The following is a 133,390-nucleotide window of genomic DNA, read 5'->3' on the forward strand; positions in this document are numbered from 1 at the left end:
GACGCCTGCTAAGAACATGTCCGCTTCGACAAGCCTGCCTGGATGCTTAGAAAGCTGAGACTAGTCACTGCCTCTCAGCCTATTTTATCCCACAGGGTTTTTGTGCGGATTAAATAGGGTGGAAGAGAACCATTTGCACCACCCTGAGCTTCGTGGAGAAAAAGGTGGGATAGACATGCAATGCAAGGAAAAGAAATAAGCAACACCCAAGGGGATATCCTGGTTTTATCTTCTCGTAAACTGTTTGGATTTTTTTTTTTTAAAAAAAAGCACTGTATATATTTTATGAAATAAGTTTTTGCAAGAGCAGCACATCAGAGCCGGGAAGGGAAAGCTACGCTGATTTTCCTAGGGAGAAACTGCTGTACTTGGGACTTGCAGAATAAATCTGTGTCCAGGCTTCACTATGCAATTTGTTCTCTATGAGGATGCAGCTGTGGGTTTTGTTAATCAAACAGCTAAACAGAGCAAAGGCCGCCAACACTACGTTTCAGGCCTTTTTGCAAGCAATATCCTAAGCGTCGCTTTGCATTTTGTGGATCCAGACTGCAGCTGGAGCAAACCACATCCACCTCCCTGCAGAAGAATGATAATCATAAAGGGACAAAAAGAGAGAGTCACGGAACGCCAATTTCCCAAGGAAATAAGAAGAGGCAGAGAGGGAGAGGGAAGGCGATATAAATCCGTTAACGGTTATGCAATAAAGTAATTAATTCTCCACGGGCGTAGTCACATGCCATTCCTCTGGCTTTAGATTTAATTAAGCAAAAGGGCTGATTAGGACTGAGAGGGAGAAGGCAGAGAAATTTAGAACACTTGCAACGAACATTCCCTTCTGCTTATATATCTCAGTTTGTCCAAGCCAGTATAGCGGTGAATGAAAGCCAAGCTACAGGGAACGACTGGGTGTGTTTTGTGCTGAAGTGCCTGTGTTTCCATAGGATTCTGGAGTTGGAACATAAGGGACCTCCAAGGGTCATCTAGTCCAACCCCCTGCAATGTGGGAATCACAGCCAAGAATCCCTGGCACACAGCTTTAAAACTTCCAAGGATGGAGAGTCCACCACCTTCAAAGGTTATCTTAACACTCAGAAAGTTCTTCCTAATCTCATTCGTTTGTTTGTTTTGCATTTTATTTATAAATTTCAAAAGTTTGCAGGTTTAATACATCTTCATAGTTTTCAATTAACACGTGACTTCCCCTCCACCCCTCCCTGGTTTTCCCATAATTTCTAATACTGCTCCATATTATACCATGTCTGCTCCACATTAATCCCCAATGCTCATTTTACTGCCGCTCATTATTCAAATCCTACTTGGGTTTTAACGTATTTACGATAACTCTTTATATATTCTGCAAAAATAAAATAAAAATCTGATCCTCCTTAAACCAGAAAACAAGCTTGCTCCATCTTCCATGTGACAGCTCTTCAGATACAGGAAGACAGCTCTCAGCCTTCTCTTCTCCAACTCCTTTCACTATTTCACTTTAGTTTCTTTCTTTGCAGCTGCGGGGGGGGGGGCAGATATGGATCAGGACCCTGGCATGTGGGTCAGGGCTGTGGGACGATCTCTTTCCTCCATGCTGTGGTCACAATGGAACTGCCACCACAGCTGCAATTTTCCCCAAGGGCAAAAATGCTGAAATTGGCCTTTTGAACCAAGTCCCAAATGCCTTGGCTGGCTCTCGGTGCATCTGCTTGGCTTTGCTTATCAAGATGATGCTCTTACGGTCCCTTACTGTTTATCTTGATTTACGAAGGCCGGATTGCAGCAATGAAAGGTGCAGCTGCCCTGGGCATCGTCAGCTGCTTGCTTCACCAAGGCCAGTGGTGTCTGCTCCAGCTGGTGAAAGCTCTCCAAAGCCTCAGGCTGAGGAGGAGGTCAATTTCCTCTCCCTGAGATCCAAGATGCTTGTAACTGGAGAATGAATGCAGGGCCAGCATTCAGAACACAGCGAGATGCACACAGCTTCCAGTGTGCAACGTGGAGGCAGTCTTGTTTGGCGCTGTCACGGTCCGGTCTACGGGCGATCGAAGTCCCGGCTGAGGATGTTGGGACCGGGGGCAAGATGGCGGGGTGGGAGCAGGAATGAGAGTCCAGAAGCCAGGGGTCCGAGGGTCATGAAGCAAGGAGTCAAGAAGCCAAAGTCCGAGGATCAGGAAGCAAGAAGCCAAACAGAGCAAGGAGGAAACGACTTGCTGTGGAAAAGAGCTGAAGGGAAATGCTGACCTTATATCCCTTCCCGGCTTTTGCCACCAGGTGCTGTGAGTTACTTAGGAAGGCCCCAGTCCTGTGAAGCCCTACTGGTCACAGGGCCTGGCTCCTGCACACACTCCTGAAAGGCGCTCCCGCTGAAACCCCAATGGTATGTGCAGTTCACAGGTGTGGCACCCTGGAATCATAGAATTGTAAAGATAGAAGGGACCCCAAGAGTCATCTAGACCAACCCCTTCCGATGGAGGACACTCAGCTAAAGCATCCGTGACAGAGGGCCAGCCAACCTCTGCTTAAAAACCTCCAAGGAAAGAGAGTTCACAACCTCTCAAGGAAGTCTGTTCCACCACCAAGCAGCTCTCACAGTCAGGAAGTTCTTTGTCATGTTTAGTCAGAATTCACCTTCTTGTTGTTTTAATCCATTGGTTCAGATCCTACCCTCTGGAGCTGCAGAAAACAAGCTTGCTCCATCTTCCATGGCTCAGCCCTTCGGATATTTGAAGATGGCTCTCATGTCCCCTGTTCAAAAGCACTCCACTGCAAGTAGATAAATAGGTACCACTCCTGCGGGAAGGTAAACGGTGTTTCCGTGCGCTCTGTTTTCCGTCATGGTGTTCCGTTGCGCCAGAAGCTGCTTAGTCATGCTGGCCACATGACCCGGAAAAACTGTCTGCAGACAAACACCAGCTCCCTTGGCCTTTAAAGCGAGATGAGCACCGCAAACCCAGAGTTGTTTGCGACTGGACTTAATTGTCAGGGGTACCTTTACCTTTACCTTTTACTCATGCCCCCTCTCAGTCCCCTCTTTCCCAGGCTAAACATACCCAGCTCCTTCTAGCATTCCTCATCAGGCTTGGTTTCCAGACCCTGGATCATCTTGGTTGCCCTCCTCTGCCCAACTTCCAGCTTGTCAAGATCCTTCCTAAATGGAGCTCAGAACTGGATGGAGTCTCCAGGTGTGTTCTGAGCAAGGTCTCGCCAGATGTTTCTGTGAGTCTGAGGATGTTCATAGAATTATTGAATAGCGGAATCGTAGAGTTGGAAGGAACACCCAGGGTCATCTAGACCAACCCCCTGCAATGCAGGAATCTCAGCTAAAGCATCCATGACAGATGGCCATCCAACCTCTGCTTAAAGGAGAATCCAAAACCTCTCAAGGGAGCTTGTTCCACTGTCAAACAGCTCTCATTGTCAGAAGGTTCTTCCTTATTTTTAGCTGGAATATCTTGAAATGATGATGATGATGATAACAACAACAACAACAACAACAACAACAATAACAACAACAATAATAATTTATTTATACCCCACCCATCTGGCTGGGTTTCCCCAGCCACTCTGGGTGGCTTCCAACAGAATATTAAAATACAATAATCTATTAAACATTAAAAGCTTCCCTAAACAGGGCTGCCTTCAGATGCCTTCTAAAAGTCTTGGAGTTGTTTTTCTCTTTGACATCTGGTGGGAGGATGTTCCACAGGGCGGACGCCACCACCGAGAAGGCCTTCTGCCTGGTTCCCTGTAACTTCACTTCTCACAGGGAGGGAGCCGCCAGAAGGCCCTCGGAGCTGGACCTCGGTGTCCTGGCTGAACAATGGGGGTGGAGATGCTCCTTCAGGTCTACTGGACTGAGGCTGTTTAGGGCTTTAAAGGTCAGTACCAATACTTTGAATTGTGCTCGGAAACGTACTGGGAGCCAATGTAGGTCTTTCAGGACCAGTATTATCTGGTCTTGGCAGCCGCTCCCAGTTCTCAGTCTGGCTGTCGCATTCTGGATTACTTGCGGTTTCTGGTTCACTTTCAAAGGTAGCCCCACGTAGAGCGCATTGCAGTAGTCCAAGCGGAAGATAACTAGAGCATGTGCCACTCGGGCGAGACAGTGCGGGCAGGGAGGGTCTCAGCCTGCGTACCAGGTGGAGCTGGTAGACAGCTGCCTTCATTATACACCTTTAGGCGCCAGGCGAAAATGTTCCTTTTTAACCAGGCCTTTGGTTGGCCTGATGGACATCCTATGCCCTTTTAAAATGTGGCTCTTTTCGGGGGGGGGTGTTACTGGGTTATTGTTTTTATTTTGATTTTATGTATTGTGATATTTTCTGTGAACCGCCCTGAGATCTCTGGGTGTAGGGCAATATATAAATTCAATCATCATCATCATCATCATCATCATTCTCCTCCAACCCAGGAATATGCAGCTATCCCAGTCAGGAATCCAACCTGCAACCTTGGCATTCTCAGCACCACATGCTAATCAACTGAGCTGTGTTCACAAGGGATGGGGTGGGTATTTCATAGTCAGGGTGAGATGCTGGGGGACAAATAAACCTCTTTCTCTCAACCTTTGCAACCATTGGAACGCCTGTCTCTCCCTGAAGCCAAAATCCAGCACTAGAGTCCTTCCTTCCCGACCGAAGGAGCCTAGAAGGGAGGCCAAGGCGTTGACGCACCTTGTGTTGAGTAACAGATCATTACGTTTCCAGAGGCTGGCAAATCCCTTTCCATTGTTTGTTTCCTCAGAACTCATCTACGTCTTGGAGGGTGAGTCACGGGATGCAAATGCTGAAGGATGTGGTAAGAAGGAGATGATGGGGGAGGGGCGTGGAAATTGAAGTGGGGGGGGGGAAACTGGGGTAAAGTTCACTTTGGTGCATCTCCTGGAGCCAAATAAGCAAAGGGAAAGTTGTGAAACCAATGGAGATGTGATAGCAGAACATTCCGGAAGGGCCTGTTTAACTAACTCTACTGGGTGGCTTGGTCTGAGAGACAACATGGGAACCACAGTAACTTTGATTACGATACGATACGATAATCTTTATTGTTATTGTCCCATACAGAACAACAAAATTGAAAAAAATCTACATAAGACATTTAAAAACCAACAAGACATTTAAAAACCAACAGCTATCCCAGCCTGGTTAGCCCCCTAAAAACTCTGATCCTCCATTTTTAAATACAATATACTCCCACAGAGACTCCTTATACTGCATATAAAACCAAAATCGCATTTGGATAGAAACTGTTTCTCAGGCAGCTTGTCCTAGTCTTTATAACCCTGGCAGAAGCTGAAAGAGATCATTTGCGGGGTGCACACTATCCTGCGCTATCTCTGCAGCTTTCCTATGGCACCTGGAAGCATAGATTTGATCCAAGGTGGGAAGAGGGCATATTGGAGCATATTTGGTGGGTTCATGAACAGAACATAAGAGGAAGCTGCTGGATCAGACCAAAGGCCCATCTAGTCCGGCATTCTGTTCTCACAGTGGACAACCAGATGCCCCACTGGTGAACCCTCAAGTGGTATTGGAGGACAAGAGCAGCTCTTTCCTCTGGTGGCTTCCATGAATTCAAAAGTGCTGCTGCCTCTGGCAATAGAGGCTAGTAGCCATTGGTCATCCTCTTCTCTGTGAACTTGTCTGCTCCTCTTCCAAAGACATCCAAGTTGTTGGCCATCGCTGCCTCCTGCGGAAAGGAGTTCCACAGTTTAGCTCTGTGCTGCGTGAAGGACTCTCTGTTCCTGTGATGGATCTCGACAACAGAAGCTCCTCCCTAAGGACACATCCTTAACAGGCAGCTGTCCAACCTTATCTGCAGCAGAGATTCCACAACCTCTCTCTCCCCATCTCATGCGAGGCACAAGGATATATTATGAGTCATTGATCCTGAAGAAGTGTCATTGCCCTGGAAGCGCGGAGAGGTGCTTCAAGAAACACACACATCTCTTTCAAATAGTTCCGTGGCACTTTTACGAGACTCGCCAACTCATTAGCTGCTTCCGAGCGAGAAATCCCATTATTTAATTACTCTAGCCTTCGTCAACCCAGACGTAATCCCAGCAGAAATGGAGTCTAAAATATATGGGGGGCACCCGGTTGGTGAAGGCTGAATTGCACTTTCATGACCCAAAGAGAAGTAGGATGAAATTTCAGTTTCTCTGTCCACTGTTCCCCAGGATTTATTTTCAGAATGCATGGTATAGGACAGGGAGGTAAAGTGGTTTAGACCACAGGGACGTGGATGGCGCTGTGGTCTAAACCACTGAGCCCCTTGGGCTTGCCGATCCAAGGTCTGAGGTTCGAATCCCTGCGACAGGGTGAGCTCTTGTTGCTCTGTCCCAGCTCCTGCCAACCTAGCAGTTTGAAAGCACACCAGTGCAAGTAGATAAATAGGCATCACTGCAGCAGGAAGGTAAATGGTGTTTCCATGCTCTCTGGTTTCCGTCACGGTCTTCCATTGCGCCAGAAGCAGTTTAGTCCTGCTGGCCACATGACCCAGAAAGCTGTCTGTGGACAAACGCCGGCTCCCTCGGCCTGAAAGCGAGACGAGCGCCACAACCCCAGAGTCGCCTTTGACTGGACTTAACAGTCCAGGGGTCCTTTACTCTCTTTTTACCACAGGACAGGGAGTGATCATCTGCCCATATCCGATTCTGTGATTTGCATCAAGCTTGCACAGTTGGTGGTGGGGATGGTGGATGGGGAATAGGAACACATCTGTTTGTCCATCCCTGTCACCAGCCCAAGCCTTCACCCATTCAAAGGGGAACCAGCAGAGCTTTCGTATGTTTTTTTGGATCCTGTGCTCTGTCTCCTTCTCCACTGCCTGGTCTCCTTGTTCTAACAGACCTTTTCAGGTACCACCCCAGCGTTATTGTCTACATCACCCCCACCCTGGGTGACTCAGAGCCAGAGGCACGCTGAAGGCAGAGCTTATTTTAGGTCTGCATTACACAGGAATCTTTAAAAAGATGGTGTCCTTATGCTTTGGGAGCTGGCTCAGCAACATGCTTTGTAGGGGACGGCACCTTCCTCGTTTGGTCACTTACTTCTGAAATACACCGATGACCTAAACTCCTCCACGTCTCATATTTGAGCGTGGAGATATTGCTTACTGCAGACTTCCCCCACCCACCCCAGTGGCCCGCTCACCGATTGGGCCTTGAGGAGGTCCCTGTGGCCAATCGAGACTCAAGTACCGAGCAGAGATGCTTGGAGACTGCATCTCGGAGCCCCATCCTGCCTCCAGTAACCCTAGGAAGGGTGACCCTATCGCTTTGGTCACTGGATACTTTTACAAAAATATCCCCTATAGTAAACACAGAGTTATGATCCCAGCGACACGAGGAATGTAACTGTAGTGGCTTCTGCTCTCCTCATATGGCACCAGCTCCAAAGCGGAGGTGGCTCTGACCTCTGCAGCTAACTGGACCCATTTTGTGCTGGCTGATTTCAATGTGGACCAAAAAGGGGCCTCCATCAACACAACATGCCTCAGCCCCCCCCCCAGAAGCCTCTTGTCCCCTTCAGATGCATCAAAGGGTCTTAGAGATACCAGTAAGGATTTCTGTTTGAAGGACTGTCCGTTCATCAAAACATAGAACTGTAAGGGACACCCGAGGGTCATCTAGTTCAGCTTCCTGCAATGCAGGAATCACAGCTAGAGAATCGCTGGCAGGTGGCCCTCCAACCTCTGCTTAAAAACCTCCAATGAGGGAGAGTCCACTACCCTCCAAGAGAGTCTGTTCCACTGATTGCCTTAGTCAGAATCTCCTATTTTGTAACCTGAAGCAATGAGTTCAAGTCCTACCCTCCAGAACAGGAGAAAACAAGCTTGCTCTCTCTTCCAAGTGACAGCCCTTGAGATCTTTGAAGATGGCTCTTCTATCTCAGTCTCCTCTTTTCTAGGCTAAACATCTCCAGCTTCCTCAACTGCTGCTCACAAACCTTGGTTGATCATCTTGGTTACCCAGAACTGGACAAATGACTCCATTGCCTCCCAACCTCTGCTTGTTGTTGTTGTTTAGTCGTTCAGTCATGTCCAACTCTTCGTGATCCCCTGGACCAGAACATGCCAGGCACTCCTGTCTTCCACTGCCTCGAGAACACTGTCCCACCATCTCGTCCTCTGTCGTCCCCTTCTCCTTGTGCCCTCCATCTTTCCCAGCATCAGGGTCTTTTCCAGGGAGTCTTCTCTTCTCATGAGGTGGCCAAAGTATTGGAGCCTCAGCTTCAGGATCTGTCCTTCCAGTGAGCACTCAGAGCTGACCTCTGCTTAAAAGCCTCCAATGAAAAGCTTCATTTTGCTGCGGCCCCTTTAGTGTATTTGTTGTCATTGTTACACACCTCCACAATCTCTGAGCGGTGAGAGACTCCAGGAGTCCCAGGCACTTGCCCAGGACTTCGTTTCATTGCAATTAAGGTCAACAGAGACCGTGGTGTCTTTAATATATATGCGGTTTTATTTACATGTACATCCAACCTGAGTACAAGGGGGTGGCGCCTCACAGCATTGACACTCAGCAGATCTTGCTTCTCCAGCAAGCTTTGGATCCAGCCCAGAGCAAGCCGGTCTCTGCACCTCCTGCTTCCAGCTTACCTCCAACTCAGCTCCCACACAACTCTGGCTATTGTCCTCCTAGCTAGCAGCTGGGGTGATGGAGGAGGAAAGGCTCATCCATTAGTCCAGAGGGTCCCATCCCTTAGTTGTTTCTCTTGCAACTGAACTCATTTTTCGGGTGGGGGATCATAGATCATTGAATTGTAGAGTGGGAAAGGACCCCAAAGATCTAGTCCAGCCCCCTGCAATGCAGGAATCTCAGCTGAAGCATTCATGACAGATGGCCATCCAACCTCTGCTTGAAAATCTCCAGGGAAAGAGAGTCCACCACCATCTGAGATGGTCCATTGTACCGTTCAACAACTATTACCCTATTCTTAATGTTTAGTCAGATTATTCTTTCTTGTAACTTGAATCCGTTGATTTGGGTCCAGCCCTCTGGAGTTGCAGAAAACAAGCTGACTCCATCTTCTAAGTGGCAGTCAATATTATCCCATCAAAGTTCTCTTCTCTCAACTTCTTCTTCTTCTTCTTCTTCTTCTTCTTCTTCTTCTTCTTCTTCTTCTTCTTCTTCTTCTCCTCCTCCTCCTCCTCCTCCTCCTCCTCCTCCTCCTCCTCCTCCTCCTTCTTCTCCCCTTGATGGCTTCCCCGCCTTTCATCGCATTGCTCCAACCCTTCCCTTACCAACCATTCCTCCAGTGTAGGGATGAAAAAGAAATTTCATTCAGTTTTCATACCCAGTTCACACTTTCGTAAAATAACAGCCAGCCATCTTCCAAGTTCGCTCTCCTCTGAATTTTGCAATGCAATTCTCCAGCCGATCAAAGTGTACAAATATGCATATTCTAGGGTAGAATTGCACATATTAAAGGTATAAATGCACATATTAATGCAAAAATGTTTTCTATTATGGGAAATTGTTGTGGGAAAATGTGTGCGTTCAGGGGGGGGGAATGCTTACAAGCATAGGAGAAATCCTCACTAAATGAACTTTCAGAATCATTTTTAAAAATCTGTGAAATGATGTGGAGATTATGATGGGGGACACCTGGCTTAAACATGTGAAAAAGATCTAGGGGTCTGTGGACCACAACCTTAACATGAGTCAATGGTGTGATTCAGCAGCAAAAAAGCTAACGCTATTCTAGGCTGAATCAACAGAAGTTGAGTGTCCAGATCATGGAAAGTCATATTACAGCTCTATTCTGCCTCGGTCAGACCACATTTGGGGTCCTGTGTCCAGTTCTGGGCACCACAATTTAAGAAGGATATTGACAAGCTGGAAGGTGGGCAGACGAGGGCGACCAAGATGATGGAGGGTCTGGAAACTAAGCCTGATGAGGAACGGTTGAAGGAGCTGGGCATGTTTTTTTTGTGTGGAGTGTGAATTCTATACTTGACCTCCTTTGCAATGTTTTATTTTGAAATCTTTGGGATAATATTTTAGTTTTTTAATTATTTTAGTTAATTATGTTGCTTTGACTGTATATATATTTGACTTTCTTCAGAATGTTTCATTGAAGTTTTAATGTGCTGTAAACTGCTTTGAGATTTATCTTTAAAATATAAAGCAGTATAGAAATGAAATAATAATAATAATAATAATAATAATAATAATAATAATAATAATAATAATACAGCCTGGTAAAGAGGAGACTGAAAGGTGAGATGGGCTGTCTATACTACTGGACATCTACCGGCAGTTTCAGCAGTCAGATAGATTGGCCAGTGGTCCAACTACTGCAGACTAAGGTAGTCTCATATGCTCAAAGATAGTTGGGAATATCTCCTTGTTTAATATTGTGAAGGGCTGAGATGTCTCTCCAGCAACAGACAGACAAACCAAGGGCAACATCAGGAAGTTTGCATAAGTTTCTTATGTGGATTTCTTCTAGATCTCTGTACTTTTAAAGATATATTTTACTTGCATAATTTATACCCCACCCTTCCTCGAAAAGGACCACAGAGCAGCAAAATGCATTCTATTCGAATACTCTTAATTTTAAAAATTACCATTGATTTCCCCCTATCTTTTTCTTCAAAAGTTAAGTGTATTAATCAACTGGTCATTTTGAACCACTTTTACCCCATTTTTCCTCAAAAAGGGTGTCCAAGGCAGCATACACTTAATAAAAGCAGGAAAAAAACGATGCCAAAATAGATAAGGAGGAAGAACTAGATGACAAAGCTAAGAACCTCAGGATACAATCCTCTGATTGGCTTCAGCTAGAGAGAAATGGCTCATTGAGGAAGGTTATAGGCTTGAAATATCTTCAAATTTAAAAGATCAGCACTATCTTAACACACCTGGCTTATTCTAATGCTTTTTATTTGTCAGAAGCTGTAGGTTATCATTAAAAGTATTAGCAGGATTGCAAAAAGCATAGATCAATTCCTGTTAAAGCCATGGTTTTCCCAGTAGTGATGTATGGAAGTGGAGGCGGACCATAAAGAAGGCTGATCGCTGAAGAATTGATGTTTTTGAATTCTGGTGCTGGAGGAGACTCTTGAGAGTCCCATGGACTGCAAGAAGATCCAACCTCTCCATTCTGAAGGAAATCAGCCCTGAGGGCTCACTGGAAGGACAGATCCTGAAGCTGAGACTCCAAGACTTTGGTCACCTCATGAGAAGAGAAAACTCCCTGGAAAAGACCCTGATGTTGGGAAAGATGGAGGACACAAGGAGAAGGGGATGACAGAGGACGAGATGGTGGGACAGTGTTCTCGAAGCTACCAGCATGAGTTTGACCAAACTGCGGGAGGCAGTGGAAGACAGGAGTGCCTGGCGTGCTCTGGTCCAGGGGGTCACAAAGAGTCGGACACGACTAAACAATAACAACAATTCCTGTGCACCTGAGAGGAATCCACTGGACTGTTATGATTGTGATTATGAGGAATATTAACCAAGCCATGTTCAAGGTGTTACTATTAGTCTTCTTCTTCTTCTTTGGTGATCCCTCATTGCCGAGTAAGATTGTCTTCCATCAGCACAGTCTTAACAATGAGTCCATAAGTGACTGTGGAGACCAATTCTGGATCCACACGTCCTTCCACAGTGGGGACATTGGTTTCTGGGTGGGAGTTAATCATGGTGAGGGTTTGCCAAGGGGCCTTCCTCTTAGCACGTTTCTCCCTTGCGTCCTGAGTTCGAGTGTCTTCAAAGCCCATGACACCTTTGGGAAAGACTGTTCTCCAACTGGAGTGCTCGCAGGCCAGTGTTTCCCAATTGTTGGTGTTTATACTACATTTTTAAAGATTTGCCTTGAGAGAGTCTTTAAACCTCTTTTGTTGACCACCAGCATTACGCTTTCCATTTTTAAGTTTGTAATGGAGTGGTTGTTTTGGAAGATGATCATCAGGCATCCGCACAACATGACCAGGGAGACAAAGTTGATATTGAAGAATCATTGCTTCCACACGGGTGATCTTTGCTTCTTCCAGTACATGGTATTAGTTCGTCTGTCTTCCCAAGTGATGTGTAAAATTTTTCGGAGACACCGTTGATGGAATCTTTTGAGGAGTTTGAGATGGTCCATGTTTCACAAGCATACACCTACAGGGGCCATATAAGACCTGGTCAGCATCTGTAAGAACTCGATCTTTTCGTGTGGCAGAACTTACACTCTGGAACTCCCTGCCTATTGATGCCAGCCAGCCAGGCCCCTTCACTGTTCTCTGCTAAAACGTTTTGTTTTGTTTTGTTTTCAGATCCTTAGAAAGTGGATGTGAGTTTTGTGATCTTAAACTCTGGCATGTTTTAAAGAGCTGTTTTTACCAACATTATTACCATTTTATTCTCTTTGTAAACAGCCTTGAGGTTCTTTTTTAATTCTGTCTTACAGCCAAGCAGTGTATAAATTCTGTGAAATAAATATGAAGCAAATAAATCGATGCCGTCTGGTGTGATTTTATTCCCTGTGCTTCGGAACTTGATGCTCAATATTCACCGTCCACATCTGCCCAGGAAATAGGAGTGCCTTGATTTATACATTGAGAAGGTTGTCAATAAAACTTAGAATAAATAAATACTGTATTTTTTTGCTCTATAAGTCTCACTTTTTCCCTCCTAAAAAGTAAGGGGAAATGTGTGTGCGTCTTATGGAGCGAATGCAGGCTGCGCAGCTATCCCAGAAGCCAGAACAGCAAGAGGGATTGCTGCTTTCACTGCGCAGCGATCCCTCTTGCTGTTCTGGCTTCTGAGATTCAGAATATTTCTTTTTCTTGTTTTCCTCCTCCAAAAACTAGGTGCGTCTTGTGGTCTGGTGCGTCTTATAGAGCGAAAAATACGGTAAGTAATCTTTATTGTTATTCCATAAATTGATCCATTATGGTTCCCTAGCTGTTGGAACTTGTCTGGGACCAGTTGCAGTGTGTCCCTGCCTCTCTGGAGCGGCAGGATCTTGTGCTGTAATGAGATCTCTTGCTTCAAAAAACCCCCAAGTCCGTCCTCTGGGTAATTCTACCACGCTTGTCTTGGAGCCCTGGAATGCAGTCTCTCTTAGAGGGGGCTGCGCATCATGTGTCCTTATGCGTGCCTAGAGGCCACGGAGGCTGCAGAGAGGCAACAGGAACACTCCTGCTCTCTGGGAGACTGCAGCTAGCAAAGGAGAGAGATCGTTTGCATATGCTAATCTGCATTAATCACGCATTAACGCTCGCTTGCAGGCTGAACGAGAAGGTAAATCAGCCAGCTGTCTGAGAAGCAGGGGGAAGATGACACCATTTGCCAAATCATTGGAGGAGGACTGTAGCTCAGTGGTTAGAGAATCTGCCTGGTCCCAGGTTTGATTCCCCCTCTGGCATCTCCAAGCAGGACTGGGAAAGAAGGCTCCCTGCCTGAACCCCTGCAAATCCACTGCTGCCCGCCAGTGCAGACAACACAGAACTAGCTGGACCAGTGTTCTGAATTGGTACAAAGCAGCTTGGGCTCCATGATCACTGCAGATGGTGACAGCAGCCACGAAATTAAAAGACGGCTGCTTCTTGGGAGAAACGCAATGACAAACCTAGACAGCATCTTAAAAAGCAGAGACATCACCTTGCCGACAAAGGTCCGTATAGTTCAAGCTATGGTTTTCCCAGTAGGGATGTATGGAAGTGAGAGCTGGACCATCGAGAAGGCCGATCACAGAAGAATTGATGCTCAAGAGTCTCCTCCAGCACCAGAATTCAAAAGCATCACTTCTTCGGCGATCAGCCTTCTTGATGGTCCGGCTCTCACTTCCATACATCGCTACTGGGAAAACCATAGCTTGAACTATACAGACCTTTGTCGGCAAGGTGATGTCTCTGCTTTTTAAGATGCTGCATAGTACAGTAGAGATGGAAATAACCCCAAGGGCCATCTAGTCCACCCCCAACAATGCTGGGATGATGTTCTTGAAGTGTCAACCAGACAGGGAGCACTGCAGGCGGAAGAGCATAGCCTGCCTTTGCCAGGCGGATGGGTGCCAATCGCAACCGTTCTTCGCTGCCGCAACAGACTCCTGGGCACTTTAATGAGCTTGTAAAGAAAAGGGCAGAGCCATTAAAAATGGATTCTGAGGGCAGCCGGACCCTCCTAAATGGCCATATAATTGCTCCATTAGCGCCCGTGCCAAGAAGGCCTCTCTTTCCCTCCCCACCCGCAGTAAGGGTCATTTGGGGAAGACACAGTGAAAGATGAGGAGAAAGGGGGTGGCTTTGCGGAGGCGCCAGCTGTCAGTCAAGGGCAGCAGCTGCCGGGCTCGGCAAGTGGCAAGAGAAAGGCGGGAGGGGTCATAAATAATCCCGTTTGTTGTGATCGCGTCACATTCCCTGGGCTGTCCGTCATGAGCCCGTATTGTGAGCATCTCTCATCCCCAGCCGTGTCCATCCGCTCTCCAGAAAGTGCTGAGCTGAGACGCAGGCAGGCCCTTACGTCTCGCTTGCAGGAATTTTGCATGGCGTGTCCAATAGAGGAGCCGTAGCTTTGCATGCAGTAAAAGAATCGGAATTTGGTTTAAAAGCCTGCTGGAATAAAAAAAAAACAGCCTTTGGTGTAAGCGCCAGAGGTTGAATGGGGAAGGGGCCTGTGTGGCCTCAACTGGAAGGGAATTCCTTTTTTTAAAAAAAATATATTTTTTATTGATTTTAACATATAAATTATAAATTGTACCACAAGACTTATCACTTATACAATCTTTTTAGACTTCCATCAGCACCTCTGATGATCCACCGTTTTAACCGCTTCTTACGCATTTCTTAACTTTTTATTGCCTTTACATCTCTTAACAAATCATTCTTTCTCTTCTCCGTTTTTGCAATACTTCCAAAAATACTCCTCACAAAACTTCTTGCAAACCTACAAACGTCGTCTAATCTTCACAAATATTTTTCAAATAGTCTGTAAATTTACTCCAGTCTTCCATGAATTTTTGGTCTCGTTGGTTTCGAATCCTTCCTGTTAGTTTATCTAGTTCTGCATAGTCCATTAACTTCATTCTCCATTCTTCAATCATCTGTAATTCTTCTTGCTTCCATTTTTGGGCCAGTAATATTCTTGCTGCTGTTATTACATATAAAAAGAGCTTACATTCCTTTCTATATATATCACTCCCAACAATGCCAGTAAAAATGCTTCTGGTTTCTTTATGAATGTATATTTCAACATTTTTTTCATCTCGTTATATATCATCTCCCAGAAGCATTTCACCTTTTTACATTCCCACCTCATGTGATAAAATGTTCCCTCTTTGTCTTTACATTTCCAACATTTATTGCTGACTTTATACATTTTTGCTAACTTGACAGGTGTAATATACCATCTATACATCATTTTCATCACATTTTCTTTTAGGGCATTGCATGCAGTAAATTTTAAACTGGAAGGGAATTCCATGAAGCTGGGCCAACAATACTGAATGCATCAGTCTTCCTCTTCTTCCTCTTCTTCTTCTTCTTCTTCTTCTTCTTCTTCTTCTTCTTCTTCTTCTTCTTCTTAATTTTTAATTTTATTTGCTCAACACATAACAACAACAACAACAAAAAGACATATTACACCATAATAAGAATATCATCGGTCACGCACTTCATAAAGAATTAATATAAATTCCATAATCCATAAACAGTAATGGTCTCTTCCTTTTAAATCCGACTTCCTAACTATTCCATAAATCTAATTACCATTCTTTGCTGCCTATACATGTTATTGCTAACATCTCAAATCAGTTCAAAATGCATTATATCATATACCTAATGAACGATATTGCTGGTATTATTCAAATGCTGCAATGGATTTTAAGTCAGTATTATTAATTTTCAAATCTATTTTAAATGCTTCCCATTTTGAAATAAATTCTTTCCTTGGTTTGCTCTTTAATTTTTCAGATAGGCTGTCTAATTCAGCATAGTCAATCATTTTTTGGACCCACTCTTGTCTTGAGGGAGTTTTTCACTTTTCTACGTTGTGGCTATAAGAATTCTGCTGCCTCCGTTGCATAGAGAAAAATATCCTTAAATTTATTAGGAAAGTCCGTATCAATAATACCCAATAAGTATGCCTCTGGTTTGAAATTAAAGGAGACTCTTAACATCTTTTCGAGTTCTAAATGGATATCCTCACAGAACATTCTTCTTCTTCTTCTTCTTCTTCTTCTTCTTCTTCTTCTTCTTCTTCTTCTTCTTCTTCTTGTCAAGCTGTGCATCTGAGCCATTGGGGACCACCAACAGCAACTCCCCAGGAGACCTCAGTAATCAGGAAGGGATAAAAGGATTCAGTCCCTGAGGTTATCCTGGAGCCAAGTTGTTAAGGGCTGTGTAAACTAATGCACAATTTTGGCCTGGCAGCATACAGGAAGACCATGCAAGCTTCTGAGCACCTGTATTCTGTGTGGACTGTTGTGACAAAAGTTAGGTGCCACCCCCATTCTCTGCCGAGCAGTAGTGAGATTCTAAGGGGTCAAAAAAGAGGACTTTACTTCCTCTATCCTGAATCATCCAACACTCAGCTTCATAGGTTATCCACGAGTTCTCATATTAGGAGAGAGAGAGAAAAAAACACCTTTTCCCTACCTTCTATCTACAGGCCATGCATCATTTTATAAATTTCTATCATATTGCACCTTTTCTCTAAGCTAAGAAGACCCAAGTGCTGCAATCTTTCTTTACAGGGGAGTGTCTCCACCTGCCCCCTTAATCATTTTGGCTGCCCTTTTCCGACTCTACAATATCCATTTGGAGGTGAGACAGCTAGGGTGGGGCTGCTACACAAAGTCCAAACTTCACCAGAAGTGCTCTGACTGTGAAAATGGGGCTAAGACCAGCCCACCTAAATCCAGACCTCTCTTCTCTCTCCACTGATTTAGCAAGAACTGAATCAAGTGATTGAAGGGACGCGGGTGGTGCTGTGGGTTAAACCACAGAGCCTAGGACTTGCCGATCAGAAGGTTGGCAGTTCGAATCCCTGTGACGGGGTGAGCTCCTGTTGCTCGGTCCCTGCTCCTGCCCACCTAGCAGTTCGAAAGCACATCAAAGTGCAAGTAGATAAATAGGTACTGCTCCAGCAGGAAGGTAAGCGGCATTTCCGTGTGCTGCTCTGGTTTTGCCAGAAGCAGCTTAGTCCTGCTGGCCACATGACCTGGAAGTTGTACGCCGGCTCCCTCAGCCAGTAAAGAGAGATGAGTGTCGCAACCCCAGAGTCGGCCACGACTGGACCTAATGGTCAGGGGGCCCTTTACCTTTACCTTTAAATCAAGTGATCAACAACTACAGAAAATGGAATTCTTCCTATTTCTGTGGTGAATCTGCTGGGCCCCTCAGCAGTGGTGCCTGGGCTGCCAAACTCTTTCCCCACAGAAGTTCGTCTGTATCTTTCTTATTCTGACAAATGAATAAGACGATTCTTCACTGCTGAAATTTTGGCAGTGCTTAGGGACTTCTCTCTCATTTTGTCATACCATATTTGCTCTTTTTGGTCTTTGCTTAATGCAGTGATGGCCAAACCTGGCCCTCCAGCTGTTTTGGGACTACAATTCCCATCATCCCTGACCACTGGTCCTGTTAGGTTTGGCCATCACTGGACCACATACCATTCCTGATTTTGGGTGCTGATGCTATTGCCATCTATGGATATGCTTCTTTTGTGCACTTATTATATTGCTTAACTATCTATCTATAATTTTAACCCTGGTGTGTGCTGCTTTCACGGCTTCTGGCCCAAATATATCTTACATGTGAATAACAATGTATGGTAAGAAGACATGCCAAAGAAATTTTGTGAAAGAGAGAGGAAGGAAGGAAGGAAGGAAGGAAGGAAGGAAGGAAGGAAGGAAGGAAGGAAGGAAGGTTTTAGATATATTTTTTAAAGAAAGTGGGAGAGAGAACTGGCTCAAGACTTTGGGTCAAAACATTCTGGACTTCCTCCAAGCTCCCCAGGTGTTCTGCCTGAGGAGATTTGCTCTGAACATCAACATCTCTCTTTGTTGCAAACTTGCCACCCTTTTCCCTCCAACCACCGCTTGTCCATCTGTGAGGGAAGCACGTTGCCCGCAGGCCGTCTGGTAACCATGGCACAGCACACTTTGTTTCCGAAACATGGGCCAAAGGATGGAAAGGGAGTGCATGGAACTCACCGGCAGAGACAGGGCCCTGCTCACTTCTCTATGAATCGCCGCTTGGTGAGATGTTGTGACGACCGTCTCAGAGGTGACGGCACCATCCCCAAAGAGATTGACTCACACGGAGAAGGAGAAGGATGCTGGGGATTCAAAAAACCACGAGGCAGGCAAGGCTGCGAGAAGCTTGTCCCAGCTGCATACCCACTTGTTCAGGGGAAGTGTAACCCTATCGAGACAAGCTTCAAGAGCAGCTTATGCCAGAGTAGCAGCTGAAGAATTATGTTATGCAAAAAGAAAAGAAAAATCTGAAAGAATCTGCAGCTGTAGAAGGTAAATACAGAAAGGAGCCAAAACAAAAAAAAAAAATCCTTCCAGTAGCACCTTAAAGACCAACTAAGTTAGTTCTTGGTATGAGCTTTCGTGTGCATGCACACTTCTTCAGATACACACAAAGGAGATACACAGATACACACTTCTTCAGATACACAGAAGGGAGCCAGGTTGCAAGAGCTGAGGCAAGCAGGGAAAGGTGGCTGTGCAGAAAGCTATCATGACAACGTCATAGTCGTAGTTTCTGCTTTGAATGAATGCTCCACAAATTGTCCGGGAATTCCCCCTGTAGAGAGGGCAGGAAGTATCCAGCTCTTCTGCAGAGAAACAGTTGGCATCCCACAAGGAGAGGCAGGGCTGGTACAATCCTGCATTTCCTCTGTAAAACTAATGCAGGGAGATTTGTGCACAGGGATGAGACGTGTGACCCATTTTGCTTCCGCGCATTCCCCCCTGCAAATAGGCAGGCATAGGGCTGGCATACGTCTGGACATTTTCCAGACATTACCAGGATTTCAAAGGCGGAATTCATCCTCAATCTTAAGCAACCGAAAAATCACTTTGGGGGTGTAAATTCCCCGTTCTCATATTGGAAGAATGAACACAGGCCCAAGCTTTCTCTGTGCATGTGCAAGTGTTTGCATGGAAACTGGTACACTTGCAGAGCCACCACTATTTAGCCCTGTTTAGGGAAGTTTTTAATGTTTAATGCTGTATTGTCGTAGCTGCCAGGAGTGGCTAGGGAAACCCAGCCAGATGAGCAGGGTATAAATAATACATTACTATTATTATTATTATTATTATTATTATTATTATTATTATTATTACACATGCAGTTATGGAGAACATACAGCCTTTGAACATGACATGTGAATAACTGCATGTTTCAACTGTTAATGTACACGGATCCAACAACTGTACACTTGTTGAATAGAACATGTGAACCGGGATTCCTGCATTGCAGAGGGTTGGACTAGATGACCCCTGGACCCATTCCAGCTCTAAAATTCTATGATTCTAATGCTCCTTATATGAGATAATGAAGAAAGGTAGTTTTTGTGGGGGGAGGGGGTCTGATCTTTTACGAAGCTGGAAATAAGCTTTTGCCCATGTTAGTTCATCGCAGCGTCTGACCACCTGCCCACCGCAATCCGAACTGTTTCCTCTGGGCATGCAGATAATTGTGTCCCTTCAGCCGTAAAGTATGCATTCCCTTTTTGGGGATGTTTCCACCTCATCCAGGTGGAAAGTCCCCTCCGGACAGTCCCCCTGAAGTCACTTCAAAATGCTCCCGTGCAGGCGTGAGGGAGTATAAATACAAGAACAGCCTTCCTCCCATCCATCTGGCCTTATTTGTCCTCGTCCCCTTGCACAGCCGCCTTCCCAGGATGATGCCGTCACCAGTTGGTGCTCCTGACAGATGGATGGAGAGCCTCGAGATGTGAGACCTGCGCGAGAGGAAGCTGAGGGACAGGCAGAAAGGGTCTTGGCAGAAGCGATTCAAGTGCTGTGGAATTAAAGCTCTCTGCCATCCGGGCGCAGGAAATCCACTTTTAAGAAAGCAGCCGGCTTTTTGCAGTATGGAAAGTAATAGGGAAACACACCAGGAAAATGTGGGACAGACTAATGGTTGATGAGAAGCAGAGCTGGCCCAAGGCGTTTGGCTGCTTGAAGCAAACCAGAAAATGGCACAAATGCTTCTGGGAATTGTAGTTTGTTAAGGGTGCTGGGTTCAAGCATGGATAGGGGCTCAAGAGAGCCTTTGCAGTCCTCCGGGCTTCTCTGTTAGGGATCAGGCTTTCTTTGTTGTGACTCCTCCTCAAGAGGACCGGAGGGTGGCAACACGAGAACGGGGCCTTCTCTGCAGTGGCTCCCCGTCTGTGAAATGCTCTCCCCAGGGAAGTTCGCCCGGTGCCTTCATTACACACCTTTAGGCACCAGGCAAAAACGTTCCTTTTTGACCAGGCCTTGGGTTGATTTGATTGATATCCTATGCCCTTTTAAAATGTGGGGGAGGAAAGACTATTGGGTTGTTGCTATTATTTTGATTATGCATCTTGGGGTTTTATATTCTGATTTTAATCTCTGCCCTGAGACCTGCATTTATAGGGCAGTTTGAAAGCACACCAGTGCAAGTAGATAAATAGGTATCGCTGCCGCGGGAAGGTAAACGGCCTTTCCGTGTGCTCTGGCTCTTGTCACGGTGTTCCTTTGTGCCAGAAGCAGTTTGGTCATGCTGGTCACATGACTCAGGAATGGGAGGGCATTGCACAGTGCAGGCGCCACTACCGAGAAGGTCCTTTTACACTACACTTTTCTGTAAATGGAATGCCATTTTCAAAAGCTGTTCAAACGAAACATTGCTTTCACACTTTTTGTTTCTCTCCATTGCAATTTTGCCTAAAAGATGTGTTTTTGCACATATGCTATCTTTGCAGATCTACCCGCTGCTATGCACACCTTGCCCTGGTATATGTAATGGTACCCATGTGACTCGAATGAAGAAATGCATTGCAAAATTTGGAGAAGGGGGAGTTTCAAAGGACGGCTGTCTTTCAGGAAGTGCAAACCCAGTGGGTTCGCCTTTCTGTGTGAACAGAACAGAAATTCATCCCTATCCTTACCAAAGACTAACAGAGAGCTTTTCCACTCTACTAAGTGACGTCAAACTGCATCTGGGACTTTTTAGTTTAGAAATACATGTTTTATTTCATGTGCCCATAAAAAGATCCACTTTTCAGATCACAGGATTTTATTACATACAGAAATTGTGCACTAGTCTAATGTAGCAGCTTTTGCAGATTTTACTAGAAGATCAAGATCCTGGCTGCGTTAGCCCTAGAAAAGGTTTCCCACCAACTAAATCCTTACATTTGTCAATAACACCAAAGAAATCCCTTAAAATAATGCGAACAAAATTCTTCCTATCATGTTCTTTGCCATTCTAATCCAGTCTTTTGGGACTCACACTCCTTCGAGGGCTTCCTGATGGTGAACGACTTCTCTTTAAAGATGGGGGTCTTGTTTTGGAATGGCTGGAGCTGGATCTTGACCATGACCGAGACTTTGATCTTTTTAAAGAACCTGAATGGGATCTGCTTGGCGAAACAGATCTGGATCTCTGGGGGGGGGGGAGAGTGATCTGCTTCTCCGGCCATGACTTCGACTCGAGAAAAGTAGTGTAAAAGGCAACACAATAGAAGTTTATAAAATTATGCCTGGCATGGAAGAAGTGCATAGAGGGAAGCTTTTATCTCTCTCTCATAATGCTGGAACCAGGCAGAGCTTTTTTTCCAGCCAGAACTTGTCAGAACTCAATTCTGCCAACTCTCAAGTGGGCGCCATTGCCATTCTAAGAGAACAGGGAAGGTGTTTGTGGTGAGTTACGGCACCTCCTTTTCTCGAAAAATAGTACTGGAACTAGCCGATATTCAGTCAGTGCAGCTGAATTTGGGTAGATTTAGGACAGATAGGATGCAGGTGGCACTGTGGGTTAAACCACAGATCCTAGGACTTGCCGATCAGAAGGTCAGCGGTTCGAATCCCTGTGACAGGGTGAGCTCCCATTGCTCGGTCCCTGCTCCTGCCAAACTAGCAGTTCGAAAGCACGAAGTGCAAGTAGATAAATAGGTACCACTCCGGCGGGAAGGTAAACAGCATTTGCATGCGCTGCTCTGGTTCGCCAGAAGTGGCTTAGTCCTGCTGGCCACATGACCCAGAAGCTGTACGCCGGCTCCCTCAGCCAGTAAAGTGAAATGAGCGCCGCAACCCCAGAGGTGGTCACAACTGGACCTAACGGTCAGGGGTCCCTTTACCTTTACCTTAGGACAGATAAAAAGCGGAGATATCACCTTGCCAATATCACCTTTACCTTTACCTTAGGACAGATAAAAAGCGGAGATATCACCTTGTCTGTATAGTTAAGCTATGGTTTCCCCAGTATACTTCCCCAGTATGGAAGTGAGAGCTGGACCATCAAGAAGGCTGATCGCCGAAGAATTGATGCTTTTGAATTCTGGTGCTGGAGGAGACTCTTGAGAGTCCCATGGACTGCAAGAAGATCAAACCTCTCCATTCTGAAGGAAATCAGCCCTGAGTGCTCACTGGAAGGACAGATCCTGAAGCTGAGGCTCCAAGACTTTGTCCACCTCATGAGAAGAGAAGACTCCCTGGAAAAGACCCTGATGTTGGGAAAGATGGAGGGCACAAGGAGAAGGGGACGACGGAGGATGAGATGGTGGGACAGTGTTCTCGATGAGAACACTGATGCCTCATGATTCCTCATGATGCCTTATGAGGAACGGTTAAGGGAGCTGGGCATGTTTAGCCTGGAGAAGAGGAGGTTAAGGGGTGATATGATAGCCATGTTCAAATATATAAAAGGATGTCACATAGAGGAGGGAGAAAGGTTGTTTTCTGCTGCTCCAGAGAAGCGGACACGGAGCAATGGATCCAAACTACAAGAAAGAAGATTCCACCTAAACATTAGGAAGAACTTCCTGACAGTAAGAGCTGTTTGACAGTGGAATTTGCTGCCCAGGAGTGTGGTGGAGTCTCCTTCTTTGGAGGTCTTTAAGCAGAGGCTTGACAACCATATGTCAGGAGTGCTCTGATGGTGTTTCCTGCTTGGCAGGGGGTTGGACTCGATGGCCCTTGTGGTCTCTTCCAACTCTATGATTCTATGAGACCAGCAAGAGTTTGACCAAACTGCAGGAGGCAGTGGAAGACAAGAGTGCCTGGCGTGCTCTGGTCCAGGGGGTCCCAAAGAGGCGGACATGACTAAACAACAACAACAGGACAGATAAAAGCAATTATTTAAAGAATGGAACACGCTCCCATGGGAGGCAGGAATACCCACCAACCAAGATGGCCTAAAAAATGATTAGACTAATTTGTGGAGGAGAGAGCTATTGCTGGCTACTGGTCAAGGTGGCTTTGGTTGATTATTTATTTATTTATTTTTTAATTTATGCAGCACTTACGATATGAAAAAAAAATTCTGTATACTAGGGACATAGCAGAAAAAATGGAGTGGTCAAGCTTGGGGAACAGATTCGGTTGTTTCCCAGGAAGGGATGGGAAGATGACCGGGCCAGTTCATGTGCTAATTTGCTAATGTATTAATTTACACTTCCTGAAACAATGTGCAAATTGTAACACAGCTGTCATTTGAAATTTGCACTTCTCTGAATTTCACGGTGAATTCTCTAACCAAATAATGTGTACAAAAATGCACATATCGGGGGGGGAGTGTACATAAAATGAGTATATTTAAATATGAAAATACATCAAATGAGGGGAAATTACTGGCAAAAATGCGTTCATTGCATGTTTTAGTTCCCACTTCTCCCAATATACACGTTTTCGCAAGTGATTTTCGCAAGCGATTTTCGCTCATTTCAAATTTTCACTAATATTTTTGTAATTGTAGCAACTTTTCCAAATCCTCAAACTGATTCAAAGCTTATCAAACCGATTGGAAAACGTGGAGAAAGGAAGACATTTTATTTTTTTACTCATTTCGCAAAATTAAAAAACCACTTGACTGTAAAAAAAAAACCTCAGAGCAGTTTACAGGAGACGAAAGTGAGAAGATTATCAATGGAACCAATCGAAAGATTAAAAAGAACAAGAGGGGGAAAACACAACAGCCTTACAGATACCTTGGGCAGGGTTGCTAAACAAAAATGTTTTAAGAGATGAAAAGAGCACAGTTAAGAAAAGACGCACGCCTGATTTCAAGAGGCAGGGAGTTCCATAGATGCTGCCACATAAAAAGATTGATTTCTTACAAGTCCTGCATGTGTAAAAGGGCTTGCTGCACCAGCTGAGGTGGTTGAGAGGGTGAATATGGGATTTAGGCCATCTTGCAGGTAGACTGTTCCCAAGTTATATGGGGCTTTGTGTACTAGAACTATACCAGTATCCTTGCCTTCCTTGGAGATTTTTAAACAGAGTTTGGATGGCCATCGGTCATGGATGCTTTAGCTGAGATTCCTGCATTGAAGGTCTGGATGACCCTTGGATCCTTTACAACTCAACAATCCTACAAACACTTTAAACCTATCCTATGTGGTGGACCTGTAAAAGGGTAATGGAGTACTGGGAAATAATTCATAATGAATTGGAAGAAATGTTTAAAAGTACTTTTCCAAAAAAAATCAGAGTCCTTTTTATTGGGGATAATTCAGATGGAAATCTGCAGGTGTCAAAAAAAGTTATTTATGTGTGCCACTACTGCAGCCTGTGTTTTGTTAGCCCCCAAATGGAAAACGAGCGAGGTCTCAACCAAAGAAGAATGGCAACTTAAGCTGATGGAATATGCTCAGCTTGAGGACCTAACAAATAGAATACGAGAACAAGAAGAACATAGGTTTAAAGAATATTGGAAAATGTTTACTGAATATATGGGGGTGGGGTTGTGTACGCTTGAAAACGTCAGCAGCATTAAGATAAATCCAACAGTGTAAATAAGTTTTGACGGATGTAATAATGGAATGCTGAATGGTTTAGTTTATGTAAAATATGCAGGGATTTATGTTATGCAAAGTGAAAAGCGAAGACTAAGGGAAGTCACTGATATTTCAAGGTTGTTTAAATGAATACTCTAAAATGTAAAACAGAAAATTTATTATTGAAGAAGAAGAAGAAGAAGAAGAAAGCACTTTGAACCTGGCCTGGCAGCAAATCGGCAATCATTTGCAGATCTCTGCTTTTCCCAACTTCAGCTCAGGAAAAAAATGATGAATTGAGAAGTATTCAACTGTACAGATCTTCCCAGCTCTCCTCCAGGGTGAGCATTTGGAGTCCCAGCCTGCAGCAGCGAAACGCCGAAGAGATCCACTGATCTTCCTCACTCACCTGGTTGCATTTGGAGCGCGTGGAGCAGATCCGGCAAGCGTCGAATCGACAGTGCCCATCTTCCGATGACGCTCTTGTAAATAAGAGGCCTTCAACTCTGCCAGGAATTCCAGACCCTGGAGCGCCCAGAGGTGGCGAACGGGTTAAGGCCAGGCCATCTGGAGAAACCGGAGACCTCAGCTGTTCTTCCATTGACATCTTCTTGGGTCAGATTCGTCTCCTGCACACCAAGAGACGACACTTGGGGGTCGGCCTTGCGGCCGAGGAGAGGGGAGGGCTCTCTGTTCTGCAGCGACAGGGACAATGGTCAGCCCACTTCGATGGCAAGCTTGCGGGTTTAGCATATAGAATAAGAGAACAAGAAGAACATATGTTTAAAGAAGATTGGAAAACCTTTATTGAATATATGGAGGGAAATTGTGCACACTTTGAAAACGTGGGCAGCATTAAGATAAATGCAACAGTGCAAACAAGTATTGATAGATGTACCAATGCCATAAGTTTGGTCAGAAGTCTATTTTATTTAAGTGTTTATTTAAGTATTAATTAGGAAGATTAAGTTTTTTAATGCATGTAAATCTGCTTTTTCTTCTTTCTTTTTTCTGTATTTTCTTCCTTTCTTTTTTCTTACTTTTTTTCTTTAATTTTCTTTTTGTAGTAGGAGATTGTAAATTCTTTGTAAATTCTTTGTATATGTGTGTAATTTAAATTAATAAAGATTATTTTTTAAAAATGTAATACCATGGTACTTAATTCGTTCTGGAGGTCTGTACTTAACCTGAAACTGTTCTTAACCTGAAGCACCACTTTAGCTAATGGGGCCTCCTGCTGCCGCTGCGCCGCTGGAGCACGATTTCTGTTCTCATCCTGAAGCAAAGTTCTTAACCCGAGGTAATATTTCTGGGTTGGCGGAGTCTGTAACCTGAAGCGTATGTAACCCGAGGTACCACAGTAATGCAAGCTTGTCCAACAGGCCGATTGTGGGATGTCCCTGGTCGATCCTGGTCGATCGCGGGATCCTGGCGCCCCCCCCCAAAAAAAGATCAACAACATCTTTGGCTCCCCCTCCCCCCCAAAAGCCGTCTCTTGGAAGTTGGACGTGCCTGTAATAATGGAATACTGAATGGTTTAGTTTATGTGAAATATGCAGGGTTTTATGACATGCAAAAAGAACCATGGAAACATGTTAAGATTGTTTAAATGAATATTCTAAATTGTAAAGCAGAAAAATAATAATAAAAATTACCATATTTTTTGCTGTATAAGACTCACTTTTTCCCTCCTAAAAAGTAAGGGGAAATGTGTGTGCGTCTTATGGAGCGAATGCAGGCTGCGCAGCTATCCCAGAAGCCAAAACAGCAAGAGGGATCGCTGCTTTCACTGCGCAGCGATCCCTCTTGCTCTTCTGGCTTCTGAGATTCGGAATATATTTTTTCTTGTTTTCCTCCTCCAAAAACTAGGTGTGTCTTGTGGTCTGGTGCGTCTTATAGAGCGAAAAATACGGTATATACGAAACAGCAACAACCAACCCCACCTTGATGGCAGAACAAAAAAAATTCCTTCCAGTAGCACCTTAAAGACCAACTAAGTCAGTTCTTGGTATGAGCTTTCGTGTGCATGCACACTTCTTCAGAATGCACACGAAAGCTCATACCAAGAACTGACTTAGTTGGTCTTTAAGGTGCTACTGGAAGGAATTTTTTTTGTTTTGACTATGGCAGACCAACACGGCTACCTATCAGTAACTTGATGGCAGAGGCAGAGAAAAGAGATAAACTATCCTGCCCGTTACTTTCCCTTCTTCCTACCCTTGAGATCTCCACATCCATCTCCACCTGCTGTGGGTCTTCTCAATACATTCTTGCACCAGGTTCCAATGCACATCCCATCGAAATGCCTCCGGAGGCCACCCGAGGGCCAGGTAGCAGGGACAATATATACAGTATATACAGTATAACACTGTATATACTGTCCTGTATACAAAGATCCCAGGGCAGTGTACAGCATTAAGAACATAATTTATGCAGCAAAATAATAAAAACATAATACGGAGCGTAATAGAGGACAGCTTAATAATAAAATAATTATACTAACAACCCCCCCATACACATTCCACAGAATTGTAGAATTGAAGGGACCACCTCCATTTAGTTCAACCACCTCCAATGCAAGAATCTTTTGCCCAATGTGGGAATCGAATCCACGACTGAGATCAAGAGTCTCAGGCTGTACAAACTGAGCTATCTCGAGCCCTAGATTATTTAAAGGCTGAAGACCTGGGTAAAGAGGAATGTTTCTGCCTGGTGCCTTGTTGTTGTTGTTTAGTCATTTAGTCGTGACCGGCTCTTCGTGATCCTCTGGACCAGAGCATGCCAGGCACTCCTGTCTTCCACTGCCTCCCGCAGTTTGGTCAAACTCATGCTGGTAGCTTCGAGAACACTGTCCCACCATCTCGTCCTCTGTCGTCCCCTTCTCCTTGTGCCCTCCATCTTTCCCAGCATCAGGGTCTTTTCCAGGGAGTCTTCTCTTCCCATGAGGTGGCCAAAGTCTTGGAGCCTCAGCTTCAGGATCTGTCCTTCCAGTGAGCACTCAGGGCTGATTTCCTTCAGAATGGATAGGTTTGATCTTCTTGCAGTCCATGGGACTCTCAAGAGTCTCCCCCAGCACCAGAATTCAAAAGCATCAATGCTTCGGCAATCATCCTTCTTGATGGACCAGCTCTCACTTCCATACATCACTACTGGGAAAACCAGAGCTTTAACTATACGGACCTTGGTTGGCAAGGTGATGTCTCTGCTTTTTAAGATGCTGTCTAGGTTTGTCATTGATTTTCTCCCAAGAAGCAGGCGTCTTTTAATTCCATGACTGCTGTCACCATCTGCAGTGATCATGGAGCCCAAGAAAGTAAAATCACCTGGTGCCTAAAGACATGTATTGATGGCGCCAAGTGAGTCTCTCTCTCAATTCCTTTATTAAATTAGGTTGACCGAACATTGCACATTTCTTGCAAAAGCACTAATAGTAGCACGAGCCTGTATAGAAATGCCTATTTCATTTCTTTATCACATTTAGATCCCATGTTTCCTCTGAGGAGCTCAAGGGGTGCACACAGTTCCCTGCCTCCCACCTTTCACAACAACCCTGTGAGGTAGGCAAGGTGACTGGCAGCCAAGGTCACCCAGTGAGTTTCGTGGCTGAGCAAGGATCTGAACCCTGGTCTCTCCCAGGCTTTTAGTCTAACCACTAGGCCACACTGGCTCTTGAAAGGGGAAAAAATCCCATTTCAAAAATGCAAAAATCCAGATAGGATTGCTCCTGCACAGAAGCAAATGTTTTGAGGTTTATTGATATAAAAACACAAAAATACATACCATAAACCCTTGACACACACACACAAAAGTACAACCCCCTTTTAGCGTAGGGTGAAGGGCACTGGGAATGCATTTATGGAACCGAGGTGGGGAGGTGGTCCAAATATCTGGATATCTGGCTATCATGGGTATCTGGGCACTCTACGGTTTGCAACGAGAGCTCTGAGCAGACTTCTGTTTTTTTTATAAAAAAAACTAATTTAATTGTTTATTTACTTCTGGCTCTGGAGATCTGCCCCCCAAGGAGATCTTTTGCTTCACAGCTGGCACAAAGCTTCCTTCTTCTTCTTGCCCTTCCATTCATAGACCGGGAGAAGAATGTGAGAGCACCTGCCGCAAGCTGGAGTTTGGCTCCCGGTGCCAAGAGAGATGGCAATGAACAGAAGTCGCCCGCTGCCAAGGGCGGAACAAAATGTACTCTGGTATTTTTAACCTGGGGTTTATTTATTTTTTGATGCCTGAGGATTCAGCCCACTGGGGAGGGCAGGGGGGGCTTGCAGGACCTTTCAGGGATTTGTGCATTTGTGCCTTGGTCCCAAAATGGGCATTTCAGCATCCTCGCTTCAGAGACCTCGTCTCCCGGTTGAGGGGGACGTACGAGTGGAGTGTACAGTGGAGACCCTTCCTTCGGGAAGAGCTGTAGACCGGGCACAGTTTGCACACTGAAGGACTCAGGTTTGATCCTGGCATCTGCAGGCAGGATTGGGGAAGGTCTCTTGCCTGAAGCCATAGGAGGCAGTGATGGTCATCAGCTTGGAAGGCTCTACCTTTCTTTCAAACCAATGAAGGCAGTGAAGGTCCTGTGTGAGTGCCTGGAGGTGGTTGTAGGTTGGAGGGTGGCTAATGGATTGAGGTTGAATCCTGACAAGACAAAAGTACTGTTTTGGGGGGACAGGGGGCAGGGAGGTGTGGAGGACTCCCTGGTCCTGAATGGGGTAACTGTGCCCCTGAAGGACCAGGTGCGCAGCCTGGGAGTCATTTTGGACTCACAGCTGTCCATGGAGGCACAGGTCTATTCTGTGTCCAGGGCGGCTATGTACCAGCTCCATCTGGTACACAGGATGAGACCCTCCCTGCCCGCAGACTGTCTCACCAGAGTGGTACAAGCTCTGGTTATCTCCCGTTTGGACTACTGCAATGCGCTCTATGTGGGGCTACCTTTGAAGGTGACCTGGAAACTGCAACTAATCCAGAATGCGGCAGCTAGACTGGTGACTGGGAGCAGCCGCCGAGACCACATAACACCGGTTCTGAAAGACCTACATTGGCTCCGAGTACGTTTCTGAGCACAATTCAAAGTGTTGGTGCTGACATTTAAAGCCCTAAACGGCATCAGCCCAGTATACCTGAAGGAGCATCTCCACCCCCATCGCTCAGCCCAGACACTGAGGTCCAGCGCCAAGGGCCTTCTGGCAGTTCCCTCACTGCGAGAGGCCAAGTTACAGGGAACCAGGCAGAGGGCCTTCTCGGTAGTGGCTCCTGCCCTGTGGAACGCCCTCCCAGCAGATGTCAAAGAGATAAACAACTACCTGACATTTAGAAGACATCTGAAGGCAGCCCTGTTCAGGGAAATTTTTAATGTGTGATATTTTAATGTATTTTTAATCTTTGTTGGAAGCCGCCCAGAGTGAATGAACAAAATGAACGAATTTCTCTATCCCACAAATAACCCAGAGATGCCTTTTAAATAAAAGGGCACATTCTATTCATGTAAAAACATGTTGATTCTCGGACCATCCGTGGGCCAGATTGAGAAAGTGATTGGGCCAGATCCGGCCCCCGGGCCTTAGTTTACCTACCCATGGACTAAAGGATTCCGCCCAATGCCTAAAACTGCCAAAGTTGTGACAATTGCTATGGGGAAGGCAAAACCTGCGGAGGAGGGGAAATTCCTCCCCGGCTCTGAGAAAACAGCAACCATCATGCGACCATAGCAATGCCAGAGAACTTAGAAAGGAGAATGGATGGGTTGTAAGAAAAAACAAGATTAGAGGATGGGCAGGGTGGGCGATGCTCTGGGGCTGACTGCGCTTCCGACGTCACCTCTGGCCGCTTTTTATGCTTCTGGAGTGAACCAGAGTGAATCCTGCTCCAACTCGGTTTGCTCCTATAGCCCCACACCCCAGGGCGCCGCAGATAGGCCAGAATTTTATATATATATATTTTTATTAAAGATTTTCTTGATTTACAGAAGTATGTGTCTCTCGTATTTTTTCCATGTAACATTTTTACAAATCAGTTTCATTTGTTGAGACATTAGAAAGAAAAGGGGTGGAGGGGTGGAAGATGGGTGGGGTTGGGTGGCGATGTTTCTATTTTGCTTAATATATGTGGGGTTTGGTGTCAGCATTGTTTGTGCAGGTTCTTTGTTGTTCACTTGTGTTCCTTTGGTGGTGAGAGAGGTTGGGGTTGGCCTAGGGTGTCGTTGTTCATTTGTGGTTGGCTGTGGTGGTCTTTGTTTTCGTGTGTGAGTGGGGTGGGTGGGTGTTTTTGGTCAGGTTAGCCATATTGATTTGTATGTTGTTTGTGGATTAGTGCATTGTCTTGTTGGGCTGTGTATGTGATAACGGAGAGCCATACCCAGGTGAAGTCATCTTCTTCTATTTTCCCTGTTGCAGTTTCAGTTTATTGGTTAATTTTTCTAGTAAGGCTGTTTCCCATACTATTTGGTACCATTGCTCCATGCTTACTCCTGACAGGTCTCTCCAGTGTCTGGTTATGGTGTTTCTGGCTGCTGAAAGTAGGTGGGTGATGAGTTCTTTGTGGTGTAAGTGGGCATTGTTGTCTTGGAAGAAGATAGGCCAGAATTTGAATCTGGGTTTGGCGGAAACCTGTCAGGCACCGTGGCGGCCAGGAAAGTGGAGCAACGGCTGGCGGAACAGCGTGGCTTCAGGAGGACGGGGAAACCACATGCCGAGCCACAAACCATTGTTTATTAAATTTGTATACCGCCATGCATTCAAAGATCACAACATGGAAAGAAAAAAACTAGAAAGCAAAATATATAACCCAAAAACCCCCAAAATAACCTTGCAATCTATTAAAGGGAAGATACAGCCCAACATTTGTACCTGGCTCAGACTCCAGCACATCGCAAGACATGCAATATTAACCCCGGCCGTGCCAGAAAACCAAAGAGGACCATGGTGAAAACTTATCCCCCTGCTCCCAGGATCAGAGGTTTGAATTCTGCCCCGTTCGGAGGGACTTTAGGACGACGGGCTGTGGGGAAATCGGGAGAGTGGCTGTCAGTCAAAACTGACCACATCGGCCCACGTAGACATGAGCTCAGGCAGATTCTTGTATGCTTAAATGTGGCTGCACTCAGCTCTCCCCCCGACCCTCTCTCTTTTAAATCAAACATTCTTCTCTGACTCTAATAGCAGGAGGGTTTAAGAAGGAATGAAAGGATAAATAAATAAAGCAAGAAAGGACCCTTCCTTTTTGCAGCAACAGGGTGTGTGTGCATATATATATATATATATATATATATATATATATATATATATGCAGGTTTTGGTGTCCTCGGGTGTCTTCCCGTGTAAAAGTTGGGGTGTCTATGCGACGTTTCGACGAGGTCTCACTCGTCATCTTCAGGCTGGTGCTTTCGGCTTCTTGTTACTGGAACAGAGCAGGATCTCAGTGTTTTAGTTCCTATAAATACTGTTGAGGGGGTGTGGTGTATGGCCTCCAATGTTCTGGGCAGAGAGGAAGTTCCCAGGCTAGTGTGCCTTTTCTTCTTTTGTTCCTTAATTACTTGAGGGATATCTTGAGTGATTTCTTGAGTGATATCCTGAGTACCACTTAGGTGGGTCATTAGGTGTGGATTAGTTGCTAAAGTCTTTGTGTCTTGACCTCTTGAACTTTGTGAAGAGTTTTTCTGAGAAGATGGCTGTACTGCACTTAGTTGTGCTCTGGCTTGGCTTCGTGTATAGGGGCGAGCTGTGGTTTTGTGGCCTGTGTCAGCCAGATCTGTGTAGGGATTGCAGGGGGGTGCAGCATCCGGAGGTGCCACCATGGTTTGGCTACTGGATGGTGTCTGTAATTTATCTGTGGAGAGGGTCTGGGTTTGGGTCTGGTGTGGTTGATTGGTGATGGCGTTCTGTGTGCCTCTGGATCTGGTGTCAGTTTTTGTGGGGAGGGCTAATTTCCAGATGTCTGGCAAGCGGGATGTGTCGTCACGTTTGTTCATGTTGTGAGGGTGTTTCTCTATCTCGATGGCTTCCATGATTATTCTCTTGTGGTGATGTTCCATGTTAAAGAGCAATTTGGAATCTGCAAAATTAATTTCGTGTCCTGTTTCTTTCATGTGTTGGAAAAGAGAGGAAGTTTTTTCTTCTTTTTTGACGGCATTCTTGTGTTCTGCGATACGTGCATTTATTCGTCTGTTTGTTTGTCCAATGTACGTGGCTGGGAAGAAAAAACTTCCTCTCTTTTCCAACACATGAAAGAAACAGGACACGAAATTAATTTTGCAGATTCCAAATTGCTCTTTAACATGGAACATCACCACAAGAGAATAATCATGGAAGCCATCGAGATAGAGAAACACCCTCACAACATGAACAAGCGTGACGACACATCCCGCTTGCCAGACATCTGGAAATTAGCCCTCCCCACAAAAACTGACACCAGATCCAGAGGCACACAGAACGCCATCACCAATCAACCACACCAGACCCAAACCCAGACCCTCTCCACAGATAAATTACAGACACCATCCAGTAGCCAAACCATGGTGGCACCTCCGGATGCTGCACCCCCCTGCAATCCCTACACAGATCTGGCTGACACAGGCCACAAAACCACAGCTCGCCCCTATACACGAAGCCAAGCCAGAGCACAACTAAGTGCAGTACAGCCATCTTCTCAGAAAAACTCTTCACAAAGTTCAAGAGGTCAAGACACAAAGACTTTAGCAACTAATCCACACCTAATGACCCACCTAAGTGGTACTCAGGATATCACTCAAGAAATCACTCAAGATATCCCTCAAGTAATTAAGGAACAAAAGAAGAAAAGGCACACTAGCCTGGGAACTTCCTCTCTGCCCAGAACATTGGAGGCCATACACCACACCCCCTCAACAGTATTTATAGGAACTAAAACACTGAGATCCTGCTCTGTTCCAGTAACAAGAAGCCGAAAGCACCAGCCTGAAGATGACGAGTGAGACCTCGTCGAAACGTCGCATAGACACCCCAACTTTTACACGGGAAGACACCCGAGGACACCAAAACCTGCATTCCTGTACCCGTGAAAATCTACGAAAGCATATATATATATATATATATATATATATATATATATATATACCTGGTTATGATAGGAAATGAAACACAGTTGCTGGTTTTAGTTATACTGCCCTCTAGTGCCCAACATTATAGGACAATTTGTCTTATGCACCAATTCAGTGATTCAACACTTTTGAAAATTGTTAAACAGATTTCAAGATCCTCCCTCGGTCCCCCCTCCCCAAACCCGAACATTTCTTAAATGCATTTCTAAATAGATGTTTTGGTTCAGATCAGCAGGGGTTTTTCTTTTCTTTTTAGAAGGCAGAAGACTGAAAAATAACGCACAAGAGCAAGCTAATGTATTACAAAGAATCAACTGCGGTCCCTTTCTTAAAAGGTGCTTTTGCTAAGGCTGGTAGGGGCTTCCAGCCAAACTAGAGGAATCTCTGTTTGGGGTGATCGTTAAGAGATGGTCAGGTTCTGCCGTGCCAGTTTCATCACTACTAAATGATGCATAAATAAGAGATTTGTGATAGAAAACCTTTCCTGAGAAGCACCAGAGGTTCCTAGATTGCTGGCACCACTTTTCCAATAAAACCTACTCTAAGAAAGGGGGCAGATTTTTAAAAGGCACAGGGAGGCTGTTATGTACTGAGTTGAACAGGATCCAAAATGCAGCAGTCTGATTGGTTCGCAGGAGCCATCCAATCCAGCTCCAGGTGGAAGTGAATCCACAACCTGATTGGCCTACAAGAGAATCTCGGAATTAACCAATCACGTGGGGCCCATTGTGTAAATAATGTATATAAAGCAGATATTGTGGGAGAATGCCACTACCGAGTTTCAGGAGGAGGTGGGGTTGCGGGCTCCCGATCCCGCCCACGCTTCCGCGGGGCTGGAGTCAGCCTCGCGGGATGATGTAGGGATTCCCCGGTATCCCCGCGCGCCAGCCAATCGGCTGGCGGCAGGGGCGTGCCTTCTACAGGCCATTTAGGTCAGGGCAGCCCTGGGCTCGCCCCTTTTCTCTGCAGCAGCCGACACGTTTTGGATCCTGCTCGCATCTCAGCGTTTTTTTTTTCGGATCCAACTCTTGGTGTTTGGCTGGTCGTTTCCTGCAAACCTTCCTTCGCGCAGTTACCTTGCGCAGCGGCTTGTCCGCTGGCGTCAGCTTGAGCCGCGACTTCCTTGCTTCCACTCAGCAGTTGATACATCCGTCTCTTCGGCGCTTCCGTCTTCTCGGCTACGGGAGCTCCCCATCGTTGCGACCTTGCGCGGCTGCCGGTCGAGCCGCGGATCTAGTGCTGCCTTTAACGCTGCCCTCTTGCTGCCCGTAGCGGCCCGACCATACAGCGGGCAGCTTCGCTCCAGAATCTCGCCGGTGGATCTTCGTTTAGCGAGCCGCTGCAGCGCTCGCTGGAGGTTTCTTCTTGGGATCGGGGTAACGCGGGCGGAGCGTGGGGGAGGAGTGGTGATTCTAGCGGCATTGGCGGTACGTTCTCCCGTCCGTTTTTCTTTCTCTTCTTCGCTTTTCTCTCGCCCCCGTGTGTCATTTCCCCCTTCCCTGTCTTCGCTTGGCCCCATCCGTCGTGTTATTAAGCACACGCGGTGCGCATTTCTTCTGGGATCATTGGCAGCTGTTGTAATCTTCACTCTTCATAGGGACATCCTCAGCGGCCTCTTGAGTTCCGGCGTCCCGGTTGCCCGGGCAACGACCCGGACGGCCGCCATTTTGAGAGGGCCACGTGGCCCTAGCGGCGGCCATTTTGAGCGTCCTTGGCGGTGGCCATTTTGTGTGTGGCAAGTGTTAGCTATCTGCCCGGCCGCCATTTTGAGTGTACCGCGTGGCCTAGCGGCGGCCATTTTGTGTGTGGCAAGTGTTGGTCAGCGGCCCAAAAGCTTCAGTATAACATTCGGCTTTTGATTATTTTGATTGTGGTATTCCTTTTTCTCCTATCGTACCCCCAAATTGGTTTGGCCTTCTGCTCCTTCAGCTGTTAATGGTTACAACCGCTTAACCCTTTATCCCATTGGTGGCGGCGTTAATTTAATCGCGGTGATTTGCTACCTGCATTTTCCTAGATACTTATCGGGGCCTTTGCTCCCTCGGTTAGAGCGTGGTGCTGATACTGCCAAGGTTCCAGGTCTGATACCCTTATGACTGCAATTTAAGAAATAGTCAGTAAAACAACAGGGGTTTGTTTATCGTGCTTTACCTTATTTTCTAGCTGTGGTATACGCTAATAAATAGACAAAATCAAGCGAAATAGCAATTGTCGGTTAGTTATATATAGAATTCGATAAACAAACAAATAAAAAATAAATAAATAAATAATAAATAAATAAATAGAGTTAATAGTACAAATTTAAACAAATAATTAAATATATAAAGAAAACCACATAAAAATAAATAAATAAATAAATAAATAATTGAAATAAATAAAATAAAATAAAACAAAATAAATTCGGGACTGAAGGGAACAAGTGGACTAGCTTAATAATATCAAATCTCGGGAGGTTGGGAGCCTTATTGGGCATATTACCCCTGAACATGGAAGCCAATGGCAATCCACTGGCTCCTCAACCTGGCAATGCCCTGATCCCAACGGGTCCTGGTAATCCCCAAGTGGTGGCTCAGCTTTTTGCTGCGCTTCAATCATTTTATACTCAGTGCAGGACACCCATTACCCCCTCCCCAAACATTGTCGAGGTACCACAGGACTTTATTCCTGACACCCCTCCTAGTCAGCAGGGCCAGGACGGTCCCTCCACCAGTGCAGCCTCTACGGCTCAGCAGGCCGCTAGTAGGCCCAGGACACGCTTACAAACAGCACGGGCCCAGAAACCTAACCCAGGCCCCGACAAGGGTAAAGCAGCGCCGCAAAAATCTAAGGCTAACACTCGCAGGGCCAAGGCAGCAGAAGCCTCCCAGGCCGTCCCGCGGCGCGAGGTAATTGATGTGCCTAGTGTTTTTCAGGACAATCCAGCGCGGCAGAGCTCTTCTGAGGGGTCAACATCGGATGAGGATTTGCCTCCTCAGCAGGTGGCCTCGGCAAGCAATGACTCAGCCCCGCGTGACGGCGGATCACGTAGCGGTAAAAGGAAGTCGAAGAAGAAGCATCGGTCCAAGAAGAGCAAGAAAAGGGACTCTTCCGATTCCGACGAGGAGACAGGTACGTCTTCTTCAGACGGGGACAGCGACGTTCCCATGGAAACGTATTGGGGGGAGGGCGAAGACACAGGGCTTCCCCTGTGGGTGCATGAAAGGAGGGCCAACTCTCACAGAAAGGCCTTTAATGGCACTCTCGAATGGAAAGACGGTGCTCTGGTCCAGGACGTTAAAGTCTCAACCAACTCCGCTACCGACTTCGTATTGGGGAATCACCTCTCCAAGAGAAAAAGGAATAAGATATTGAACGGAGAGTATGTTGATATGTTTTCCTTACTGCCCCCGGCTCAAACTAGGGGAAAAGGGGAGAAAAGAAGGTATAATGGTAAAAAGAGGTACAGGACACCTCGGGTTGAGCGAACTTTTGAGAACTGGCTTAACGGATATCAGGTTTTCATGGCAGTAGTGTCAGGTTGTTACCCTAAACGTGGCATGCACCTCGCCTCTTATCTGGCCCACGTTCGGAGGGCTCGGGAGTTGGCTGGGGACGACGCGGCCATGGCGTATGATGAGGAGTTCCGGAGGAATGCCTCGCTGCTGTCCTCGACGCGCTGGGACCAGAAGGACAACAACTGCTGGATGGAAACCGTGGGTCCTAACATTGAAAAGAAAACCCTCGACCCGTCCAAGTCTGGTAAGGTGGAGGCCCAGCGCCGTAGGCAGTGCTGGGACTTCAATAAGGGGACCTGTCAGCGTGCGTCGTGTAAGTACTTACATGAATGTGACAAGTGCTTGGGCAGCCATCCCGCCATCAACTGCTACAAGGGGAAGCAGCAGCCCTTTCGTGGAGGCAGGGGCCACTTTAACCGGGGTGGCCGGGGCGCGCAGGCTGGAACTTCGGGACCCCCCCAGGGAACAACCGGGTCTCGTTACTAATCCTTCCCTCGCTCTGGCGTACTCCCCGATTAAATTACAGCCCCTGAAAACACTGTTGAAGCTTTACCCAAATAGACAAGCTGCCCGCCTACTAGAGGAAGGGTTTTCCCTGGGATTTAGAATTCCAGTTGCCTTTACCCCCAACGCGTGTTGCCCCCCCAATCAGAAATCAGTTTTGGAAAGACCAGACATTGCCATCAAAAAGATCCAGAAGGAGGTCACCGCTGGGAGGGTGGCCGGCCCCTTCGCGGCACCCCCCATTGGTGATCTCCATATTTCCCCGCTTGGTATGGTACCAAAGAAGGCCCCGGGTGAATTCCGGTTGATTCATAATTTATCCTACCCTAAAGGAGCCTCAGTGAACGACGCTATTCCTCAGGAGATGTGCACGGTTAAGTATGCATCTTTCGATCAGGCGGTCAAGCTGGTAAGGAGATTTGGCAGGGGCGCCTTTATGGCGAAATGCGACATTGAGTCTGCGTTCCGCCTCCTACCGGTTCACCCAGACGACTATCGCTGGCTGGGTTTCAAGTTTCAGGGAGCTTACTTTATCGACAAAGCAATGCCCATGGGTTGTTCGATTGCCTGCGCAGCCTTTGAGACGTTCAGCACATTCCTGGAATGGGCTTTAAAATTTAGAACTGGCGCCGCGGGTGTGGGTCACTACCTCGATGATTTTATCCTGGTGGCGAGTAACGCTGGTGAGTGTAGGACCTTGCTCCGGGCGTTCGAGTCCCTGGCCAGCGAGCTGGGGGTACCTCTGGCGGGCGAGAAGACCGAGGGTCCGGTTACGACCATGACCTACCTGGGTATAGAACTCGACACTATCGCCCAAACGTCCCGCTTACCAGTCGACAAGTTAGTTGCCCTAAGAGAGCTCATTGGCCAAATGCTGCCTCTAAAAAAGGTCACTTTGAGGCAAATTCAATCCCTCCTGGGTCACCTCAATTTCGCCTGCCGCGTGGTTTCTCCTGGCCGTCCCTTTTGTGGCAGACTAGCAAAGCTATCCGCTGGTCTACGGTCCCCGCATCATAGGGTCCGCCTCCCTAAAACAGTAAAAGCGGACCTTCAAGTTTGGTTACAATTTTTGGATGGTTTTAATGGTGTATCACTGTGGCAGGATAGCCTGGCTTTACAGTCAGATTTCCAAGTACATTCGGACGCAGCCGGGTCCTTGGGTTTCGGCGTTTACTTCAGGGGTCAGTGGTGTGCTCAGCGTTGGCCCCCCTCCTGGCAAGGTAAACCTATACTTCGTGATTTGACTTTCTTGGAATTCTTCCCCATTGTAGTCGCTATCCACATATGGGAGGAGCATTTCAAGAACCATAGGGTATGTTTCTGGACAGACAACCAATCGGTAGTCTCGGTCTTGAATAGACAGTCAGCACATTCCCCGAGAGTAGGATCGCTTTTGCGTTACTTTGTCTTGTCGTGCCTGCGGTTGAACCTACACGCTTCTGCCAAATTCGTCCCTGGTATAGATAATAACATCGCGGATGCGCTATCTCGTTTCCAGATGGAGCGCTTTCGCTCATTGGCGCCGGATGCGCAGCAGCAGCCGCAACCGTTTCCGGAGCATCTCTGGAGTATTGGCAGCGAGAAGCAATAAAGGGAGTATTGTCTTCACTGGCTCCTTCTACCCTTAGGTCTTATAACAAGGCATGGCTAGATTTTACGTCTTTCCGCAGGAAGAAGGAGCGGTTCAAGCCGGGCAGGCCTCCATCCAAGTCTGAAGTCATTGAGTATATGGTTCACCTTCGCGATTTAGGCCGCGCGCCCAAAACCCTCAACATCCATTCGGCGGCGATATCCTTCTTTTCCAAATCCCTATTCTCCGTCGACCCCTGTGCTCATTTCGTGGTTAGGAAGATGCTGGAGGGCTGGCGCAGGTCCAGGCCGCAGGGTTGCGACACTAGAAGGCCCATAACACTTGACATACTCACCCAAATCCGTAGGAAGCTAAGGATCCTTTGTTGGTCGAGATATGAGGCCAGACTATTCTCTGCCGCATTCTCTTTTGCATTCTTTGGTGCCTTGCGCATAGGCGAGGTGGTCTGCGTTGACCACTCGGCCAACAGGGGACTATTGATGGAGGATGTAACGGTAACTAGCTCGCATGTTTTGCTAAAAATCCGTAGTTCTAAGACGGATCAGCTCGGTAGGGGAGCCTTCGTTCGTCTTCAGGCCACGCAGAGGGCTGGCCCCTGCCCTGTAAAAGACGCTAGGAGATATCTGTGCTTAAGATCGAAAGCGAATGGCCCCTTTTTCTTGCATGATGACGGATCCCCCCTTTCTAAACATCAATTCACTAGGGTCATGCGCAAGGCGATCGCGGCCATTGGTCTTCCGCAAGCGGATTATGCCGCGCATTCCTTCCGCATTGGGGCCGCCACCACCGCCGCTCATATGGGTTTACCGGCCGAAAGGATCATGGATCTGGGCCGTTGGAAGTCCAATGCGTTCAGGAGTTATATTCGAAAGCCCTTTTAACCTAACACCCCCCTCTTATCCCCTACCCATCACGTGTTTTCTCCTGACCCAGCTCTTTATCCTATCTTTCCAGGTGCAGTTTCGGTGCGTCTGTGGATTGTCGGCCACAGTATCGCGTATTGGGCGAAGCGGCGCTTAGAGCGCAGTGGGGCTGATGAACCCCGGCTACCTAACAATGTCAAGGTGTCTTGGATTACCAGGCGTGGTATGCGCTGGGAGGAGTTCTACCCAGCCCTAGCCAGAAGAATCTCTGATGAGGGTCCACCTGACGCCTTGGTCATACAACTGGGCGAGAATGATCTGGCCTATCGTAAAGGGGTGGACTTAATTTGGAATATTATCAATGACTTGGAGTCGTTAAGCGCATCCTACCCAAGCATTACAATAATATGGTCTTCTTTGCTGGAAAGGAGAATTTGGCGGGATGCGGAGAAACCCGCGGCGGTGGACAGGGCCAGGAGGATTGTGGAGCGTACGGTAGCCCGTAGGGTGATTGCTTTGGGCGGCCGGGTGATCAAGCACCCTGAAATTCAGTATAGCAATGACACGCTCTATCGCTGGGATGGCGTGCATCTATCCGATGCCGGCAATGACATCTGGTTGGCTGATATTTTCCAGGGAGTTAAGGATTGGTTACAGGTCTGAGGGTATTGGCGGCGAGCCCGCTTAACGCGGCTCGGGTGGCGGTAGGCATTGGCAGGGTTATTGTCATGTAAATGAGTTCGGGGGGGAGGAGCGCCATCACCTCCCCCAATGCATGGAGGGTAGTTCGTTAAAGGACTCCGAGGGGCGACGCCTCGTCCGAAACCTACGGAGGCTAGGGCCTAAAGCGCGCCCCCGAGCGGTAACCCCTCGGGGAGCGCCTAGGGATATGCATCTCGGGTGGCTCCCCCTGTTGGAGTTAACCCTTCCCGGTTAGAACCGGATAGTCGGATAGGGGCCAATGCCTAATGCCAATACCTCTCTTACCTGTAATCAATAAAGTTGTGGCCATTTACGCCCATTAACCTAAATACTTGTGTCCAGTGTCTTCTTTCTCCACCGTGGGGGGGAGGGATTAGCCACGCAATGCCACTACCGAGTTTCAGGAGGAGGTGGGGTTGCGGGCTCCCGATCCCGCCCACGCTTCCGCGGGGCTGGAGTCAGCCTCGCGGGATGATGTAGGGATTCCCCGGTATCCCCGCGCGCCAGCCAATCGGCTGGCGGCAGGGGCGTGCCTTCTACAGGCCATTTAGGTCAGGGCAGCCCTGGGCTCGCCCCTTTTCTCTGCAGCAGCCGACACGTTTTCCCTCCCACCCGCCCTTTAGGTTTGCCTGCGACATTGCTATGGGCTTCGGCTGGTCGCCTCACGGGGCCGGGTAGGAATTTTCCATTTTGGCTAATTGGCTGTTTATTGGAGCCATTTGGTTTTTCGCCTACCTCGTAGCAAATCGTCACAACTTCCTCGGTTTGGCGGTAGGCATTGGCAGGGTTATTGTCATGTAAATGAGTTCGGGGGGGAGGAGCGCCATCACCTCCCCCAATGCATGGAGGGTAGTTCGTTAAAGGACTCCGAGGGGCGACGCCTCGTCCGAAACCTACGGAGGCTAGGGCCTAAAGCGCGCCCCCGAGCGGTAACCCCTCGGGGAGCGCCTAGGGATATGCATCTCGGGTGGCTCCCCCTGTTGGAGTTAACCCTTCCCGGTTAGAACCGGATAGTCGGATAGGGGCCAATGCCTAATGCCAATACCTCTCTTACCTGTAATCAATAAAGTTGTGGCCATTTACGCCCATTAACCTAAATACTTGTGTCCAGTGTCTTCTTTCTCCACCGTGGGGGGGAGGGATTAGCCACGCAACTTCCATTCCTCCTCACCACTATGAGCTGAATAAAGAGCATGAAATCCACTCTCGACTCCGAGTATATTTCAGAGGCGATGCCTCTGCAGGTTGCTAAAACTGTAACCCGCCCCCCCCATCAAACCATCAAAAGTGCCCCAAGCGCCTTAAGAATTCCTTCAACCACTCGGTATTTTCATGCCCCCCATTGTGCCCTCCCCACACCCCCACAAACATGCAGAAAATGTTCTCGAAGGAATGTCCAGCAGGGCCCTCGTTCTTTCCCCCCGTTCTGTTTCTTCATATCTCCCTCTCAATATCTCTGCCTTGCATTCGACGCCTCCTGAATTCCTGCTGGAGGAAGAGAATTTCTAAAGTTAACCCCGGAAGGGAGAAGGGCTTGTGCGACTCAGGGACACGACACCTGCTTGGAATGAAGAAGGACCCAGGTGGGATTCCCAGTGATCTCCAGGTGGAACGAGGACAGTCTCTTCTCATGAAAGTTTCTGGCAGCCCAGGTCGATAGTACAGAGCTAGATGGAACAATTGATTATTAAGCTGATGCCTTTGCACATAAAACTACACTGAGGGTTTGTGTTTTATCAGTGGACCCAGGTACTCTGGTGTCTCAGAAGTAGAAAAATACAGGAAAAACATGAAGGAACTGAAGGCTGTGTGTGGAAGTGGATCACATGCAATGATATGTGCAGAAGCTGGAAATGAAGAAACTGGAGCAATGGGGAATCCCCATTTTGTTGACCCGCTAAGAACTAGGATGGACAGTGCTCTACAACCCAAGGGATGCTCTGCTCCAGGAGGGCATTCTGCAAATGTGGGGCCATGCCGGAAAAAGCCCTGTCTTCAAGCGAAACCCACCTGGCCTTCAGAAGCTGTGGGGCTTCTGAAGATGACTTTAGCAAACTGGCAATGCTCTTCGGCACAGCAATAAAAACACTTGCCAGTCAAGGTCTATCCAGGTAATTATACCCATAATTCTTACATTTTGGTACCAAGCAGTACTTAAAAGCGCCCAATTATCCCATGACAGAGGCTGCAGTGGAAGCAGCTAATTACTCTGCTAAAAACTTTCTTGTTTCCATCTTGTATCAACAAGAGAGAAGGACGTCTGCCTGGAAGCCCCACAGACCGTTCCAAAGATGCTCGGAGGGACGCAAGAGGCTTATCATCTAAACAGAGCTCAAAAAGCCATATTCTAAGCTTGTTTGGGGGATGCAATTATGGGATTTGGGGGAGGGGAGAGAGAGAGAGAGCTGGAAGGCTTGCAGTACAACTTTCATGTTTCCCCTGGGGCTAGCGGTGGGGAGGTTTTTGCCCATAGGAGCAACAATACGTGCATGAGTTTCCCACTTGCCTGCATGATATTTCGGGTTCAATCCCTGATATATCCAGTTGAAAGGATGAAGCAGTGGGTTTGGGGAAAAACTTCACATAGCAGAGGGAGGGCAGAAGAAATTCTATTTGGTTTGCATTCCATTGCAAACACACACACAAACAAACCAATTTTGTACTTCCTGAAACAATAGGCAAATCTAAGCGCAACTTTCCACTGAAATTCATACTGATCTGAATTTTGTGAAGCAGTTCTCCAATAAAAAAATGAGACTTTCAAGAGCATAAGGAGGCCAGTGGCCCATCTAGTCTCAATTTCTGAGACCTAAGTCTACCTGATAAGTCTGTTGTATGTATAAGATGAGATAATAGTTGCACATCAACCACGGAAAAGCGAAATACAGATTGCTCTCGGTGGCTCATGTCCTCTCCATCTAGAAGAAAACAAAACCTGCATTTATTTGTTTTATATTTGGTTTGGTGTTTCATTTCATAATTTGCAGTGCGCGCTGGAAATGGAACTGTGTGCAAAACTGCAAAACTATGCTGTTGGAAAATCTGCGCAGTGCTGAATCCTTGTTTGCCCTTTAAAATTCCTGAGTTTCAGGTCAGGATCTGAGAAGAACAAACTGGCCTCTTGGAAATATAGGTTCCAGTGAAAGGCTTTATTCATCTCTATATTTATCGCCTGTTCTGAATATTCCCAAGGCTACTCCAACATTCAATCATCTCTGAGAAGCATCCGCTCACATCTGCAAACATTGCATATTCCTGAAATGTGTGAATTATTGCAGTGCCTCAGTTTTGACATACATCATCGTCTTTGTCTAGTACAGGGGTGATAATGATGCTCTTATTGGCAATGGTGGCATCAGTCAATGGGAGTTTGTTACTTTATTTGCATTTACTGTACAGTCATACCTCATACCTCAGGTTAAATATGCTTCAGGATGAGCGTTTTCAGGTTACGCAGCGACCCGGAAGTGACAGAACACATTACTTCTGGGTTTCACCGCTCGTGCATGCGCAGACACTCAAAATGACATCACACGCATGTGCGGAAGCAGCAAAATGTGACCGGCGCACATGCAGAAGCGCAGTTGCATGTTACGTTCTACTCAGGATGCAAACAGGGCTCCTGAACGGATCCCGTTCGCATCCAGACATACCACTGTATAGTCCAGGGAGCCCTAGGTGGCATATGCAGACCTCCTTCCTCAATCTTATCCTCACAACAGCCCTGAAGGGTAGGCGAGGCTGACAGAGACAGCTTGCCCCAGGGCTGCCCAGCGAGTCTCATGGATGAATCATCTGGAGGGCTGCAAGTTCGACACCCCACCTGGAAAGCAATCCTGAAATCAAAATGGGAAACAGCAAATATAATCTACCTCCCAACAGAACCCAGATAACAACAACTGCTGCTGCTGCTGCTGACCTCACTGGTGCAGCTGGACTGATTAATTTGCATCAACCCGACGAGGAGTTTCCCCCAAAGCCACACTGACCACAAACAAGGCAGAAGTGACTAAAAACAGCCGCACTGCAACATATTCATTGCAAACAGTTTGAAGGTGGGGGAAACCCTTCAGTGAGATTGTTTTTCCAGCACCAGTGTCTGAGAAGCTGTCATTGTGGCATCCAAAAACAGTCTCCTCTGCAAACGGCAATTTTGCTGTTTCCTTCTTGGGAGGTTGGCACAGAATGCACAATTATTTGCCCAAACACTCAAGCTGCACTTATTAAATCTATATACAGACAGTGTGTTGCCCATTTCCTTACTGATTGCACCAGCCGGAGCTGAGCGTACCAGGGGTGTCTCTGATAAATGGAGCCAATTGTGCAGATCGACCTCTCTTAATGTACCTAGCTTAAAATACACTGACCTAAGAACGGCTTTGCTGGATCCAGCTGCCAGGGTCCACTGCCTAAGAGCATCCTGCTTTCAGCAATGGCCTGTCAGATACCTGCGGGATCTCGTAAGCAGAGTTTGAAAAAGGGCCACCTCATAGACTCATAGGTTGGTAGAGTGGGAGGGGACACCGGGGTCATCTAGACCAACCCCCTGCAATCCAGGAATCTCATCCAAAGCATCCCTGACAGATGGCCATCCAACCTCTGCTTTAAAACCTGAAAGAAAGGAGAGACCACCACTTTGCGAGGAAGTCTGTTCCACTGCTCAGCACCTCCCATGCCAGAATGTAAGACGAGGTTGCTGGATCAGGCCACTGGCCCAAACTAGACCAGCATCCTGTTCTCACAGTGGCCAACCAAATGCCTATGAGAAGCCCACAAGCAGGATCTGAGCACAGGAACCCTCTCTCCTCATGTGGTTTCCAGCAACTGAAGAAGAAGAAGAGGAGGAGGAGGAGGAGGAGGAGGAGGAGGAGGAGGAGGAGGAGGAGTTTGGATTTGATATCCCGTTTTATCACTACCCGAAGGAGTCTCAAAGCGGCTCACATTCTCCTTTCCCTTCCTCCCCCACAACCAACACTCTGTGAGGTGAGTGAGGCTGAGAGACTTCAGAGAAGTGTGACTGGCCCAAGGTCACCCAGCAGCTGCAGGTGGAGGAGCGGGGAAGCGAACCCAGTTCACCAGATTACGAGTCCATCGCTCTGAACCACTACACCAACTGAGATTCAGAAGCATTGCTGCCTCAACCACGGAGGCAGAACAGAGCCACCCTTTCTCAAGAGCCCTCTCCACTGTGAATTTGTCCAATCTTCTTTTAAAGCCATGCAGGTTGGTGCCCACCATGAACTTCTCCAGAAGGTGGTGGACTCTCCTTCCCTGGTGGTTTTTAAGCAGAGGTTGGATGGCCATCTGTCATGGATGCTTTGGCTGAGATTCCCGCATTTCAGGGGTTGGACTAGACGTCCTGTTGGGATGCCCCTAGCCCTTGCATACTTTAAAAAAGAATAAAAAGGTCAGTGTCAGTCTTGGGTGCAAGGGATGCTCAGGAAAGGTGTATTTGGTTGTACACTGCATGCAGGAGTTACCCAGATGAATTGCAGGTGTCAGAGATGGATATATGCAGCAGGATCACATCTTGATTTGCACGATTTAAACAATGCATGGTTGAAGACAGACTGTTGAAATTGCACAGGTGAAATTCAAGCAAAATGGAGAACTTAAAAAACCTTTGTGCAGGATCCTCTTGGCCAGAGGTCAGCAAACTTTTTAAGCGGGCGGCCGGTCCACTGTCCCTCAGACCTTGTGGGGGGGGTGGACTATATTTTGAAGGGGGGGAATGAACAAATTCCTATGCCCCACAAATAACCCAGATATGCATTTTAAATGAAAGCACACATTCTGCTCATGTAAAAACACCAGGCAGGTCCCACAAATAACCCAGAGATGCATTGTAAATAAAAGGACACATTCTGCTCATGTAAAAACATGCAGATTCCTGGACCATCTGCAGGCGGGATTTAGAAGGCGATTGGGCCAGAATCGGCCCCCGGGCCTTAGTTTGCCTACCCATGCTCTTGGCATTACCAGGTGGGGAGCTACAACGGTTGGATGTACGTGGATTTCATGTTTACGCAGAACCCTTGGAACCAAACCGCTGCATAAAATGCGACCATACTGCAAATATCTCCTGATCAAGGCCCTGCCCATGTGAGCCACTGCCCCTCAAAGTACCAGGGGAGCAGGTGGTTCAACCCTGAAGACTCAGCTCCGCAGATCTCTCTCCCCCCCCAACCCGCCCTGCACCCACGTTAATAATATCCACATACCCTGGACCTGAGCCTTGAGACCGAATCCAGGTTCCAGGGCCAAGCCTGGCTCAAATTAAGGATAAACTGTGAAAAATCCCAGGCGCCCCGATCACGCCAGGCACTTTAAAAATGGAAGAGATGGTTTGCATTCCTGAGACAGTGATGGAATCTTAATCTGCTCTGCTGTAACTGAAATAGTTTCAGCAGCTAGAGGAACGGGGTCACCAGGCCTGGAATGAAGGACCAAGGTGAACTAACAGCCTCTACGTTCTCAGAGTTGGAGAGGGGGGACTCTTTAAATCATGGCTGCCTTCTGACCAAGAGAGCTCCCAGCAGCCAACCACAACCTCCATCATAGTTTAAAGCGGGGGTCAGCAAACTTTTTCAGCAGGGGGCAGGTCCACCGTCTCTCAGACCTTGTGGGGGGCAGACTATATTTTGGGGGGGAAATATGAACGAATTCCTATGCCCCACAAATAACCCAGAGATGCATTTTAAATCAATGCAAACATTCGTCTCATGTAAAAATATCAGGCAGGCCCCACAAACAACCCAGAGATGCATTTTAAATAAAAGGACACATTCTACTCATGTAAAAACATGCTGACTCCCAGACCATCCATGGGCCGGATTGAGAAGGCGATTGGAACGCATCAGGCCCATAGGCCTTAGGTTGCCTACCCCTGGCTTATAGTAACAATAATAATAATTTATTATTTATACCCCACCCATTTGGCTGGGTTTCCCCAGCCATTTTGGGTGGCTTCCAACAGAATATTAAAATACAATAGTCTGTTAAACGTTAAAAGCTTCCCTAAACAGGGCTGCCTTCAGATGTCTTCTAAAAGTCTGGTAGTTGTTTTTCTCTTTGACATCTGGTGGGAGGGTGTTCCACAGGGCAGGTGCCACCACTGAGAAGGCCCTCTGCCTGGTTCCTGGTAACCTGGCTTCTCACAGTGAGGGAACCACCAGTAGACCCTCGGAGCTGGACCTCAGTGTCCGGGATGAACAATGGGGGTGGAGACGCTCCTTCAGGTCTACTGGGCCTTTAGGCTGTTTAGGGCTTTCAAGGTCAGCACCAACCCTTTGAATTGTGCTCGGAAACATACTGTTCCAAGCACAGGCTCTTCTTCGTGGCTTATATGTATGTTGTATTAGGGGAAGGGTAGTACTTCTGGTGAGGGACAGGTTGTGCTCCTTCTGGGGTAGCTGGTCCACTTTTGGTCCCCATCCTGCACTCAGCTCTCACCTGTGGCTCCTATAAACTGTCAGCTGGTGGCCACAGCATGGGAAATGACTGGATGGATAAACCCAGAGGCGTCTTGCCCATAGAAGCAAATGGTGCAAGGTGCCAGGGCACCATGTTCTGGAGGGCACCAGGGAAGAGGCGGAGGCTGGGCACAGCGCCTCCCGGCATCAACTCGCCAACCTCGCCCGCCTCACTGAAGCAGCGCCGCACCCGGAGCCTCCGCCTCTTTCCTGCCTGAGGAGCTGCCCTCCAGCCGCTGCCCGCTTCCTCCACTCCTCCAGCCCCACAAAGCTGCCAGCAGTGCCGTAAAAAGGTCAACAACTCTGGGAAATGGGGGGGTGGGGCGCCAGAGGGATCTTTGCACCATGGGGCCAGATATAGTTAAGACGGCCCTGGCTAAACCAGGTGAGAATAGCCAATGGGTCTCTAACTTTTGGTGAGTTAGGGACTTCTCCTGCATGTGAAGTCAGGCTCTGGCAGATGGCGCGGACAAGATCAATCATGGGTACAATGGTCAAGAAGGCACATACTTTAGAGGGAAGTGAGGGGCAGGTGGGACTTGTCAACCTGGGAAGATAGCCTATCTAGAAGATGAAAACTCTGCTTCTGTATCTCCACTGCCTTGTGGGACATCTTCAGGAGAAGAAAAGGCAAAGGTGTAAAGCATATGCAAATTCAGAGTGGAGTCCCTAAGGCAGTTGGAAATCCAGTAGGATTACTTGGGTGTAAGATGCACGGGAGAAGCAAAGGGGCCCTGGGGGTGTAAACAAACACCAGACTTTGAAATGCCAGTATCCCTGGATCAAGTTCATCCATTTTGCTGAATGACTTCACCTAGTTTTAACTGGATTTTCGATCAGTGTCCAATTAATTGTTACTCTTTTAAATTTCATGGTGTTAATATCTTCCTTAGGGGGTCACGCAAGCCGCTTTTCTGAAAAAGGCTTTTTATAGGGTAGGAAGCACTGGGGATGAGTTTCTGGAAGAAAAAGGGTAGGGACCCCAAACACTTTGCTCTTAAAATATAGAATTGTAGAGTTGGATGGAACCCAGGGGTCATACAGGCCAACCCATTGCTGTGCAAGAGTCGCAGCCAAACTCTATAGGGGTCCACTCTACAGAGTCCTCAGAGTTCATCCAAATCTGGGTGGATTTTTCAAGTTCTAAATAAACCACTATCCACTGGGAATGAGAGTGGGCACACACAGAGAGACCCTGTACATCTGTTATCTATGACGGGCTTCCTCAACCTCGGCCATCCAGATGTTTTGAGACTACAATTCCCACCATCCCTGACCACTGGTCCTGCTAGCTAGGGATCATGGGAGTTGTAGTCCCAAAACATCTGGAGGGCCGAGGTTGAGGAAGCCTGATCTATGATCTAGCTGAGATTCCTGCATGGCTGGGGGTTGGACTAGATGCCTCTCGGGGTCCCTTCCAACTCGAGCGTCCACTGATTCTATTCTATGAATCACTCAGCCTGGGACTTTTCTGCACCAAACAGGAGTGAGTGTTTGGTTTTCTCACCTTGGCAGAGGTCTCCTCGCAGAGCACCCTCTCCTTCCATGTAAATTCCTGGCACTCAAGCTCAGCTGCCGTGCGAGCGTTGAAACGCTTGGCCAAGACTTCTGGGATGTGAATATTGAATTCCAGAATGTCTTGTTAACTTAAACCGGGGCTTAAGCTGCTGAAGCACTCGTTTTTGGCTGACCTCCCTCCATATTATGTTCACGGTGAGGATACGTGATGGCGGGACGGAGGGTGGATTTTGTAACACTTCTGAGCAGCCCAGAGGAGCGCAAGGATTGCCTGACTGGATCTGGTGAAGGTTCATCTGATCTGGCGTCCTGCTTCAGAGCCAGCCAAATGCCTCTGGGATGCTCTTAAAAAAACAAGGCAAGGAAGTGGCTGACCTTCCCTTGTGTCATACCCTCAGGTATACTGCCACTGCATGTGGAAGTTCTACTGATTGCACACAGCCATTGGAACTGAGTAAGTTGCAAACCGGAAGTGAGAGCTGGACCATAAAGAAGGCTGATCGCTAAAGAATGGATGCTTTTGAATTCTGGTGCTGGAGGAGACTCTTGAGAGTCCCATGGACTGCAAGAAGATCCAACCTCTCCATTCTGAAGGAAATCAGCCCTGAGTGCTCACTGGAAGGACAGATCCTGAAGCTGAGGCTCCAAGACTTTGGCCACCTCATGAGAAGAGAAGACTCCCTGGAAAAGACCCTGATGTTGGGAAAGATGGAGGGCGCAAGGAGAAGGGGACGACAGAGGACGAGATGGTGGGACAGTGTTCTCGAAGCTACCAGCATGAGTTTGACCAAACTGCAGGAGGCAGTGGAAGAGAGGAGTGCCTGGCGTGCTCTGGTCCAGGGGGTCACGAAGAGGCGGACACAACTAAATGACTAAACAACAACAACAAGATGCAAACCTGCTGCCTAGCCTTAAACCATGACCAGTGAGATGGGAGGGGTACAAATAAAATGATAGGTTAAAAAAAGTAAAGGTAGAGGACCCCTGGAGGGTTAGGTCCAGTCAAAGGCAACTATGGGGTTGCAGCGCTCATCTCGCTTTCAGGCCGAGGGAGCTGGCGTTTGTCCGCAGGCAGCTTTCCAGGTCATGTGACCAGCAGGACTAAACCACTTCTGGTGCAACAGGACACCATGACGGAAGCTAGAGAGCACGGAAATGCTGTTCACTTTCCTGCCACAGTGGTACCTATTTATCTCCTTGCGCTGGTTTGCTTTTGAACTGCTAGGTTGGCAGGAGCTGCGACAGAGCAGTGGGAGCTCATCCCGTTGCACGGATTTGAACTGCTGGCCTTCTGATTGGAAAGGCCAAGAGGCTCAGTGACCACAGCGCTACCCGCGTCCCTTAAATAAAATGATAACAACAAATGCCAGATTATCCAGTCCAGACCTTTCCTTACTTCCTTACTCCTGCCTAGCACAGAGGAAAGGCCAGAGAGGGGACGATGGCGGCGTGTCTGCGATGTACCTGCCAGGGGTGAGCACTCAGCATTCTTGCCTGCAGCGTTCGACCTGAAATGGCTCCCTGGATGAGCGAGGGAAAGATGCCCCCCTGACCTGCCTCTCACCCTTGCCTTGGGCTCAGTGGCGTAGTGTGGGTTGTCAGCACCCGGGGCAAGGCAAGTAATTTGTGCCCCCTAACCCGTAGATTTGCGCCCCCTAACCCGTGGATTTGCGCCCCCTAACCCTAACCCCCAGATGTTGCGCCCGGTGCGGCCGGCCCCCCTTGCACCCCCCACGCTACACCACTGCTTGGGCTCCTGCTGCAATCTCGACCCCTCTGTCTGGGGTTCTGCAGTAGAGCCAAGTCCTGTTTGAAAACAGCACCCTGTCTGATTGCTGTGTGAGGTTAGGAGGTTGGGGACAGGGGGCTGTGTGGCTTTTGGCAAGGGGTGTGAGTCTGTAGGCACCTCTCCTGGTATGCCCCACAGAGGACCTTAAGATCCATAAATAGCAACACCATAGTGGTCCCGGGCCCTAAGGAAGTTAGATTAGCCTCAGCCAGAGCCAGGGCCTTTTCAACACTGGCCCCAACTTGGTGGAACGCTCTGTCTCATGAGACCAGGACCCTGCAGGATCTGATTTCTTTCTGCAGGGCCTGTAAGACAGAGTGGTTCCTCCTGGCCTTTGGCTTGGAGTCAATTTGATCCCCTTCTCCTCTTTCTTTTTTCCTTTCTCCTTCTGTGATGGAACTCTTATTTGGGGACTTCCCTGGTTTTTTTCTGGCCCACGTAGGACCAGTCTGGATAGTTGGCCTTGGTGAAGACTTGACGTTTTCTCCCCCCCAAACAGTTTTTGATCTGGGGTTTCACTGAAATGAGGCTGCATTTTAAATTGTATTTTAATCCTGTTTTTAAGTTGTATTTTAATCAATTGTTTTCATACCTGGTGTTAGCTACGCTGAGCCTGGTCTTGGCTGGGGAGGGCGGGGTATAAATAAAACTTATTATTATTATTATTATTATTATTATTATTATTATTGGCGCAACCTTTTTCCGTTGTGTGTTTCTTGCAAGGACTGCCTCTTTGGATGAGTTTCCGACGGCTGCGCAGGAAAAACAACAACAACCCTTCCCTGATTCGATGACCCAGACACAACACCAACAGCTGCCTGGGAAAGAAATGAAATTTATATTTCAAAAAGAACCCACTGAGTATTTTGATCTCCAAAGGGAGGTGTTTGGTGAGAGAACATGCCTGGAAATTGGGACAGCGGAGGTTCAGCTGTGTGATGGGCAGTTGCAATGAACAGCCAGAGCTGGACATTTTTTCGGGGGGGGGGGCTGTTTTTGATTTTTTGGCAGGAGGATAAACGTCCTACCAATGCAAGCAATGCTGGAAAGACGTGGGGAGAGAGAGCAAGGCGTGGGCATACTTGAGACAGGTGGATTGTGTTTACGACCCGGGCGAGCGGGGCAGATGGCCGCTCGCGTTACCTGCCGTGACCTCGGATGACCCGCGGGCCTGGTGGTGTTTGGGGAGCAGCCACGACCGAGGGGCTGAGCCGGGGAGGTGCTGAGCGTGCCCCAAACCCAAAGGATGTTGAAAGATTCAGGGCAGAGAAAAGGAAGGATTTATTCCTGAATTGCATCGTTAATCTGCGGAACTCCCGCCTGCAGTGATAACAACCAACCTCAGAGCTGCCATACAGCCAGAATTTCCCAGACATGTCCGGGATTCAAACGGCGAAACTAGAGTCTGGGGGAATTTTGAAAAACTGGCAAATTGTCCAGGGTTTTGCCAACAGAACCAGGAAGTCAGGAAGTGTGTGTTTGAGAATCACTCAAATCCCCCCCCCAAAAAAAAACTGTCTGGATCTTTACTTCTTGAAATATGGCAACCCTAACCAACCTAGTTGACTTTGAAAGAGGATTGCGAAAATTCGTGGTGAAGAGGGCAATCGTTGGTTACTAGCCATGGTGGCAATCCTGCAGATCCGCAGTCAGAAGCAGCAATGCTTCTGAACACCAGTTTTTGGAAACCAGAGGAGAGGAGAGTTGCTCTTGTGTTCGAATCCTGCTTTTGGGCTTCCCGGGGCACCTGCTTGACCATCAGGATGCTAGACTAGATGGACAACTGGCACTCCCAGAACTGCAGAGCTAGCCTTGCCTTCTTGCAAGAGAAGTTCAGCACCATTGTTAAGAGGAGAGACATCAAGAAGTTCATTTTGTGGTGTTTTTTTCCACGCCGCCCTGCCTCCAAGGAGCTCAGAGCTGTGTTTCTGATCTCGGCTCACCCCACTTTCCCCCTCCTGACCACCTTGTTAGGTAGGCTGGACACACAGTGAGTAATAGGCCCAAAGTCACAGAATCGTAGAGTTGGAAGGGGAAGCCAAGGCTCATCCAGTCCAACCCCTTGCAATGCAGGAATCTCAGCTAAAGCACCCATGACAAATGGCCATCCAAACTCTGCTTAAGAACCTTCAAGGAAGGAGAGTCCTCACCAAGTAAGTTCTATGACCAAGTCGGGATTTGAACCCAGGTCTTTACAGTTGAACAACTACACAAGTGAAATATACTCGGAGTCAAGAGCGGATTTCATGCTCTTTACTCAGCTCATAGTGGTGAGGAGGAATGAAAGTTCCCCCAGAATGTCTGCTTTATATACATTATTTACACAATGGGCCCCACGTGATTGGCTAATTCCGGGATTCTCCTGTAGGCCAATCAAGTTGCAGATTCACTTCTACCTGGAGCTGGATTGGGTGGCTCCTGTGGACCAATCAGACTGCTGAATTCTGGGTCCTATTGTTCTGGACTAATCAGACTGCTGCATTTTGGATCCTATTCAACTCAGTACATAACAACAAGGCAGCAGACTGGATTGCCTATTTATTTAAATTTATTTTAAAATCAGTGCAGAAGGGGGAGAGGGACGATTAGATCAAGACCAGAGGGCCTTAAACATATTGCTTCCTTATTATTTTCCCACTGTAACTTGCACCACTAGCACTGCAGTCTGTCATTTGCCCCATTGGGGAAAATGCATGGTGATGCTTCTGTTTTCCCTCCTGGGGTAAATAGCCAATTCCCCCCCCCTTTCCCCCCCTGGAGCAGGTGGGGTCACATTGCAAAAAGCAAGTAAGAAAAAAAGGGGGCTCCACTCATCAGAAGAATCCAAATCCAGTTTAAAAAGTCCTGTTTAAATGCTTAAAATAAGCAGATTAAATAAGCAGATTAAAAGACATCTGAAGGCAGCCCTGTTTAGGGACGTTTTAATATTTAATGCTGTATTGTTAGTTAACACTTGATTGGAAGCCGCCCAGAGGGGCTGGGGAAACTCAGCCAGATGGGCGGGGTATAAATTATTATTATTATTATTATTATTATTATTATTATTATTATTATTATTATATTGCAGGTGATAAAATGATAAAATCATAGACTTGGAAGGGACCCTATGGGTCATCTAGTCTGACCCGTTACAATGCAGGAATCTGCACCCATATGGGGCTCAAACCCAAGACCTTGGCATCAGCAGCAACACCCTCTAACCAGGTGCTGGCCTGTAATTTGTATGTTGAAGGTTTCTTGCTCTGTGCCTTTTTACAATGTGCTCTTTGTATTTATGCTTTATGCACCTGACCATTTTTTGAAGTGACTTTTAAGAGACGTTTCTGTGTGGCATGTAACTGAATAGTAATAATAATAAAAGCCATGCGATGGGTTGTTATAGGCAGTATATCGATACTTTGAGAAAACAAATAAATGGATTCACCTGGTAGTTGCGTGAGCCGTTTGTTTGCTTCCTAAAAGTATTTACATGCAGCCTGTAACAATCTGTGTCAAGGTAATGTGAGGGTTAAAACAATAAAGCAATAAAACGCCAAAACAACAATGCTATAAACACAATGCAATTCACTACCCAAAGGGCACCATTAATTAATTCCTAACCTTAAGGGTTGCGAGTGCGGACAGGTTTTTAACTATGGGATGCATTTATTCATCAGTAAGATGATGGCATGGAAGAATATCCTAAATCCTAACTAATATAAAACCTACACTACTCACGGGCCAACTAAGAGTACTGACTTGGAGGTTTTTTCAAAAATGCAAAATCCTCAAAATTTGTAATTCTGAGATCAGGCAAACATTTAAATTGGCAGGTGGCATGTTTGTGTCTCGTATAAACCTCAAGCCAAGCAAGGAAGTATTCTTAGGCTTATACATACCTGAATTCCCTCGATAAAAATACAAATAAGTCTGAAGACGGTGCAGTTTAGTGGGTGGTTAAAGTTAATGAAATCTTTACTAGGGCAGGTTATATTTCAGACACTCCGGCTGTGACTTCAGTTTCAGCCGCAGCTGAGCGTTTATTGGCTTTCCATGGAAGGGAAGCCAAATATTCATACAAGGAGAACCGGGCTGCAAACTCCGAACGAAGCAAAGAGGAAACAAATTAATGCAATGAGAATACAGGAAGATGCTCCCAGGTGGTTACTAGGGTTGCCATGTTGCAAAAAGTAAAAACACCCTAAAATTGTTGAGCATTATTTTTTAAAGTAAACTACCAAAATTGTTGAGTTCTTTTTAGGAAAACCTGAAGACAAAGCACCGCCTTTCTGAAAACCTCCCCAGACATCAATTCTGATCCTGTTCCCTCCAACTAGATGTTTCTGGAAAGCCCACCTGCAGGATATGATGGGAATTTTGGCCTAAGGGCTAAGCAAAGTGGAGGGCACTGCTCTTTCGCACTCAGGTCCACCTTGCAGGCTTCCCAGAAGGAGCACCCAGTTGAAAACAAAGGATGCTGGACTAGATGGGCATTGAACCCAGCTGCAGGGCTCTCTTTCCGTGATCCAAAGGGTGCTCAGCGAGGGGCAAACCCTTGATCAAGCGTGCAGCAGGCCGGTTCTCCAAAACACACGGCGGTCCTGGCGTTTTTGCTCTGTGGGCCGGCCGCGAACACCATGCCCCATCTTCCCGGCATGTTGCAGCCTGTATGGTTACACAGTGTCCCTTTTGAGATGGGCGGCACAGCTTGGCACCGCGGTGACCTTCCCGAGCCAGGAAAACAAGAGGAGGAAGAAGAAAAGAGCAGCTGCGGAGGAAGAGAGAGGGTGCCAGCAAAGCTTAGCCTCACCTTTCCAAAGAACGCTGATCGCAAACAGACCTCCTGGAATGTGCGACGGGACAAAGCACAGTCAGAAAGGACAGTGGCCAAATGGAGTTCCCAGGGGGACCAATCTTCTCATTCACAGCAACCGGGTGCTTTTCCTTCTTCCGGTGAGCTGTAGCCAACGAATGTGGCCCGTTGGTGCAATGATTTCCACTTGGGCAAAGGAGCTTTGTGCCCTCTCCTTCCATCCTGGTGGGGAGAGCCTCTGCTTTGCATGAAGAAGGTCCCAGGTTTCAATCGCCAATGGCATCTCCACTTATGGTTGGCAGAGCATCCCTGCCTGACCTTCTGGAGGCACCATTTGCAGTAAACAGTACTGAGCTGGGTGGACTGGTGTTCCAATTTAGTATTTGTCAGCTTCCTGTGTTCCTGTTGGGTAAAGGTAAAGGCCCCATGGATGGTTAAAGGTAAAGGTAAAGGTACCCCTGACCATTAAGTCCAGTCGTGGACGACTCTGGGGTTGCGGCGCTCATCTCATTCTATAAGCCGAGGGAGCCGGTGTACAGCTTCCGGGTCACGTGGCCAGCATGACTAAGCTGCTTCTGGCGAACCAGAACAGCGCACAGAAATGCTGTTTATCTTCCCACCGGAGCAGTACCTATTTATCTACTTGCACTTCATGCTTTTGAACTGCTAGGTTGGCAGGAGCAGGGACTGAGCAGCGGGAGCTCACCCCGCCACGGGGATTCAAACCGCCGACTTTCTGATCGGCGAGTCCTAGGCTCTGTGGTTTAACCTACAGCGCCACCTGCATCCCTCCATGGATGGATAAGTCCAGTCAAAGGTGACTCTGAGGTTGTGGTGCTCATATCGCTTTTCAGGCTGAGGGAGCCAGCGTTTGTCCACAGACAGCTTTCCGGATCATGTGGCCAGCAGGACTAAACTGCTTCTGGCGCAATGGGACACTGTGGCGGAAATGCCGTTTACCTTCCCGCCACAGCGTTACCTGTTTATCTACTTGCACTAGTGTGCTTTCGAACTGCTAGTTCCTGTTCAACCCCTGTGTGTGCCCCAACACCTCCCCCACTCTGCTTGTGGATGCTGGGGGGCATTCAAAACAGATTTGGGGGGCACATTCCATGGAGGAGGAGCAGAAAGTTCAGTTGTGCAAGCGTATCCATGCTGTAACAGAGCACTGTTCTTTGCACTACATTGGACAAAACCCATTTCTACATTTCTTTAAATTGTATTTTAGTCCCATTGCAAATCCCTTAGGGGCTTTTTGGTCCCAATGATAAGAGGTATTGATTCAGCGTTCATTCTGATTGGTTTATACGTGAGGTTATACGTGAGGCGGATCAAAGAAAAACGTTGAGTCCCTTGCTTTCTTAATCATGTGTCCAGCAAATGAATAGAGATGTAATAAGAGTAAAACACGATAAAGTAAAAATACATGGGTGTGTATATTTATGTAACCCATAAGGTGGATGAACCATCCAACCATGTTCCTCCTTATTCATAAACGATAGGAAATCAAACCATACAGACAAAAAACTTTTTTTACTAGAGCCGCTCTAGAGACTTTCAGCTTTTTTTTCTGACCAGAAGAGCCCCCCAATCCATAGCCTTGTTTTTTCTCCCTCCCGACGAGCCCGAGGAAGATAGAGCCAGCCACAGCAAGAGGAAAATGATGAAGGTGTCTTGTAAAGTGATAGTGAGCAACTGATGAAGTGATAAAAATCTCTCCTTGTGTGACTTGGATTCGGGGAAGAGAGGCACGGCTGTCAGCGTTCAGATTTTACGAACTGGCTCGAGGAGTTTACAAGAGAGAATCTGGCCTTGATCACACAGACAAACACCAACTATATACACACTTCTCTCCCGAGAATTCAGGTCCTCAAATAATTTTGTGGCTGGGTCACGGCGACCTCTCATGAAAATTGGGGGGCGGGGGGCAAGCCAAGAATGCAACAGCAGCAGCAATTGGGTGAGTTTTTCCTCCTTGGCAGGGCCAAATCCCGCCTGGCCAGGGTGGCGCCAAGGCTTCTGGAGGTCAGGAAAAGAAAAGTTGTGAGTCCATGTGAATTCCAGAATTTTATTTCCCTCCGAGGACTTTTTAGACTTCTACCTTGTGGTTCCAAGTCTCAAATCACTGAGCAAACACAGCATGTTTATTTGAAAGTCCAGGCTCGGATGACTCTGTATAGCTCAAGTGCCAGCAAAGTTCCCCTTCTAGATTTGATCCTTTCCCCCAATTTTTCTTCTTTTCCCAAAGCAAGTGAGAAAAGGAAGTGAAAGAATAAACACTCAGTTGTGGAGGGATGGATGAAGGATGAAGACAGAAGAAGAAGTACTGTTCTTGGGGGACAGGAGGCGGGCAGGTGTGGGGGGTTCCCTGGTCCTGAATGGGGCAACTGTGCCCCTGAAGGACCAGGTGCGCAGCCTGGGAGTCATTTTGGACTCACAGCTGTCCATGGAGGCGCAGGTCAATTCTGTGTCCAGGGCAGCTGTTTACCAGCTCCACCTGGTACGCAGGATGAGACCGTTCCTGCCTGCAGACTGTCTCGCCAGAGTGGTGCATGCTCTGGTTCTCTCCTGCTTGGACTACTGCAATGCGCTCTGTGTGGGGCTACCTTTGAAGGTGACCCGGAAACTACAGTTACTCCAGAATGCGGCAGCTAGACTGGTGACTGGGAGCGGCCGCCGAGACCATATAACATCAGTCTTGAAAGACCTACACTAGCTCCCAGTATGTGTCCGAGCACAATTCAAAGTGTTGGTGCTGACCTTGAAAGCCCCAAACGGCCTTGGCCCTGTATACCTGAAGGAGCGTCTCCACCCCCATCGTTCTGCCCGGACACTGAGATCCAACGCCGAGGGCCTTCTGGCGGTTCCCTCACTGCGAAAAGCCAAGTTACAGGGAACCAGAAAGAGGGCCTTCTCGGTGGTGGTGTCCGCCCTGTGGAACACCCTCCCACCAGATGTGAAGGAAATAAGCAGCTATCCTATTTTTAAAAGACATCTGATGGCAGCCCTGCTTAGGGAAGTTTTTAACATTTAATGCTGTATTGTTTTTAGCACTCAATTGGGAGCCGCCCAGAGTGGCTGGAGAAACTCAGCCAGATGGGCGGGGTATAAATAATAAATTATTATTATATTATTATTATATATGAGAAACCAGTGATGAATGGAAAATACTCCCCAGTCCATTCCAGTTGAAAAAACCTCAACTTGCAAGAGGGGGAAATATCTTTGCTGCAGAGGCCTTGCCATCATTGGAGTTCTTTCTATACTTTCTTTTGGCCAAAAGATGGCAAGTTCTCAATGTTTCCATAAAGGTGAAAAGCAAAATGCACCCCTGTTCCCGTTGAAAGGCAAAGACCTGCCTGGAGATTGGCCTCCAGTACGTTTCCGAGCACAATTCAAAGTTATGGTCTGACCTTTAAAGCCCTAAATGGCCTCTGTCAGTATATCTGAACAGTGGCGTAGCATGGGTTGTCAGCACCCGGGGCAAGGCAAGTAATTTGCACCCCCTAACCCGTGGATTTGTGCCCCCTAACCCTAACCCCCAGATGTTGCGCCCGGTGCGGCCGGCCCTCCTGCACCCCCCACGCTACGCCACTGTATCTGAAGGAGCGTCTCCACCCAGGCAGAGGGCCTTCTTGGTAGTGGCGCCCGCCCTATGAAACGCCCTCCCACCAGATGTCAAAGAGAACAACAACTACCAGGCTTTTAGAAGACATCTGAAGGCAGCTCTGTTTAGGGGAGCTTTTAATGTTTGATGTATCACAGTATTTTAATATTCTTTTGGAAGCCGCCCAGAGTGGCTGGGGAAGCCCAGCCAGATGGGCAGGGTATAAATAATAAATTATTATTATTATTATTATTATTATTATTATTATTATTATTATTATTATTATTATTAAAGGGGACCCCCACAAAAAGGTCAAAGAAAGCAGGGGAACAGGAGAAGAGCTGGCTGGATCAGGCCAGGGACCCGCATAGTCCAGCATCCTGTTCTCACAGTGGCCAACCAGGCGCCTAAGGAAAACCAGCAAGCAGGATTCGAACACAGGAGCAACTCTCCCCTCCTTCCAGTTATGATTTCTGCAATTGAGTTGCATCTGTTATGAGACATTAATGTTACATGCAATGTTAGGTTAGGAAGAAAAGAGAGGGAAAGAAGGGGAATGGTGGGTGGGGTGGGGTCAGGTGGTTATGTTTCTATTATTCTACTTGGTGTATGTGTGGGGTTTTGTGTCAGCGTTACTTGTAGGGTTTTCTTACTATTTACTTGTTGTGTTTGCTTGGTGATGAGAGAGGTAGAGCGTGGCTTAGGGAGTGATTGGTTGGGCGGCTGGAGTGAGATTTGCTTGTGTGAGAGAGCAGGGTGTGTGTGTGTGTGTGTGTGTGTGTGTGTGTGTGTGTATTTAACATCTTCCAAGACAATAATGCCCACTCACCACTTCTACTTCTTCTTCTTCTTCTTCTTCTTCTTCTTCTTCTTCTTCTTCTTCTTCTTCTTCTTCTTCTTCTTCTTCTTCTTCTTCTTCTTCTTCTTCTTCTTCCTCTTCTTCTTCTGTGGTCCCTCGTAGCCAAGTAAGATTGTCTTCCATAAACATGATTTTAACAGGTAGGTAGCCGTGTTGGTCTGCCGTAGTCGAAATAATAAAATAAAATAAAATAAAATTCCTTCCAGTACCACCTTAGAGACGAACTAATAACAAACTAAGGTGCTACTGGGAGGAATTTTTTTTATGATTTTAACAGTGAGTCCATAAGTGACTGTGAAGGCCAATTCTGGATCCACATGTCCTTCCACAGTGGGGACATTGATTTCTGGGTGGGAGTTGATCACGGTGTGGATTTGCCAAGCGTGCCTTCCTCCTAGCAAGTTTCTCCCTTGCGTCCTGAGTTCGAGTGTCTTCAAAGCCCATGACACCTTTGCTAAAGGCTGTTCTCCAACTGGAGTGCTCGCAGGCCAGTGTTTCTCAATTGTTGGTGTTTATGCTACATTTTTTAAATATTTGCCTTCAGCCAGTCTTTAATCTTCTTTTGTTGGTGGCAAACCCTCACCCTGATCAACTCCTGCCCGGAAACCTATGTCCCCACTGTGGAAGGACGTGTGGATCCAGAATTGGCCTCCATAGTCACTTACGGACTCATTGTTAAAACCGTCTTTATGGAAGACCATCTTACTCGGCTATGAGTGATCGCCAAAGAAGAAGACGACGACACTGGTTTTGTTTTCAATATATATTGCCTTCCACTCCTCCATTGTCTTCTGAGACAGATGGATGCCAACTTACTATGTGCTACTTTATGGAGTCCAAGATCTCTGCCCCGAGAGGCTTACAGATTAAACTTCAATGCTGGGTTTGGGAGCAAAAGAAAGGGTGCCCAGTGGAGGCAGAAGCAAACACGGTGTAGAATGTGTGGTTCTTGTAGGTTAAGAGAGCAGGTCCCTGCCCTGAGGCGCTTACAGTCTCAAATGAGATATGGGCTAGAGCGGGGGGGGGGGGGACAACAGAGGAAAGAGGGTGACATGGAAACAGAGAAGCAAGCCATGTGGAATTGTTTCGCTTTCAAATGATCAGACTTGTTTACAGGCTGAGTTAGAACGAGGAGGCCAGCGGTGGCGGTTGACATTTTTGACATACGTGGAGCCCTCTCTTCCAGCCTTCTTTCCAAAACGAAAAAGCCAATTTATGAACCACTGTGGCTCTGGGGACCTCATCCAAGTTGTATAACGTGGGCGCCTGCCAACTGTGTGGTTTCTATGAAAGGTTAATTGCAAAGGATTTTTTTATATATATAAAAGGGTAGTGTTTGTTATCAAAAACGGGCTGGGCGATCTGACATAACGCTCTGAGGGCTCTCCTCTTCTGGCAAACACAGAATATAAAAGTCTAACACCAGGAAGATGGGAGGCGTCGCTTGGGGTGGAAGAATAAAGAGCAGCGAGGGAGAGAAAGGTTTTAAGAAAGAGAGGAAAATATATTAAAAATTGCAGCCTCTTTACATAATCCGTGCGATCAACATTTCCTCAAGACTTTCTGAGCCACAGGATTTTCCTTGACTGGATTAGAGGATTTTCTGGGAGAGAGCTCTGCGGCTGTAATTACGTTTGTGCAATCCCAAAACAAAGAGATGGCGTGCCAGTTTCAAAGAGAATTTGCTGCTGTGCTGAGAAAGATGGTTGCCCCTCAAGCACACGCACTGAAGCAGCCCCCCTGCTCTTCCTACCATGAGAAGGGCTAGTGCAGAAGCCAGAACGCTTCACCCCCATAAGAATTAAGTGCACTGAGGGGTGAAATCTACCCATTTTGTGCTCTTCCTTGCATTCTTTTCCAAGGACGCTTCACAGAAGAGACTTCACTGAACTTCAGGGCAAAGTGCTGGTCTTGACCTATGAAGTCTTGCATGCATCTGGACCCCAGTTCTGCCCAACCAATCATACGATGCTAAGGGTGGGAGAATTTGTACGTTCCAAAACAACACAAGAACCAAAACACAGCCAGGCTTCAAAATTTGCACATCTCCAAATTTTGCATTGCAGTTCTGCGTCAAAATAGCATATGCATGTAATTTGTGTAATATGCACACAAATGCATATTATAGGATAAAGGTACATTTAAATAAATAGCCCAGGCTATCTGAAAGACCACATTCCCGCATATGAGCCTGCCTAGGTTTGGAGATCTTTAGGGGAAACCATTCTCTTGGTCGTGGCACTCGCACAGGCCTGCTTGGTGGGGACGCAGGAGAGGGCCTTCTCAGTGGTGGCTCCTCCCAGACTACTTTGGAACTCCTTTCCTAGATAAAGCAGACTGGCTCCTTCCTTGGTGTCCCTCTGCCAACAGGTGACGATTGTGTCATTCCAACAGGCTTTTGAGAACTGACTGCATTTGGTGAAAGGGCTAATGCTGCAAAGTTTTTATTCTACAGTCATACCTCGGGTTACATTCGCTTCAGCTTGCGTGTTTTCAGGTTGTGCACTGTGCTGAACCTGGAAGTACCAGAACAGGTTACTTCCGGGTTTCAGCGCTTGTGCATGCGCAGAAGCGCTAAATCTTGCTTTGCAAATAATAATAATAATAATAATAATAATAATAATAATAATAATAATTTATTTATACCCCACCCATCTGGCTGGGTCCCCCCAGCCACTCTGGGAGGCTTCCAACAAAACACTAGAATACAATAACCTATTAAACATTAAAAGTTTCCCTAAAGAGGGCTGCCTTCAGATGTCTTCTAAAAGTTTGGTAGTTATTTTTCTCTTTGACATCGGGTGGGAGGGCGTTCCACAGGGCGGGCGCCACCACCGAGAAGGCCCTCTGCCTGGTTCCCTGTAACTTGGCTTCTTTCAGTGAGGGAACCGCCAGAAGGCCCTTGGCGCTGGACCTCAGTGTCCGGGCAGAACGATGGAGGTGGAGACGCTCCTTCAGGTAAACTGGACCGAGGCCATCTAGGGCTTTAAAGGTCAGCACCAACACTTTGAATTGTGCTTGGAAACATATGTACTGAGAGCAGAAACGTACATGAGGAGAAGCACTGAATCGCGACCCGCACATGCACAGATGTGGCGCTGCGGGTTGCGAATGTGCCTCCAGCACGGATCACGTTTGCAACCTGAGCAGCCACTGTCATTATCTGCATGTTTTAATAGAATATATATATATATTCTCCCACACTTGCAGTTAGAAGTTATGCAAACACCCATCTCTGCTTATGCATAGGCTTAGAGATGCCTCTTCTCTACACCTTTTTTTTAAAAAAAAAAATTCAAGCACCTCCATTCAAAAGACCCACAGTGAGTTGCAAAACCCATCTGTACAGATGTCTGCCAACAGTCCCTCGGACCCGACACCCCTGGGTGCTTTGGGGAGAGCAGCCTTTGTCCCTGGTGCCCCCCCATAAGATGCACACGGATTCCATTTTGTCCGTCCACATTTGCAAGTGTGGTGTGAAGGCTTCACTCATCACAGCCCCACGGGCAGATACTTCTGAGGCGAGCTTTGCAAAAGCCCCCCGGGCGCACGGAACGGGCATGTGAGCAGCTAACTTTAGACGCTGGGGGTTTAATTAGCGAGAGGCGCGAAGGACTGGCCGTGAGCCCCACCACATTCTCGGGATTGCAGGCCTGGATACATTAAGGGTGTTTAGATGCTCTCCCGCCCTCCGTCCCGTCCCTCCCCGTTTTGGAAGCCTGTCATCGCTCGGATGCTTTGAGACAGTTGGAGCAGCTTGTTAACTGCCAGCCTTGTCACTGGGCCAAAGGGACGGGGAAGGTAAACGAAGAACAGAGTGAGGAAATCTAGGCAAAAGCAGGGAAGAGGGAGAGGGAGAAGGGAAGAAAATCACACCACTTATGGGTTAAACCACAGAGCCTAGGACTTGCCAATCAGAAGGTCGGTGGTTCGAATCCCCGCGACAGGGTGAGCTCCCGTTGCTCTGTCCCGTTGCAGTTTGAAAGCATGTCAAAGTGCAAGTAGATAAATAGGTACCACTGCGGCGGGAAGGTAAACGACATTTCTGTGCGCTGCCCTGCTTTGCCAGAAGCGACTTAGTCATGCTGGCCACATGACCCGGAAGCTGTACGCCTTCTCCCTCGGCCAATAAAGCGAGATGAGCACCGCAACATCAGATTCAGCCATGACTGGACCTAATGATCAGGAGCCCCTTTACCTTTACCTTTATGGAAGGGAAAGTGATAAGTGCTCCTTTCTGTTCCTTGGTTGTTTGGGCTGTGAGCAGAGACCTGCAAATTTATCTCTCTCTCTCTCCTTTCTTTTTATTTATTGCTTTTCCTGGAATCATAGAATTGTTAAGCTGGAAGTGATCCCCCCCTCCAAAGAGTCATGTAGTCCAACCGCAGGCAATGCAGGAATCAATTTATCAATTTTGTATCCCATCTTGTATATTGACTGATCAATTTCGATCCCACATTTTCCTCAAGGAGGTGTACATGGTCCCCCCCAACACCTCATTTAAGTCATACAACAACCCTGTGAGGTAGGTCAGTCTGAGAGGCAGTGACTGGCCAAAGGTCACCCAGTGAGTATTATGGCCGAGATTCGAACCCAGGTCCTAGTCCAATACTCTAACCAGTACACCAGAATTCTTTAAATTTTTAAAATTTGATTTCTTAAAGAAAAAAATATTTTGGCAGAACAGGTGAAGGATGTGTGGAAATACCTAAGGGAATTTCCTTACGGAAACCCTTCTTGCTTCCCCAAACATTCGTTGGGTCTCCAAATTCACCGCAAACATTTTTGCTCTGGCAGGAACCGAACAGGAGCCCTTGCACTAAAGCATCGGGTCTGAGGGTTATTCTTTGTTCCTTCATTACCTTCCTATCCTTTCTTCCACTGGGAAGCTCAAAATGGGGTGGTGACGACCCCCAGCTTGGATGACAGGAAACTGTGGAACTCACATCTGCAGGAGGCACCTAGGTGGCTTAAAAGAAGATGAGGAAAATTCATGGAGGAGGAGGTGGAAATTGATGGCTCCTAGCCAGGATGGCTCTTCTCGGCCTCCGCAGTCAAAGGCAGAAATGCTTCTGAATATCAGTTACTGGAAACCACAGGAGGGGAGAGTCGCTCTGTGCTGGTTCAGGGGGGAGGTTACCGTGGGGCAAGGTCCAGGACCTGAGTTGAGGGTCAGCAGACAGTCCTCCTCGGGCGAAGCGGGGTCCACAGCGGGAAGCCGGGCAAGGACAGGAACTCTGGGGGAGCAGGACTGGATGCTGGCCGAAACAGCTCTTCGATGACGTTGCTCCTGCAACCTGGGACCGGGCTGACTGGCCTTTATCTTCTCTGAGGCCAGGGGCGGCCCCGGCCCCCAGGAGACCTGCCTCTCCTGGCCTTAAGGCGAGCACTCCTCCTGGGAGAAACCAGTTCCCTTCGCCTCTCTGCCCTGAGCCTCTGCAGTTCAGGAGAGGCTGAAGGGTTACTGGGCCCAGGGGGAGACTCACCTGTAGGCACTGAGTCTTCAACCACCTCCGGAGCCAGAGTGGATTCACCTGGTGCCTGCTCCTGAGGATCCGGCACAGGTGCAGGCGCTTCAGAATCAAGGCCCTGCCCCAGTTCAGCCGGCCCTGGAGGCGGGGACTCCTGTGCAGGCTGGGATTCCTCCGGTTCAGCCTCTGAATCGGATTCCCAGGCCATCACACACTGTGTGTTCGAATCCTGCTTGTGGGTTCCTGTGAGAACAGGATGAGGGACTAGATGAGCCATTGGCCCTGATCCGAAAGCTCTCCCTTATGTTTGTTTTTTTATGCACTGTTTTCCCAACATGGACTTTTTATTTGGTTGTTGAATTGCTTCGGAAAATTCAGAAGATTGCAAATTCCGATGGATAGGAATTCATAGTTTCTCGCAGACGTCTGGTTTGGCCACTGGGACAACAGGATGTTGGACCAGATCATACCTCCCAACATTTTTGTCCCCAAAACCTGGACATCAAGAAGGGTGTGTTTTCCGGTCTCCCAGGACTGGATTCTGTACTGATTAAAACAGGACATTTGCAAGCTATGCTAGATTGATTGATCCAAACAGCTCTTCTTATGTTTTCATATTCTATTCCTTTGCACAGAAGATGGAATTTTGCAGGACCAACTTCCTCATTCCTGCAGGACTAGATGTGTTTGTAAAATAATAATAATAATAATAATAATAATAATAATAATAATAATAATAATTGTGCACTGAGCTCTCTGGTTACCAGAGCCACGATTTGTGATCCACAGTGCTGGATTTACGTATAAGCTAAACAAGCTATAGCTGAGGGCCCCACTCTCTTGGGGACTCCCAAAAAAATATAAAGGAAAAAAACCTGGATGTACATTTCCAAAATATAAGATTAAAAAAAAGAAATAAAATAAAACCTTCATACAGCAACAGTGTTTTGTGTTGTGTAGGCTCCTATGATGTAAGTCATGGGCCACGCCTGCTAGCCTGCTCCCTAAAATATCACTGGTTTGCTCCTTTCTATATATAGGGTGCCTACATTCTGCATTCTGCATGAGAGCTGGACCATAAAGAAGACTGATCACCAAAGAATTGATGCTTTTGAATTATGGTGCTGGAGGACTCCCATGGACTGCAACAAGATCAAACCTCTCCATTCTGAAGGAAATCAACCCTGAGTGCTCACTGGAAGGACAGATCCTGAAGCTGAGGCTCCAAGACTTTGGCCACCTCATGAGAAGAGAAGACTCCCTGGAAAAGACCCTGATGTTGGGAAAGATGGAGGGCACAAGGAGAAGGGGATGACAGAGGACGAGATGGTGGGACAGTGTTCTCAAAGCTACCAGCATGAGTTTGACCAAACTGTGGGAGGCAGTGGAAGACAGGAGTGCCTGGCGTGGTCTGGTCCAAGGGGTCACAAAGAGTCGGACATGACAGTGTTCTCGAAGCTACCAGCATGAGTTTGACCAAACTGCGGGAGGCAGTGGAAGACAGGAGGGCCTGGCGTGCTCTGGTCCAGGGGGTCACGAAGAGTCGGACACAACTAAACGACTAAACAACAACAACATTCTGCATGGACTGGTCTCATGGCCACATGTGCAAATAGCTTTAGATACCTATGAGGCCCATAAATTACCACATAGCGTATATTCAACACACACAAAAACAGTGACAATTTGTTGTTGACAAAGGACAGCTGGACATATAAAGGGCCCCGTTACCTTCAAGAGCTTAGGGCCTCAGCAAACCTAAATCTAGCCCTGGTGACCCACGAGGCTCAAGGCAACTAAGTACCAGCTTGTTGGCAGCTGGGGAAATGCCTTAAATAGGTTGGGTCAAATGGGTACAGCGTGGGTGAGAAGGGAAAACAAAACACGGAGAGTTATTCCAATTCCTCTGCTCTCCAGCCTGTGGGCGCCTGGCAAAAAGGCCGACAAAGAGACCCACATGTGGTTTCACGGAGAAATGCTTTGGGGAAGCGTGTCTCAGACCCCTGACATATTGTTAGAGCCAGGCCGAACCCTGCAGCTGTAACAGCTGGCACCGCCCAGGCCCCATTGCCAAGGATACAGTGCCCACCTCGTGCCAACGGTGATTCAGGCGGAGGCAATTCCTGTAAGCTGAAGAGGGAAGGGAGTGGCCCTGTCTTTTTTCCTCGAGGGTAGGGCCGGCTGTCTTCGCCGTGGAGGCGGCACAGCAGGTGCGGAGAAGAGGGGCGGACCCCAATTGCGGCAATGTTGCGCCACCCTTGCCAGCTTGAATCCTGCGCCGGCCCCTGCACTCACGTCCCATTTCCTGGTGCTGCAGGGCTAAGGCGGCTGCCCCAGAATGGCTCCATCCTGCTGCACATTGTGGTCCTTTGCAGGAACGTGGCGTGGGCTTGTCCTCATCTCCCTGCAGGATTGCTGCCCGTGGAGTGAGCTAAGTTGCAGGCAAGGGAGCGGGGCAGAGGGTGTGCCTTTTCGTGCAGTAGCATAAAAATTGCACGATTGCAACAGGCCTCTTAAAATATGCAGGTATCTGTACACGGTTGCATCAATTAAGTTTTTCCTGCTTTCTCCCAACTGCTAGGAAGCTTCCTTGTAAGAAGTGTGCAATATAAAGCTGTACATGTTTGGCACCTGAGTACTATCCCACTTTTTGCAAATGCAGCAGTTAAACTCTGGGATGCTGTTAAATCCTGGATAAAGTTGGTAGACAAATGTTTGATGCGTGGCGAGACCGCTGGTAAAATGCGATATTGACTATGCTACCACTCAGTGGATTTGTAACTGGCTGACTGACTGAACCCAAAGGGTGCTCATCAATGGTTCCTCTTCATCCTGGAGAAGAGTGACTAGTGGGGTGCCACAGGGTTCTGTCTTGGGCCCGGTCTTATTCAACATCTTTATCAACGACTTGGATGATGGACTCAAGGGCATCCTGATCAAATTTGCAGATGACACCAAACTGGGAGGGGTGGCTAACACCCCAGAGGACAGGATCACACTTCAAGACGACCTTGACAGATTAGAGAACTGGGCCAAAACAAACAAGATGAATTTGAACAGGGAGAAATGTAAAGTATTGCACTTGGGCACAAAAAAATGAGAGGCACAAATACAAGATGGGTGACACCTGGCTTGAGAGCAGCACATGTGAAAAGGATCTAGGAGTCTTGGTTGACCACAAACTTGACATGAGCCAACAGTGTGACGCGGCAGCTAAAAAAGCCAATGCAATTCTGGGCTGCATCAATAGGAGTATAGCATCTAGATCAAGGGAAGTAATAGTGCCACTGTATTCTGCTCTGGTCAGACCTCACCTGGAGTACTGTGTCCAGTTCTGGGCACCACAGTTCAAGAAGGACACTGACAAACTGGGACGTGTCCAGAGGAGGGCAACCAAAATGGTCAAAGGCCTGGAAACGATGCCTTATGAGAAACGGCTAAGGGAGCTGGGCATGTTTAGCCTGGAGAAGAGGAGGTTAAGGGGTGATATGATAGCCATGTTCAAATATATAAAAGGATGTCACATAGACAGAGAAAGGTTGTTTTCTGCTGCTCCAGAGAAGCGGACATAGAGCAATGGATCCAAACTACAAGAAAGAAGATTCCACCTAAACATTAGGAAGAACTTCCTGACAGTAAGAGCTGTTTGACAGTGGAATTTGCTGCCCAGGAGTGTGGTGGAGTCTCCTTCTTTGGAGGTCTTTAAGCAGAGGCTTGACAACCATATGTCAGGAGTGCTCTGATGGCGTTTCCTTCCTGGCAGGGGGTTGGACTCGATGGCCCTTGTGGTCTCTTCCAACTCTATGATTCTATTCTATGACCTCTCCCCCCCCCCAAGTGAAATGAAGACACTGGACATATTATTTAAGGTTAATGGGCATAAAAAGGCCACAACTTTATTGATTACAGGAATTGGAAGGTATTGGCCTTAGGCATTGGTTCCTATCGACTACCCGGCATGGGGACCGGGAAGGGTTATCCACAAGCCGTGGGAGTCCTGTTGATGTACGCCAACTAGGATCCCACGGGTGTCACCGCTCGGGGGCGTGCCGGAGGCCCTCACCTCCCTAGGTTTCGGACAAGGCAACGCCCCCCGGAGTCCTCTACCGGACTACCCTTTTCATTGGGGGAAGGTGATGGCGTTTCCTTCCCCCCTTCCTTTGCATAACAGTTAACCCCTGCCAATGCCTAACCGCCAATACCGAAGAAGTTGTGACGTTTGCTACGAGGTAGGTGAAAAAACCAAAAGGCTGGAAGTCCGCGAAGTTGGAAAAATTCCTACCAGGCCCCTTGCGGCGACCAACTGGAGTCCATAGCAAGGTCAAAGCTAGCTAAGCCTAAAGGGTGGGTGGGATGGGAAAACCGGCCAGCTGGAACGGGGCAAAGAGGGCGATCCCCAGGCGTGCCGGCCTTAAATGGGCTAGGCCACGCCTCCCCTGCCCGCTGATTGGCGGGCCGGGTTGCAGACACGCCCAGGGATTCCCTCTTCTCGCGGGGGCTAAAACCAGCCCCCGCGTGTGTGGGAGAGGGTGGCCCGCAACCCCCCCTCCTCTCGAGCTCGGAAGGGGCTTTTTCTATCCCTCCTAATACTAAAATGAAGGCTGAATGGTGGGAGAGTCAGAACAGAAACCAGGAAGAACTCCATCATGCGGCATATTGTTAAAATATGGAACTCCCTGCCACAGGAGGCAGTGATGACTACCAAAGGAGATAGCTTTAAATGTCGGCTTGACAAATTCATGGAGGAGAGTGCTATGCCATGGCTACTAGCCATAACAGCTGGGTTCACGCTTTCTACACTCGGAAGAAATTAAGAGAAGTATTTTCTGGCAAATTAGAGGCAGGGGGAGAGTTGACTCATTCAGGTCCTGTTTTCGAGGGGGATCTGGTGGCCACTGTGGGAACAGGATGCTGGACTAGAGGGACCATGGGCCTGATCCTGCTGAAGGAGCATCTCCATGCCCATCATTCTGCCTGGACACTGAGGTCCAGCTCCGAGGGCCTTCCAGCGGTTCCCTCATTGTGAGAAGCCAAGTTGCAGGGAACCAGGCAGAGGGCCTTCTCGGTGGTGGCACGCGCCCTGTGGAATGCCCTCCTGTCAGATGTCAAAGAGAAAAACAAGTACCAGACTTTTAGAAGACATCTGAAGGCAGCCCTCTTTAGGGAAGCTTTTAATGTTTGATGCATTACTGTATTTTAATATTTTGCTAGAAGCTGCCTAGAGTGGCTGGGGAAGCCCAGCCAGATGAGCGGGGTATAAATAATAAATTCTTCTTCTTCTTCTTCTTCTTCTTCTTCTTCTTCTTCTTCTTCTTCTTCTTCTTCTTCTTCTTCTTCTTCTTCTTCTTCTTCTCCTCCTCCTCCTCCTCCTCCTCCTCCTCCTCCTCTTCCTCCTTCCTCCTCCTCCCCTTCCTCTTCTTCTTCTTGTGTTCTCAAAGGTCGAGCAGCCGGAAAAGTAGTAGCTCAAGTCCCCAAATAGTACCGGTCCGCCAAAAGCCAGCAACAGACACTTGCATTTCTCCTAGTCTGTCTCAGACCTCTGAGCTGCCAACCTTGCAGGGTTGGCATCAGTATCTGTGGGCACTGCCAGGGTTCCTGCCCCCCAGTGAGTGACACCTGCCCCGGACTCTCTTTTTAAAAAGTCCTTACTTAGCTGTGATTCCTGCACTTACTGGGGTTGGACGATGAGTCTTGGGGTCTCTTCCAATTCTAAGATTCTATGGCCTTTTGTAGCTGCCATCTTTATTTTTGAAAAAGCCCTGTATGGATACGAGGGATGGCTGACTTAATCACATTAGGTTTCTTGGCTGGAGAACCACAGTCCAATATTTGGAGCAGTGCAGCTTCCAAAGGATTGCTGTGTTTCGGTTCTCAAATTGTTTTCAAAAGTACAAATTAGGAAGATTTAACTTTAAATGTGAACTGAATGTAGTTTCCACCCATCTGTGAATTGATTACTTAACTCCCCACCCCCTTCATCAATAGTTTATCAAGGTTTTCACATTTTATTTAAACACCTAATGATTCCTTTACTGTTTCCTTGCTTTGCCCTTACCTCAAACAAAGGCATAGATGCTTCCCCTGACCCAAAATTCTAAATTTTCTGCTGCTCCAGAGGTTGTTTTCTGCTGCTCCAGAGAAGCGGACACGGAGCAATGGATCCAAACTACAAGAAAGAAGATTCCACCTAAACATTAGGAAGAACTTCCTGACAGTAAGAGCTGTTGGACACTGGAATTTGCTGCCAAGGAGTGTGGTGGAGTCTCCTTCTTTGGAGGTCTTTAAGCAGAGGCTTGACAACCATATGTCAGGAGTGCTCTGATGGGGTTTCCTGCTTGGCAGGGGGTTGGACTTGATGGCCCTTGTGGTCTCTTCCAACTCTATGATTCTATGATTCTATGAAATAATTCAACCCACTCTTAATATGGTAACACAGAATATTTATGTCTTTATTGGGACCATTTTTGTGCCGCTCCTCAGCAAATAAAGGCTCCCAGAGCAGCTTACAGACTATGAAAACAAGGCAGTCTCTTCCCACGGATGTACAATAGAAAAAAGAAAAACATGGTACACAAAGGAAAAGAGACAAAGAGGGACGAGGAAAATCAAACTCAAGCAGCAATCTCTAAACAGTTGTTCTTCTAATGACCAGCTAATAATCTAGATAACACAAACATAACTGAAATAAAATAAGAAGAAAATAACTTCTGGTCCAGGGTTGGGGTACGGATTGAGGCACCAGGGTCACCGAGATTAGGCTATCATGACCTGCCATTTGCTATGGGAAGTGTGTGTGTGTCTCATTCATAGGGTGGGGACCAGGTGGTACTTTGTTGGGGACCCCATCCATCCTGCACCCATCCCCAATTCCCCAGGCGCCTTTAGCCTTCTCTGACCCCACTGCAAAGCCAATTCCATCACCTGGACAGGTGGCTGAGACCTGTCTTCCAGATGACCTCTCTTATCCCTAGTCCAGCATCCTGTTCTCACAGTGGCCGACCCAATGTGCCAGTTTGCATTTCCTAGTGCCGAAAGTATTGCCCTGATGTGTAGAGATCTTTCCTATTCTACTCAATTCAGGAGGGTTCTGGAAGCTCCTCTGCGGGAAAGAAACAAGCAGAAGGTTCATGTTGTTTGGGTTATTCCTTCAGAGAAGATGAGTACAGTTGGCTTAAATTGGTTCTCTTCTCTCTTTCTGTCAAGGTCATGCTGGCGATAATAGTGAGGCCAGAAGGAGCCTGGGTTTCTCTTTCTATCTCTTTTATTTCTGGTGTGGTGTTCTATACATAGTATGCTATAGTGTTAAGGTTTAGTCTTATTACAAGTTATTGTAAGTTTACGTTAAGCCTGCTGCAACTGGATTTCTTATGGACAGGGCCAATCCTGAATGTAATGGATTTGAGACCATTATGTTCATTTGTCTTCAGTAGCAGTAAAGCCAACAAAGGTGTCAACAAAGGTCCGTATAGTAAAAGCTATGGTTTTCCCAGTAGTGATGTACGGAAGTGAGAGCTGGACCATAAAGAAGGCTGATTGCCTAAGAATGGATGCTTTTGAATTATGGTGTTGGAGGAGACTCTTGAGAATCCCATGGACTGCAAGAAGATCATACCTCTCCATTCTGAAGGAAATCACCCCTGAGTGCTCACTGGAAGGACAGATCTGAGGCTCCAATACTTTGGCCACCTCATGAGAAGAGAAGACTCCCTGGAAAAGACCCTGATGTTGGGAAAGATGGAGGGCACAAGGAGAAGGGGACGACAGAGGACGAGATGGTTGGACAGTGTTCTCAAAGCTACCAGCATGAGTTTGACCAAACTGCGGGAGGCAGTGGAAGACAGGAGTGCCTGGCATGCTCTGGTCCAGGGGGTCACAAAGAGTCGGACATGACTAAACGACTAAACAACAAAGCAGTAAAGCTCAGCTGGATGAAATACAATGGCCTCTGGTCTATTTGTTGGGAATCCTGCAACACGTTCAAGTTGTTATGCTGCCAACTATACATTGGGATCTACTCTGGATCAATACTGAGTAGAACTTCACTGACAAGATGCCCATTATGGGAAACCCACAAACAAGGACTTGAGCAACTCTTTCCTTCTATGGTTTACAACAACAGTTGTTCAGCCACTCGCACTGAAATAATAGCACTTATATTGCAGCCTAGGGCACAGTCCTATGCAATTCACATGGTGCCCCATGGGCTTCAGTGGCTTAGGACTGCAGCCACAGAGTATTCTAAGGACTCCACGTTGCCTCGCACAACAACCTTGCTGGGTAGGTTTGCCTAATCCCTAGGTTGTAGAGGTGGAAACCTGGGACTAGGCGAGGGTGGTTTTGCTTTGGCAACAGGGCCAGATTCACCAAAATGTGCCACGGATTTTCTTTTTTCTTGTCACTGCATTTTAGATACAATGAGCTTAATACGATACGATAATCTTTTTTGTCATTGTCCCATACAGAACGACAAATTTGAAAACCTACATCAGACATTCAGAAGCCAACAAGCCTGCTATCCCAGCTATCCCAGCCTGGTTAGCCCCCTAAAAACTCTGATACCCCATAATTAAATACAATATACTCCCACAGAGACTCCTTACACTGCGTTTAAAACCAAAATCGCATTTGAATAGAAACTGTTTCTCAGGTGGCTGGTCCTCGTCTTTATAACCCTGGACCTTCTTCCAGAAGGCAGAAGCTAAAAGAGATCGTTTCCGGGGTGTGCACTATCCTGCACTATCTCTGCCGCTTTCTTATGGCACCTGGAAGCATAGATTTGATCCAAGGTGTGGAGAGTGCACCCAATTATTCTCTCTGCAATCTTTACAACCCTGGACAGCCTTGTTTTTCCCCTGACCATGCAGCTCCCAAACCACACACAGAGACCATAAGTTAATGCACTCTCAACAGTACAATGGTAAAATGCCATCAGCAGGTCCTTTGAGAGATTGTTTTTCTGGAGGATTCTCTTAATGCTCATAGAATCATAGACTGGAAAGAACCCCGAGTGCCATTGATGCAGGAATCTCAGGTAAGCATCCAGCTCAGGTGTTGAAACACCTGAGTTATCAGGAGAGAAGCTTGCAATGGAAAAAACCCAAGGAGGATCATGTTCAGATGTTCCTCAGATACCACATTCCTGCACTGAAGTGGGCTGACCTAGAAGAACCCTTCCAATTCTGCAATTCTATGAACACTAGTGGAGCTGTTAGCCGCAATGACTATACTCTGCCTCAATAGCTGGAGGCAGCGATGCTTCTGAACGCCCGTTGCTGGAAACCACAGGAGGGGAGAGCGTTGCTCTTGTGCTCAGCTCCTGCTTGTGGGTTTTCCCCAGGCATCTGACTGGCCCCTGTGAGAACAAGATGCTGGACTAGATGGGCCATTGTCTTGCAGGCAGCTGTCAGGCTTCTAGAGAACTGTGGCTCCTTTCAACAGGGGAGATCTTTCCAGACCCTGTGGTTAAATCCTGTGTGGCCCTGAACCCTGCAAAAGGAGCTTTTGCCATTCCAGGATGGTAGCTCAGAGCAGCTGGTTTGCATCCAGAAGGTCCCTGGTCCAATCCCCGGGCTAATCCTGGGAAAAGTCTGCAACTTTGGAGAGCTGCTTCCAGCCTGAGACGATGCCCACGATGAGCTAAATGGTTGGACTCAGCACACAGTTTCCTACATTATAAGGCCGGGTGGGGATGTTGCACCTCACAGCCCTTTCAGTAACAGCCCCTCACCCTCTTTAGCAACATTTCAAGGGGAATAAACACAACACATTCATCACAAAAGGAAAATCCCCAATTCGCCGGACGTTCAGAAGCCAAAACTCCCCCGAGCGAGGGAATAACCCAGCTTGTTTCGGTTTCCGAGGAAAGACATTAGCCCCGTGTAGGTCTCGATGAGGAGGGGCTCATGGGCCACCTCCACCCCGGCAGTTCGGCCAGCTGTGGGATCCGTTCTTTCGGCATTCTGGACTGCTTGAACCAGCATAGCAGTGAAGGCAGAGATCTGCAGAAAGGCAGGAGAAGAATCCGGTCAGGCTGGCCACATTTTGGGGGGAGCTGCTGAACAGGACAATAGATTTGTAGCCTGGTGTAGTAATAATTTATGCTGGGCCATCATAACCTTGCAGATAGAAAGAGGAGGCTTTCTCTGCACAGTGCAAACTGTGGAACTCCCTCCCACACGAAGCAGGAAGCCACAAATACATTCAAATGCAAATCTCCCGCACTCCTTCTACGCAAGGATGCAGAACTGCCCTGGAATTCTTGGAGAACTAACCCAGGACAGGAGAAGTAGGCACAGGGAAAGATAGCTGCATCAATTTTGCCCAAGATTCCAGTTTTTCCACTCTTCAGTTCTCCAAATTTCCACATCATTTTGGAAATCTTTTTTTTTAAAAAAAAATCCACATGAAAATTCAGCAATATTTTAGTGCAATTTTCTCCTAATGTACACATTTACATGCTGTTTTGTCCAATGCAGACATATGTATTTATTTATTTTGCACACTTCACCCTACCATATGCATTCTTGTATGCCATACTTGGCTGGCAAACTGCATTGCAAAATTCAGAGAAGTGTGAATCTTGAAGGATCTCGGTGCTTTGGTTCACACACCCTGCAAAATTAGGTCTACTTGCCTACAAGTGCCAAACCAAAACAAAATTTTATCCCATCCTCATTTCTCAAGTGTGGTTGGGTGCTAAGGATGCCCACATATTAAAAATACCCCGACAGGAATGGCCAAAGCTAGCCAGCCACTGTGCACATTCTGTGGGTCGCTCCCATTGCAACCGAAAGAAAACAACAGCCTGTCTAGGAAACCAAGTGACACTTGGCCGTCTGCAGCAAATAACATTTGAAACTGAATCCCGGCCATCTCGCTGCTGAGAATGCTGAGGAACCAGGAATCTCCACTTGTCCTTCTACCACCCCTCTGCCACCTCCCCAGAGAACATTTTGTCCCACACTGGAAATATGCTGCAGGCTCATGGGGTGCATGAAAAATCCTCCTCCCGCCCCAATTCCTGCTCTGAAAGTCTCAGGAGCTTTCGGAATCTTGTGCACACGAAAGATGCTGCCTCTTTCTGCCCCCATTCAGAGATCGGGGATTAAAAGCGGTCCGTGGCAGTGACTTCTAACACGCCGAGGCAGCCTCAGAACCTGGGGAGGACAAAGGAGGTTGGGTTACACGCCAGGCAGACAGACAGACCCCGTGGAGAGATGCCAAAATCTCGAGAGTAAACAGAGAGAGCAGGGCCGTCTTAAGCATATCCGGCGCCATGGGGCAAAGCTCCCTCCAGCGCCCCCCCCATTTCCCAGATTTTTTTAGGGAGGGCGGCTCCTCCAGCGGGGAAGAGGCGGAGGATGGAAGTGGCGCTTCCTGGCTCAGCTGGCCTCTCTGTGCCATGTTGGCCATGGCAGATGGACGCTCCAGGCATGGCACTGCTTCAGCGCGGCATGGCAGAGGTGGGCAAGGGCGGTGAGCTGATGCCAGGAGGTGCCGTGTCCAGCCTCCACCTCTTCCCTGGCGCCCTCCAGAACTGTGCGCCCTGGCACCCCATGCCACTAGCCTCTATGGGTAAGACGGCCCTGAGTGAGAGACACAACTCGGGAAGAAGTAGCTGGTGGGTGTTTGGGGGAAACAAAGCCATGTTGCTCATGATTAACCCCCTGTTGCCTCTTTACACAGGTTCACACACATCGCTTCAGAGTTCACCATGGAGATTGCAAGCTCCTCAGTGCAAAGAACTGTATTTCTGGAACTAAGCAATTAATGGGTAGTGAGAATTGCCAGCTCAGTTCCAGGCCAGATGTGATGCTCAGCTGGGGTGGGGTGAGAAATTCGATTTCGTTCCCACTTAAAGGAGGACCTACTCAATTTGCACTTTCTGAAACAGTGCAGGAACCCAAACACAGCCCTCCGTGGAATCTGCACTTCTCTGAAACCCTCAATGCAGTTTTCCAATAAAGTTATTTGTGCAAAATGCATATATACCAGAGTAAAGCGTGCACCAAAATTGCTTTGCAAAAAAATTATATATTAGGCAAAATTGTATTCACAAATCTGTACATTAGGAGAAATCTGGAAAAAAGTGCTAATAAATGTTCATGAGGACAAGGAAGGAAGGAAAGAAGGAAGGAAGGAAGGAAGGAAGGAAGGAAGGAAGGAAGGAAGGAAGGAAGGAAGGAAGGAAGGAAGGAAGGAAGGAAGGAAGGAAAGGAAGGAAGGAAGGAAGGAAATAAGCTGCTGTGGAAATAAGGAGAACTGAAATTAAGGCTGAAAATAACAAGAAACCAAATTTGGCAGATTCACCCATCCCTCTGCTTCTAGGGCTCTGAATGTCAAGAAGCAGGTGGAAATCTGTCCCCTTCATCTCAACCTTTATCACTCCCTCCAGGCCTTAATCAGGCCCCAAAATACGTTTTCATTTCAGCTACGTTTTCTTCCGCCACAGAAGCTGGAGTGTGAATGTTTGGAGAGGTCTCTTCCCTGAGCAGCAGGAATGCCGTGGTCATTCAATGCCACCACCACCCCTCGGCTGAGCCAGTTGCAGCCACAGGATTCCCTGCCATGCCAATCTAGTACTGCAATAAAGTTGCTTATCCCAACAAGCTCAGCCGGAAGAACCGATTGCAGGCATTAGGAGTGTGTGATGAAGTTGGCCAATATCCCTCAAGTGCAAGAGCAGCTCACCCTTCTCAAATACGCTGACATCACAGAAAAGTCACTGATTCGTCATCTGCAAATGCAAATCTTTGGAGACAGGTGTCTCCAGGCACTATCCTGAATGGAAATTGGCTTGGGGTTTTCCTGCCCACCAGGAAGTGATGCAGACACCTTCTTGGGAAAGGAGAGGGCACTTTGGAATCCGGGTCATGCTACCTTGCCACACCAAAAAGCCCCAAACCAAATCCTATCCTGGGTGGATGGCTGCCTCAGCGCCTGCTCATCTTGAGACAGGGCCTTTCCTGGGCTGCGCCTAGATTGAGGGGTTCCCTCTCAAGAGAGTGGACTGGCTCCCTCCTTGGTTATCCATCCACCATCAGGCTGAGACCTTCCTGCCCAGACGGGACTTTGGAGACTAAAGTGCAGAAGATGTTGATTGCTGGGCTGACAAATTGGAATTTAATTGCTGGTTCCAAATGTGTTCTATTGTATTTTAACTTGTTTCTTCTTATTACTCCTTGTACCTCGCGTTACATACGCTTGAGGTTACAGACTCCACTAACCCAGAAATAGTGCTTCAGGTTAAGAACTTTGCTTCAGGATGAGAACAGAAGTTGTGCTCTGGCAGTGCGGCAGCAGCAGGAGGCCCCATTAGCTAAAGTGGTGCTTCAGGTTAAGAACAGTTTCAGGTTAAGTACGGACTTCCGGAACGAAATAAGAACCGTATTTTTCGCTCTATAAGATGCACCAGACCACAAGACGCACCTAGTTTTTGGAGGAGGAAAACAAGAAAAAATATATTCTGAATCTCAGAAGCCAGAACAGCAAGAGGGATCACTGCGCAGTGAAAGCAGCAATCCCTCTTGCTGTTCTGGCTTCTGGGATAGCTGCGCAGCCTGCAGTCGCTCCATAAGACGCACACACATTTCCCCTTACTTTTTAGGAGGGAAAAAGTGAGTCTTATAGAGCAAAAAATACGGTACTTAACCCGAGGTACCACTGTATAATGTTTCAAAAAAATTCTGTGTTGCCTTGAATCCCAACTTGGGAGAAAGCCATGTCCCGTTCCTGGGGAGATGTCGTTGTGGGCTGGGAGCAAACCCTCCCCTGCGCCATTGAATGGTCCTTGGCCATGTCACCCTTAGGCCGTCCAATTCAGACGGTTTGGGGGCATGGCGCAGGCTATTTAAACTGCCCATGGCTGAGGACTCGCCCCTGTTTTTCTCCCTGCTCGGTCAGTTCTCCCTCCCTTAGGTTAAGCTCTTTTATCTCCTGACCTTGCTATGGACCTCGGTTGGTCACCTTGATCGTCCAAGGGGCCTGGGAGGAATTTTTCCACTTGGCAAATTGGCACCGGCCATTTGGTTTTTCTGCCTACCTTGTAGCAAATCATCACAACTTTGTAAGGTTTGGCGGTTAGGCCTTGGAATATTAGGTTGAAGGGGAAGGGAGGTAGAGGCCATCACCCACCCCTCCGAATTCAAGGGTATTGTGTTAAAGGAATTGGGGGGCGTGGTCTCCGTCCGAAGCCCCAGGCGGGGGGCTAGGGCCATGGCACGACCCCTAGCGGTGACCCTGGGGGAGTCCCTAATTGATGTGCATCAGCAGGACTCCCCCTACTGGTGGTAAACCCTTTCAAGACTCCTGCAGATAGACAGGAGTCAGATATAGTTGTGTGGTTTCCTAAGCAAATACCACTCAATAAAGTGGTGGCCTTTTTCGCCTTTTAACCAAATATACTGTTTCAGGTGTATTTATTTCATTTCCCAGGAAGGTTTGGGACCTTGCCACGCAAACACGGGATAAAAATGCATTAAACAGAAATACTAATAATTTATTCTCCCCTCCTTCACCACCCGCTTTTCCTGCAGTGAAGCTCTAAGTGGCTGCAGCAAATCCTAGCTGGAAACCTGGTCTAAACCCCATTTTTAAAAGGGGGCAATAAAATCTAACCAGAATGGACTATTACAGGACAAGCCTAGCTAGTAGTAGGTTATGAAGCCAAAATGTCTAGGCTGGGCTTAAACTTCAAGTTCCTGCATCTGTTTGCTTCTGCTCAATCTCCAAGGTCTCTGCTGCCCTGGTAGACTGTGTTATTTGCTTGCATGCTTTCTGGCGGACTGCCCTATTTTGCTGCTGTAAAATCTAAAAGGCGGTGTTTTGTGTGTTCGTGCCTCACGTGTTGGTCCCTTTCCACCGGAGGTACGTTTTCTGCTGCAAGTATTTGGGATTGCTGAAAAGCGATTGCACCTGGAGTCCTACAAATGAAAGGTTCGGGGCTGGAGGGGCGACCTGAGAAGTCCGACCCACGTGCGGTTTCACCCCTTGCTCTCCCAAGATGATCTCAGAGCCCGCAAGCTCCCTCCCTCCTTGCCCTCGGAGTTTGTGGGATTCCTAGCAGCTCCTTCATCTCTTGGAGCGTGAAGGGTTCCATTCTTGCCAAATCGGATGTTTTCCTGACACCACTTGGGCGAGAAATCCACCCCGTCTCGTTGAAGGAAAATAAAACCTCTTTTCTCTCCTTTTCCTTGTGCCCGCGAGGGAGGGGGGGTTGAAAAAGGGACAACTTCCCAACGCTCCCCAAAGCTGGATTAAAGCACTCGGAGGCGACGGAGCGTCCCTTTGAACAAGCCCCTCCGCACTCCCTCTCTTGCTCTGTTTTCCACAGGGAGATCCGGTTACTAACATCCTTACGAGTGTGCAGATGGGGAGATAATTTGGGGAGGAGGAAATATTGTTTTTGACCTGAGCATGTGTGGTTTCAAATCGATGGTTGTGGAGCTTATATTTCACGCTGCGGGGAGAAGGGGGGCATATGCCACTCACTTCCTGTTTACATTAAGGCACCAGGAATCCATTATTGCATGATCTCAGTTTCATGCCATGATGCTTATCTGATGCCCACTGTGGCTACCGCAACTGCGCACACATCCCTCCTGCATTTCTCCATTTGGAAATTTATGTGGAGGGCTCAGTCGCCTATGCAAGTCTTCTTTAACCTGGGATTAGCCGCAGGTGAGAAGAAGGGCTATTGGCTGATGGACTCAAGGGCATCCTGATCAAATTTGCAGATGACACCAAACTGGGAGGGGTGGCTAACACCCCAGAGGACAGGATCACACTTCAAAAAGACCTTGACAGATTAGAGAACTGGGCCAAAGCAAACAAGATGAATTTTAACAGGGAGAAATGTAAAGTATTGCACTTGGGCAAAAAAAAGGAGAGGCACAAATACAAGATGGGTGACACCTGGCTTGAGAGCAGTACATGTGAAAAGGATCTAGGAGTCTTGGTTGACCACAAACTGGACATGAGCCAACAGTGTGACGCGGCAGCTAAAAAAGCCAATGCAATTCTGGGCTGCATCAATAGGAGTATAGCATCTAGATCAAGGGAAGTAATGGTGCCACTGTATTCTGCTCTGGTCAGGCCTCACCTGGAGTACTGTGTCCAGTTCTGGGCACCACAGTTCAAGGAGGACACTGACAAACTGGAACGTGTACAGAGGAGGGCAACCAAAATGGTCAAAGGCCTGGAAACGATGCCTTATGAGGAACGGCTAAGGGAGCTGGGCATGTTTAGCCTGGAGAAGAGGAGGTTAAGGGGGGATATGATAGCCATGTTCAAATATATAAAAGGATGTCACATAGAGGAGGGGAAAAGGTTGTTTTCTGCTGCTCCAGAGAAGCGGACATGGAGCGATGGTTCCAAACTACAAGAAAGAAGATTCCACCTAAACATTAGGAAGAACTTCCTGACAGTAAGAGCTGTTTGACAGTGGAATTTGCTGCCAAGGAGTGTGGTGGAGTCTCCTTCTTTGGAGGTCTTTAAGCAGAGGCTTGACAACCATATGTCAGGAGTGCTCTGATGGTGTTTCCTGCTTGGCAGGGGGTTGGACTCGATGGCCCTGGTGGTCTCTTCCAACTCTATGATTCTATGATTCTATGGTGGCTACCAGCCACAATTGCCACTAGCCACAATGACCACGGCTGGACGCAGCAATGCTTCTGGAGACCAGCTGCTGGAAGCAACAGGAGGAAAAGGACTCCTTTGCTCAAATGCTCCTTTGCTTGCTGGTTTCCCACAGGATGGGTCATTGGTCTGATCCTGCAACAGGCTCTTCTTAAATTCTTATGCAGGGAGAAATTTGGATTGGTGAACATTTCTATGCAGATTTCTCAAACTGGGTATTGTGACTGGAGCATCCTTCAAAGTCCACACTTCCCTGCAGTTTGTTGTGTAGTTCTCCAATAATTAACAAAGGAGTGCAAGAATGTGTCTGTTAGGAAAAGCGTGTGCATATACCTCAGTGAAAACATAACAATATACTATACATGGGAAACTTGCTTGCAAAAATGTGTCCATCAGTCAGAATTGCAAACAAAATGAGTGTTTTGTATTTGTTTTCGTTTGGGAGTTGCCTTGTTACTTTTAAAATGAAAGGTGGTCTATAAATTACCTTCAATTTTTTTAAAAATAATTTAAATACTTTAGCAGGTGGATGCACTAATATGGGAGGGCCTCTTTTAAAAACCAAATGAATCACAAACTGATGTGAAAATGTGTGAACCAAGCTTAAGATTGGGAAAATGAGAAACCTAAATTGACAGTTCCATCGGCCTCTAATTATAGGTCGGTACCAATCCTCAGAGCGTAATTTTAAAGAAAAGCAGTCCATGGAAGGTGCAAATGGGAGTGGAGAATGGGTGCGTGGGGAGAGGGGCTTAACCCTCTCCCTGTCAGCCGTTTCCCCACTCAGAATTGCCTTACTCTAAGCTGCTCTCAAGAGAGAGGTTGGTCGCAAGATGAGCTGCAAGGGAACTCTCTGTTATTTTTTTAATTGTTACCATTAACATTGGGATGTCCACTTTGGAAGCTACTGGATTATACCCTTGGTATGTCAGGGAATACAGTAGTACCTCAGGTTAAGTACTTAATTCGTTCCGGAGGTCTGTTCTTAACCTGAAACTGTTCTTAACCTGAAGCATCACTTTAGCTACTGGGGCCTCCCACTGCCGCTGCTGCACCATTTCTGTTCTCATCCTGAAGCAAAGTTCTTAACCCGAGGTACTATTTCTGGGTTAGCGGAGTCTGTAACCTGAAGCGTCTGTAACCTGAAGCGTATGTAACCCGAGGTACCACTGTACTCTGAAGACGAAGGCTGGGGAAGGCAGCAGCAGGCAGATCAGTTCAGAAGAGGAAAAAGAGGGTTGTCTGTTTGTGTTGGCAACATGATGCTGTAATAAAAAGGACTATAAAACTATCAACGGCTCGTTGATTCTGATCAGGGAGCTACCGAAGGGAGAGGGGGGAAACTCCCCTGCCTGGCACAGTATTACTATTAGCCCAATCCATTTTGTGAGTCCTCTTGACCCATTGTGGCCCACCTGGCAGATGGTGATAAACCTCTGGTTGATGTTCTTCACGGGATGCTCTGTGAAGGTCGTGTAAGGCATGTCGGTGGAGAAGGGGTTCCAGCGCGCCAGGAGAGATGGCTCTCGCTGTTTGTCCCAGAAGATCCTCAGGCCTTCTCCCTCCCTCCTAGAAAGTGAAACATTTGGACAGGTGAGGAGCGCTGTCTTTTTCGGCAGACAGACCAAGGAGAGCAATTTGTTTGTTTCTTTCATTTATATACCACCTTTACTTCCCAAGGATCTCAAACTGGTGTACACGGTTGTTCTCTACCCACAATTCACCCTCAAAACAACCCTGTGGGTTAAGGATAGAGGTGGTAACTTGCCCAAGGTCACCCAGTGAGCTTCGTGGCTTGTTTGGGGATTCGAACCCTGATCTCCCAGGTCCTAGTCCAATGCTCTAACCATTGAGCCACAATGGCTTTCTTGTTCCATAGAATGAGGCCTGGAGAACGCTAGAGGAGGCACAAGAATCATAGAGTTGTATAGTTGGGACCCCGAGGGACCCCTGCAATGCAGGAATCACATATGACATATGGCCACCCAACCTCTGCTTGAAAACCTTTGGTGAAGGAGAATCCACCAACTCTTGTGGGAGACTGTTCCACAGCTCTTACTATCAGAAAGTTCTTCCTGGTATGAACTATGCAGAACTGGCAAAAGTGACAGACAGATTAAGAGAAAAAGACAACAGTGACTTTGAAAAAGAATGGGAACCATTTATATTAAACTTGCAGAAACAAAGAAAGTCTATAGACTTGATGGTAGGATTTAAATGAACATCCATATTATTAGTATTAGAAAATGTGTAGAAGATAGAGAAATAATATGGTGTATTCATTGTTATTTTTATGTTTTTAGGTTTGATGTTATTGTATAAGTATGTTATTAGTAGCTGTTTCTTTTAAAGAGGCAGCAACGTGGGCGAAAGGAGTAACAAACCGGAAGCGGAAGATTGGGGAAGCCTAGGAGGGGAAGGAGGTAGGAATGCATAGTAAATGTTATGAATATGAGATATGTAATGAATGAAAAAGAAAAATGAGTATTTCTTATTTTTAAAAGAAAGTTCTTCCTGGTGTTTAGTCGGAATCTCCTTTCTTGCAAGTCGAAGCCATTGGTTTGGGACCTACCCTCTGGAGCTGCAGAAAACAGAGGTCAAATGGCCACCTGTCCATGCTTTGTTAGCTGAGATTCCTGCATTGCAGCGTGTTGGACTAGATGACCCTTGCGGGTCCCTTCCAGTTTCACAATTCTATGAGGCTGAGAAGGGTGGAAAACAGAAGCATTGTGAGTTGTGAGTGTTTGGGGGTGGTTACAGGAACACGCCGATTTAAAGGAACTAGACTCAACTGTTTATGATTCTCTCTCTGTGTTCATTGTGGGGGGTTGCTTTTTTTAAAAAAAAAGTATTCGTAGGTACACTGAAACTAATGCTACTTTTTATTTTTCTTAAGTAAAAGAGACAGATTAGATGTTTAGAAAAAAAAATATGGGGGGGAGACAACAGGTTTCCCATTTCAGATGTAATTACTGTAAAACCTCCCAAACACCTCTGCTGTGGGTGCCAAAACTCTGGCTTGGGTTTGTATTGTCTGAGAAATGAGCTAAATAAACCTTTATTTTGCTCCCTCCCTGAGACGATCCCACAAGCAGGCACTCTTTGATGGCTTCCAAGTTCTGGAACACGAAAAGCAAAAAGCGTCTCAGGAACAAAACGTTTCCCAAGACCTGGTTTGTTTTTGTTTTTTTCCCATTCAGAAAGCACCTGGCTCGGAACATAAGTGAAAAAAATGAAAACAAAGCACAGATCTCGTCTCCTGCCTCTTTGCCAATTTCCGATATTTAGTATTTTGATATTCAAGCTCCACCTCTGATTTTCTATCTAGCTAAGGAACATAAAAAGAGCCTTCTGGTCAATGGCCCATCTAGTCCAACATCCTGTTTCTCACAGTTGCCCTTTCTGGGAAACCCACAAACACAATCTGGACTCAAGAGCAATTCTTCCCTCCTGCGGTTTCCGGAAACTGCTAGCCAGAGGAATCATTGCCACTGACCAATTCTAGGTGGCCTCAAGAGAAGTTTAGCAGCAAGATCAAGGGAAATAATTTGTTGTTGTTTAGTCGTTTAGTCGTGTCCGCCTCTTTGTGACCGCCTGGACCAGAGCACTCCACGCACTCCTGTCTTCCACTGCCTCCCGCTTTTTGGTCAAACTCATGCTGGCAGCTTCAAGAACACTATCCAACCATCTCATCCTCTGTCGTCCCCTTCTCCTTGTGCCCTCCATCTTTCAGGGTCTTTTCCAGGGAGTCTTCTCTTCTCATGAGGTGGCCAAAGTATTGGAGCCTCAGCTTCAGGATCTGTCCTTCCAGTGAGCGCTCAGGGCTGATTTCCTTAAGAATGGAGAGGTTGGATCTTCTTGCAGTCCATGGGACTCTCAAGAGTCTCCTCCAGCACCATCATTCAAAAGCATCCATTCTTTGGCGATCAGCCTTCTTTATGGTCCTGCTCTCTCTTCCATACATCACTACTGGGAAAACCATAGCTTTAACTATATGAACCTTTGTTGGCAAGGTGATGTCTCTGCTTTTTAAGATGCTGTCTAGGTTTGCCATCGCTTTTCTCCCAAGAAGGGAAATAATAGTACCGCTCTATTATGGACTTCTGTGCCCAGTTCTGGGTACCACAATTTAAGAAGGACGTTGACAAGTTGGAAGGTGTGCAGAGGAGGGCGACCAAGATTATCAAGGGTCTGGAAACCAAGCCATATGAGGAACAGTTGAGAGAATGCTTAGCCTGGAAAAGAGGAGACTGAGAGGAGATATGATAGCCATCTTACAATATCTCAAGGGTTGTCCCATGGAAGAGGGAGTAAGCATCTTCTCTGTTGCTGCTCCAGAGGGTAGGAGCTAAACCGATGGATTCAAATGAGAAGAAAAGAGATTCAGACGAACCCTTAGGAAGAATGACTGATGGCAAGAGATGTTCAACAGCAGAACAACCTCCAAGGATCTCCTTCCTTGGAGGTTTCCAAGCAGAGGTCAGATGGTCATCTGTCATAGATGCTGGGGAACAGGACGCTGAGAGGAGATATGATAACTACCTTCAAAGATCAAAAGGGTTGTCACATGGAAGATGGAGCAAGCTTGCTTTCTGCTGCTCCAGAGGATAGGGCCCAATCCAATGGATTCCAGTTACAAGAAAGGAGATCCTGACTAAATTTCAAGAGCTGTTACACAGTGGAATGGCCTCCCTCAGAAGGTTGTGGGCTCTCTTTCCTTGGATGTTTTTAAGCAGAGGTTGGATGGCCATCTGTCATGGGTGCTTTAGCTGAAATTCCTGCTTAGCCAACTCTACAATTCTAGGTGAAATATACTCAAAGTTGAGAGTAGATTCCATGTGTGATGGCCTGGGAATCTGATTCAGAGGCTGAACCGGAGGAATCCCAGCCTGCACAGGAGTCCCTGCCTCCAGGGCCGGCTGAGCTGGGGCAAGGCCTTGATTCTGAAGCGCCTGCACCTGTGCCAGATCCTCAGGAGCAGGCACCAGGTGAATTCACTCTGGCTCCGGAGGTGATTGAGGACCCATTGCCTACAGGTGCTCCTCTCCCAGCCCTGTCAGGGGAAGGTGAGGCTGCCTCTGGGTCCAGTAACCCTCCAGCCTCTCCGGAGCTGCAGAGGCTCAGGGCAAAGAGGCGGAGGGAACTGGGTTCTCTCAGGAGGAGTGCTTGCCTTAAGGCCAGGAGAGGTGGGTCACCTGTGGGCCAGGTCCAGTCAGCCCGGTCCCAGGTTGCGGGAGCAACAATGTTGGAAACCTGTTTCTGCCAGCACCCAGACCTGTTTTCCCCGGGGGTTCCCAACCACGCCTGGCTTCTTGCTTTGGACCCCGCTTCGCCCTTGGTGGACAGTCTCCAGACCCTCGGCCCAAGACCGGACTCTGACCACGCCTCATGGTAAACCCCCCAGGACCAGCACACCATGCTCTTTATTCAGCTCATAGTGGTGAGGAGGAATGGAAGTTCCCCCAGAATGTCTGCTTTATATACATTATTTACACAATGGGCCCCACATGATTGGCTAATTCCGGGATTCTCACGTAGGCCAATCAGGTTGCGGATACACTTCCACCTGGAGCTGGATTGGGTGGCTCCTGTGGACCAATCAGACTGCTGCATTCTGGATCCTATTGTTCTAGGACCAATCAGACTGCTGCATTTTGGATCCTATTCAACTCAGTACATAACACTAGGATTCTAGCATTCATTTATTCTATTTTTCTATGAAATGGTCAGGGAGGGAAGAGGGTGGGGGAATCAAGTCTATGGTTTAGTGGTTAAATCAAGAATCAAAACGTCATCACCATAGCAATAAGTTCACCATGAGCCCATTCTCTTCTCTCTTCAGATATTGCCCTTTCCAGTCTTTCCCCCAAGTTCCCCCTATTGTCCTTTTTTGCAAGCACCTTTCTTCCCTCACCCAGAGCTACAGAGGAGCACCCATTCCGATGACTAAAGCAGCACAACGGTGGCTCCCATCCTCTTTGTCTGCCTGAACCTCTCCTCCCTGCAAACCTCAGAGAGGGAATTAAAAGGGTAGCCCCAGGCGGCACGCCAAAATTTACGAGGAAATGCAGACACGAATTCTTGCTCCGCAGGCTGGGCGTGGAAGCACAGCAAGGGGGAAAGTGTGTGTGGGGGGGGACGACAAACATGCTGGAAGAACCGGTGGCCCAAACCCTTTCCTCCGTCAAAACCCGCAAAGGCTTCTCTCCCCAGCAACGTAGGACGCTGCAGCCTCCATGTTTGTTTATGTTAGCGACCCAAAGGAAGTGAAAAGTTGGCACCTCAGAGGGCAAGTGGGCACTGGTGGGTTTTGCTGACTGTGTGACATCAGGAGAAGTTTCTTTCTTCCCTCCATAATGACAAGTCAGTACCCCGAGAGTTTGGCACGGAGTCAGACAAAACCAATTTTTTGTGTTGGTGTTTTTTTCCAGAGAGCGCTTACAATTCTATCCACGGGCCTGAGCTGCTCCAAAACCCAAAAAGCAGCTGCTGCCTTTATGTTCTCCAGAGTTACATGGCGCACGACCAAAAAACCTTCCAAAAGGCTTTGGGCTCAACCAAGTTAACTATCTGCTGTCCAGCCTGAGCAGGAGGCTGTCAGCGGGGGGGGGGGGGGACAGACACAGGCTCCAGGGGGGACACGACTGAACTCTTTGAACCGATGATCTGGGAGGACCACCAGAGGCAATAGCAGTGGTTTTCAAAGGAGAGGAGGGCAAGGGAGGAAGGAAGACTCAAAGGCAAAGAAACATTTAAACATTTCAACATAGCATAGCATTAAAAAATACCGTATTTTTTTGCTCTATAAGACTCACTTTTTACCTCCTAAAAAGTAAGGGGAAATGTGTGTGCGTCTTATGGAGCGAATGCAGGCTGCGCAGCTATCCCAGAAGCCAGAACAGCAAGAGGGATTGCTGCTTTCACTGCGCAGCGATCCCTCTTGCTGTTCTGGCTTCTGAGATTCAGAATATATTTTTCCTTGTTTTCCTCCTCCAAAAACTAGGTGCGTCTTGTGGTCTAGTGCATCTTATAGAACGAAAAATACGGCATATACAACCAAAAACAGTATCCATGCCATGCCCCTCTTCAAGAGCACTGGGTATTCTTCTACAGTTCTCCACGACATATTGTTGTGAGCAGAGATTTCCAACTTGGGCAAATATGGAAGATCAGAAAAGAGAAAGGCTTCTTTGTGCTAATGAGGAGAGGAGAATTTGTTTGACTCGAATTAGACCTAATATAAATGAGATTGCCTGGGAAAAGCAAGCTCACACCTCTCATAATAATCAACTTAAGGAATGTATATAAAGGGCTCGTTTATCATTATATCGGGGAAATTATTTGTCTTCTTGTGTAGCTTCATTGTTTTATATTTTCTGGGTGCCACATGATCATATTATAAAGTAGTTGTGTTCTAGGTTATAAATCAAGCACTGCAAGGAATTCTCCACTCCACCCCCCCTCCGGCAATATGTATTTCTTACTAATTAAAAAAATGGTGCAGCATGAGCAATTTTTTCTTCTGAAAGTGTGGCTGGGGGAAAAATGTTTGAGAACCACTGGTCTATACTAATGAAACTATGGAACTCGCTGCCACAGGAAGTGGTGCTAAGCACCAATTTGGATGGCTTTAAAAAGAGGGTTGGGAAAATCCATGGAGGAGAGGGCTGCTGAAGGCTACTGGTCAGGGAGGGCTCTTGTGGTCAGATCCTGCTTCCTACAGATATCTGGTTGGCCACTGTGAGAGCAGGATGCTGGACTAGATGGGCCTTCTTATGTAACCCTCCGCAGTGCATAATCACAGAAGCACAGATTTACAGAGTTGGAAGGGTCCACTGGGGGTCATCTAGTACACCCCCTACAATGCAGGAATCTTTAAGCCGATGCCAGACTCGAACCCATGACCCCAAGTTCAAGAGTCTCATGCTCTACCAACTGAGCTACCCCTCATAGCTGAAGAACCCCTGACGTCGGGCGGCCATTCTCTCCAGGCTCCCTCTCCTGCCTCTCACTCCCCTTTTCTCATGCACTGGTTCTGCCTTCCAGGGCGGTGCAACTCTGAGCAGAGACTACGCCCTTGAAGCGACGCAGCCAAAGACCGGGATAATTACAGTGTTCAGCAGCCCAGTTTACAAGGCAGCCTAAGTGCCGTCCCAAAATCAAAGTGGGAAATGGAGAGAGGGCTTTACTAGCGACTTAGTGAGATATTATTCATGCTTTTGAAGAGCGTTTTCTTTCCTGAGAGAGGGAGGCAAAGCTAGAATTAATGGACACTTAGGCCCAAAGTATCCTGGCTATGTCTCATTTCCCCTGACCCAATCTTCCTCCCATCCCTCCTGGAAGTTTATTTCTTCATGCAGCACACCGTTGAGCTGTGGAACTCTCTCCCACAAGATGCACTGATGGCCATCAAAGTAGATCACTTGAAAAGAGGTTTGGATAAATTCATGGAGGAGAGCTATCAGCCACGACAACCATGCCATATTTGGCCAAATAAGGGCGACCGTCCACGATTTCCCCTGTCATCCTGAAAGAGGCCTGTGTCCAATTCCTGCCCTGGGCTTGGTTGTTGTTACTGCTGCTGCTGCTCTCGTCAACCCTAAGGGCCAGCGTAGCAGACAATGCCTTTTGGCGATAATCCCACCGGGATTTTCGAATCTCCTCTTTGTGTTCCTCTAATTACCCGCATGGTTTCAGGAGATAAATCACTTAGGGGAAGCACTTCAGGCTGCGGGTTTGGGCGCTTCCTGCAATGAATCCCCTTTGCCGCAAAATGCATTTCGGAGGACATTCTAATGCGGCACTTTAAGCAAACAAACGGGTTTGGGAGTTAAGCAAGTGAGCAGCGACTACTGCTTAACGTGAATCAGTGAGATTGGGGAGGGAAGTCAAAAGTTGTGGGTCCAATAAGCATGTGTGTTTGTGTTTGTGTGTGTTTGTGTCTTAGTTGTCTATCTGGCCCAAGACACTTTGCAGCCCCAAGCAAAGGATAAGGTGGCAGCCTCCCCACATTCCGTGCACAAAATCTGACTGTGTTAGCATCTGAATCTTAATTCAAACCTGTAAAGGCAGCCTCCCCACCTCCTCCTCCTCACCAGAGGAAGGCAGGGCTCTTTAGGACAGGCCACATGACAGAACCCCTGGTTCTGCCCTCCCAGTGCCTTCCCTAATTCCCTAATTCCCTACTTCTCCCAGCTCCAGAGCTCCCTTGCGTGAGGCAGTGGCAGCATCCAAATGGCAGGGCAGTCCTGTCCTCCGAACCTTACAGACCTACACTGGCTCCCAGTACGTTTCCGAGCACAATTCCAAGTGTTGGTGCTGACCTTGAAAGCCCTAAACGGCCTCAAAGGCCCAGTAGACCTGAAGGAGCGTCTCCACCTCCATTGTTCTGCCTGGAAACTGAGGTCCAGCTCCGAGGGCCTTCTGGCGGTTCCCTCCCTGCGAGAAGTCAAGTTACAGGGAACCAGGCAGAGGGCCTTCTCGGTGGTGGCGCCCGCCCTGTGGAACGACCTCCCACCAGATGTCAAAGAGAAGAACAACTATCTGACTTTTGGAAGACATCTGAAGGCAGCCCTGTTTAGGGAAGCTTTTAATGTTTGATGCATTACTGTATTTGAATATTTTGTTGGAAGCTGCCCAGAGTAGCTGGGGAAGCCCAGCCAGATGGGTGGGATATAAATATATTATATTATATTATATTATATTATATTATATTATATTATATTATATTATATTATTATATTAATAATAAAAATGTTGTGTTGTGTTGTGTTGTGTTATTATTATATTTATATTATACAAAACTAGGATAGTTCATGACACTCATAGATAGAGGTACAATAAGGCATCAATGTCTCTTCTGATCTGGGTTGGCCACACGCAGCTCTCTTTCAACTCTGCTGCAGTTTGACTTCTGACATGAAAAAAAGCTCCCTTATCTGCCTAGCTGTCTCTCCTGTGGTGGAAGTTTACACACTTAACTAATGAGCATCCTGCTGTTCCATTCATTCCTATGCAAAGGAAACACAATGCAAAACTGGAGGCCATAATAAATGACATAGAATCACAGAATTGTAGAACAGGAAGGGACAATGAGAGTCATCTAGTCCAACCCCCTGCAATGCAAGAATCTTTTTGCACAACATGGGCCTCGAAGCCACAACCCTGAGATTAAGAGTCTCATGCTCTCCTGACTGAGCTCCTGTTTGTGGGCTCAAAGCAATAACAGTGGATACGGATCAATGTTCATTCTGCATGTGGAACTAATGAGCAAACGCTGGCCATTTTTGCTCCTATTTCAGCTGGGATTCTCAGGCTTCCCAACTCATAATCCACCTTAGATTTTGTGATTGAGGTGAGCAGATTCTCCCCTTTCTGTTGTGCTACTGTTCCCTGGCTTAGCTCTGCACCTTTCAAGGGATGCTGGTGGCACTGTGGTCTAAACCACTGAGCCTCTTGGGCTTGCCGATCAGAAGGTCGGCGGTTTGAATCCCCGCGATGGAGTGAGCTCCCACCGCTCAGCTCCAACTCCTGCCAACCTAGCAGTTCGAAAGCACACCAGTGCAAGCAGATAAATAGGTACCACTGTGGCAGGAAGGTAAACAGTGTTTCTGTGCGCTCTGGCTTCTGTCACAGTGTCCCGTTGTGTCAGAAGCGGTGTAGTCATGCCAGCCACATGACTCGGAAAGCTGTCTGTGGGCAAACCCCAGCTCCCTCGGCCTGAAAGCGAGATGAGTGCCACAACCCCATAGTCACCTTTGACTGGACTTTACTGTCCAGGGGTCCTTTACCTTTTACCTGCATCTTTGAACCTGCTCTTTGATTTAACCAGGGGATATTCTTTAAATGCACATGTGCAGTTTGCTTTAGCTCTACACCTTCTTTCTCTCCCATGCAGGTCAACGACACAGGTAAGCACCTGGTGAAACTGCCCCAAAGAGGAGCCTGGCGGGATACAAGGAGAAGAGAGGCCTTGATCTTACTGGAGATGTTCTGTCCCAGCTGCAGGTACCAGAAACCCAGTATGGCCAACATTGCATAGAAGGTTTGTCGGTGATCATAAGAAGATCAGAAGAGCCAGACAGAAGATCAGAAGGACAGAGGTGGCCAGAGGATCAAAAAGCCCTGCTCCAAAGGAGGGGCAACGGCCTTTTAAAATTGCCTTCTGAGAGGTAGAGAGAAAGTGAGATGGAGTCAGACATCGCCAAGGGACTGATTTGGCATTATCTGGCTGGGCTGGGCTGGCAGGAACACACCAAACCCCTGAAGGGGCAGAAAGCACACCCTAAATAATCAGCATGACTCAGGTGCGAGGAGGGCATTTAACTAGATCGTCCTTTCAGATCTTGGTTGGATGTTTGTTTCTTATTTTAATTCTCAATCTGGAGGGGGGGCAATGGGGAGGCTGCAGCACCAAACCCACAAACTTGGCTCCCAGTGGCATTTTCTCTTCCAACGTGATGGCAGCCATCTGCTTTCCTCCGCTGGGAGACTCGTGCCAGATTGACGAGCAAGACCGGGCACGCTCCGAATGGCATCGCCAATCCACAACGTCCTGGCTTCTCTCGTTCCTGTACCCCGTCCAACAGAACGGATACTTGAATCATCGCAAAGTGGGGAGGAACCAAAAAAAAAAAAGCGCCAACCAGCTCAGCCCCTTCCTCCAAACACCAACCCGGGCTGTAATCGAAATTGAAACACACAGAACTGCTAGATTAGGCTGCAGGGCCTATCTTCCCCAACCTCCTGTCCTCACAGTGGCCAACCAGATGCCTCAATGGGAAATCTCCAGGATTCGAACACAGCTCCCCACTCCTGTGGTTTTCGCCAACTGGTGTTTGGAAGCCTTTCTGCGTCTGACTACGGCGACACAGCATAGCCATCACAGCCAACAGCCATCAATGGTATAAATCCATTACAAATGGTCTGTGGTTATTTCACTGACATGTTGCACAAGACCCCCCACAAAAACAATAAACCAGTCTGGAGGGCGCTAACACTTCCTTTTCCTAGCTTGAAAACTACTAACCAAGTTGGGGGCTGGAGTCATGTCCAGCTTGTTGTGGCCTTCACAATGGGGCCTCTGCTGAGCCACTGGGAGATAGGGATGGTGGATAGAATAGAATAGAATTAGAATTAGAATTTTATCATTACGGTCATTTTTGCAGGAGGCAGTGGAAGACAGGAGTGCCTGGCATGCTCTGGTCCATGGGGTCACGAAGAGTCGGACATGACTAAACAATTAAACAACAACAACATTACAGTCATAGACCAGTTCCGGCTCACTTAAAATATCAGGAAAATCATAAAACACAACAGGAATACATAACAGTATATATACTGTATATATGCTGGTATAACAGAGACCACTATGTAAGGATACCAGCTGAATAAATGACAGCCATTTGCCACAAAAAAATGGAAAAATTCCAAAAGTTCTTCGGAAGACAACTGACAAAGATTAAACTTCAGCAAAGCCAACTTTAGCCTTCTAACATGGAATATCGCAATCTGGCCTAAAAAGGCACCTGACCCGTCCTTTGTTAAATTCATCCAAGGTTATGACCGTATTTTTACAAGAGACATGGAGTACAAGCAAAATAGATGTCAACGGTTTTTCCTCGTTCTGCCTCTCAGGATCACCAAGAATATAATAGAATCTTAGAACCAGAGAGTTGGAAGGAAACCTGAGGATCATCTAGTCCAACCCGCTGCAATGCAGGAATATGCAGCTGTCCCATATGGGAATCGAACCCGCAACCTTGGCATTATCGGCGCCATGCTCTAACAAATGAACTAAGTATGTCTGGGCCTTTGGCCTGATAGGAACTTAAGAGGACCCTGATGGATCAGGCCATAGGGAGCCCATCTCACCAAGCATCCTGTGGCCAGTCAGATACCCTTTTGGGAAACCCCCAAGCAGGATTGGAGCCCAAGAGCCCTCTCCCCTCCTATGGCACAGGAAACAGTGATGGCCATTGACTGGGATGGCGTGCAAAGAAGATCCATCAAATTCATGGCGGAGAAGAAGAGGGCTATCGATGGCTCTAGCAAGAATAGCTCTGCTCTGCCTCCACTGATGGAAGCAGCTTCTGGATCCCGGTTTCTGGGGACCACGGGAGGCAAGAGCTGCTCTTGTGGTGGGATCCTGCTTACTGGTTTCTCATTGGGGTATCTGGTCCTGCTCTGTGAGAACAGTAGGCCGGACTAGATGGGCCTGATCCAACAGACTCTTCCTGTGTTCTTATGCTTCCATTGACCCCTGGCTGCAGCCCTCCTGGAGATGCAGCCAAAGGTTGACCCTGGAGCTTTTTGCATCCAAATAGATCCTCTGTTGGCGACAGCAGCCACGAAATTAAAAGACGCCTGCTTCTTGGGAGAAAAGCAATGACAAACCTAGACAGCATCTTAAAAAGCAGAGACATCACCTTGCCGACAAAGGTCCGTATAGTTAAAGCTATGGTTCTCCCAGTAGTGATGTATAGAAGTGAGAGCTGGACCATCAAGAAGGCTGAACGCTGAAGAATTGAGGTTTTTGAATTATGGCGCTGGAGGAGACCCTTGAGAGTCCCATGGACTGCAAGAAGATCAAACCTCTCCATTCTGAAGGAAATCAGCCCTGAGTGCTCACTGGAAGGGCAGATCCTGAAGCTGAGGCTCCAAGACTTTGGCCACCTCAGGAGAAGAGAAGACTCCCTGGAAAAGACCCTGATGTTGGGAAAGATGGCGGGCACAAGGAGAAGGGGACGACAGAGGACGAGATGGTGGGACAGTCTTCTCGAAGCTACAAACATGAGTCTGACCAAACTGCGGGAGGCAGTGGAAGACAGGAGTTCCTGGCGTGCTCTGATTCATGGGGTCATGAAGAGGTGGACACAACTAAACGACTAAACGACTAAACAACAAACAACAAGGTCCTCTGTCCCCTAAGCCACAACCTCTTCTCAGTGCTCGGGGCCATCTGAGCATCTCAGGCATGCCCATTAAATCTTATACAATCTGAGCGCTGTCTGCACGCCAGCCCCAAATCTCTTGCAATGCTCTACAGTGAGGTGGAAGACTCTTAGATTGCGCACATGCCATCCTTGGGCCAGCGAGGGTGGGCTAGAGGAAGGACAGGAATCCTGTATTCCTTCCAGCAAACGCAAGGACCTCGGCCAGCAAATTCTCCCCGGCCTTAGAATTTGTACTCTCTCCGGGGTGAATATTTAGAGCCCTCAAGGGCAGAGCAAGGAGAAAATGGTTTGACATGTTGCCTGGAAATAACCCTTGGGAGCGCCTTCCTTCTCCTTGCGCGCCCCCCTCCCTTGGGGACATCCATCCCTCCTGCAGCCAGTGGGAAGACTGCCACCTGCTGAAGAACAGAGTGAAACTCAGCTGCACTCTTGCCTAATCCCCCGTCCAAAAACCAGCAGGCACCCAGCCTTCTCAAGCGCATGAGATCACTTGCCAAGGGCATTTTGGCTCTCCGTGAACAGCATTGCCTCATCCGTGGAATAATGGGTGGTACAGACTTCCCCACACTGTTTGGCTTACAAACCTCTCCATTCCCCCCCAACACACACACACACGGATAGGTTATTCTCTCTGACATAAGCTCATGTGTGAGTTGCCTGCAGCAAACACTCCTTTGCAGAGGTGGGACACCATCTCTTCTCAAACATGGAAAGTCCATAGCACAGGTACTGTGCTTGTTCAGAGGGCCTCCTCACTGCCCCAAACTAGGCCTTAATCCACCATGGGGCATGTTGTACATAGAATCATAGAATCATAGAGTTGGAAGAGACCACAAGGGCCATCGAGTCCAACCCCCTGCCAAGCAGGAAACACCATCAGAGCACTCCTGACATATGGTTGTCAAGCCTCTGCTTAAAGACCTCCAAAGAAGGAGACTCCACCACACTCCTTGGCAGCAAATCCCACTGTCGAACAGCTCTTACTGTCAGGAAGTTCTTCCTAATGTTGAGGTGGAATCTTCTTTCTTGTAGTTTGGATCCATTGCTCCGTGTCCGCTTCTCTGGAGCAGCAGAAAACAACCTTTCTCCCTCCTCTATGTGACATCCTTTTATATATTTGAACATGGCTATCATATCACCCCTTCACCTCCTCTTCTCCAGGCTAAACATGCCCAGCTCCCTTAGCCGTTCCTCATAAGGCATCGTTTCCAGGCCTTTGACCATTTTGGTTGCCCTCCTCTGGACACGTTCCAGTTTGTCAGTGTCCTTCTTGAACTGTGGTGCCCAGAACTGGACACAGTACTCCAGGTGAGGTCTGACCAGAGCAGAATACAGTGGCACTATTACTGCAAGCTGCACATTGTGACTGCAAGCTGGGTCTTGGGAGGTAGAGAAAGAACCACAAAAATGATTCTAACCAGCTCCAAAGGACTTATGTGATGACCAAATCTAAGTTTTGGGCTTCTCTCTTTTTCATATTTTCTCAGTCGTAAGTTCACTACTCTACACCAGTTGGCAATTTTTTATTTTTATTTTTTTTAAAAGCAAATTCAAAAGCACATTAGTAATAGTGTGTACAAAAGTTTTGCATAACTGCTATATGCACTTTTTGCAATGCAATTTCCCCTTATCTAATGCACTTCAAATGCTGCTTTCACTAATAGGTGCATTTATGTACACGTTACTTGGCTGGAGAAGTGAACTGCAAAATTCAGAGAAGTGTGGATTTTGAAGGGTGGTTGTGCCTTGTTTCAGAAAGCAGGTAGTCTTGAACCCATCAGTGTTTTATACACTAACACCCCACAGTCGACGCCAAGAGAGGCAGACTCTTGTCCCAAGGAATATTCAAAGTGTCCGTGGCCTATCTCAGTCTTAAACCCCTGGGGCAGGATAGGACCATCAGGTTACACCACTGCTGAAAGAGTTTCATTGCCTGCCAGCGAGTTCTGGGGCTAAAGACAAGGTGCTGGTAGAGGTAAAGGTACCCCTGACCATTAGGTCCAGTCGTGGACAACTCTGGGGTTGCGGCGCTCATCTTGCTTTACTGGCCGAGGGAGCCGACGTACAGCTTCCGGGTCATGTGGCCAGCATGACTAAGCCGCTTCTGGCAAACCAGAGCAGCACACGGAAACACCATTTACCTTCCCGCCAGAGCGGTACCTATTTATCTACTTGCACTTTGACGTGCTTTCAAACTGCTAGGTTACCAGTATCCAAAGCCCTATAGATACCTTGGACCAGAATACCTGAGCCTAAGAGGAGCCTGCTGGATTAGGCCAAAGAGAGACTATCCAGTCTGGCATCCTGCTCTCACAGTGGCCAACCTGATGCCTCAATGGGAAATCCACAAGTAGGATTCAAACACAGCTCTCCCATCCTCTGATTTCCAGCAACTGATATTCAGAACCACTGCTGCCTCCGATTGTGCAGGCAGAACAGAGCCACCCTGGCTAGTACATTGTTAGCTTAATCCTTCATGAATTTGTCTAATACATGTAGAGTAGGGGTGGTCAACTTCCAAGAGACTGCGATCTACTCACAGAATAAAAAACTGGCAGTGATCTACCCCTTTTGCCCTGTTTTTGGTGGTTCAGTCATTTTAGGAGGGGTGCAGGGTAAAACTGTTGAGCTTTTTTTAGGGGAGCCAAAGTTTTTTACAGTAGCTTCTTTGGGGGGAGCCACTGATCTACCGGTGATCTACCACAGAGATGTCCAGTGATCTACCAGTAGATCACAATCTACCTGTTGGACGAACATGGGTTTGAGACCCACTGTGAGCAAAAAGACTCCTGCATTGCAGGTGCTTGGGCTAGGAGACCTTCATGCCCCCTTCCAACAGTTCTATGATTCTACGGTGCTCCTCCTTTTCCAGAAGCCCTGCCTCTAAAGAATCTCCAGGTGCTGGGCAGATCTGCAAACCATTTCCAGGTATGGGAGAGTCACTGCAAGGTCACTTGTGAGATGTGGCCAAATGTTTGAATAAGTTAATCTCTGCAGCATTCAGCGCTCTGCAGGTGTGCCAAACGGACTGCTTCCGTTTCCATTATGTGAACAGGACGCCTTCTTTCCCCTCTTACCTTGGCACAACACGGCCACAACAACCCCACCAGCTTGGCCTCGCCACTTGGAAACCAAGTTTGGGCACGTCCCGAGGAGAGTCAGTAAGAGGAGCCTGACTTTGGCATGCGGTGGGCAGAGCAATTTGGGAACAGTGACCTCAAGCCAATTCTCTCTCTCCCTCCCCTCCTTCCCAACAGCCCAAGGAAGCGAGAGATGGCTGGCATGGGGAGGGCGATTTTGCACAGCACTTGGGAAACGTAGCTTAACTGGAAGCCGCAGCTCAACTGGCCAGGAGTCTCAGGCCCCCTTTTGCTATGTTAAACTGGAAGATCCTTGGGGCAGGGAATCAGTCTTCTGGGAGCATGTTAGTCTGTAAAGTGCAGCACCTGGTAATTGCTTTCCGGAAAGAGCATTATTTATATGCTTGCATTTTTGTTTGGTAAGCTGTTTCAAGCAACTTGTTTCTAGTTGGGGAAAGTTTATTCGTAAACAGATATGAATATATTAATGTCCACCAACAATTCTGGAATATTAAAACCAGAACATTCTCCTAGTACATGAACCTGATTCTGCCTATTTCTTGGGGAGAGGCTACATTCCACATTGCACTATTATCAAACTATTATTATTTCAGTTGTACCTTGGAAGTCGAACAGAATCCATTCTGGAAGTCCGTCTGACTTCCAAACATTTGAAAACCAAATCACAGCTTCTGACTGGCTGCAGAAAGCTCCTGCAGCCAATCAGAAGCTGCGGAAACCTCGTCGGACGTTCAGCTTCCAAAACTAGTTTGCAAACTGGAGCAGTCACTTCCAACATTCGGGAGCCAAAATGTTCAGGAACTAAGCTGTTCGAAAACTAAGGTATGAGACTGTATTATTATTACAACTTGTCATGTGCTTTGGATAGCTCAGTTGGTTAGAGTGTGGTGCTGATAACACCAAGGTTGCAGGTTTGATTCCTGTATGGGAAAGCTGCATAATACCTAATTACGACTAAGTGACTTACATTTAAAATGCAAGACCCTAATAAGAGCCCTCTAGTCCAGCACCCTGTTCTCTCAGCACCCAACCAGATGCCTGCAGGAAACCCCCTAGCAGGATTTGAACACAAGAGCCCTCTCCCATTCCAGGGCTTCCAGGAAATGATAGTCCTCTCCTCCATCAATTTGTCCAATCCTCTCTTAAAGCCCTCCAGGCAGCACTCCCCAGGCAGGAGGGTAAAAGCAGAGTCTTGTCTGTGCACTTGAAGAGTGCAGAGTGCAGAGACTTGCTCAAAACTGGGCATCTTCTGTGAGAGAGGATTGCCCCGAGATGCACACAGCAAAACGAAGCCTGGCATTTTTAAAACAAACAGGAAAGGAAGGGCCTTTTCAAACTGGGAAATGAAAAGAGCAGCCTGCAAAAATCACAAGGCGTTGGGTCTTGGAAGCGAAGGTAAGGAGCCTCTTCCACGACTGGAATGTGTGCTGTGTTCAAACTTGTCTGTGCCATTCATACGCAGCCATTCATAAGAACCTCGGCAATTATTTTCTTAAGGACTGTGTATTATGATGAAGATTATCTTTTTAATATATATTTTAAAAGCAAACCTCATGATGCCTGGAACGGCGTATAATTACCGCATAACCCTAAACCCAGAAAACATTGGGAGTGGAGCCTTGGAGAGTCTGCCCCACCAAAGTCTCCCTCCTCTTTTGCCAGGTCCATTTGCTTCACCACCGCTGAGTCTCCTTCGCTGGGACAGGAGAGTTTTGCCAGCTGTGTAGTCTCTCCAGAGGGAGCCTTTAACAATGGAGCCAGAGGAGGCTCAGGGAAGGGCCACCAAAATGACTGAAGGGATGGAGAAACTCCCCACCAAGAGCTACACCAAGGCTACAACATTTGGGGCTTTTCTGTTTAGAGAAAAGGTTGGGCAGAGGAGACATGCCATGGGCATCCAATGAAGAAGGATGCTGGAAGATTTAGGAAAGATAAAAGGGAGTACTTCTTCATAGAATCATAGCAGTTGGAGGATGGATGGCGGCTAACAGATTGAGGATGAATCCTGACAAGACAGAAGTACTATTTTGGGGGGACAGGGGGTGGGCGGATGTGGAAGACTCCCTGGTCCTGAATGGAGTAACTGTGCCCCTGAAGGACCAGGTGCGCAACCTGGGAGTCATTCTGGACTTACAGCTGTCCATGAAGGCGGAAGTCAATTCTGTGTCCAGGGCAGCTGTCTACCAGCTCCATCTGGTATGCAGGCTGAGACTCTCCCTGCCCACAGACTGTCTTGCCAGAGTGGTGCATGCTCTGGTTATCTCACTTGGACTACTGCAATGCGCTCTACGTGGGGCCACCTTTGAAGGTGACCCAGAAAATACAACTAATCCAGAACGCGGCCGCTAGACTGGTGACTGGGAGCAGCTGCTGAGACCATATAACACTGGTCCTGAAAGACCTACATTGGCTCCCAGTACATTTCTGAGCACAATTCAAAGTGTTGGTGCTGACCTTGAAAGCCCTAAATGGCCTTGGCCCAGTAGACCTGAAGGAGCATCTCCACCCCCATCATTCTACCAGGACACTGAGGTCCAGCTCCGAGGGCCTTCTGGTGGTTCCCTCACTGCAAGAAGCCAAGTTACAGGGAACCAGGCAGAGGGCCTTCTCGGTGGTGGCACCTTCCCTGTGGAACGCCCTCCCACCAGATGTCAAAGAGAACAACAACTACCAGAGTTTTAGAAGAAATCTGAAGGCAGCCCTCTTTAGGGAAGCTTTTAATGTTCAATAGGTTATTGTATTTTAGTGTTTTGTTGGAAGCCGCCCAGAGTAGCTGAGGAAACCCAGCCAGATGGGCGGGATATAAATAATAAATTGTTGTTGTTGTTGTTATTTTAGAATCATAGAGTTGGAAGGGACCCCCAAGGGTCATCCATTCCAACCCCCTGTAAAGCAGGAATTTCAGCTAAAGCATCCATGGCAGGTGGCCACCCAACCTCTGCTTAAGCCTCCAAGGAAGGAGAGTCCACAAAGTGATGCTTTAGTTGAGATCCCTGCACTGCAGCCGGTTGGACTGGATGACCTTGGGGATCCCTTCCAACTTTACAATTCTGTGATTCCATGAACATGCAGGCTCCATTTCAGCAGGACATATCAAAAGCAGGTTGCAGCCATCATAACCTTCTCTCCCCTCCCCCAAATTATCACGCCGACCACCCTCAGGTGTGTGCCTCACCTGTCCAAGGACTTCTCAGGAAAGGTGAAAGGGCCCAGGCAGATCCGGTTGATGTAGCTCAGGGGGACTCTCTGCAGCTCCAAGCACTTGAGCATGATGAAGTCGTATTTGCAGACCAGGAGGGCGGAGTCTGTGATGACCACGACACGCTCCTTCTCGTTGTTCCAGTGGTCTATCCTGGAGCAGAGCAAGGAAAGGAGACCCAGAATAGTTCATTTATTTAATAAAGTTAATATACCACTATAACGGAGGAGAAAACCTCAAAGCAGTTTGCAAAACAAGATAATGCAATAATTTTTTTAAAAAATGCCACCATGTTTGAAAACGTACAGAAAATTAGAACCGCAATAGAACAGGTGAAAACAAATTAAAACTCCTGCAAAATTTCTCAATCTGGGTAGGCTTGCCCAAATAAGAATGTCTTCAGCGGGTCCAAAAAGCGTGCAATGAAGGTGCAAAGAAGGTGTCAATAAGCAGGGAGTTGCAAAGTGTTGCAAAAGTGCCAATTCTATCACTCCAGGTGCTCAGGTGGGAGCATATGGGGTAAGGCGATCTCACAGGTAAACTGTCCCCAAGTTGTTAAGGGTTTCATGTACTAATAGTAACACCTTGGTTTTTTGTTTTTGTTTTAAAAGCTTTATTGATTTTTTTAAAAAAAACAGACAAAAGTTTTACATCCAATCACAATAAATTCTTCGTTTTTCTATAATGACTTCCCGTCACCACATCATGCATCTACTATTTATCTCGTCCATTTTGTTGTTGTTGTTTAGTCGTTTAGTCGTGTCCGAGTCTTCGTGACTCTTTGTGACCCCCTGGACCAGAGCACACCAGGCACTCCTCTCTTCCACTGTCTCCCGCAGTTTGGTCAAACTCATGCTGGTAGCTTCGAGAACACTGTCCCACCATCTTGTCCTCTGTCGTCCCCTTCTCCTTGCGCCCTCCATCTTTCCCAGCATCAGGGTCTTTTCCAGGGAGTCTTCTCTTCTCATGAGGTGGCCAAAGTCTTGGAGCCTCAGCTTCAGGATCTGTCCTTCCAGTGAGCACTCAGGGCTGATTTCCTTCAGAATGGAGAGGTTGGATCTTCTTGCAGTCCATGGGACTCTCAAGAGTCTCCTCCAGAATTCAAAGGCATCCATTCTTCGGCGATCAGCCTTCTTTATGGTCCAGCTCTCACTTCCATACATCACTACTGGGAAAACCTTAGCTTTAACTATATGGACCTTTGTTGGCAAGGTGATGTCTCTGCTTTTTAAGATGCTGTCTAGGCCTGTCATTGCCCTTCTCCCAAGAAGCAGGCGTCTTTTAATTTCGTGACTGCTGTCACCATCTGCAGTGATCATAGAGCCCAAGAAAGTAAAATCTCTCACTGCCTCCATTTCTTCCCCTTCTATTTGCCAGGAGGTGATGGGCCCAGTGGCCATGATCTTCGTTTTTTGATGTTGAGCTTCAGACCATATTTTGCGCTCTCCTCTTTCACCCTCATTAAAAGGTTCTTTAATTCCTCCTCACTTTCTGCCATCAAGGTTGTGTCATCTGCATATCTGAGGTTATTGATATTTCTTCCGGCAATCTTAATTCCGGCTTGGGATTCATCCAGTCCAACCTTTTGTACAATGAATTCTGCATATAAGTTATGTAAGCAGGGAGACAATATACAGCCTTGTCATACTCCTTTCCCAATTTTGAACCAATCAGTTGTTCCATATACCTTTGTTAATTTTCATTACTAAATTATTACCGTATTTTTCACTCTATAAGACGCACCAAACCATAAGACTCACCTAGTTTTTGGAGGAGGAAAACAAAAAAAAATATATTCTGAATCCCAGAAGCCAGAACAGCAAGAGGGATCGCTGCGCAGTGAAAGCAGCAATCCCTCTTGCTGTTCTGGCTTCTGGGATAGCTGCGCATCCTGCATTCACTCCATAAGACGCACACACATTTCCCCTTACTGTTTAGGAGGGAAAAAGTGAGTCTTATAGAGCAAAAAATACAGTATTTTATAAATGCCCACAAAATCACAGAAGTCATTCAAGGCCTGCCGTTGACGTCATATTACTACAGTATTCCTTAAGGTATTTTTTTGTACATGTCCCATTTTTTAATAAATGTTTGATCACTATGACCTCTCAGTTTCCCTGTCACTTTTGCCAATTTGACATACTCTAGCAGTTTCTAATCCTAACACCTTGATCTGGGGCCAGCATCCGATCTCTGAGCCCAAGTGTTGCATGCTGGCAAGGCCTCCGTCCTGTCAGCAATTGCGCTGCAGCATTCTGCACTGACTGCAGCTTCTGGATCAATCCCAAGGGAAGCCCCAGATGGAGAGCATTGCGGCAATCCAGTAACCAATGCGCAAAACTGCGGTGATCAGGCTCTCTCGGTCCAGGAATGGCCCTAGCTGTCAACACAGTCCCAGTTGAACTTTGGCAGACCAAAGGAAGGAATGAGATGTTAACACAGAATCACCAAATTGTTGAGTGGGGAGGGACCCTTTGTGGGTCATCTAGTCCAACCCGCTGCAACACATGGGAAACAGGGATCTCAGAACAGCAGCATTTAGGTTTGTGTGTTGTTTGGGGGAGTCTGGGTTAGGAAAGCTCATGCAAAGAGGAGGCAAACGTAATTTCCCTCCCTTTCTTGGTTGCACCAGGGTGGCAAACGGTGCCTTCTGGGCTCTGCAAAAACCATCTCCTCTTGCAAAATCTTTTTAATTTGATAATAGCAGAAGAGATCCTTCATTCTGCATAATTAGCATTATCAGAAACAGATTTGCCAATTTGTTTCGGGAGTTTTGAGTTCCAACGTGATTTGCCGTCAGAGATTTCTAAGCAGAGGTTGGGTGACCATCTGTCAGGGATTATTCAGCTGTGATTTCTGTGTTTCAGGGGGTTGGACTAAATGAGCCTTAAGGTCCCTTGCAGCGCCAAGATTCTGCGATCCTGTGTTCATGAATTCATTCTTTTTTGCACCATCTAGTAAACCTTCACACCCCTGCCTCATTCACAAGGTCTTCATTCCTTCTTCTTTCTTTAAATGCTTTATTGGTTGAAAACTTTATAACAGAAATATGTAATAGAAGTTATAGGCAAAATAAGAAATGAAAAATGAACCATTATTCATTCTTTTACTAATACTTGGTTTGCACATCTATTTGTGATTAAATTTGACAAGACCTCCGATCTTCCCCTTGTGTTCCCGAATTAAGTTCCTTAAATACACGCTTAAGCTTTACTTTCTCTATGTTATTTGACTTATATAAATTTAATTTTATAAAATTATCCTACTTACACAACGAAGCTCAATCAAGACCTGCCAAAGGATTGATCTTTTGACAGTGTTCTTTCACATATACTCTGCATATATCCCACTCTCTGATAAATTTTTCATTCCAGACTGAAAAACAATCTCCATGCTGGATAACCAATTATCCCGAACCCCCCTGGATGTTTTTTTTTTTAAACCACAACATTCCTGTTTGGACAAACTAAAAAGACGCTCAGAAAATTGGTGTGAATTTTAATCTATTTTAGCATTTTCCATTTTTTGTATATTTTAAAGTATTGTTGCCAATTTTTCTTGGTTTCCTTGTTTTGTCTTTGAAGTTGGTGTCTTTCCTCTTTACAATCAAACAGTGTGTCAGTTTTGTGAAATAAATAAAATAAACGATATATGCGAGAATTCACCCTTTCACCCACCAGGGGGCAGTATTGAAACTGCAAAAAATCAAATCCTGGTCAAATGATTCACCAGGTATCTATACCATATACGGTTCTTTTTATAGCTCTTTATAGGCAACTGTTTGCGATTTGCACGGCTTATAATTACATGGTCTCCAGGGAAAACAACATCTGCCAAGGTGTTCCTTCCAATCGCCATGCGTTGCCTTGAGGGACGGGTTGCTGCTCAGCGGCAACGGAGAAATTGTAATTAAAGCAGCAACTTTGAGGACTTTTGCAGGAAGCGTAAGGAGATTTTTAAAGTCAGGAGGGATTGCTATTATTTATATATACAGCATTGTCAGTTTGCATAGCTCTCTCCATAGCAACAGAAAAAATATCCACTATAATCTAAAAGAAAAATTGGTAATGGTGTGGAGGGGAAGATGTCGTGGGGGGGGGGGAAGAAAGGGGGGTGTTTGAAAAGGATGCAAAGCAAGAGGAAATCAATGCAGTGACCCCACAGGTCTTATAACTTACAGACAGGTCTCTGCCCCAACCAGCTTACAAACGGTGTTTGTAGATTGGGAAGGGCTCAGAGGGAGTGCAATTTGGGGGCAAGTGGAAACAGGACCCCAAAATTCTCTACCCGCCTGATTTTCAGGAGGCAAAATTGAGGGTGCCATTTTGCGGACTATTTCTGCGGCGGCAGCAGCAGGAAGAGAAGATTCTGGAAGGGTTAGAAAATGGAAGAGGGAAATTCTACACAGAATTCTCTTCTGAAAACCTTTGGCTGAAAGAAATAAGATTGTTAGTTTCCTAGAAGCATAAGAAGACACCTAGGTTGGTAGTCCTAGGGGATTTAACCTAGTGAATTTATTATTATTATTATTATTATTATTATTATTATTATTATTATTATTATTACATCCATGCCAACACGACCTTGCTAGGGGCCACTCGGGACTTCGTGGAAAGCATGGCCTCCATTGGGCTGTCCCTGAATAGGTTTGGCCCAACTCATAGTCGCGGACATGCCTTAGACCTGGTGTTTACCTCTATTGATGTGTGTGATCTGGCACTAAGTAAAAGCAAAACGAAAGAAGTGCCATGGCCAGATCACTTCCTGGTGCAACTGGACTTCTCTGGGACCCTTCCCCTCTGCAGGGAGGTGGGACTGATTCGGATGGTCCGCCCCCGCCACTTAATGGATCCAAATGGTTTCCAGAGAGTGGTAGGGGATGCTTTATCCCATGTTGATGGCCTTTCAGCTGATTCCCTGGTGGCCCGCTGGAATGCAGAGTTAACCAGGACTATCGACTGTCTTGCTCCAAAGCGCCCTCTCCGATTGCATGGAGCCCGGACAGCCACGGACCTGAGGGCAATGAAACAATTGCTGAGGCGGCTAGAGCGCCGGTGGTGGAAAACTCATTTTGAATCGGACCGGATACGGGTTAGAGCTCAACGTTGAGCCTACCAAGTGGCGATAGCGACGGCGAAGAGGACCTTTTTCACTGCCTCTTTTGTATCTGCAGAAAATAGCAGCAGGAGACTTTTTCAGGTGGATCACAATTTAACAGAACCACCTTTGCCACTGGGGTGTGGTAAAGACCCCAAGATCTCCTGCAACTATTTTGCAAAGTTCTTTGCAAATAAAATTGCTCAAATTCAGAAGGAGGCAGACTTTGCCCTGTTAACAGGATCGGAGTGGGGAAATGTCAGAGCGCTGTCTAATCAGGCTGTCTAATTAATTTCTACCTGTTACCTTCCTCTTCCCTCCCCATCCCTTTCCCCTTGTGTGTTGTGTCCCTTTAGATCAGGGGCCGGCAAACCTTTTGAGCAGGGGCCTGTCCACTGTCCATCAGACCTTGTAGGGGGGCAGAGTACCGGGATCTGCCCGTACTCACATTCCTTCATGAGGTGGGCTCCGGCGCAGCTTTTCATTTGTTGATCCACTGCGCAGCCGCCACCCACCCATTGGCCAGGGCCTCACGCAGCTTTGCAGGCGATTGGCCGTGACTGGCGCCCGCCTTTGCTCGCACTTTGAGTAGGACATTTTAATGTATTTTTAATCTTTGTTGTAAGCCGCCCAGAGTAGCTGGGGAAACCCAGCCAGATGAGTGGGGTACAAATTATTATTATTATTATTATTATTATTATTATTAGGGAGGGAGGAGGCACCGCTGCAGTGCGTGAGAGGGAGGGGGGAAATGGCAGTGCTGGAAAAAATGGTGGCCGGGGGAAAAAGAAGAAAAAAAGAACAGAACCCTATGGACCACACTGATCCACGGGCCGGGTCCTGAAGGTAATTGTGCTGGATCCGGCCCACAGACCTTAGTTTGCTGACCCCTGCTTTAGATTGCAAGCTTGTGGGCAGAGACTGTCAAGTTTTGATTGTGCATAAGCCCCTCTGGAAGCTTTTTCGGCTGAAGAACAGGACAAAGATGCTTCAAATAAATGAAAATGAATAAGGAAGAGAGACTTACTCAGCCAGAAGCCAGAAGCTGTGGGCCGTTTCCCCCATGTTCGCTGTCACATGGGCCCTGAGGTCATCCATGGCTTGGTCAAAGGCTCCAGGCTGAAGAACAAAACGAGAGAGGAGATCACAGGAGAGAAGGAACAGAGGGAAATCATGTGCAGGGTAATAACAGGCATTTCCTGTTCTTTGTGCACCGTGGTAACCATTGAAGAAGCGTTGAGCATTGACCGGAAACTCGAACTGAGGGCAGGTCCCAAGGTGGGTTACAACAATTGCAAGTTAAAAAAACAAAACAAAACAGCTCAGTATAGTCCACGCCGACTCACTATAAGGCAGCTTCCTATCTTCCTGGCTGAAAAAATATTCCTCACTCCTGTCCTAAGGTAAAGGTAAAGGTAAGGGGACCCCTGACCATTAGGTCCAGTCATGGCCGACTCTGGGGTTGCGGCGCTCATCTCGCTTTATTGGCCGAGGGAGCCGGCGTACAGCTTCCGGGTCATGTGGCCAGCATGACTAAGTCGCTTCTGGCGAACCAGAGCAGCACACGGAAACTCTGTTTACCTTCCCGCCAGAAGTGTACCTAATTATCTACTTGCACTTTGAGGTGCTTTCAAACTGCTAGGTTGTCAGGAGCAGGGACCGAGCAACGGGAGCTCACCCCGTCGCGGGGATTTGAACCGCCGACCTTCTGATCAGCAAGCCCTAGGCTCTGTGGTTTAACTCACAGTGCCACCCGCGTCCCTCCAACCCTGCATTAACTGCATAGCAAAGATCTCAGGCCTCTGCTCTGGCTTCAAAATTCTACACACAGTGGATCATGGGTAGATTGTTAAAGCCACTTCCGAGCGGAGAGGAGGTGGGGTTGCGGGCTTCACACCCCTCCCCCCGCGATACTTGGGGAATCCTCGGACGTGTCATCCCCCGGCCAGCTAATCGGCTGGTCCAAGAGGCGTGGCCTGTCCTATTTAAGGCTGGCATGGCCAAGGATCTCCCTCTTTCCGCGCTCCAGCTGATTGGGTTTCCCCTCCCCTCCCACCCGTTAGGTTAGGCTCTCTGACCTTGCTATAGACTTTGGTTGGTTGCCATTAAGGGGCGTGGTAGGAATTTTTCCTCTTGGCAAATTGGCAGCAGCCCCTTGGTTTTTCGCCTACCTCGTAGCAACCGTCACAACTCCTGCTTGGCAGGGGGTTGGACTCGATGGCCCTTGTGGTCTCTTCCAACTCTATGATTCTATGATTCTATAACTTCCTTGGCATTGGCAGTTAGGCATTGGTAAGGGTATTGTTATGCAGATGAAAAAGGGGGGGGAGAAAGCGCCGTCACCTTCCCCCCAAATCGAAGGGTAGTCCGGTAAAGGATTCCGGGGGACGTGGCCTTGTCCTAAGCCTATGGAGGTGTGGGCCTACGGCACGCCCCCGAGCGGTGACCCCGGGGGAGCTCCTAGTTGATGTGCATCAGCAGGACTCCCCCTACTGGTGGTTAACCCTTGCCGGTCTTCAAGCAACCAGGCTGAAGCCGGTTCGTTGATAGGACCAATGCCTAAGCCAATACCGTTCAATTTCTGTAATCAGTAAAGTTGTGGCCTAATTTGACCCATTAACCTAAAATTCTGATGTCTCGTGTCTTTATTTCCGAGGGGGGAGGCGGGAACTCACCACGCAACCCACCTGGCCCACCCGCCCCCCTGCAAAAAAAAGTAGAGCATGCAAGAGGGAAAGAGGCCCACCTCTGAAACGGAGGGCTCTTTCCTGCATTGCAGAGGGTTGGAATAGATGACCCTCGGGGTCCCTTCCCATTGGACGATTCCATTCCGTGCCTTTTCTTGCAGGACCCGCAACCCCTCCCAGAAATAAAAAGGGTCGACTCACCCTTGTGGCAAAGTATTTCCTTGAATCGTAGGGGTCGGCGTGAGGGCGTGGGTATAGCATGGTCTTGGGAGCAGACGGCGGAAAGGATCCTGAATCCGGTTCCTGTGCGGTTCCAGCACCGGGATTTCCCTTGCTCTTCTCTTCCAGATCCTGTTGCATCTCCACTGTTCTGAATTCTTGGTAGTTTCCACTGCCTGACATTCCAGCCACCTTCGAAGCAAGCAGAGGCACCCAAAGGGTTAACACAGCGGCTTGCCCTTTGCCCACCTGCGCCTCTAACGGATGCAGCTTGGGTCCAGATAGGACGACCAAGTTCCCTCATACATATCCAATCACAGCCCAGGGCTGTGAAATCCTTGAGGGACGCCCTTCTCTCAACCCCATCCCCCTCACAGGCATGCTGGGTGGGGACACAGGTGGAACTTTGGAACTCCCTTCCTAGAGATATGAGATTGGCTGCCTCCTTCTTGCACTTATGCCAACAAGCTTTGGGAAACTGACCACTTTTATTGAACGGGCTTGTTATGTGCTGAGTTGAATAGGATCCAGAATGCAGCAGTCTGATTGGTTTAGAACAATAGGATTCAGAATGCAGCAGTCTGATTGGTTTAGAACAATAGGATTCAGAATGCAGCATCTGACTGGTCCTAGAACAATAGGATTCAGAATGCAGCAGTCTGATTGGTCCTAGAACAATAGGATTCAGAATGCAGCATCTGATTGGTCCTAGAACAATAGGATCCAAAAGGCAGCAGTTTGATTGGTCCTAGAACAATAGGATTCAGAATGCAGCAGTCTTATTGGTTCACAGGAGCCACCCAATCCAGCTCCAGGTGGAAGTGAATCCACAACCTGATTGGCCTATAGGTGAATCCCGGAATTAGCCAATCACGTGGGGCCCATTGTGTAAATAATGTATATAAAGTAGACATTCTGGGGGAACTTCCATTCCTCCTCACCACTATGAGCTGAACAAAGAGCATGAAGTCCACTCTCAACTCCGAGTATATTTCAGGGCTGATGCCCTTTCAATGTTTATTGGGGTTTTTAAAAATGATTTTTAATGTTTTTGGAGGATTGAAGCTCTTGGAAATCTTTACACCATGGGTAGGCAAACTAAGGCCCTGGATCCGAGCCAATCGTCTTCTCAATCCGGCCCGTAGACAGTCCAGGAATCAGCCTATTTTTACATGAGTAGAATGTGTGCTTTAATTTAAAATGCATCTCTGGGTTAATTGTGGAGCATTGGAATTCGTTCATCCCCCCCCTTCAAAATATAGTCTGGCCCCCCACAAGGTCTGAGGGACAGTGGACTGGCCCCCTACCAAAAAAGTTTGCTGACCTTTTGAAATAAACTCAGAGTCATGCTCTTTATTCAGCTCATAGTGGTGAGGAGGAATGAATGAAAGTCCCCTCAAAGTATCTGCTTTATATACATTATTTACACAATGGGCTGCACATGATTGGCTAATTCCGGAATTCTACTGTAAGCCAATCAGGTTGTGGATTCGCTTCTATCTGGAGAATGATTGGGTGGTTCCTGCCAACCAAACATACTGTTGCATTGTTCTAGGACCAATCAGACTGCTGCATTCTGAATCCTATTGTTCTAGGACCAATCAGACTGCTGCCTTTTGGAGCCTATTGTTCTAGGACCAATCAAACTGCTGGATCCTATTCAACTCAGTACATAACACCTTTGTACACTTTACACCTGCATGTCTCAAGGCGAGATATAAAAAAACAGCGCAGAAAATAGCAGCAAATGATTAAGTACAGCAGACACCCAATGCATAGGCTAAAGTCATTGCTTCCCTCTGCCACCAGGTGAGCTGTTTACCTGCTGAGTCTTCTGTGCAGGTGCTCAGGGCCAAGGCCCCTCCCCTGCTCTGCCTTCCGACGGCTCCTTATCGTTAATCTGAATTTGGAGAAGACAAAGCTTCTAACAGAGGACTCTTTCAACCAGAGTTGTTGCAGCTGGCAGGATGCCACAGCTAGTGCATCTCAGCCACCTTCATTATGTGACCAAGCACTTAATTGTCTACTGTGGCTGTTGGCCTCCGTCAGTCTTGAAATACAATGGAGTGCACCTCCAAGGGTGAAGTCAAACAGTTGTGTTAGCAGCACCCAAGTGATCTCCCCAGGGTGCAATCCTGGGCAGTGTGTGTGGAGGTCCTGGGCTACCCAGATGACCTACCCTCTCTGCCTGGCTGATGTGATCCAAAGGAAAGCAGATCAAGGGATTTGTGTAGGATCTACTGCTTAGTCCTTTCTTCTCCTGAAGATGTTCTGCAAGGAAGCAGGCATGTATTATGTGTCCAGTGGTCTGTGTTTGGCTGAGCTTGAGTCTGGACTAAGCAATCTGAGCTCCTGTGTTCTGATTCGATACATGATGTCCAATCACAGAACATTTCGGGATTTGGGCCTCTGCCATTGGCCCTTCAACTCTGAGTCGTGATTCGCAGCTTGGAAGTTTAGACAGCCAATCACATTGGGAGTAGGAGTGGCCCAGGCTTACAGGAATGTAAATAATAATAATAATAACAACAACAACAACAACAACAACAACAACAACAATAATAATTTAAAAAAATATTTATATCCCACCCTCCCCAGCCGAAGCCGGGGTCAGAGCGGCTAACATTAAAATGATACAACATTCTAAAATCATTTCACTATAAAATAAATTCAAATCAGATTAATGGCAACCATTGGGCTAGAGTTCTGTGAGGATTGCCAAAGGAGGGAGTCAGGCTGTGACCTGGCCAAAGGCCTGGTGGAACAGCTCCGTCTTGCAGGCCCTGTGGAAAGATGTCCAGTCCCGCAGGGCCTTAGTCTCTTGGGACAGAGCATTCCACCAGATCGGGGCCACGGCCGAAAAAGCCCTGGCTCTGGTGGAGGCCAGCCTAACCTCCCTGTGGCCCGGGACCTCCTAGATGTTTTTGTTTGAAGACCATAAGGTCCTCTGTGGAACATGCCAGGAGAGGTGGTCCCGTAGGTACGAGTTGCTTTGCCCCATTTCCCAGTTATGCAGTTCAATGAAGATTCTTGTTGTTATCGCTCCGTCTTGCCTCATGGGAACTGACCTACACTTCAGCATGGATTGTTCCTTGGGGTTTACTCCTGAAGACTACACTCACGAATGAGTGTAGTCACAAGGCAGTGGATGTGTAGGATCATAGTTTTTCTTCTCCTAGATGGGCTCCCTTCCCAGGTGGACGAGCCCCATCTACCCCTCATTTCCCTCCACAGAACATGCAGAAACCAACTGCTTGACCATTGGACCTGCTCTTGGTCCCATCTGCTCAATCCCCCACAGTCTGTCTTTGAATGCAGGGGACGTCCCTAATTCTCTGATGGTTTGAGACCCATCGACTCCCCTCACCTGGTTTAGCCAGTCGGTCCAGGCCGTTTCCCAGAGATCCATCTACTTTTCATCCATAAGGTTCAAATCCCCAGCATCTCCACTTAAAGGTCTTGCAGGCACCAGACATTGTGAATGACCTTTCTCTGCTGGGGACCCCTGAGCTTCTGCCAGCCAGAGCAGGCAGTATTGAGCTAGATGGGTCAATTGGCTGGCTTAGAGCAAGGTGACTTCATGCAATCATGAAGTCTCCCATCCTTCCACTGACCATACCTGAGAACAGAGCTAGGCACCCAGAGATGGGTGGAGTTGGCCATTCTCTGCTAGTAAACAGTGACCTGAAATAGCTATCAGGGGTGTGGACCTTAGAATTGACTCAGCGATCGCCTTCCTGGGTAAATAAGGCTTTGCTGTTTGGGGAGAGCCAAGGCAAACTTAGCATTTCAGGTGTACACGATCATGACAAGCTCTATGCGGGCGAGTTCAGTTCCAAGGTATTGGTACTAGGATATAAGGCCCTATACGGCTGAGGACCAGGTAACATGAGAAACCCCCTAAATACCCAGTAGGTCATTGCATTCTGCTGGAAAGTTTCCCAGATCAGAAACTTGCTCTACAGGAAGTCGGAGCAAGGCTCTCAGTGTGGCCTCCCCTGTTTGGGGGAACAGGGTCCACGTTGAGATACAACAGCACCATAAAGACATAAGGAGAGTTTGCTGGATCAGGCCAGTAGCCCATCTAGTCTAGCATCCTGTTCTCACAGGGGCTGACCAGATGCCTCTGTTAGGAAACCCACAAGCAGGATCTGAGCACAAGAGCAAAACTCTCGCCTTCTGTGTCTTCCAGCTGCTGGCATTCAGGAGCATCCTGGCTAGTAGCCTTCAAAGGTCTTGATACAATACAAAGGTCTTGATACAAAGGTCTTGATACAATCTTTATTGTCATTGTCCCATACAGAACAACGAAATTGAAAAAATCTACATCAGACATTCAAAAACCCACAAGCCAGCTATCCCAGCTATCCCAGCCTGGTTAACCCCTAAAAACTCTGATACCCCATAATTAAATACAATATACTCACACTGAGACTACCTTATAAAAATCGCCTTTGGGTAGAAACTGTTTCTCAGGCAGCTAGTCCTAGTCTTTATAACCCTGTACCTTCTTCCAGAAGCTAGAAGTTGAAAGAGATCATTTCCAAGGTGCGTACTATCCTGTGCTATCTCTGCAGCTTTCTTATGGCACCTGGAAGCATAGATTTGTTCCAAGGTGGGAAGAGTGCACCCAATTATTTTCTCCGCAGTCTTTACAACCCTGGACAGCATTGTTTTTCCCCTGACCGTGCAGCTCCCAAACCACACACACAGACCATAAGTTAATACACTCTCCACAGTCCTCCTCCTCCTCCATGAATTTGTCTAAGCCTCTTTTTTTAAAAAAAATCTAAATTCATGGCCACCCTGCCTCCTGCACTGCATGAAAAGGGACTTTCTTTTCTATCTGCACTTTCTAGAAAGAATTTGAAGACATTTCCCCCCAAAAAAGCTTTTCCAACTGGTCACCTATCTCTAGTGGTTGTTTTCAAAACTGTTTTAGCTCTTTTTATGGTATGTTTGCAAATCACCTTAAGACACATGTCCAAGGCAATTCATGCATCTATTTATTTAACAGCCCCAGCAAATATTTTCCATTGTGTAAATGACCCATCCCTGGGCAGGATCACAGAATGAGCTTCCATCCTAGGACCTCTTCTGTTCAACTGAGCCCTCTCTGCTCACCTAGCAAGGTACACCGCGCATGCTCAGAGGCACTGTCACCTTTCCTATTGTTTTCCTCCCCCTAGCAGAGTCCAGGTATCAAAAGCGTGTTCTATTGCCCAGCCTCAACTTTGGCCCCTTCCGTCTGCATTATACCCATTTCGCAGATTCACATCCTGGGCCTGAGGCCACTCCTTAGAGCAAGCTAAACCAGGCCTTGAGCAAAATCTCTGTGAGGCGCATGATGAAGCCTGGCCGGCTGCATGCCATTTATTTGGACCCCTCCATAGACGGCGCCCCTCCATCGCTGCCCATCAGACCCCCAGCCAACCCTGCCTGCCATTCTCTGCATCCTCACGGAGTTCACCTTCAGCCAACAACCCCCCTTCCTTTGCAAAGCATCTCAGTGTCTCTCTGGCATCCTTTTGTGGGCTCTTGCTGCAAAGTCAGAGTGACCTCTGCCTGCAGGCTCTCCTGGCACCGGCTGGGACCCCGAGGGGAAACACTTAGCAATATTGCCTTGGGAGGGAGAGTCGCCTCACTGCCATTAGCTAATATTCAATGTCCCAGAGTTTGGCAAGGCTGAGCTCTGCAGGAGGCCAGCGGCCGGCCAGCTGGTGGAAAGGAGCAGAGCTCAAAAGAGAAGAGGAGGCAATTTGGATAACATGGCTTGCGTCCCCGTCTCACCAGTTCCAGAATTGTAGTTTGAGATATACACTGGGATTTTTCCCCCTCTGCCATTTTGCATCCGAAAAATGTAAGGACAGAATGAGAATTTGCTGGGTCATCTAGTCCAGCATGCTGTTCTCACAACGTCCAGCTAGATGCCTCAGTGGGAAACCTGCAAGCAGGATTCGAACACAAGAGCAACTCTCTCCCTGCCTGCAGTTTCCATTCAGAAGCTTCGCTGCAGCCGTGGCCATCGTCAGCCCTCTCCTCCTCCCTGAATTGGTCAAACCCTCCTTTAAAGCTATCCAGGGTGGTGGCCATCGCTGCCTCCTGTGGGAGGGAGTTCCACAGGTTAACTATGCACTTATTCCTGCATTGACAGGGGGTTAGGCTGGATGACCTTTGGGATCCCTTCCAACTATGCTTCTACGACTTCATGAAGAAGTATTTCATTGAATTATCAGATATCTTCGTGTTCTTGCCTTGTGCAACAACTCCCCCACGCCCCATATCTGCTCTTGGTCCCCCTCCAAGCCCTCCACCTGCAGGAGAAGCAAGAAATCTCCACTGCCCAGTTGGAAATCCTTGTGTTGACAGCACAATTGGCTTTTTCTCCCAACAGCCCTTGGCCCAACCTGGAATAATTATTATTATTATTATTATTATTATTATTATTATTATTATTATTATTTGCACGATCTAAGTCTCTCTGGACCCAGTTTAGGTTGACTGCAAGCATTGGAGCTTCCCACCATCCTCAGGTTTTTCTGCCCTCCCTCCCACATACCATCTCAAAAAGCTATATTGTTTCCTTTAATATCCAACCTCAAGGAACCCCAATGCTTGCCTGATATTTTTTGCTGATCCCAAGAAAGCTGTGACTCCGCTGTGACTTTTGAATTCTTCCTAACGGAGCAACACAGCTCACTAGACAAATTCTAGGTAACTTCATCACTTAATCTGCTTCCTCTCAGATTAAACTACCTGACAGTTTGGTTGTGAAGCTCAAATGAGATAATTTCAGTTATAAATAAATGGGGAGGGGAGAGAGAAAAGGCATCGGACGATATTTGGGTATGGATTCTCATCCGACCAAAAAAGTATCGCTATTATATTCTCACATCCAGCCTGTGAAGCAGGCCAAGCCAAGTGTGCTGGCCTGCTCAGCAAGCAGCTATTTCGGACTCAGAGCAAAATCTGCAGTACCCTGAAGACACACACACACACACACACACCGTCTCTCAGTGCGGAGACAATGTGGTGCAGTGGTTACACATCACTTGGGAAGACAGGCGAACTAATGCCAGTGTACTGGAAGAAGCAAAGATCGCCAGTGTTGAAGCAATGATTCTTCAACATCAACTTCGTTGGACTGGTCATGTTGTGCGAATGCCCGATGATCGACCTCCAAAGCAACTACTCTATTCCCAACTTAAAAATGGAAAGCGTAATGCTGGTGGTCAACAAAAGAGGTTTAAAGACTGTCTGAAGGAAAATCTTTAAAGATGTAGTATAAACACCAACAACTGGGAAACACTGGCCTGCTCCAGTTGGAGAACAGCCTTGACCAAAGGTGTCATGGGCTTTGAAGACACTCGAACTCAGGACGCAAGAGAGAAACGTGCTAAGAGGAAGGCACGCTTGGCAAACCCTCACCATGATTAACTCCCACCCAGAAACCAATGTCCCCACTGTGGAAGGACATGTGGATCCAGAATTGGCCTCCACAGTCACTTATGGACTCACTTTTAAAACTGTGTTTATGGAAGACAATCTTACTCGGCTACGAGGGATTGCCAAAGAAGAAGGAGAGTGTCAGACGAAGATGTGGGAGACCAGGGTTCGAATTCCCACTCAGCCACGAAGCTCATTGGGTGTAACCTTGGGACAGCTCCTCATTCTCAGCCTAACCTACCTCACAGGGTTGTCGTGGGAGGAAGAGAACAATGTACGTCGACTGCGGCTCCTTGGAGAAAAAAAAGTGGGATAGAATTGCAATCTTTCTTTCTCTCTCAATCTCTCTCTCCCTCCCACACAAATTCACACACCTCTTCTCCTGACAGCACCACGACACCTTCACCTTTCCAAAGGAGATATTTTTATACAGTTACTGCAAGGAGAAGAGACCCCCGGCTGCCCTTACCTGCGTCAGGTGTGCAGCAAGTTCTCTGCACGGATCTGCAGCGGGACAAAGGCTCAGGTTACCTGCCCAAACTGCCCTGCCGGGTCAGAGAAGCCTGATAAGGAAGTGGAAAGAGCGGCTTGCTGGGAGCCAGGGAGGCTGGCCAAGGTGTTCCCACGTAGGCAGGTGTCAGGGGAGGAGGGCTGGATCTGCTCCCTTTGTTATCGAGGCCTCACAGGTGCGGAAGAAGCCCTCATTGGCATCTGGGTTGGGAGAGGGTGGAACCCCGGGTCAGTTTGCACCTGTTTGGTTTGCAAGGTGCAGCTCTGGGTGGAAGAAAGGCAACACCCTGAGCCGAAGAAGATAAAAACGGGGGTGTTTGCATGGGGTTTCTGCAAATCTTCTAAGCAAGCATATGCTTTTGCAATTATTAATTAATTACAGTAATGAGATTTGCGGCTGTGGGGCGGAATATAAATTGAATTAATTAATTTTAGGGTGGTTCACGACATACGAAGCAATATAAAAACACAAAATGCACAAAGAAAAGAAAAACAGCCCAAATATTCCTCCCGCCCTGCCAAAGCCTTATTTCTCTGTTTGCCAGAAATTCAACTTGGGAAGTGTGAAGTAGTGCTTCTGAGCATGTACAAAGCGCCTTTCTGTTGGCACATCAGCACATGGCTTGCAAAAAGAGCCTGGCGTTTCTCCTCGTGCGCCCGGCCCGCAACTTTGTAAATGTGTGTGAAGGTGTCATGCCTGGAATAAACCTCTCCCGGCCGCCCGGCGAGGAAGCTGGAGCATTTGCTGTTCTTACCAAGGTTTAAGGGAGAATTGCATGCAAATGATGGGAGTGTTTGCAACAGTCGGTCGTAGCAGAGTTCACAGGCCACAGGCACATTCCCAGTGAGAAGGAACAGGATTGCCAACTTTAGTTTTCATGACCAGAAGCTGAGTCCTTTGATGGTATGCTTGCTTGTTTGTTTTTGTTTGTTTTTATTACGGCTAAACAGCCAGCATGCAGCCTTTGAAGGTAAAGGTCGCAGCAAACTTCAGCTGCCCATTCCTGAGCATTAGGCTTCGGTTCAAGGCACAAGAGCACTCCAGGTCTTTCCTATGGCGAAGTTGGCAACCTGCCCAGGCAAGCAGCAGTAGATGGACAGAGGGACATTTAGTCCAACATTATGATGGAAGATTGGGAAAAATTATGGAAGACTGACTTAAAATTTACAGATTGTTCCCTATTGAAGGAGAACTACATGAAGATGACATACAGATGGTATATGACACCAGTGCAGTTAGGGAAAATGTACAAAACTAGTTCAAATATATGTTGGAAGTGTAAGGAAAAGGAGGGGACATTTTATCATATGTGGTGGGATTGTAAAGTAATTTTTAAAAATTGGGAAATGATATACAACGAATTGAAGAAAATGTTCCATTTACCATTTGTTAAAAAACCTGAAGCATTTTTGTTGGGGATTGTAGGGAAAGACCTGCCAAAAAAGTTGAAAAACATCTTCATGTATGCGACAACGGCCGCAAGAGTTCTAATAGCACAAGGATGGAAGACTGAAGAAACCCCAACGAAAGAATCATGGCAAGAAAATTGATGGACTATGCAGAACTGGCAAAACTGACCTATAAACTACGGGACAAGGATAACTGTGACTTTAAGGATGAATGGGAACCCTTTACAAAGTATCTGAAGACGCAACAAAGCAAACTGGACTCCTTGGCTGGTTTTGAATAAACACTCACAAACTCTTTATTGACACTAATCAGTTAAATAATTTAAGGATTTATACAACTTTGTAACATGCAGAATACAGCATTTTTAGAGAAACCAAAGACTGGAACTGAGGGAAGTCGGAGGGTGGGGTGGGAGTGGATGGGTTTTGTGGGGGGAAGAGGAAAAATGGGGGGGGGGACAAGGATGATATGTTTTTGGATAATATGTCTTGGTATAATTTTGAATAAAGAAAAAAATTATTTTAAAAAAATTTAGTCCAACGATACAAATTTAGTCCAGCGATACAGGAATCTTTGGGCCAATGTGGGGCTTGATCCCACGTCCCTGAACTTAAGAGCCTCATGCTGTACCGACAGACCTATCGCTGTAAACATGCATTTTACACCATCGCCATTTTGAACACATCCAAAATCAGTTGGTGGTGGTGGTTGGTTTTTTTGTTTTTGTTTTTTAAAAAACTTTTCTTATATTTTGTTCATTTCATAAAATTTATATACCACTTGCAATTTTTAAAAAGCTTCAAAGAATAGAGGAATAAAAATGTTAACATTAAAAAAAAATTAACCAGAAATGAACTAAAAACACATCAGTGTTCCAAGATATCTGGGAATTCTGGTCTAAGCCAAAATGTTTTTAGCAGACAGGGGAAAGAGTGCAATGAAGGCACCTTCCTGATATCAAGAGGCAGGGAGTTCCACAGTTTAGGTGTCGCCACACTAAAGCATAGATGCTACTGTTTGGGTAATGTATTTATTTGTATTTTATTTTTTTACACCACTTGAGTATTTTCACGATTAGTGGCCTAAAAGAATTGTGAAATAAACAGATAACTTTGGCCTGCCCCAAACACAGGGCTCACCTGCCTCTAGGGGGGGGGGGGCAGGGGCTGATCTGCACAGATTGTCCTCTAGGGAAACCCTCTAAGGGGATGGAGGAGCGGTTGCAGAATTTGGGACTTTCCGGTTTAGAGAAAAGGTTGTAAAAGGGGGAGCAAGATCTGCCGGGGTGTTCGTCCTGTGAGGTTGCCCCTTCCCCCATATTATGCTCTACATACAAGTTCTATATATATGCAAATAAAACCAGATATTCTAAAGACTCCACAGTTTCCACCAAGGTTCATTCCAAGGAAACTGGAATCTCGGTAATTGCCTGGAGACCCCGGGGTCTCTCACCGCTTAGAGACTGGGGGCGGCATGTAGCAATAGGAAGCATTTGCACACATTATATGCATTTATAGACACTAATTTTACATGCATCTGCACTCCCGGGTTCCTAAAGCAACCAGCACACAAACAGATACATACAGCAATATATATATACAGGCCACAAAACCACAGCTCGCCCCTATACACGAAGCCAAGCCAGAGCACAACTAAGTGCAGTACAGCCATCTTCTCAGAAAAACTCTTCACAAAGTTCAAGAGGTCAAGACACAAAGACTTTAGCAACTAATCCACACCTAATGACCCACCTAAGTGGTACTCAGGATATCACTCAAGAAATCACTCAAGATATCCCTCAAGTAATTAAGGAACAAAAGAAGAAAAGGCACACTTGCCTGGGAACTTCCTCTCTGCCCAGAACATTGGAGGCTATACACCACACCCCCTCAACAGTATTTATAGGAACTCAAACACTGAGATCCTGCTCTGTTCCAGTAACAAGAAGCCGAAAGCACCAGCCTGAAGATGACGAGTGAGACCTCGTCGAAACGTCGCCTAGACACCCCAACTTTTACACGGGAAGACACCCGAGGACACCAAAACCTGCATTCCTGTACCCGTGAAAATCTACGAAAGCATATATATATATATATATATATATATATATATATATATATATATACTTAGCTATTAATAATTATAATTTATGCTGCAGAAATACAGAAGAGAATGAGGCTTGAGTCGTTTATTTGCATTGCATGCATAATTTTGCATATAACTAGCAGGGCTTTTTTTAAAAAAATGTTTTTATTAAAGTTTTCCAACATAGTTTAGCATATTCAATACTAAATTTTAAAAACCCCACAAATTACATTTTATATTTTCTATAAACTTCCCCCAACTTCCTTTTCTGGTTTATCACATATTCATTTCTTCTGCCTATAATTTTATATACCTTATATATTGAAATTAAGATTATACCTTATTAACATTTTCTTAACATCCCCCCCTCATATTTATATTTTCTGTTTATATTAATTGATATATCACCTTCTCGCCCCTTGCTTTTTCCTGTAAGACCTATTGCAGTCGTTCAGAGTCGTCAACAGGCTCATCACAGCTATCTGCCAATCACCCATTCCCACCACCCTTCTGAGTAATACCCCTCCCCACCTTCTCACTATATAGAAGGGTCTGGAAACTTCTGTTTCAGTGTATCTGAAGAAGTGTGCATGCACACGAAAGCTCATGCCAAGAACTAACTTAGTTGGTCTTTAAGGTGCTACTGGAAGGAATTTTTTTTGTTTTGACTATGGCAGACCAACACGGCTACCTATCTGTAACTGGAACTATGGAAGGCACCACATTGAGCCGCATGAAATGGAAGTCCATCAACCTCACCAAGAAACTTGCATCTAACATTGTGTATGCCATCAAATGCCAACAGTGTCCTTCAGCTCTCTATATTGGACAAACAGGCCAGACCTTACGCCAAAGAATAAACGGACATAAATCGGACATCAGGAATCACAAGACAGAGAAACCAGTAGGAGAACACTTCAATCTCCCAGGACATTCTATACAAGATCTCAAAGTAGCTGTTTTACTACAAAGGAATTTCAGAAATAGACTGGAAAGAGAAGCTGCTGAATTACAACTTATCACCAAACTTAAAACCATGGAGACACCTGGTCTGAACAAAGACCTTGGATTCTTACCTCATTATACATGACAAAGCCATTTTTCACCTTCTCACCCCTTGCTTTTTCCTGTAAGACCTATTGCAGCCGTTAAGAGTCGTCAACAGGCTCATCACAGCTATCTGCCAATCACCCATTCCCACCACCCTTCTGAGTAATACCCCTCCCCACCTTCTCACTATATAGAAGGGTCTGGAGACTTCTGTTTCAGTGTATCTGAAGAAGTGTGCATGCACACGAAAGCTCATATCAAGAACTGACTTAGTTGGTCTTTAAGGTGCTACTGGAAGGAATTTTTTTTGTTTTGACTATGGCAGACCAACACGGCTACCTATCTGTAACTATTAATTGATTGTAAGTGTCTTAATCAAATCCTGCAAGGGAGTTCTTTTCAGTGCATCGTTTCTCTATATACATCGTGAAGGGTTCCCAGTGTTTAACCAGCAGGGCTTTTTAAGAACAACAGCAGCAACACCAACCAAGCTCCCTTAGAATCAGAGAGTCTTAGGGCTGCCAAGGGCTCCCAGGGGTCATCTATCCCAACCCGCTGCAATGCAGGACTCGCACTCGAACTATTCGGCCAGGGCTTGCAGAATGCAAGCTCTGTGCTTGCTAGTTGCAGGACTGAAAGCACTGCAGCGCTGGGCAGGTTTGCTGTGAATGAAAAGGACTCATCTGCTCCGAGCTCTCTGCTTTTTTGTGAATTGGCTGAATGTCTTTGTATTGACCTTTCCTTTAAGTCTCAATACCTCGATGTGTCCAGAAGATGGCAGCAGACGGCTGCCCAGTGGCTGGTGTGGATATGGAGGGGAACCTGGTGATATATTTCATTCCTTGTCCTCTTATTTCTTTTCTTTAAAATAAAAAATGAGTAGGGCTGTTAGAGGCGTCCTGGACCCCTTCCCCCCATTTAGATCCACTGGGCCTCCAGGCCGACCCCTCCCCAACTCAGCGGTCCTCTTCCTTGCCCGTCCCAAACACTTGTTCCTTCCTAAGCATCTAGATTTTTCCAAACTGAAAACCTGTAGCCAAAGAACAGATGGCACCCGGACAGAAACTTTATGACTATCGATCGCTGCTGGCAGAAGGGAGAGGTCTGGGACTCTGGCAAGGAGTTTTTGAGAGATGGGCTGACTTATCAATGAAAGGATAAATGATGTGAGTTGCTCAGTTTCAGCTGCTGCTGGGCAGCCAGCAGAGAAGGAAGCCAGGTTTTGCACTTTGAGAACAGACCTGCAGTTCTATGTGGGTAGGGAAAAAGCTGTGTGTGTGTGTGTTGGAAATTGTTGTTTAGTCATTTAGTCGTGTCCGTCTCTTCACGACCCCCTGGACCAGAGCACGCCAGGCACTCCTGTTTTCCACTGCCTCCCGCAGTTTGGTCAAACTCATGCTGGTAGCTTTGAGAACACTGTCCCACCATCTCATCCTCTGTCGTCCCCTTCTCCTTGTGCCCTCCATCTTTCCCAACATCAGGGTCTTTTCCAGGGAGTCTTCTCTTCTCAGGAGGTGGCCAAAGTCTTGGAGCCTCAGCTTCAGGATCTGTCCTTCCAGTGAGCACTCAGGGCTGATTTCCTTCAGAATGGAGAGGTTGGATCTTCTTGCAGTCCACGGGATTCTCAAGAGTCTCCTCTGGCACCATAATTCAAAAGCATCAGTTCTTCGGCTATCAGCCTTCTTTGTGGTCCAGCTCTCACTTCCATACATCACTACTGGGAAAACCATAGCTTGGACAGTGTTCTCGAAGCTACTAACTTGAGTTTGACCAAACTGCGGGAGGCAGTGGTAGACAGGAGGGCCTGGCATGCTCTGGTCCAGGGGGTCACGAAGAGGCGGACACAACTAAACGACTAAACAACAACAACAACTAGTTGAGCTAGGAGAGGCACTGGGGAGACTGCACCAGTCGGAGGTGTTTGGGGTTGTTAATGCCTGCGCTGGCAATGGTCTAATGTGAGTTATAGTCTGAAATGTCTGGAGGGCGTCAGGTTGGTGAAAACTGGAGCGGACAATGCCTGGCTAGACGGGACTCCTGCTCTTTGACTCAGCATGACTCAGCGTCGTGAGTTCGTCTCTGTCAGGCTTTTGTGAATGAATTGCTTCTGGCGACGTGGAAAGCTTCCTGAGTTCTTGCGCAACCTGCTCTCTGCTGCTATTGATTCCTCTCGGGTATATGGCCTCCTCTCTGAGAGATGATGCCTAGTCTTTTGGGTATACTATCTGGCAAGTTGATCGGGGGCAAACCACTCTGGGATAAGCTCTCCTCAAAATCAAGATTCCTGATGCAGACTTAGCTTCCAGGAGTCAGTCTCACGTAACTCAAATGGACCTGCTTCTGAGCAACATCAGCCTCCGTCAACCTTGAACCCTCCAGAAGTGATGGCAAAAGACCTGTAGGTTGCCAGGACTAATTTCTGTATCATCATCATCATCATTTATTATTTATACCCCGCCTATCTGGCTGGGTTTCCCCAGCCACTCTGGGCGGCTTCCAACAGAATATTAAAATACCGTAGTCTGTTAAACATTAAAAGCTTCCCTAAACAGGGCTGCCTTCAGATGACTTCTAAAAGTTTGGTAGTAGTTTTTCTCTTTGACATTTGGTGGGAGGGCGCTCCACAGGGCGGGCGCCACCACCGAGAAGGCCCTCTGCCTGGTTCCCTGTAACTTGGCTTCTCGCAGTGAGGGAACCGCCAGAAGGCCCTCGGAGCTGGACCTCAGTGTCCGGGCAGAACAATGGGGGTGGAGACGCTCCTTCAGGTCTACTGGACCGAGGCCATTTAGGGCTTTAAAGGTCAGTACCAACACTTTGAATTGTGCTCGGAAACGTACTGGGAGCCAATGCAGATCTCTCAGGACCGGTGTTATGTGGTCTCGGCGGCCACTCCCAGTCACCAGTCTGGCTGCCGCATTCTGGATTAATTGTAGTTTCTGGGTCACCTTCAAAGGTAGCCCCACGTAGAGCGCATTGTAGTAGTCCAATTTCTGTATTTATTGATTGTGTTTCTGTCCCACCTTTTTCTCCAAGGAGCTCAAGGTGGCATACAGGGTCCCCGCCCAACTTCCTCCTTTGATCTTGACGACGAGGTAGACTTAGAAAGTTGGTGTGAATTGTAACCTGTTTCCATATTTTTCTGTATGTTTGAAACTGCTGCACATCTTTCTTAGAATCACAAAATCACAGAATTAGTAGAGTTGGATGGGACCATTAGGGTCCTCTAGTCCATCCATTCTCTTGCAGTGCAGGAATCTTTTGCCCTACTTGGGTCTCAAACCCAGGACCCTGGGGTTAAGAAACTCATGTTCTTGTCAACTGAGCTACGGAGATGCTATCTTATTGATTTATCAGTTTGTAAACCACTTTGCGGTTTTGTTTTTTACAGTCAAGCGGGATATGAATTTTAAGAAATGAATAAATAGCTTAGAACTGAAAAGGGAAGTGACTAGTGCAAAACTCACCCAGTGAGAGCTTCATAGCCAAGCAGGGATTCAAACTCGGGTCTCTCCGAGGTCCTAATCTGAGATGGAATCTAGATATGTATAAAAAACACTGTAAGAATGCTTTTTTCCCCAAAACAAAGTGTGTGTGTGTGTGTGTGTATAATTGAATATATATTGAATTTGCCTTAAGCTCATCATCGCCATCTAGTGCCACATTTGTATAATGCACTTAAAACGCACTTAAAACATTTCCTTTGCAGCTGCATAGCTGAGTCCTGACACTCTCACCACTAGGCCGCACTGACTGACTTCAACTGCATTGGATCCTTCTTTCTGGCAGTGAGAAGGAGACAAGGAGGGCAGGATGCATGCCAGTTCATTATTATCAAGTAAGAAAAGATGTAAGCTGATCTCACCTCTCTCCCTCTCTCTCGCTCTCACACACAAACCTTCCTCCTTCTGCTCAATTTGCCAGAAGATTTTGTTCCCATTGAAAAGGCAGAGAGCCAACATTATTTGTATAAAGGCTCGAAAGATAAGTGCAGGTTAAACAGGGTGAAATATGTCCACGTCAGAGAGGAGGTTTATATCCACTTCCATTTATTAAGTGTGCAAACCTCTGACATGCCACTCAAAAGCTGAGTTGGAATATGCCCCCCGCTTTTTTCCATTAGTGGGCTCCTCCAGAATCCTGTTTTGCTTGCACAAAGCTTACATGATGCTCAAACCATGTCGGCTCTTTATTGTTTGTTAAACTATGGAACTCACTGCCACAGGAGGCCACCAACCTGGGTGGCTTTGAAAGTTGTTGTTGTTTAGTCGTTTAGTCGTGTCCGACTCTTCGTGACCCCATGGACCAGAGCACGCCAGGCACTTCTGTCTTCCACTGCCTCCCGCAGTTTGGTCAGACTCATGTTTGTAGCTTTGAAGACACTATCCAACCATCTCGTCCTCTGTCGTCCCCTTCTCCTTGTGCCCTCCATCTTTCCCAACATCAGGGTCTTTTCCAGAGAGTCTTCTCTTCTCATGAGGTGGCCAAAGTACTGGAGTCTCAGCTTCAGGATCTGTCCTTCCAGTGAGCACTCAGGGCTGATTTCCTTAAGAATGGATAGATTTGATCTTCTTGCAGTCCGTGGGACTCTCAAGAGTCTCATCCAGCACCAGAATTCAAAAGCATCCATTCTTCGGCGATCAGCCTTCTTTATGGTCCAGCTCTCACTTCCATACATCATTACTGGGAAAACCATAGCTTTTACTATACGGACCTTTGTTAGCAAGGTGATGTCTCTGCTTTTTAAAGAAAGAGGACTGGGCAGATTCATAACGGAGGACTTTGAAAGAGGACTGGGCAGATTCATAACAGAGGAGAGGGCTATTGATACAGGCACCAATACTATAGAAAACTGGAAACCACGGGGGGGGGGGGGAGAGTGGCTCTTGTGCTACAATCCTGCTTCTGGGTCTCTCCAATGTTCTTGTGGATGTTCTGATTTGTTTCCAGGGCAGTTACACAACAAGGAACGTATCATCCTGAATTGCTTTCAGGGTGTTGGCCTGTCTTCCCATTAATCATTGGTTCATCCCACACTTTTCAGTGTCTGTGTCTGTCACCCTCCTAACCAGAAACAGGAGTGTACGTGTTTCATGTGGATTTCTTGCACTGGGGCGAAAGAGCCCCTTAATCCACTTTAACTGTGCCGACCCAAAGATTATTTGTAAGTATTTATTGCATTTCTTTCCCAGTCTTTTCTCCAAGGAGCTGAAGGAGACGGAGAGGAGCCAGCTTCAAATATCTCCAGGGCTGTCCCATGGAAGATGGAGCAAGCCTTGGCCCAATAGACCTGAAGGAGCGTCTCCACCCCCATCATCCAGCCCAGACACTGAGGTCCAGCTCTGAGGGTCTTCTGGCAATTCCCTCCCTGCGAGAAGCAAATCTACAGGGAACCAGGCAGAGGGCCTTCTTGGTGGTGGCACCCTCCCATCAGATGTCAAAGAAATAAACAACTATCTGATGTTTAGGAGACATCTGAAGGCAGCTCTCTTTAGGGAAGTTTTTAATGTCAGACATTTTAATGTATTTTTAATCTTTGTTGGAAGCTGCCCAGAGTGGCAGGGGAAACCCAGCCAGATGGGCGGGGTACAAATAAATTATTATTACTACTACTACTACTACTACTACTACTCATTTTTAGCTGCTCCAGAAGGACCTGAATCAATGGATTCAAATTATAGGAAAGGAGATTCTGACTAATATAAGGAAACCTTTACACATACGGTTCTCAATTGTAAACTATATGCTGATCTCCGCCAGCAATTTCTAGATCAACCCTGTATCCCCAAATGGAAACCAGATCATACATTTTCTATTACTGGGGAATGATCAGGAGCTCACCAAGTTAGTGGCTAAATAGCTCTATTTGAGATGTGACGATAGACTGCTCTGCCTCCTTTCTTTTAGCAAATGTTTTGTGCCGCTGGGGAAGTGGGAATTCTATATTGATATGTTTTGGATCTGATGTCAATAAAAGGTTTGATGATGATAATAAAAGGAGAGACCGCTGGATGAGGCCAATGGCCCACCTAGTCCAGCATCCTGTTCTCACAGCAGCCAATCAGATGCCTCTGTTGGGAATCCTGCAAACAGGACCCCTCCTGTGGCTTCCAGGAACAGGTATTCAGAAGCATCTCTGCCTCCAACTGTGGAAGGTAGAGCATAGTCATCCTGGCTAGGAGCCATCAATAGCCCTAATAATAATAATAATAATAATAATAATAATAATAATAATAATAATATATTTATACCCCACCCATCTGGCTGGGTTTCCCCAGCCACTCTGGGCAGCTTCCAACAAAAGATTAAAAACAATAAAGCATCAGACATTAAAAGTCCTGAAATATACTCAGAGTCGAGAGTGGATTTCATGCTCTTTATTCAGCTCATAGTGGTGAGGAGGAATGGAAGTTCCCCCAGAATGTCTGCTTTATATCCATTATTTACACAATGGGCCCCACGTGGTGATTGGCTAATTCTGGGATTCTCCTATAGGCCAATCAGGTTGTGGATTCACTTCCACCTGGAGCTGGGTTGGGTGGCTCCTGTGGACCAATCAGACTGCTGCATTCTGGGTTCTATTGTTCTAGGACCAATCAGACCGCTGCATTTTGGATCCTATTCAACTCAGTACATAACACTTCCCTAAACAGGGCTGCCTTCAGTTGTCTTTTAAAAGTAAAATAGTTGTTTATTGCCTTGACATCTACTGGAAGGGCGTTCCACAGGGCGAGTGCCACTACCGAGAAGGCCCTCTGCCTGGTTCCCTGTAGCTTTGCTTCTTGCAGCAAGGGAACCGCCAGAAGGCCCTTGGCGCTGGACCTCCATGTCTGGGCAGAACAATGGGGGTGGAGACGCTCCTTCAAGTCTACTGGACCAAGTCCGTTTAGGGCTTTAAAGGTCAGCACCAAGACTTTGAATTGTGCTCGGAAACGTACTGGACATCAGGAAGGACTTTCTGAGACACAGTGCTATTGGAGAGTGGAATGGACTCCTTCAGAAGTTGGTGGACTCTCCTTCCTTGGAGAACCTGCATCAGAAGCTGGATGGTCATCTGCCAGGGATTCATTAGCTGTGATTCCTGCATTGCAGGGGGTTGGACTAGATGACCCACTGCAGTCCCCTGCCCACTCCTCGATTCTCTGACTCTGTAACCCAGTGGAGATTCACACGGAGCACCACTAGTTGCAGACCTCACTGGCTCTGGATTTCTGCCAGCCTGTTTGCTCCTGTGTTTGTTTTGGCAAGGATCCTGGGCATTTTAGCTGATTGCTTTGTGCAGAGCATCCGTCTTAGCTAATACTGTCGGTCCCCCAAACAGCCGAGCGACACTTTAGAAAATAAGCATGGAAGGCAAAAGCTGGTGTTTGAGTTTGCCGGTGTCTTGTTGTTCCTCAGGACTGTTCCTCCCAGGACTTGCCGGTGCCCCTTCCTCCAACAATGACGTCTCAGGAGAGGCCAGGTGGAGTGATCTGTAAGTTCTCCTCTGCCATTGAGGAGGGGATAGAGCATTCCTCTTCTGCATCGAAAATCAGGATTTTCGGAGCAGGTGTGAACCGGCCCAAGGTCAAACTTGTGCTCCGTCTGGTTCAAATGCTGTCTATGTTGAATCTCAGTGGAAACCCAGGAATCTCCAAGGCCAACCTTGAGATGTTGGGGGTTGGACCTGGGACCGGTGGGATCAGTAGGACGAAAGACAGGGAGGCCAACAGTAGGGGGCACCAGAGCTGGCAATAGGCAGAGCCAAAAAATAATAATCTCATTCTGTCCCCATCCTCCTCCTGCATGCCAAGTTCTTCAAGGGCAAGGCTGAGAGGAGGAGGAGGAAGCTGAGAGCCTGGCCCATCCCTGGACGAGTTTCAGGAGAGATAAAAGAAAGGACTTCTTCATGCAGTGCATCTGTTCTGTACTGAGTTGAATAGGATCCAAAATGCAGCAGTCTAATTGGTCCTAGAACAATAGGATCCAGAATGCAGCAGTCTGATTGGTGCTAGAACAATAGGATCCAGAATGCAGCAGTCTGATTGGTCCTAGAACAATAGGATTCAGAATGCAGCAGTCTGATTGGTCCTAGAACAATAGGCTCCAGAAAGCAGCAGTCTGATTGGTCCACAGGAGCCACCCAATCCAGCTCCAGGTGGAAGGGAATCCGCAACCTGATTGGCCTACAGGAGAATCCCAGAATTAGCCAATCACGTGGGGCTCATTGTGTAAATAATATATATACAGTGGTGTAGCGTGGGGGGTGCAGGGGGGGCCGGCCGCACCGGGCACAACATCTGGGGGTTAGGGAAATCCACGGGTTAGGGGGCGCAAATCCATGGGTTAGGGGGTGCAAATTACTTGCCTTGCCCCGGGTGCTGATAACCCACGCTACGCCACTGTATATATATATATATATATAGCAGACATTTTGGGGGAACTTCCACTCCTCACTACTCTGAGCTGAATAAAGAGCATGAAATCCATTCTCAACTCTGAGTATATTTCAGCATCGTTAAACTGCGGAACTCCCACCAGCAGGAGGCAGTGTGGGCCACCAACCTAGAGGGCTTTGACAGAGGATGAGGCAAATTCATGGAGGAGAAGACTTCTCAGGATGGCTCTGCTCTGCCTGAATCCCGGTTGCTGGAAACCACAGGAGGGGGAAGTGTTGCTCTTGTGCTCCGATCCTGCTTGTGTGTTTCCAAGGGGGTGGGTCTGGTTGGCCACTGTGAGAACAGGATGCTGGACTAGAGAGGCCACTGGCCGGATCCAGCATCTCTTTGGTAAGGAGATGGTGGCAGACAGGTTGGCAGAGCATCTTCCCTCCTGGAGCAGCCTCCTCTGCCTGGGACCTTCTCCACACAGAGCAGGTGTGCAAGAGTCAATGATCCTTTCCCCCTGTTTTTTTTTTTATCCCTGCCTCTCCAGCAAAACAGCTGTCTGACAGATGAGTGCCACTTCTGGCAAAATAAAAGCCCTCTTCTCTTTCATTCCTACTCTGCAAAATTAGAACCATTTCAAAACATCCCCGTGGGGGAACACACATATGGAATCTATGAAGCAGGTGTTACACAGAAGAGGTCCAGGTAGAAATTGTCGATAATAGAGAGGGAGTGGATGGGCTGAGCGCTGATCCGTGAACTGAGAAGGCAATTTTCTACTCACCTGCGATTTGTCTGCCTTGGTCACTGTCATCTCTGGCACCAAGGAGGTGGCATTTCCTGGCTGGAAGTTGGAGTGGCATGAACAGGGATTTGTAACATTCGCAACAAAACAAAAACTCGAAGCCTGCAGAGCATTTGGCTGTTTCATTCAGGTTGGAGGCTTGCTGCGTTTGAGTTCAGGATGCAACAACTTCGGAACAT

The 133,390-nt window shown here is 47.3% G+C and overlaps 1 protein-coding gene across 2 annotated transcripts; it reads right to left on the minus strand.

The window, feature by feature from the left end:
- Positions 1–75,017: 75,017 nt before the first annotated feature.
- TPRG1 (tumor protein p63 regulated 1) lies at positions 75,018–119,609 on the minus strand. Of its 2 annotated transcripts, none has more exons than XM_081911397.1 (6): positions 119,457–119,609; positions 111,524–111,733; positions 109,663–109,754; positions 103,515–103,691; positions 84,699–84,852; positions 75,018–76,646 (listed from the first exon to the last, which is right to left on the minus strand). In XM_081911397.1, exons 2-6 carry the CDS (start codon positions 111,722–111,724, stop codon positions 76,452–76,454), a joined length of 819 nt encoding a protein of 272 aa, XP_081767523.1. In that variant the 5' UTR covers positions 111,725–111,733; positions 119,457–119,609; the 3' UTR covers positions 75,018–76,451. The 2 variants fall into 2 exon arrangements, with proteins under 2 accessions (XP_081767523.1, XP_081767524.1); XM_081911398.1 differs by having other exon boundaries at positions 111,524–111,790; positions 119,457–119,595.
- Between the last annotated feature and the right edge of the window lie 13,781 nt (positions 119,610–133,390).

Source organism: Podarcis melisellensis (genome assembly GCF_964234715.1).
Source record: "Podarcis melisellensis genome assembly, chromosome: 5".
Classification (NCBI taxonomy): domain Eukaryota; kingdom Metazoa; phylum Chordata; class Lepidosauria; order Squamata; family Lacertidae; genus Podarcis; species Podarcis melisellensis.

Excerpts from the sequence above, each read along its gene's own strand:
- TPRG1 (XM_081911397.1), bottom strand. The coding sequence starts at position 111,724 with ATGTCAGGCAGTGGAAACTACCAAGAATTCAGAACAGTGGAGATGCAA. Across the intron at positions 109,755-111,523 it reads GGAAATACTTTGCCACAAGG|CCTGGAGCCTTTGACCAAGC; the intron begins GTGAGTCGACCC and ends TTTGTTCTTCAG. Across the intron at positions 103,692-109,662 it reads AGCTTCTGGCTTCTGGCTGA|GATAGACCACTGGAACAACG; the intron begins GTAAGTCTCTCT and ends GCTCTGCTCCAG.